This window comes from Neolamprologus brichardi, chromosome 10, assembly GCF_056152115.1.
Source record: "Neolamprologus brichardi isolate AB-2024 chromosome 10, ASM5615211v1, whole genome shotgun sequence".
Taxonomy (NCBI): domain Eukaryota; kingdom Metazoa; phylum Chordata; class Actinopteri; order Cichliformes; family Cichlidae; genus Neolamprologus; species Neolamprologus brichardi.
In genome coordinates, this window is record NC_142113.1 from 21,354,403 (window position 1) to 21,498,581 (window position 144,179).

A 144,179-nucleotide genomic window follows, 5' to 3' on the forward strand; every position below is an offset into this window, starting at 1 on the left:
TTTTTTTTTTTTTTTTTAAAATTCAGCCACATTGGAGGGTTTTCTGGCATAAATGGTTTTCACACCAGATGTAACTGGTGTAAAAGTTATACTTTTGTCCCATCAGTCCAAGGAATTCTTTCTCCAGAGTCTTGAGGATCATGAAGACGTTTTTGGGTTTTTTTTATATATATTTATTTATACGAGACGAGCCTTTGTGCTCTTTTTGGTCAGCAGTGATTTATTTCAAACTCTCCCATGGAGGCCATTTTTGCCCAGTCTCTTTCTTATTGTGGAATCATGAACTCCGACCTTAACTGAGGAAAGTAAGGGCTGCAGTGCTTTAGATGTTGTACTGGCTCCTTAGTGATGTCCTGGATGAGCCACTAGTGGTGGTAGGTCGGCCACTCCTGGGAAGGTTCACCACAGTTCCAGGTTTTGTCCATTTGTGGGTAATGGCTTATTCGTCATCTGCTCTTATGTTTCTTTAGTTTGTAGGATGATGCAGGAAGGTTTGTATAATTTTGTTCCCTTAATGAATGAAATCATCATTTTTCTTCCATGATCTTTGTCTAATATTCAACATTTGTTTGATTATCTTAAACAAAAAAAAGAAATCAGGAATTTTGTTCACACCTCTCTGTGTCTGGTATGACCTTTCGACATTTCTGCACTTTTCAACCTTTTAGTTCATGTTTGAGTATAAAAGGAGCCTGTCTACACTTTTTCTTTGTGAGTTCATTAATACCTATCTAATAACCCAGGCACGACTGGTTCTTTTGTTTTCTGAACATGTGTGACAGCTCGGTAACACCACCAGCTGGCTGCATCTTACTGCACAATTAATTTTAAATGAAACGATGCAGCTGAAATGCAGACTTTCAGCTTTAATTCAGCGAGTTGAACAAAAAGATTGCATAAAAATGTGAGGAACGAAGACCTTTTTAACACAATCCCTTCATTTCAGGGGCTCGGCGTAATTGGACAAATTAAATAACTAAAAATAAAATGTTCATCTCTAATACTTTGTTGAAAGCCCTTTGCTGGCAATGACAGCCTGAAGTCTTGAACATGGATATCACCATGATGCTGGGTTTCCTCCTTTTTAACGCTCTGCTAGGCCTTTACTGCAGCGGCTTTCAGTTGCTGTTTGTTTGTGGGCGTTGCTGTCCAAAGTTTAGTCTTCAATAAATGAAATGCATACCCAACTGGGTTACAGTCAGGTGACTGAGTTGGCCAGTCAAGAATATTCAATTTCGTTGCATTAATAAACTCCTGGGTTGCTTTGCTGTATGTGTTGGGTCATTGTCCATCTGTATTATGAAACACTGCTCAATCAATTTGACTACATAAGCTGGATCTGAAAAGAGTGTATGTCTCTGTGTCATTTGGCTTCTGTCCTGTGTCACATCATCAACAAACAGTAGTGTCCCAGTGCCGCTGGCAGCCATGCACACCCAAGCCATCGCACTGCCCCTGCCGTGCTTCACAGATGATGTGGTATTATTTGGATCATGAGCTGTTCCACAGCTTCTCCATACTTTTTTCTTGCCATCATTCTGGTAGAGGTTGATTTTGGTTTCATCTGTCGAAATAATTTTTTTCCAGAACTGTGCTGGGGTTTGGTTTTTGTTTTTTTTTTTTAGACGTTTTTATTTATTTATTTATTTTTTGAGCAAAGTCCAATCTAGCCTTTTTATTCTTGAGGCTTATGAGTGGCTTGCACTTTGCAGTGAACTCTGTATTTACTTTCATGCAGTCTTCTTGGATATTGATACGCATACCTCCTGGAGAGTGTTGTTCACTTGGTTGATGTTGTCAGGTGGTTTCCCTTCACTGTGGAAATGATACTGCAATCATCCACAATTGTTGTCTTCCATGGACGTCCATTTTTTTTGCGTTGCTGAGTTCACCAGTGCTTTCTTTCCTTGGATGTACCAAACAGTAGATTTTGCCACTCCTGTTATTGTAGCAGATGTTTTTTTTCCTCTGTTTTCATAGCTTAAGGATAGCTTTGTTCACCTTCATGGAAAACTCCTTTGACCACATGTTGTCTTTTCACAGCAAAATCTTCTAAATGCAAGCACCACACCTCAAATCAACCCCAGGCCTTTTGTCTGCATAACTGATAATCACTTTGAGTTAATTGTCCAATTACTTTTGGTTCCCTTTCTCCAATTTGAATGTGGATACCCTTAAATGAAAGCTGAGAGACTACACATTCTGTCCATTATATAACTATAAATGGAAAGTGTTTGGATAAGCTTGTAAAAAAACAAAACTTGTGTCAATGTCCAAATATATATGGACCTAGCTGTAGTTGTTAGTGTGATACAGCCTACCTTTTCAGGTGAGGGGAGGGTAGAACATGTTGTTATCAGGAAGACAAGTTTAGAATAACATAAGGCAAGGCAAGGCAAGTTTATTTGTATAGCACAATTCAACAACAAGGTGATTCAAAGTGCTTTACAGAGACATTAGAAACAAAAACAAATAAAAAGCATGATTTAAAATTGATTAAAACAAGCAAACAAACTAACTAACTAATTAACAAACAAACAAACAAAACAGTATATAAAATCAAAACAGATAAAATCAGAACAGTAGATAAAATCAGTAGTTAAAATGTAAGTTTTGAAATTTAAGCTTAAGTGCGGATTTGGTGCTTTATTTAAATGCAGCTGAGAATAGGTGAGTCTTCAACCTGGATTTAAATAAACTGAGTGTTTCAGCTGATCTGAGGCTTTCTGGGAGTTTGTTCCAGATATAAGGAGCATAAAAGCTGAATGCAGCTTCTCGGTGTCTGGTTCTGACTCTGGGAACTGATAAAAGACCGGATCCAGATGACCTGAGGGATCTGGAAGGTTCATACTGGGTCAGGAGGTCACTGATGTATTTTGGTCCTAAACCATTCAGAGCTTTATAGACCAGCATTTTGAACCAGTTTAGTACAGTTCCTGAAAGACCTGCCCAGTTCTCCAGTCGTTTGAGTAATATGTTGTGGTCAACTGTATCAAATGCTGCACTGAGATCCAGTAAAACTAAGACTGACATTTTTCCACTGTCTGTATTCAGACATATGTCATTGAACACTTTGGTCAGAGCGGTTTCAGTGCTGTGGTTCTGTCTAAAACCTGACTGGAAGGCATCATAGCAGTTATTCTGTTTTAAGAAGTAATTGAGCTGTTGAGAAACTGCTTTTTCAATGATCTTACTTAAAAATGGGAGATTTGAGATCAGCCTGTAGTTGTTCATTTGTGTCTTGTCAAGATTGTCCTTTTTCAGTATAGGTTTTATTACAGCAGTTTTTAGTGATTCTGGAAAGACACCTGATATTAAAGAAAAGTTGACGATCTGTAACAGGTCTGACTCCAAAGTCTTTGAGACCTTTTTGAAAAAACTTGTTGGCAGGACATCTAAACAGCAGGAGGAGGAGTTCAGTTGACCTAAGATGTCCTCCAGGTCTTTGCTGTTAATAGGGTGAAACTGTTTGATGGTGTTTAAACAGTTTTTCGGTGGACACAGTACATATCCTGAATCTGCCGTTGATGTACCAATTGCTTGTCTAATCTTTTGGATTTTTTCTGTGAAGAATTTGGCAAAGTCATTGCAGGCCATGGTCGAATGAAGTTCAGCTGCCACTGACACAGGAGGGTTTATTAGCCTGTCAACTGTAGAAAATAAGACCCGAGCATTATGACTGTCTGATGATGTCAGAGAAGTAGGACCTTCTTTCACTCCTCAGTTGTAAATTATAATTGTGAAGTTTCTCTTTATAGATGTCATAATGAACCTGGAGGTTTGTTTTTCTCCATCTGCGCTCAGCTTTCCTACACTCTCTTTTTTCATTTTTCACCAGTGTGGAGTTTCTCCATGGAGACTTTTTCCTTCCAGAGATAACCTTCACCTTAATGGGAGCAATAGTGTCCATGAGATTTAACATTTTAGCATTGAAGCTATTGACGAGCTCATTGACTGACCCTCTGGACAGGTCAGGTGTTAATGGGAAGACCTGGTTAAAAATCGCACTACTGTGTTCAGTTATACACCGTTTTGTGATCTGTTGATATATTTGTGTGGGCTGAGATTTTACTTTCAAAGAAAACACAGTAATGATCAGACAGGCCCACATCAGACACAGTAACCTTTGAAATGCTCAGGCCCTTGGAGATCAGTAGGTCAAGAGTGTGTCCTCTATTATGTATGGCCTCTGTTACATGCTGAGTCAGCCCAAAGTTGCCCAGAGTGTTACTCAGGTCTTTAGTCCCGTTGTCCTGAGGGTTGTCCACATGGATGTTAAAATCCCCAACAATAATTAGACAGTCGAAATCAACACAGATCACAGACAGCAGTTCACTGAGATCATTAAAAAAGTCTGTGCAGTATTTGGGAGGCCTGTAAACATTAAGAAACACAACTTTGGATGGGGCCTTCAGCTGTAAAGCCACATATTCAAAAGACTGAAAACTTCCAGGAGATAGCTGTTTACATTGAAATGATTCATTAAATAAGACAGCAACCCCTCCTCCTCTCCTGCTCACTGATAAAACTGTAGTTAGGAGGGGTCGTCTCGATGAGAACAGCTCCACTGTTACTTTGGTCCAACCAAGTTTCAGTTAAAAACATAAAATCAAGGCTGTGCTCAGTGATTAAATCATTAATTAAAATTGTTTTCCCAGCTAAAGATCTAATGTTTAATAAAGCCAACTTAAGTGTTTTAGAGGTATTACTTGTCCCCTCGTGTTTGGGAGCAGTCTGTGGCACACAAGGTATGTTTACTATATTTAAAGATCTATTTAGACTGCAGCTCTCTGTGTTTTGACCAGGCCATAAAACATATCTCGTCCACACCCAGTAATATGAATATAACAAGATGACTGCAGTATTAAACTATCCTGGTGCTCGGCTTATAGGCTGAAAATCAATAAGTCATCATCTGATTCCCATGGACAAACAAACGGAGCTTGTTAGATTGTGTCAGGAAATTGTATGAAGAAATAATTTGTATTACCTCATACCACAGGGCAGCTGGAGGATGATATTTCATCAGAGCTCCATCTTTGAGGTTCTCACAAAAGGAGATGATGCAATGGTTGAAAAAAAATGTCTGCAAAATCACTTTAGGTGTATTGTGTCTCGCTTACAGTCAATTATCCCATTTTAGTCGGCTCCCTGAGAACCATAAAGGAGCTACTTCCTAAACCTGAGAGGACGCAGTAGGGACATTACAGTAAGTATACAGAAACAGGCATCAGATTATATCTCTGTTCAGCTGCTGAATAATCAGGTAATCACCCGTCACAAAAGGATGAAGGGTGGTCATGCTCAGCTAAACTTCTAAATACTTCCAATACGTTTGACGGCGGGGAAATAAATGGAAGCTCATCTTTAATCATCTGATGTGCTATAAAAAATATTAGATTTGATCCATAGAGGAGTTAGGTGTTTATGTCAGCTGACTTGATAACCTCAGGAAGATCTGCAAGCACAGCAATGAAGCAGAAAAGTGCATAAAAGATTAAGTTTCCCCTGTTGTGCCTCTATGGAAATGCATTTCCTGGGCAGGAGGGTAGAGGAGGTGGTTAAACCACGGAGAAGGTGAAAAAGCATGAAAAAGTCACCACCTCTGTGAAATATGGCTGCCTACATACCGACTCTTGGGCTCCAAATGTCCCGTTAACACTGCATACAGGTTACACGTCCCCACAAACTTGTGAAAAGTGATTATGATTATTATTAACAATATTAATGATTAAATATAATGAATACTGATGAATATATATAATATAATGAATATATAATTATTAGTTGTATTATTTGCAGCATTTGTACCTTTCCAATTGTCTCCAGCAGCATTAGTAGTCATATTATTATTTTCATCGGTAGGATTAGTAGAAGCAGTGATTATTTGAATAATCCTAGTTTTAGTAGTAATAGTATTAGTAAGCAATAGTAGTAATAAGTCAGATTAAGTAATAGTAATACCTTTTGCAGTATTTGTACCCTGCCAATTGTCTCTAGCAGTAATGCTAGTAGTATTGGTATTTTCATTGGTAGGATTAGTAGAAGCAGTAATAATTTACAGTAGTGCTAGTTTTAGTAATAACAGGATAGAATGGCGCTTTATTGTTATTTTATATGTACAATGAAATTAGTAGCAAGTATTACTTGCAGTATTTGTAGCTTGCCAGTTGTCTCCAGCGGTATTAGTATTATTCGTATGATAAGCAACTGTATTTGATGGAGTGTTAGTTTTAGTAGTATTAGCAGTAGTAGTGTTTCTACCTTGTGCAGCCTCCACCTGATAATGGTAAATTATTACGGACACGCCCTCTTTTGAAATATCAGCTGCACTGTTACACTGGCTGCGTGTCACTTGTTAAACCGCCAGGTGGCGCTGTAGGACCAAAGAAACCAGTTTGAGTCCCGCATGTTTCATGCTGCCTTCACGTGACGCGGGTAATGTTGTTTCCTTATGGAAAATGTCCGTTTTAAAACTGGTGAAATGAGAATTTTTAAGTGATCGGGATGTCATATTCAGGGTGGAGAGCAAAATCAATCCGGCCCAAGCAGTCCACTTTTATTCTTCGGGTTAGATCTGTGTATTCACAACGCTAGATCCTGACCTGCTTTAATTCATTTAACAAACAAAAGTGACCAAAATGCTCTAAAATATGTTGGTGAAAAATCGGACTTTACCAGGTAACTTGAAAAGCAACGACAGTCCAGTTTCCACTTTGGCAAAACAAACGAGACTCCTAAAGGAGGAAAAAAACCCAAACATCCCCCTAGTGGCAACTCCAGCGGCTTGGCGTTAGCAGCTCGGAGAGGAAGAGGCTGTTTGGATTAAGGGGGTTGGGCTGCCTGCTGGTAGGAAACCTGCCGCCAGACATCCAGTTTGTCTCCGGCGGTGCAGCGCAGCTTTCCCGCAGCATCAGCAGCAGCGACGCCGCAGAGCATCCTCCAGCCTCACCTGCTCCTCATCTGCGCTCCCTCCGCCTCTGTCCACACAAACAGTGCCGCAGCACGGAGGAACCGGGCGGACAAGGACGAGCAGCTGTAAGTATCAGCCTATTTTTTTTTTACGCGTTATTTGTTCATTTTCTGATGGTTTTGTTGTGATGGAGAGAAGGTGCTGAAGACAGAATGCATATTTCCCTTTTTTTTCCCCCCTCCTTGTTTTTCGGTAGTTTTCACTCAGATACATGTTTCAATGCAAACGAAAAAAAAAATCCCCTCCCTCCGATTTCCTGTTTTTACTCTAATCATTCACTAATCAATCATTCAGGCATTATTTGAGCACTTTTTTGTGCGTAAGCTGCCTCACAGCTACACTCCGCTTAATTCAACATTTTTATTCACCATTTCATTAAAAATCATCCCCATCAATCAACCTGCGTTTGCCAGCTTTCATTGACCTGAGAGGCTGTAAAGGTGCAAAACTTCCTCTTTTCAGAAGCAGGCTTCGGGGAAATAAAGGAATACTAAAGGCTGAAGATGGTGAAGCTGGGGAGTAATCTGCAGGACAAAGGCGCCAAACCTGTGAGCGTGGAGGACGGCTTTCAGAATGTGCCCCTCATCACTCCACTGGATGTTGGCAGCCTCCAGAGCCAAGCACCTGACAAGGTGAGAGACTGCCCACCAGCTTCTGTGCATCTTCTTCCCAAATCTGCCTTGGCTGCCATTGCCTCAGTGCTTTTGACCTGTGCCGTCCTCCCACACACAGACAAACACAGCAAAGGGAAAAAAAAGGTGATATAATGGCTCTGTTAAGCTGTGGGAGGCATTTTGCTGTTATTGTTTGAAACCACTTGTCCCCCACCCTCTTAAGGGGAGGATCACTGCAGATCAATACAAAGTTGATGTGAGTGTTCACCTTTATCTGGTGAGGAAGTATTTCACTCCTGATGGAGGTGATCTCCTGTTATCCCAGGATTGCAGGACCTCATATTTGTAGTTCACAATGGGTCACTAAATGTCTCAAAATCACGTTGATTTATATTATGTTGATTTTTACTTTTATTTGCCATCTGTGTGTGTGTGTATTATGTTTTCTTTCTCCATTTATTCACACATTCATTCATCTCATTTGTCTCCCAGCCATGTCCTTTGTCTTCCAGCTGAGATTAGGAGACAGATTTGGTGCCAGACAGACTGTCATTTGTCATCTTGACATCCCATAGTAACTGCGCCGCCGCTCGTTAATCCAGTTACCATGGTGGCAGTGCAGCGCCGATTGGTGTATGTGCCGGGTAGGAAGAGAGAGCAGCACTGATTGCGCATTATAAGAATTAATGGAATTAGGCAGCAAGGCGAGCTCATTGTCACTTTTTGCACACATGAAAGCTTTATTGTGGATTGTTTGTTTCGCTGTTTGGATGTGAGGATGAACATTTTTCAGCTATATTAATCCATATTTCTCCTCTCACCAAGTGACCAATGAATTGTAGAAGTAAAAACAAATCAAATTAGATACATTTTGTGAAATAAATCCATCATTTTGGACTGTAACTCCATATTTTTGTATTTTATTGGAGTTGGTAAACCAACAGAGAGCTATCAGCTTCATGTGTAGCTGTAAGGAGCTTTATGGCATGATTAATCCCCCCTATTTAGTTGCTGTTTAGACGTTTTTAGTGAAAAGCCTCTAACAACCAAATGTACTTTATTCACATCACTGAATGACAGACACGAAGCAACTAGCTGGTGGTAGAGTGGAACATTTAGGAGCTGGATATTTCCCTCTGGAGAACATCTGAGCTCAGAGAGAGTCAATATTGGAGCTACACAGCCAGAAATGGCCAGAAATACGACGACAAATGAGTGAAAATGTTGCTGCATAACAGCTGACGATGTTAATAAGTGTCTGGCTTCCATAGCTGGAATATTCCCATTAAGGGAGATGTCATTTCTCCGGACGTTTATACTGTATGTGGCAAATGTAAGAGGCTTATGCTGTGCGTTTAAATTTGAAGTTTAGCTGTGCTTGTGTTATTCACATCATGGTCACCCCGTTTTTTGAAAAATGCGTTAACAAAGGGTTTAAATTTTTGAGCGTACACACGCAAAACTCCACCGGATGAAACGAGTTCCCATTTGGCCTGCTGCGCAGCGAAACAGATAGCACAGCCTGAACCCCACAGATTCTGCTGAGGGAAGCACAGAGTCGCTTTCCATTTCATTTACCTGTTAACTCAGGAGACCTGCCATTCACTGTGCTAACACACACACACGCACACACTTGCAATTTCATTCACGGTTGTACTTGCGGGAATTCTAGCAGCGCATACTTACAACAAAGGCGGCGCGTGCGTGCACGTGAGTGACGGGTCGTCTCTGTCACCAGTTTGTGAAACGACGTTCTTAGTAGAGCTGTCAGTCATTTTACTCTGATTAAATCAGTCCCAGCAGATTCACCAACACTGCTACGTACTGTAGATGAAGCTGCCTTTGCACACACACACACACTCACGCACACTGTGCACATACATTGCTGTATTACTGTACTGTGTGACTACACAAATATGTCTTATATTGATTACCTGAAAAGGGAGACTGACAGAGAGAATAACCTGAGTTGAGTATAAGTCCCCATCCAGTGACTTATTGCTGTTGACATTTAAGAGGAAAAGAGGTCAAACAGGATGGCTTGCAGTTTTTTTTTTTTTTTTTAATGTATTTTCTTTTCTGTTTGGCTTTGTTTTTGAGTTTTTACATGCCTCAGGAGATGCATCCACAAAAATTGCATTTGCTTGCTGCTTTTGGATAAATCTGCTGACAGCTGATGCAGATTTTGCCGGCTTGCTCCCAGGACTGGGAAATTGTTAGTTCAGCCCCTCTGTGTGCTCATTTATTTTGTGCTCATTTGTGCATTCGGACACTAAGCAAACAAAACCGTGGCAAGTTTTTTTTTTTGTGTGTGTGTGTTGCTTTTAATCTGTCACTATGCAAGCGAAAGTGGATCCATTTGTTAACAGTCAGGACAGTGTGGGAGTTAGAAAGGTCAATTTGCTGCTTAATCTTAGCATTTGTTTGGAGCTGTAAGTGTGAGAATTTTCCTCCTGGTAAGTGATGCATGAATGCAAGAGAAGCCAAGAAATAATGAAATTTTTAATTAGACATCAGATTTTATGGGGGGGTGTTGATGATTGCTAATGCAGTTAATTTAATTCAAGTTCTACATACAGCACGTTAGCCTATATTATAAGCTTATTTGATGAAATCTCTAGAAAATTCATCTGTTTATATTTTAAGCTCTTATGAAACAACTTTATAATTCATTTGGAGTCCCTTTTCTTTGGAGTTCCTGATTTGCATAAAGCCACCAATCTTGCACATGAGACCCAAAGCAGTCAAACTGTGGGTCAGACTGATAACATTAAGCTGAATCTATGCTATTCAGCTCTAGAAAGCACAGAGGACCAGACAGCTTGTTTCTCATTGTTATCACCAGTGTTGGGTGTAATAGATTACAAAGTAATCACATTGCTATTTTTTTTAGTACCACACGTTGATTAAATAACATTACGTTATTTCACTATTTGCACACAAATACATAAAATGCGCCCTTTTCTTCCTGCACACCTGCACTATAATCGGCTGTTTTCAGTTTAGCAGGGAGGAAGAAAATGGTGGAGCAGTGTTTGACTTTTGAGGAGTATAGGTCTGAGAATTACCTTCATTTTCATTGTACAAAAATACCAGAGCACGGTGGTAAAATGTAAGCTGCACCCAGGACAGAAACAGCGGCACTGTACTGCTAACACAGCATTGGCTCTTTGCAAGCATTTGCACGGCATGCTAACACAAAGCTAGCAAAGAACCCAAAGTGACATTAAAGCTGAGGGTATGCAGAGTCTAGTCCAGCAGCCAGAGCCTGATCATAAACAACAACAGTGATGAGCAGTCTGACTAGTAGCCATGTAGCATCCATTTCTACCTTTTTTTGGACAGTAGAGTCACTGTAGCAATCACTTAAAAGTCCCTTTAGGCTGATTTTCAATGTTGTGTCGTTGACTTTGGTTTAAAAGTTAAACAATCAAAGACAGACCATGTGTATGTCCTCATTAGGATAGGGATTTGTACCAGCATGTCATGCTGTAATCTACAGTTTATATTGTTAACACACCAAGTGTGCTGCAAAAAAGCAACATAGAATTCTGAATGTTTCAGATCCAAACTCGTTGTGTAAAGTGTACAACACATTGTGCTACAGAAGGAAATTCGACCTCAGAAAACACATTGTGAATAAAAGAACATCAAAAACAAGCCATATTAAGCTGGTTCTGATGTTTCTGAACAAGAAAAGGAAGAAACCGAGATTCTGGGTTCATTTAATTCTCATGAGAAGGCAGCAGCATTGAGAATTTCATGGTTTTCTCCAAGAGTTGAAGCCGAAACACGGTTGCTTTCATGCATATTTCAGGATGTCAGTGGGGCAGTTTGAACTCATGGCAGAGCTGAGACCACATTTTAGGAGGCAGAAAATTTTTTTCAGGGAGCTGATTGACCCGGAGCAACGTCCAGCTATGAGTCTGTGGCAAAATTGTGTTATTTTACTATTTCCATGTCTCCAAGTCTGAGGCCATGGTCTTCAGCCGGAAAAGGGTGGAGTGCCGACTCTATGTCAGGTACGAGTTACTGCTCCAAGTGGACCCTAATGTAACTCCGAGTCTTGTTCACGAGCAAGGGGAGCAGGAGATCTCGATTTAACGGTCGTTCTACGTTCTTACCTTCACCTATGGTCACGAGCTTTGGGTAGTGACTGAAAGAACGAGGTTGTAGATACAAGTGGTAGAAATGAGCTTTCTCCAAAGGGTGGCTGGCCTCGTCCTTAGAGACAGGGTGTGGAGTTCGGCCATCCAGCACTCAGATAAGAGCCGCTGCTGCTCCACATCAAAAGGAGCCAGTTGAGGTGGTTTGAGCATCTGACAAGGTGTTCCGGGCATGTCCCAGTCGGAGGAGGTACTGAGGCAGACCCAGGACACGCTGGAGAGATTATATCTCTTGGCTGGCCTGGGAGTGCCTTGGTCTTGGTGTTGCTGGAGGATGTGGCTAGGGAGAGGGAGGCCTGGGCTTCTCTGCTTAGGCTGCTGCCCATGTGAATAAGCAGAAGAAAATAGATGGATGAATATTCAATACTGGTGTCATGAGGTATGAATACACATGTTCCCAAATGCAGTGGTCTGATTGGTCAGATCTGTTTATTTTGATCTGAAAAATCGAGCTACAAATGCTGTAAATTTGTGCTGCGGATTTTCTGCAGTTGATGTGAATGACTTCATTAATAATAAAATATTCACAAAGATTTAAAGGCCTTAATCCACAGTAATGCAACAAGTAGTGTAAAGAATTACATTATTCAGCGAGTCATTAAGTAATGTAAAGTTTAAAAAAATGACAGGAAGTATAATACATTACCTTTTTTGAGTAAAGGAACCTATACTGGTAATCATTTTGTTATTTGACGTTGATTATATCTGTAGGAAAACATTCCTTTGTCTAAATCAGAAACTGTAGACTCGTTGCTGCGACAGGCTTTCATAATCTCACTGAATAGTGGGTTGCTGTTTTTGCCACTTGCCCTATCCAGAAAGAGTTCACTGGTAATCAGCTTTTATCATTCTCTCAAAATCTGATCTGAGACCAGTTTTGTTCTCTTTGTCCTTTAAAGCCAAAGCGAGGTTTTAGTAGGTCATGTGACCCGACTAGTACCCCACATCAGCGGTGCAGTTGTGAGCGGCTTTACAAATACGAGTCCAGCTGTTTTCCCCCTGATCCCTGTCTGATGAGTATGTGACCTTGCCGGCTACAGGGTTACTCGGGGATATTTGCAGATTTTTGCAGGGGCGGGGTAACTTTATGACAGTAAAGTTCATACACTTACAGGAACACCAACGCATGGAAGGAAAATGCTGCTGAGGCATTAGAAAAGCATTCGATTTGATTTCATTTGGGCAGAGATGCATCACGGCCTCTGCTGGGCCACCAATATCTTGATTGGATTTCTGGTAGTTTGAAAGAAAATCAACAACAACAACCAGAGGAGGGTGGCAAGAGGTGGACTGACTCTGAGAGAGACACGCAGATCGTTTCTGTTTATCATTCCTCTAAGAACAAAGCTAAGCTACCAAGACTTGCTTCAAAGGCAGTAAGAGACTTACAATCACTCTCGTCCTGTTTAACACACATCCTCATTCTTTTATTGTTCTCACTTCCCTCAGTTACTTCAGAGACGCTTTCAAGTCTCGTTCTTTCTTTTTACGATTCTTTGTTCTTATCCTCATAAATTATAGAGGAATTCCTGGTATTGAGAACCCTCCATCAGGCAGTCAAATCAGTAATGGATCAGCGGATGATTTCTTATGCGTTGTGATGGCTTTGGGCCTCCTAACCAGATGAACCATCGCTCATGTTAATTTGCCAAATCGCCACAGATTATAAATACATTTTTTACACGTTTATCTGGCTGGATGTGCACAGAGGCTGTAGGCCAGATCAGATGAAACGCAAAGCCTACACAGTCTGTTTTTTGTTTAACAGTTTGAATAGCAAGCTTTAGCGGGGGATCATTTAGAAACCTTTTTTTGTTTATGATTAGATTTAGATTCCATATAGAGTATTTCCCAAAGGAAGAAATTAATCATTTTGTCAATCATCTGTCATAACATGTTGGGAAACATGCATAAAAAAGGATAACAGTGAGTTTACCATCACTATAGAGTGAACAGCTGGTACTGCTTTGACTGAACACTAGTTAGTTGAAGAATACCTTAAGGCGACCTAAGGATCATTAAATTCATGCAAAATAATAGACAGTATGAGTTTATCTTCAGTATTTAAATGAATGAAATACATGTATGCATGTTCAGCCTTCAACAGTTTTGTGTTTATTTTATACTGTAGCAGCCATTCAGGGCTCATGCTTTCTTTCCACTGTGTAATCCAACAGTACTGCAGTGCTGCTGGTTGGTTGGACTCTTGCACCTCCGGATTTAAAGCCCTGGTGGTTTATATTCTGTCTGTGTAACCACAGATTGATTTCTACCTCAGATGCTGGGGAATGCAAATAGCTGCTCTTACTTTCCTGATAAGAGGACCAGCAGTACTCACTCTGACAGGCTAACAGAGACCTTCAGGATTGAGCCCCAGTAATTGTTGGGTCATGGTAATGGTGCAAAGCTTTTCTTTCATAGGTCGCCATGATTAAGATTTTTATTTTCATATGAACATATGAACTAAACAGCTGTGGTGATAAAAGGGTGGACATGGTCCGCAATAATGCTCAGGTAGGCTGTGGTGTTAAAACCATGCTCAGTTGGTAGTAAGTTTGCCAAGAACATATCCCCCATGTCATTACACCATGAGCCTGAATTGTTTATAAAAAGCATGATCCATGCTCGTTACCCGCCAATTCAGATGACCCTACCATCGTCACAGCAGAAACTGTGACTCTTTAAACCAGGCAACATTTTTACATTCTTCTGTTTTTTAACTTTGATGAGTTCCCTGCCTCTATACCTCCAGTACCAAATAAAAACAAGTGCAGTCACAATTAAAGAATTTTACTCTTAAGTTCTGATGACATCCCTACATGGATGTAACAAGCGGTTATTTGAGTTTCTATTGCCTTTTTATTAACTTGAAGTAGTCTGGCTATTCTCTGTTGACCTTGGACATCAATAAGGCTTTTTCACCCAGAGAACTACTGCTCACTTTTTCTCTTTTTATGGATCGTTCTCCATAAACCTTTGAGATGGTCGTGTAGGAAAATCCCTAACAATCACACATTTCTGAAACACTCAGCCAAGCCTGTTAAGTACCAATAACCATGCTATGTTTACAGTCACTTAAATCACTTTTGTTCCCTATTAATTCCCTTAATTCAGTTAAAATTTCAGCAGGTTGTCTTAACCATGTTTGGAATTCTTATATACTTGAATTCCTGCCATTTGATTCGCTGAATACATTTTTGCATTAGCCAGGACTTGGACAGGTTTAAGTAATGAAGTGCATTGTAGTATGAAGTACTCAGATTTGATTTGCAGAGATCCCCGTATTTATGTGTTGAAGACCATTATTTAAAAAAAAAAGTAAATAGATTTAAAGATAATATAGGCTCCTGATCCAGCAGTAAAAAAACAAAAGTAACGTTATAACAGATTTACCTTATTTTAACTAGTTAAGATAAAAAATGTGCCAACGTGAATGTCTGCTGTCATTTAAATTAAATATTAATCGTCTTGATTTTAACATCAGTTCATCCTGTTATAACTCATGTTGTACAAATGTTCTTCTCTATTTTTAATGGTTTTCATGAATTATTTTTATCACAAGGAATCCCGAAGAATCAAAGGTGTCAAAAATGTATCTACAGCTGCTTTCCACGCTAAACTTCACCAAAGACCAACTCTCTCCCACAGCTCAGTTCTTAGGGATGAAAAACGAAACAGTGTTCACTGCGATAACAGGTCTCACATACTGGGAAGATGGGCAAAGAAGAAATGTTCTGACAGCTTTTCCACAGGGTATATCAAATCTGAAAAAAAGAAAAAAATAATAATACTGTGACTGGAGATGGAACGATGGAGAGACACAAAGAGAGATTGGCAGGCTGAGTTTGATGAGCTTAAGCCATCTTTTCTGAAATGCACTTCATATACTTCTTCGTGCCTTATTCAATCACTTGCTCCTTCACTCAAATATAGAAACGTGTGTTTTCAAAAAAAACCCCACATATCTATAAATTCTGTTGGCAACCAAAGTGTCCATCGTCACATTGTGAGGCAATCATCAGCTTACTGCACAGAGATATATTACATATCTAAAAGTGACTCTTGAGTCAGACACAGAAGTATTAAAAGGTCACAGTGAAACAGGATGTTTACATAAAATATACATGACTAATTTGATATCTGTAAATAGATTCTCAAAGGAAATTGCTGGAGAGGCTGTACCCATGTAGGTGGGGGAATCATTAACCCGCCTCTTCCAGATATAGAAGCGCCTGCCAGTGATATATTAAAAACAGAAAACTCATGGTGATGTATTTTTAATACGGGTGGTTTAATTTGAAATTTTATTCACAGATGCAGTAGAAGGAATGAAATATTAATAGCTAAAATAAATATTTTTTATATACAAACTGATAAATAAGACTCAAAATTTGGATAAAACGGTGTTAACGTGCAACGCTGGTATTCTGGAAATTAAAATTGTGTTTCCACACTTACAGGAGTGTGTTACCAAAACTGCAGGATGTGCTGCACCACTGCTGAGACAGAGAAGTACCATCATAAACAGCAATAATAGTACAATAGTACAACTACAAGGGACTAAATGGGTTGTGTGATCTCCCACTGAATACGTTTTTTCATGTACCAGCTACCTGTACCAAATATTTGACCCCTTCCTGATTTCTAAGTCACACTTAAATGTTTAAGATAATAAAAGAATAATAATAATAGAGATTAATCTGTGTGAATACAAAAAATCCTGGCCATATGTGAAAAAGTAATTGCCCTCTCTTGTCAAATCATGAATTAATTGCATAGCTGAGTTCAATGTTATGAGCCATGTCCAACTCTGATTATTGCCAGACCTGTTGAATCAAGAAATCCCTTAAATAGGCTAAAAGAGCAACAGATCGTACTATGATTTAAAGAAACAAAGTAATGGCTTCTATTATTCTGGAAAGGGTTTCAAAGCCAGTTCTAAAAATTTGGGACTCTATAGTGAAAGCCTTTATCCACAAAAGGAGAAAACTTGGAACAGTGAACACCTTCCCAAAACAGCCTACTGAAATTCATCAAGTCATGTAAAAGGCCTCACTTGCCTCAGTTAAGGTCAGCGTTCTTAGTTTAATGTAAGAAAGAGACTGGGCAAAAATGGCATAAATGGAAGAGATCCAAGGCAAAAACCACTGCTGACCAAAAAAGACTTCAGGACCTGGAAGACTTGTTGCAAGTGATGAAACCATTAATTCCACTCTCTACCAGAAACTCCTGAAGGACAGTGTCTGATCATCAGTTCGTGCCCTGATGCTAAAGTTCACTTGGTTTATGCAGCAGGACAGTCCACCTCTGAATGGTTCTTTGATTGTTGAAAGATCTTCTGATAAGCATCCCTATAGCATTTTGTGGTGTTCCACTTTATAGCTGTCATATTTATTTCTTCAAATGGAAAAAAAAGAAAAAGTCAAGGCTTCACCAAAGCCACATTGGTTTATGTGCTGGGTAACTAAAATAGCTTTAGCGGCCTTTCATGAAAATCTGATATTTGCTGAGATATTTAATTTTGGCCACCTACCTGACTTTCACTGCTATCGCAAACACTTCACTGCAGGCTTTGCCAAAAAAAGTGCACAATCATACTACTAACATAAAGAAATAAAAGGCTGCTCATGCACAATGATAATAATGCAAGCTGCAATTGCTTTTTTTTCAGTCTTCATATCACATCTGCATTATTTATACACATTTACATCCAGTGTTAGTAATAAGATTTTTCTGTTCATAAATTTAAGGTTTCCCAAAGAGTATTTAGACCTGTCTGATCAGAGATGGTGCCACTTTGTTCAGGGGACATCTACGAGCTGGCTGACAGCTAACAGCTGTGTAAATGAGGCAATGTTGACTGATGGCCACTTCATTAGGTAATATGAAATAAAGGAGTGAGATTTAGAGAAGGGGAAAGAGTAATGAAGCAAAATAAAACGCTGGTGTGTTTGAGCCTAGAGGCTGCGAGCATGTTATTGTGAAATGAGTTGGAGAATGGGGAAGTTGAGCCAAAATTGAGACATTAGTTACAACTATGGCAAGCCTGACGTCTGGTGTTACTGCGCGGAAAGCCTTGGGGCACCAGCGCCTCAGGGGTCCAATCAAATGCGCAGTATTCAGTACACCTACTGCGGCCTTCAACTGTTAGATAAGAGGCTTCTACAGCCAACTGACAGCTTTGTTATTCAGATAGTGGAGCCAGTTTGTGTGCGCAGCAGTTTCTGGCTTTGTCTCAAAGTGACGGAGAGCCGCTCAGAGGCAGCACAATTAGCCTCAAGGACACTGAGACATTGTTCTTGTTCTTTTTTTTCCTCTCCATCCAGCTCTCCTCTGCTCTGTCATTTGTACTCTATTCCCTGCCCTGTCTTCTGTGCATTAGTATACAGGAAACGCACAAAACCAGTAGGGACACTTAGTCTTTTTAGTAATTGCAGTGGTGAAGTGCATGCAACCTGGTAAAATGCACCTCTTTTGTTGTTCATTTACACCAGGGCCACAAAAAGCATCACAGAGGAATCAAAACTAGCAAGAGGAGACTGTGCAAATATAGCCTCCAGACAATCTTAAGAACTGCTTATACATGTGCGTGCAGCCAGACACTACCGCAGAAGTGTGACTTGCAATGCAAACTGTTTTTTTTATGTTTGAGTGTGCGTGGGTTGATATCTTCATCAAGAGAAGCTCAGCTATGTTATGTTACTAAGGAAAGCCCATCTGCTTTCTCCTCCCACGTGTTTTGAACGTGGACCTCCTACAACACAACTGGAAGTCTGAAAGCAAACCAGAGCTTTGAAGACTCTGTTTGGACTACAGCTCCAAACCTGTTTGCTTGAGGAGTGCAAAATTGACACTACTGGGACAGTTTTTTGTTTCTTTTGTTTTGCTCTAGCTGCCAGCAGAAAGTAGCAAGACAGCTTAGTAAGCGGTGACAGGTGTCTGATATGAGCTTTCCAAATCCAAGGTTTAATTCAGCGCCAAAATAAGAGAGCTAACATTGTTGCCTTAGAATATAATTATTGAAAAGTTGACTGATGTGCTGTCATCTCATACACTGTCTAATATCAGCCGGCACTCTTGACCCCAACTGGTCACAGCAGATGGCCCCGCCCCTCCCTGAGTCTGGTTCTGCTGGAGGTTTCTTCCTGTTAAAAGGGAGTTTTTCCTTCCCACTGTCACCAAAGTGCTTGCTCATAGGGAGTCATATCATTGTTGGGTTTTTCTCTGTATGTATTATTGTAGGATCTACCTTACAATATAAAGTGCATTGAGGTGACTGTTGTGTTGGCGCTGAATAAATAAAATTTAACTGAATCGAATTTTCTAACCCTTAAACCTGCTGATTTGGATTTGTTTGTAGAGGAAGCGCTAAGCACAATATTATAATGTTATTGCCATAAGATTTGTTACTTCATGACCAAGAAAATGTCTCTGTCAAAATATCTCGGAAGAGCTTCTGAATTTTGTGTTTTACACTGACCAGCCACAACATTAAAACTACCTGTCTAATATTGAGTAGGTCTTCCTCATGCCTTTAAACAGCTCAGATCTGCTAAGACATGGGCACTGGATATTGGACAATAAATGGTCCTGGGTCCTTTACTTTGGGTGTGAGTTTTCCGTCTGGGGGAGGCTGCTGCTGCTGGAGAGTGATGTTGCCATGAGGGGAGTGCTTACATCCCATTTATGCTTCAGTGGGAAATCTATGCCGTAACGTAAAACATAACCTGACTAGCACCTCCTGAGAAATGTAACTGCATGATGCATCAACGCAGCCCCCAACTACTGTGATTGGCCTGTTCAGCACAGTTGATTCCTCATGTGCATTTCTGACTACCTTTTCGCCACAGTTTTTGAATTTATCAGTGAGAGAATAACAATCATCAGCCCAGTATAAGGAATAAAAACCACAGCATCAATATAAGGACTCACAAATGTCTGTAGATTCCTGGAGGGAGATTGCTGAAACTATCAGAATGGATGTGAGGGACTGAACAAAAACGTGGAAAAAAAAAAACGAGGGACAAATATCTTTACCCCTAAAAGAAAAAGAAAACTGACCACAACAAACAGTAAGGACCCAGCATTTTATTTTAGTCTGTTGGCTGGCACCACGTATGAAGCATCAGGACATGACGACATGGTAATGAACATGTAACGAACCTGCGCAAGCATAAACAACGTCGACCACTTACAGAGGTTACATTGTAGACTCTACAAAGATTCCCCACAGAAGTCTGAATCAGGCCTCAGTCTGCAGCAATATTGAAGGGGGTGCTACGTGTCCTGTTAATATGCAGATGAATTTCAGGACCACAGACAGGTACAACACTGCATTGTAATTAGATGATCAATGATATTCACGCCATCTGTCAGCTGTTTGCTCATGCGGCCAAAGGACTGATGAACTTTTGCTATGTCAAGGCATCACCACTCCTCCTACAGCGTTGATTGTATTTTAGTGAAGTGACATTAATTTAATAGCATTGACCCTCGACTTTTCAAGTCTCCTTGACTTCTTTAATTCTCATTAGTTTGTGCAACAAAACCAACCACTAGTAAGAAAACACAACTTTCTTTCTGCACATTACATTAACCTTTGAATTCAGCTACAATGTTACTGACCTTCTGGTTTCAATTGGTTTTAATTTTGAAGGCAGTGGGAAACAAACAGAATATTAGTATATGAATGTTTCCTACTGGCTATTGCATATTTTTTCTAGACAAAATATTTCATAATGTACATTACAGTCTACTGAATGTGGATATGTTTTGATACAGATTGTAGGCCCAGTTTTTATTAAGCCAACATGTTTCCTCTGTCACCTTTTTTTTGCACTTGACCTGAATGAACTGATTTTGTCAGGTGAAACCTCCTGCCATTTAATGCAGTTTGTAAGACCTTTGTGGCAACACGCTAAACGTAAATTAACCTTTCCCTTCCACGGTAATACCCATCAATCCTTCACTGCCTTCAGTGAAGGATTTGAGTATTTAACTGCTTTAATTTCGACTCTTCTTCTTCTTCCAGGTGGTGGTGAAAACTCGCACGGAGTACCAGACAGAGAAGAAGCGGCTGAAGGTGCCCAAAGTGGAGGAGTTCACCATCAGTTTTACTGATGGAGTGTCTGAGAGACTTAAGGTAAGAATTTACATAATAGAAACTCACAGCGTGCTTAATTATCTTCAGGGTCTGTGATGCAGAAATAACAATTCTAATAATGGGTGTCCGGTGGGTTCTTTATCATCGCAGCTATAATTACATGAAGAATATTGATTCATCTAACACGTTCCCCTTTGGCCTACCCAAATGAAATCCATGTGACCAGTTTGAACTGCTCGTTACATTTAGAAACGCAGCTGCAGTTGTAGTGTAAATACTCAGCAAGTAGACAAACAAATGAATGAATCTAGGTTATGATCAGCTCATGCAGACATGAGACTCCTGCTCTTTCTATAACAATCTTTCTCACTCACTGGCATGCAAACTCACAGTCTTCCCCGGTGACTGAAATAACAAGTTAGGTTCTATAAGCCAGAGTTTAAAAAGAAATTGTGTGTATCGTGCAACAAGCTATACAGGATTCATACAGTACATTAACATGAAATTGATTTAGTCACAGCTTCATCCGTGCTATCCACAACACTCAGGATAGTCATTTATTTCTTGCTTGCATAGCTGTAACTCTGCCTAGCAACCACTACAAAAACACACAGATGTTCCAGGACAATAAAGTTAGTCAGGTTAGCTGTCCTGGGGAAGTTTACAGTATGCAATCCCTGTTCTGTCATTAATCTTTGCCAATACTGGTATTTGGTGAATTTGCGTTTATTATTATATTTTCAAAATACCACAGTTTTTGTCTTGGTCATATCATTTTATTTAGTTTTATTTATCTGCGACACCTCAATGGCCGGTCTGTGAAGATATTGTCGGACATTAAACTGGTCCGTGGCGCAAAAAAGGTTGGGGACTGCTGCTTTAAAGTATTTGTATGTCATTTATTGTCTTTGCAGAGTAGGCACTTCTGGATTATTTTTGGAAAAGTGTCTCTTCCTGCAGGGCATTGCACCACCAAACCAAACTAAGGGATGTTTTCAGACACTCTAATTGTGGAATAATTATAAACTTAGCACAAAAAGTAAGGACATTTGTGTTTGGTTGATTATTTTTTGTATATATTGCTGGAAAGTCTCTTTATTCCACTTAAATGGTGCCACATTTATCAGGAAAATGTATTTGTGGATTGAGCAGCAGAGTAGAGTGCGTGGGTTGTGCCCATGCCGATGCCAGACAGCTTATTCTGCTACTGACTAGAGCAGGGCAATATGGCCAAAAATATTTATCACGATATATATTTGAAAATTTGTAATAATGGTATAACTGACAATATAATTGACACTGGACAAAATATTTTACAACACCACAACTTTATAAGTGCATCACATAAAATCGGTTCAACGTCAGTAAGCACAACAAGAATTCATACATAAGGCGCACCGGATTATAAGGGGCCCTGTCAATTTTTCATCAAATCAAAGGATTGATTTTAAGTGTGCCTTATTTTCCGAAAAACACGGTAATAATGACAGCCTGCTAGCATGCTCTACCAAAAATTGTGCTTTGTTGTGTATCTGACGGACGAAAACCAAACCAGTCCCACACCACTGAAGTTGCAGCATTTTTACAAACCAATTTTAGTTCATCCATTTCATTCAACGATCCACTTTTGCCCTTTTCATTCTCCGTTTCCGCCATGCTTTTTGCCATGTTTGTATAAAAACAAAGGCATTGCACATGCGCGTTTTACCCATATTCTATCGCGATATTTCACTTTCTTATCATTGCCTAACATTATACCGGTATTACCGTGAACGGTATGATATGGCCCAGCCCTACTACTGACTCTTGTTTTAAGATGGTTGAAGAATGGGATGCCATGCCACAGCATTTTGTGACCAAGCTGGTGACCACCATGAGCAGGATGTGCCAGGCTGTTGTGGTTGTATTTGGTTCTTCCATGTATTCCTGAGGCCCCCGTTTGTTACATAAATAAATAGTGAAATTACCAACATGTCTTGTTTCTTTAGACTTCGATCATCCAGTCCAGTAACGACACCTAAAAAGAGTCAAAAACAGAATAAGCTTTTTGGCATTGGCAGAGATGATTTACCACACTTTCATGAGTGCAGCCCACATACTCAACTCTGCTGCTCAACCCACAAATTCATTTTCCTTACACATGTGGCACCATTTAAGGGGGAATAAACAGGTTTTCCAGTAGTATAAGATTTATTGTCAAGAAGCATTGTTACAAGAAAGAAGTAATCGACCAAACCCAAATTTCCTTATGTACATAAGCTTAGAATTGGAAGGGCTACAGTCTACAGTAATAGGTAGATCTTTGAAAAGATGACAGTAAAGCTGAGAGGAGGTGGGGGACTGTATTTTCTCACTATGCTGATGTTATTATGTTGATGTCATTTTAGAATTTTTTTCTAATGTTCCCAGTGTTATATCCTAGCCAAGTCTTAAATCCAGTGCTTCTCGTCGGGGCTTTATGTCACGTTTCTATAGGTGTCAGCATTTATAACGAAAACAGACTTACTTTCCATCCCAGAGAAGAAGATTTGTCTTCATTTACATTTATCAATAATCTAATAATCCAGACGATTTATTGAAGTTGGTAACCACTAGACAAACTGCCTGGCTGTTTGCATTTTTTCCCCTTTAATCTATATATACCAGTGCACAGTCAGAAGGCAGAAAGCACACAATTTCATACAGTAATGACATGACATGTGAAATCCTCAACAAAAACAACAATGGCCTTGTTGAAAGAAAAACAACCACATGGAAATTATTCCACTAAAAAGCAGCCCTTTGAAGGTGGAAGCTGCCCGAGCTGACAGGTACAGAGGTACGATTTACCCAGTAATGCTTTACAGGTATAGATATTAAATTCAATGTCAATATAACTAGCTACAGCATAGCAGTCTACAGTGCCTACACAGTGTGGATTAAAATCTAATAGGACACATTTTCTGGCAAAGCGAGGACCTTCACTTGAATATTCAAGTACAAATAATTGATAATTCTTCATCTTCGGTTTTATTGGCATTTTAATCTAAGCAAGGGAGCTGTGTGCATCTTCCAACACCACCCTTCTTTGCCACAGGGTAGAACAGGTGACTTGAGCAGCGTGAATCACAGCGCTCCAAAATCATCCACGGGCACTGTCTGCTCTGTTTCGCTGTCGTTAGGGGAGACCAGAGAGATCTCATGTTGTCATGGCAGCAAAGAAAACCTCCCTCCATGGCAACCCTGACAGGGAGCAAGAGAGGAGGAAAAAGTGCACGAGCAGAGGTGTGTGCATGTTTAGGTGTAGGTGAGGGTGTGTAAATGAGGTGTAATACTGGTCTGAGATGTCCTTCGAAGCAGGAGAGAAGAGAATCGGATCCTGGAAAACATGAGATGTGCTGTATGTTCGGACTGTACTGAAGCTGTGAAGTTTGAGCAGAAAAATGTGTCTTTAGATTATCCCATAGCACATGGGGTGAGCTCGGTGCCTTGGTAGAACATCAGACATAAGTTTTGTTCATGATATTGACTGAGTGCAGCTGCCTCTGGCTTCCCTTACTAGTTCCCAAGACGCCAATTAAAGGGCTTGATGCCTTTTGTGAGTCACGTTTTAAGTGCTTATTGGCTAAGCATGTTTAGGAGGTGGTTTGAATAAATTTTGTGTGTCAATATAGTCTATACATTTTTGTTAATTTTAGGAATTTCATTGAGAAACATTTTAAATGTGAGACGACCAAACAGACCCATCTAAGCATCTTTCAATTACAAGTAATTACCTTCCTTAACAACTCTTTGAGGAGGGAAGTTTTTAGGGCTCGGAATACATTACAATTGAATGTTGTATAAAAAGGTTAAGGAGTGTTTTTATTGCACCACTGGCAATAAAAAAACGTTTTTAGCATGGTTGTCCATTGATTTTCCTACACTTATCCAATTCACGGTTGCGAGTGGGGGCCTGAGCCTATCCCAGCTGCCATAGGGTGAGATCCTGGGCGGGTCACCAGTCTATCACAGGACTAACACAGAGAAACAGACGATTATGGCAATTTAGATTTAGCAATCGGCCTAATTCCCTACTAAATTCGTGTTTTTGGCCTGTTGGAGGAAGCCGGAGTACTGGGCGAGAAAGCCATACAGACACAGGGGCAACATGCAAACTCCACACAGAGAGGCCCAGCCAGATGTTGGAGTCAAATCCAGAACCTTCTTGCTGTGAGGCAACAGTGTTAACCACCATACTGGACTTTTTCCATATTCCAAAATCATAGTTTAACCATGGCAGACCTACAAAAATAACATCTATAGTTACATAATTAAGCAGCCTAGTGAAATTCTCTGAACAGTCCTGTTTTATTTTCATTTGGAGTTCCTTGGAATTCTCATTCACAGCTTTCCTTGACCTTATATCTTTTATCAAGTACAAGGAAAAGTGTGGTTTTAATATCACACTGGATAGATCTTTTGCACACGTTCCAATGTCTGGCCCCTTGTCGTATAGAGGAAACTCAAAAATGTACACAGTGAGAATGTTGCTCCTCTGAGCTGGCCAGAATGCTGCGGCAGACTCTACAGTCATCCCTGGCTTACCACACCACGTCAGCTTTTGTTAGCTAGATATGCGTTTCAGTCCGTGGGATTTTTATGGTATGTCGGGTAGTTTTGGGTGCTCAACTGAACCGACTCGATTTGTTTGACTGACAGAGCCGATCCTGCAGCCGGGCACACATGCATATATGCAAAACAGAGTGCTGTACGCTGTGCAGTGCAGAGCAAACATTTCTAGATGAAAAGCTTGCACATCTCTTCCCTCTTCAAAGCTCTGCAGATTTTGTTGATGGATGAAGAGCTCAGAGTGTAAAATGCTCTCTAATCTGTCCCCTCACCGCCTTGTTTCTGCTTACCACTCACCATCCTGCTCCTTTATTTCCTCTCCTTGCTGCGTTCTGCTCACAGCACCGATTTTGTTTTCTGGGTGGATTTAAAAAAGCTTTTATTTATTTTAGAAATTTGAAAGTGTTACTTGCCTGGACAGTGAATGAAGGATAGTCGATCTGAAAAAGTGAGTCAAAAGGAAAAAAAAAGCATAAAATAAATTTCATTATTTTTTGTGTCATGAGCATTACAGCAGATACATTTAGTAATTACTTTATTCTCCCATTATTCTTTCTCCTTGTCTGTGTCATTCTTTCAATCCTCCTTTTTCTTAAACATCCATCACTTTAGAACGGGTTCATGTGACATTGATTCCTGTTTCCTCGCCTTCTTCCCTCCCTCCTACTCTTGTTCTGTCCCTCGCCGTCTGTCTTTTACCCTCCTCCCTCCCTCATTTTTCCTGTCTTCCTGATTACTCACAGTAGAGATGAGCTGCAGTGTATTCCCCGTAGTTGTTTTGTTCCATGAATGAACCGAGGAGGGCACCTTTCCCACCTCATTAGCTATAATGAAGACGGACAATACGTTTCTGAATTTCACTGCATGCCCCTGATAGGTAGAAAAGGAAGATTAAAGTTGATACTGCAGGCAGAGAAAGAGCTCATCATATTTTAGTATATCCAAGTATATTCCAAAAAATAAAACATATAAAGTACAAGTAAAGTATTGGGCCACACCTTTAATTTTAAGTGTTTTAGGTATATAAAATATCAAGCACCTAGCCAGCTTCTGTTGGTGTAATGTATAGGTGGCCCAGTATACATATTTCTCCCTATAGTAAGGAAGCCAGCTCCTGTATTGTGTTATGGTATATTGCAATATATTTCGTGTCTTTTTTTAATCATTTAAGCAACATCAATCATCAAGTACTAATTGATGCTGTCTTAAAGTCTGTGCAATCACTTTAAAGAAAGTTAAAATCCTTAGTTAATAGTGTTTTTCTTTGGTTGTTGTGGATCTTTGGTTTGGCTTCCAGTTTGCCCACTTACTCCCAGAATGACTGTGGAAAATTATGACATCCATCTGTTTAGCATATTTGTTCAAATTAGAAGCCAATAATGAAAATTTTCTCAGGAAGTGATTTTGTCACAGTTCAAAACGGACACTGAATTTTATATGCATGAGGAATGGTAGTGTATTAAAGCCTAATGTTTTAAGATCATCTATTGTGTGAGTTATTTCTATATATTACTCTTCTTAAATGCATTTTTAAATCATTTGCACATTAGCTCCCAGTATACTAATTAGGAGTTGTGCATTTTATGCTAATATACTGTCTATGGAGATTAGCAGGTACATAACAGCTGATCAGACACTATTACTATGGGCTGTTGTTCTTGCTATGCTTTGCAATACTATGACGAATATCTGTGCAGTACTATACCTGTTTGACATCACCTAAGATAGGAGTACAGTGGATTTAAAAGTGTAGTGAAATATCTCATCTGATGCACAGTTTTAAGTAAAAGTGATGATTGACGGGATCATACAGCCTTAGACAGGGCTTCTTTTATAGCACATGACACAGCAACATGACCACATGAACAGAGATTTGTACACAGAAACAAACACCTGTGGTCAAGAGGGTGGTTTGCGAATTTAAAAATGTATTTACAGCGTTTTGGATTTGAATTCACCTTACAGCCCTTGCTCCAAAAGATCTATCATTCTCAGCCACAAGACTGTCTCATAAAATGATAGTACGGAGATCATCTCTGGCGCTGTGGATTGGAAGAGGGGGGAAAGATTAGTCTAGCACAGCAGGGCAGGGATTGAGAGATACAGGTGTATAGATTGATGAAGGGGAGAGTTGTGTTGTCCAGCTTGGTTTCTGGCTCGCTTGCTATTCAGAAAACATGGTGTAGTTGGCCAGCTTTTTTCCTCTTTACACACACTTCAAACCCACTCACATACATCAAGTGCTGACACACTCACACACCCAGATAAATGCCAACACAAACTCGCTCGTGCGCAAACATACACATGCATAGACACGGATAACATGGCGGTGCCACGACTGCCAAGCTGAACACGCTCGGTGCCAGCAGAATTTAGCAGGCCCGCGCAGGTAGCAGTGGGAGAGGCAGCTATCGTCCAGAACAATTATCCCGTTATTACCTCCATTTCGCCTTCAGATAAAAGCTTTGCTGCATTCTGCCGCCTCCACAGAAGGCCTTCACTGTTTGTCAGGTTGGAAGTAATTACTGCTGTGGTTTGACGCCTTACATGGCCTCCTGTTCCACGTATTGCTCTTCCTTGTTTTGTACGGATGACTAATAGTGCACTGATTGTAGGGAGTATTTGCAGCCTTCTTTTAATTAAACACCCACACTGATGCACACGCGCACATTCGAACGCCAAACCTTGAACGCCGGACCTTTAGTACTGTTTAAGCAAAAAAAAAAAAAAAAAAAAAAAACAAGAGGGAGGGAGGCCAGATGCTTTTTTGTTGATTAGGGAGAAATTTTTCAAAGCACACTTAATATTGTGTAGAATCATCAAAAATATCTGCAGTACAGCTGAGGCCAGAATTTAACATACACTTGACATGGGCATGAATTTCTTGGTCATTTGGGGCTTTTAATGATTTTTTTCACGATTGTGCAGCATACACCTTTAAATGAATTAAATAACACGAGTCAAGTGCACAAATTTTAATTTATTTTCGATTGTCTTCAATCCACACGGAGTCAAACATATACAAACACTCTCTTAAATATTTTAAGCGAGTAAGTAGTGCTGAATGTTTTGTAATGTCTTTTAACTTCACAAGGCCTATTAACGTCTGGTTAGTGATCACGATTGATGGATTAGAACAACGGGAAAGTCCAAGGAGGTCAGTAAAGATCTAGGATGAAGAATTAAGTAATTGTCAGGTACACAGTTCCTCCCCTCACTGACACCTGAAGTAGTTAACATGACACTGAAGGACACTTTAGGAGGAATTTAAAAAAGGTCACTGACGTCTTAAACCGTTAGAAATCTTACCTTGGCCAGCTTACACGTTAGCATTAGCAACTTCATTATTAGCACTTACCCATTAGCCGCCTTAGCCACCTGTTATCATAAACCTAGCGGCTAGCGGACTGACCGCACATGGAATATTGAGCTGCAACAGAGCAAATTATGGACACATGGAGAACCAGGCGGGTTGCTGGCTTTGCAGAGCCAACTACTTTTTCTACTATTACAATAATTTATTTGTAATAATTTGTTTCTTATTTGGTTGTTGCTGCTGTTTGCTGCTCTGTTTTTAGCAAAACTATACCACATTTTAGCAAAACTATACCACACATTATCCAAAGTTCATTTTTAACATTTCCATAATGGTCTTCTGTATTAATTAAACTATTTTTTTGTTTATTTATTAGTAGGTAATAAGCTGTTTGGCATTGGCAGAGAAGATTTGGCAAGTTTTTCATGGGTGCAATTCAAATACTCTGCTGCTCACACACATTTTACTTACAACTGTGGCACCACTTAAGGGGAAATAAACATGCTTTCCAAAAGTATTTATTACAAAGGAGCATTGTTTTAAAACACAACATATATTTCCTTAGTTTCTGGGCTAAGTTTATATGATACAGATGAGTCCAGTCATCCTTGCTAAGTCGGGACTTCGCTACTGGCTCCACTTTTAGGCTCCAAAAAACCCTCAGAATTTTTTCCTTTTTTTTTTTTACATTTCTAACACAACCACACTCACACTTCTAACTGTGCCAGTTCCCACTGGCAGATTATCACAGACACATTATTATTTCAAAACTGGCTTCAGATAAAATAAGCCAGATGTGATACCTAGATCTTTAGTAGACACACATACACACACACCTGAAGTACTTACACTCTGTCATTGTTAAATTATGAATTGGATCATGCTGTTGTATTCACTTTGGACCTGAAATCAATGTGTGATGGTTGTATTAGGTTAATGTGAGCTGAAAAGTCAGTTATTAGTGTAAAATAGTTTGGATACCTCTTTATGTCTAACCGTTGCACAGCTCCATGGGAGTGTACGTAAGTCTTCATATGCCACTAATCAGGTCAGTCTGCTGTCTCGAAGGGCCTCAAAGTCGCCTTAAGTATGAGTCAGTTGTCACTGCAAATACTGTAGGTCCCCTGTGCCAGCTACCATATGAAAGACTGACAAACAGGCTGGACAGACAGACAACTCCACGTCTGAAAGGCAGCAGCAACGAAAGCCACGTAATGGACAGCCATCGCTGCCCTGTGAGTGGTATTTAGGATGATTTAGAGGTCCAGATGGCTTCCCTTGTGCTCTACTTCTAGTTTCAGTTCCCATATCAATCAGTACCTCAAGGGAAGGTATACTTCAAATGCTGTCTCCCTATCAATTTCAGCAGATATAAGTATATATATACATAAATCATCTCTCTTATTTAATCAGTATACAAGGAAAAATTCAAAGTGCATGTCCTTTTTTATCTTAAAGGTCAAGGCAAAGAATCAATCCAATTTGAGACTACAGAAAGCAAAAGTGAATCCTGAATCCATCCAACCTTGACCAACCTGTCTTGTTTTTATTCAAGGCTGCAGAGGCAGCTGCATTCATACTCTGTTGTTGGACATAATAACTCAGTTGTAAGGGGATGCCAAGACGAAAAAGGATGTCTGAGGCTGATCGATGGCCACGTGCATGCACTCTGACACTAATAAATCTCTTGGCATTCATATTGTGGTTTCAGCCTGACTTGTTTAAATGTTCTGTATCAGTTGGTTTTGTTTTTTAAGTCCACCACGGTACAAAAAGGAAATCCACGAGTTCATTGCTATGAAATCTGATTCAGTTTTAGATGTAAAATTAAGTTTCTTTAGGCTTAATTGGTTGGTTAGAGATTGCCTGCGAATGCAATTATCATCTATTTCTTTTGTTTAGATAAATGGGAAAATGTGTCAGAGTATTATAACAAAATTTGGCTGAAAATGATTCCATTGCCCCAGGAAAAGTCCTCAGTGTTTGGCGCTGATCAAGTGGCTTAAAAGGATTTCTTTGTATGGCAAAAAAGATGGCATTCTTTTAAAACCATGAATCTGCATCTGAGTGTAAAATTTAAGATTAGTAAATCTGATTTTTAACTGCCAGTGCAGACGGCCACTAATGCCTCGGGACTATGCAAAAGCAATTAAAGGTGAGCATCAAATACATTTTTAATGTAGCAGATTTGTCCCCAAAAGAGTAATTTGATGAGGATACACAGTTGTTCCTAAAGGATTTGCTCACAATCCTGGCTTTCTCTTACCAAGACCATGTTATTTTGGTGCTTAAATTTAACCACACATTTACCATAATGATATCAGATCAGAAAATCTTTTAAATTAGCTGCAGGAATTTGTTTGAGTTCTTGTCTTTCACAAGAAATGCCAGATTTTAATGTAATCTTTACAATCAGGAATACAAGGCCTGTAAGACTCCTCCAGCGATCGCATTTCTGCTGCCTCTTAACTTCTCAGTGGCAGCTGATCAAGTTCACGGGCTGCCAATTTCTGCAAATTGTGCAGCGTTAAAAACTTAAAAAAGATTAAATTGGAGAAAAAGCCAGGCTTTGATGTTTCCATGTTGGGGAGGCGAAAAAAAAATCAAGTGGAGGAAAAAAGTGAGTGGCCAGTGTGCTCCCTGTCCTCAGCCTGAGTTGTCCTCCTGGCTGCTGGTGTTCTGACAAGCTGAGCCATGGGAGCAATTAGGAGACAGACAGACTGCGGATGACTAGTCTGACCCTTCACTTTATACTTCTCTGTTGCTTCCTCTCACTTTAACATCTGTCCTCCAAATCGATCCACCTCTCACTTCCTTATGTCTTCCTCGTGGTGTTTTCAGACTACAGACACCAGTGGTATCACTCTTATCCAGTTGTTAAGTGATGACGTGACGAATCCTACTTCCGGGCCTAAAGTAGTCTGCGTTTAATATGGCTTTTGTGTTGTTAACATGTTTAATGTTTTCTATTTTCTTCTATTTAATCTCAAAAAGCTCCTAAAACAGTCAGTGATCACTGTTGACCTCCCTCGGCTTTTATTACCGCTAATCATTTATTTGAGCTCAGTTTTTAAAACCTTAGGATGTAACTACAGCCCAGCCCATGCAGCAGTATATGAATGACTAACCTCGTATTGTGGATGGATTATCTCAGTTGTTCTCCTGGCTGAAGTTTGGTCCTTTTACAGCATCCTGCCATGCGCTTACATTTGTTCCTGACCACCGAGAACACTCACGTTAACTTTTATCGAGTGAAAAAAAAGTTAGCTTGTTTATATTATGCTAACATAGCTGTGTCGCTAGCGGTCACGTAGCACATCATTAAATACCAGCTAGCCAACTTCAGTAACACTACAAACGTCACTGCTCTTTAGTTTTCTGTCTTCATTTATGTTGGAAGTGATAACAGAGCTGTACATTTTAATTTGTTTCCAAAACCCCGCAGTCAGGACACGCTATATTGTATTTAGATAGAAGCTAGCGAGCTAACTTCCTGCTAACTTCTAACTCCGTTAAATGTCATAAATTCCGTTTTCATGGATGCCTGGATGTTAAACTCAATTGTTACACCAGGTAGAGCAGAACGCTGATCATTTTATTAAAGATGAAAGACTTTAGACAGTTTTTCAACTCTCAGTAATGCCATAGTGATCGTTTGATATATGGACCTGCAGCGGAGTTTAGGCCCAGACACGGCTAGTGATGTCAGACTTAACGACCGGATTGCATCATCACTGTAAGACACACAGGACTGTAAACTACAAGTGAGGAAGTAATTATTTGCTATTATTCTCTGGTAAAATATTTCTTAAGATAAGATAAGCAGAGCTCTGTGTAATAACAAAATTATTATAGTATGGGAGATATATAATAAAAATACTACTGCTACTACAGCTCATAGATTTATATACTGCTACTGAAAAATTAGGACAGTGACTTTTTACACAAGATGTAGAGAATTCAATTTAGGTTTATTTATGCGGCACTAAATTGTAACAGCAGTCACCTTAAGGCACACTATATATCGCCAGGTAAAGACCTAAAGTATTCTGGAGAAAACCCTTAAAGTCAAACTGTTGTCTATGAGCAAACATTTTGTGATGTGGGAAGGAAAAACTCCCTTTTAAAAGGAAGAAACCAGGCTCATCGATGGGAAGCCATCTGCTGCGACCGGTGTGTGGGATGTGGGGAAGGAGAAAAGAAAATAGAGAACATAGAGATGGAAACAAAACACTATGGGAGAGAGTTTCACTGTGATGCAAAGCATTGAAAGAGAAAGCAAGCAAGTACTTTAGGAAAGTAATCTCTAACAGAAGATAGAAATTTACATACAAAAACAAGAATGGGCTAATGACTTGTGATTGACAGCTAGTTAGCTAATCAGCATGCAGTTTCATACCACAGATAATCCTCGATTTTGAAATCGGGTAGATGTAATTTTGATTCAGCGTTGCCCAAAATGTGGGTGTGAGACCATAAACCCAGCAGGAAAATGTTTACAGAGGACAAAACAGAAAGGCTCGATTAATGTTTAAGCCATTTCTGCACTGGCTTCATTTTTCCTTTCACGGAAGCTACGTCCACATTTTATATTGTTGTACTCAACAATACAAATAAATATATACTCAACTCCATTTTTGGTACTAAGAGGGGCTAAAATTGCAAAAAAAAATTAAGAGGCAATATTTGCTTACTCATAGGGGGTTTCGTGATTGTCGGGTTTTTTTTACCTTGATGTGACTGTTAATAAATAGAAGTGATCATAATGCTGATTATCTTTCATGCCTAGCACCACGTTACCATTTGATTTATAGCCATAGCTACTAACCACTACCTTAACCTTATCAGGCTGTTAACGCGGCTTTTGAGTAATTTAAGCGTGTTTAATTTTTGTACCAGACATGAACGACTCTACAACTTTGTGTCATGGCTGAACGGGTTGCCCACAATGTTTTCTGCTTCTGTTGGGGTCCCGTCAGTGCGCAGGTAAAGCATGTAAATCACACCCAAAGATCTCAAATAAATTACTACAATTAAAACTGTTTGAGCTTACTGTATGAAATCCCGAACTAAATCAAAATTAAAAATTTTTTGGGGTGAACATTTTCCAAAGATGAAAAATCCCAGGACTCGTGGATACATTTTGCTTTCACTGTGTTACACGTACACACAAACGCGTTCATGCACACACATCCGTGCGCATGCTGAACAAATGCAGGAACATAAAACGTACCCAGGAGACTGAGAGCTGGGGATACATTAGAGTAATGGACCTTGTCTTGCGAGGTAAACAGCTGTTTAGAGGTGCGCTTTGTGTTCGCAGGCAGGTCCCATCATTAATAATATCTCCTCTCCTGCAGCATCTTCATCTAGCAGAGTAGGAGCTGATTAGCAAACCTAATCGAGAATTTCAGTCTCCTCAGGGATTTACTACGGATTCATGATTAGCATTTAAGTGTTTTTGTGTGTTCATATTATTGAGGATGCATTCAGATTTGTTATCATTACTGATTAGTGGCTCTCTTTCCGGTGGACTGTAGACTCACATTTTAGGGAAAACAGGTTTCTGGACTTTTATTCAGTTGTTTTTTACGTTGTGGGTTTGTTTGTTTTTTTGGCCTCTTTCACCCTTTCTGTCCATTTTTATTTCTGTCTTTTCTTTTTATTCTAACCCACCTGCTTTTTGATTTGGACTCTATACTCTAAGAACCTTCTCCTCCGTGTAACATCTCTAACTAATATGCAGTGCATACAGGCAAAACCTTTGAAGTTTTGTCTCCATAGAGACCTCGCCTAATTGGGATGCATTATCATAATTAGCACTCATCTCCCGCTGAACATGCACTGTCACACTCGCTGCTGAGCTTGTGGATTCTGAGTGAGAAAAGTTTGATGCTCTCTAATGACACATCTTACAGCAAACAGACGAGGAGGTGAAAAATTAACAATGACATTGTCTATAGACACACATCCAAAAAGAATAACAGATTAGTCCTGAGAAAGGGCTTTATCATCACTAAAGTTAGCTTGCTATAATCCTAAATGTCCCATTTAAACACCAGTGTGTAAAGACGCTGTGCTTGTCTCCATAAAAATGGGCTGTGGACACTGCTACGTTATCTTTTAGTGAGCAGAACATAAGTCTTCCAACACAGCATGAGAGCTGTTGGATCCTTTGAGATTACATCAGAAATCTTTGATTATTATGAGTGGAAATGACTAATATGCAAGTGTGTCCTGTGGTTTAACATGATTAAAAGATGAAAATTTCAAACTGTGATGACTACAATCGGCATAAAGCAGTTGTTACACATGTGATGTTCTTTTCATGGGCGAGGAGGGGGGTTAGGATTTTAAAAGACTGCTAGTCTGTGCTTGGCTTGTGTACTTTCCTTTCAGCACATAATCCGAGGGATGCAAAGCCTTCTTCATCGTGTTCCTGCAATCCGTTGCAACCGCCAACCTGGTTCAGTTAAAAAGAAAATTCAGCAACTCTTGCTGTGCTTTAATGCAGGAGGCCGCAGAGGACATTGCAAGTGCAAGATGTTTGCAGCTCATTCACCCCCGGATATGCACAGTCAGAGAGAGGGAGATTATATTTGTTCATACCAGACAGAATGCAGGTTTTAATCAGAGCAGTTTTTGCCATATATTTCTGTAAAACTTGAGTTTGGTGATCAAAGACTGCTGTCATGAATATACAGAATAAATAAAGTGACCTCTATTTAAAATTTGTAATAAATTCACCTCACATGCAGAGAAAAACAGCAGGTTTTCTGCATGAATAATCACACCGCAGATGTTCTAGTCATTGTTTTTGAGAAAGAGCGAACAAGTGTAACTTGTTGACCTCCCTCAAGGAATCTGGGTGCTCTGGGTAGGGGGACTTGCTCCTCTGTGCAAGCCTCAGCTGACCTCAATTCAGGGCAAAATCGTGCGTTTTCCCAGGTTGGAATTTTAATAGTTTGTGTTTTCGTCCGAGACATGATGCACCTCGACAGTGGAGTGTTTGGGCTCTGCTGCCACGCTACTGAAGCTGCGCTCGTCTCAACCGGATAACCAGTTCTCGAGAGCCCAAATCCGCCTACATGGTCTCCTTGACATCCCGCTGCCCTGTCTCAGATACTCTGCTCTGAGGTAGCCGGCTCCCCAAACAGAGCTGGCTTTGAGGCTTGCCTTTGTTGTATATACTAAAAACAAAATGAACTTTTCACCCGAGTTTCTTTGGAGAGAAAAACAGCGTGCAGGATTAGAAGGCACAATTGCCAAAATCCAAGTAGAAGAAAATCCATGAAAGAAGAGCTGTTCTTCCTAAATACTGCACAACATGGCTCAACTGTAGTTGGAAAAAGAGTTTTAACAAAACCTTAAGTAAGTAGAGTGGAAGAAAGAAAAGTGAGGATTTATCCATCCATCCATCCATCCTGTTCCACTTATCCTTATCAGGCTCACTTGGGGGGCGGGGGGTACTGGAGCCTGTCCCACCTTCCATAGAGCAAGAGCCAGGGTACAGCCTGGATACATCGCCGGTCTATCGCAGGGCTAACACAGATTGTGTCTGTGGTGCTGATAGTATTACTTTATATATGATTAAAAACAGTATTTACCTTAAAGTTTAATAAAATGGCCTGAAGCCTAGACGTCCGCTCCTATTTTTTCTTTTTCAACGATTTTAATCACATCACCTACCGTCCTTGAAGTGACAAAGTATTCCGGTAATTTTCTGTCATCATTTATCTAATGGCCATGTCCACATTTATATTGCATATAGTGAAAGATTATGTTTGAGTGGTGTATTTTGCATAAGGATCCAACCTGTGACCTTTCAGTTATCAGTAATAGCTTCAAACCAAATACCTTAAAAGGTATCCGTTTACACATTTCATTAGTTTCTGCCTTACTGAACTGCCTTAAGAGGATAAGAGAATATTTGATTTAAAATTATATGTAGCTAGCTGATCCATGGCTTAAAGCACTGTGCATGTGACATATAGGTGAGGGTTTTATTCTGGATTAGGCACATGTCCATCTCCGCTCTTATATCTTTAGGCTGGATTGGATCGTATGTTTCCAATGACGGCTGAAATGTTAATATATGAAAAAAATATTAATTATATATGAAAAAATATAAAAATAAAAGATTAGCTTTGCTAAATTGTGTATTTTTACATTCTTAACGTACTTACTTATCAACGAAGCATGATCAATAAACAACAAAAATTCTGCCCTCAATGCAAGAATACCGTTTTTCTTTTCCACTTTGTTGCCACGAGTCAGTGTTAGTAGTCCAGTTCCAGTCGCACTTGTTCTGACTTTACTCATAAACAAAATGTTACTAAAGTTCAGATGATTCTGGATTTAATCTGAAAATTCTGTAAAGATTTGCATTGTGATTTTAGCTTTGTAATAAACTTTTAGTCACCAAGGTGATAAAACTTGGACTACCTGTACTTAAATCATATTAGTTGTGCCGCATGTGTGACAAGAACACCACATCAAATAGGAAGAGCAAGCTGAGTTTCAAAGAGGATTTTGATCTGGAAACTTCCATGGATTTTTATATTTGACATTTAAGTCGTCTAATTGCTCTTTTTTTGCCTCGTCTGATTTCTTTCTACTGACGTAGTTTCAGAATTTAACCCACGGGCTGCGTTACGATGGATAAAAAACACTGCTCAAGTTTATAGTCAGATTTAGACTTTTAAAGGGTCCTTCCCCACATCCTTTATTTTTTGGTGTTGAGTCTGATTGACATACTGGCATTTGCCGCTGACCAGTGACCTTTAAGCTTTTTAAAAAAAAATCATTTATTTTTGTAGGGGAGGCTTTCACTCTGCACTAACTCAGCCTGTCAACAACATAATTAATTTCATTAATCAACAAAATTTCCCTTGGGGGGTTTGAGATACTACAGCTAAGGTGAAACTTTTTAGCATTCGAACAGTCCTCATTCGTGGCTGTTTTTAATGCTTGTAGCGCCACATGCCCGTGCGAGCGCAGATTCATTCAGCTCACTGCTGAACGGAAAATAACAGATGAAAATTTAAGAGATTGAGCTTCCTTTGTGCTGCTCTTGAGAAGATGTCAGAGGGGTAATAGGAAGATGAATGAAAAGCAGTTATCCATGCTTTCTTCAGCACTGTACTGATCGATGCAACAACTGATATCCCATTGCGTTTGCTGCCCTCCCGCCTGCCTCTCTGTGTGTCTGTCTGTCCCTGCCACCTGCTACCAAAACAGGGAACAAGATTCTCCATCTGCCCCTGGATCTCTGTCATTCGCTGTCTGCCTTTTGCCTGCTGCTTTATTGCCTTTGTCATCTCTTTCTTTATTTCTCGCTTTGCTCCCTCTGTCACTTAGTTATCTGTTTTATCAGCGCCGTTTCTCTCTCCTGTCACACACCCACCTTTCTTTTCTCTCCTGCTCAGACGCACACTTACATATTCTCCTCTGTTCCTCGAATGTGAGGAGGTGTCTGCTCCCCCCATATGGCCTGTCAACTTACAGCAGAGAGTGTGGGTGGTGTGTTGCATTCTAACCTAGCACGGCGTCGGGGAAAAAAACCAAAAAAGGAGAGAAATCATATGTCAAATGGTGGGAAAACACACTGTGAAGAAGCACATCTATTTAGAAAACTCACTGCCTTTGAACTTGTGATGCACCGTGCAGCCATAAATAATAAAAGAGAAATGTATTTTGTGGAAAATATCTCACTTGCAATCAATTATTTTCTACAATCCAAAGGGAGTTTGAGAAAATAAGCAGGTGGTGTGTGTGTGTGTGTGTGTGTGTGTGTGTGTGTGTGTGTTATGAAAGATGTGGTAAACAATAGGTAAACTGTAGATGTGTAATCTGCAGTCAGTGATGAGAAAGCTGGGGAGCAGAGGAACAATCCTAATGGATCTTTTATAATCTGCTTTGTTTTTTCTCTTTCTCTGAAATTCACAACTGTCGACAGCTGCCTGTTGTAGAGAAGAACAAAAGGCAGATAGGGAAGTACAAGATTATAGATATATAAATATAAATGTCTTTAAAAATCACCTGCGGGCCATTTTGAGCAAAAATGCCAAACAGGTCAACAGATTGAGGAAACTATCTCAAGTGGATGGTCTTAAACTACATTCTAGTTTATTCTTTTTTTTTCTTTTTCTTTTTTTGCCTGTCCCATTTGGTTCTTTAGCCGTCAGAATTGTTGTCTGAAGACCAACAAGGATACCCAATGGATTTACTTTGCCAAATGGATCATCACGACCTTGCCGTATTGGTCCATTTGATCAACCTTTGTTGTTATTATTTATTTTATTTTATTTTCAGTTGTTACAGACAGGACAGTTATGACTGAGGGATAGGAAAGGGAGAATGAAAGATGAAGGAAAAGAAAAACAGAAGGGAAGAGGGACACTGAGAAAAGGCACTTAAAAAGAGAAAGAAGAGAAATATAATCTCCTGGATCACCTGTTGAGAGAGAAAGAAGAGAAAACAAGCAAAAACAGAGCAACATACTAAACACAACACCATCACGTTAATCTAGCTAAGTGTAAACAGCAGTAAATACTAAATATATATGTTGTTGTGTAGCAAGCAGGACCGACAGCGCACAATGTGCTTGGAAATAGCAGCCAATAAAGGTGTAGTTTATGTCTGTGAACAGTGAACACCCGTGTGCACACCTGTGTGGATCAGCGCGCTTGTATTCAAAAGGTTTCCCCATGTAATGGTCTGCTAGAGGATGTAGAGAGCCATAGCCCTGTCCCCCAGGGCATGGAGCAGGCATGGAGGAGATCCAAGCTTCAGACATTCAGAGGCCCCAGAGTGCGAGAGCCCAAGGAGGACCACCGGAGGGGCATCCGTGCCACCCTCCTGGGAAGAGCTGAGGAGAGCCCCAGATAAGGGGTCACCCAGTAGCCACATAGCAGAAGCCAGAGGGGGCTGCAGTGGCGTGCCCGCCGGCTCTGCTAGCAGCCAGCTGTGCCAGCAGCCAGCTGTGCCAGAGTGAACCGAGCCGCAGGCCCAGAGGCCAGAGGCCCGAGGGCCCCCTTTGCCCTGGAAGAAGCCTGATGGAGCAACAGGCACCAGGCCCCGCCAAGTAGTCACCGGGAGTGAGCTGGTACATACCTGAGCGCCCAGCCCCGCATACCAAGAACCACCAACGCACCGACCCCTGAGGGCATCAGTTACCGGCAGGTAATAACGTTTTTACCCCTCTGCCATAAAGGCTGATGAGGTATTGTCGTCACCCAACTGGGATGACAGGTGGGCAGGCACCCAAATTTGTGAACACAGTAACCTGAGAACGAGGCAATGAGTTTAAATCTCAGTGACTTTGCCAAGGTCAGAGGTCAAATTTTCACCTATAGGATTTTAAAATAACTATCACAGGCCGTCAGTATTTTTAAAATGTGAGCAGATTTACCAAGAAGATGATGTCAATAGCCTTCGCTGAGTAGTTCCATAGTTTCTGACTTTATTCGTTTTATTTGATTTTGAATGAACAAATTAAATCTTTATTTAAACATGTAAGTAGCAAATGCTAATAAACATGAAAAAAAGTCATCTCAAACTGGGTGATGAGCATGACATGAGTCCACTGTACTCAAATGGCCTCCACAGTCACCAGATCTCAGTCTAATAGAGCAACTTTGTGTTGGAGATTTCAATTATGAAAGTCCGTCAGGTAAGTCTACAGCAACTGTGCGATACTGTCATGTCATTAAAGACCAATATCTCTGTGGAGTGTTGCTACTGGTACTCATGAGGTGTCTGATAAAGTGTTTGATGAGTGTAGAGAACGCACATTTTAACCCGGAATAAAATTAATATAAATTCTACATATAAATTTGCTGAAAGTTTGCTTTTCTCAACGTTGTTGTACTTACTTTACTCATGAGTTCTTATTAGTCTTTCATGTGAGCAAACAGTGTGGCTCCACAGGAAGCCTGTGATGCTTGTCAAATCTATTTTTTATTTATTTTTTTTGCTTTGTGTGGTTTTAAATGCAGACAGTTTGAGGTCTTTTTCCCTCGGCCCCACCCCCACGGTGGATTAGGTGAAGTGATTAAAGCCCCAGCAGGCACGGCTACCTGTAGCCATCCAGCCTCTGCTCATGAAGCCAATCCTTGTTAAAGACGCGCTGTTCTTTATTCAAAGCGCAACAACATGCTGCGCCTCTACCTGCATCCAAGACAAACAAGCGTTTGTCTGTTATCTGTGTTGCACAGCAAACGGGATGGTGGTTGTGTTGGTGGTGATAGTAGTGTAGTATGACACATACTGAAGTGCTAGTGACAAAACAGTCACATTGAGTATGCTGAGAAGAAAATGGGATGACGCTGATGTGGGTGCCTTGCTAGAATAATTATAGTTTTGTAGTGACCAAATCAAAAAAGGCATTTCTCTGCTCTGTTATGTTCTGGTGTAGCTTGTTCTGTTCCATAAATGCGCATTTTGTTACGCTCAGATCAGATACATGAGTACAGTAGTGTCATCCTATAGCAGCGAAATATTACAGTAAGACAGTAAATAAAAGCATGCATGGAGGGAGTTGTCTTCCCTCAGCTGAACCTTCTAAGGTTTACTGCAGAGTTCAGCCAGATTATGAATAATGGAGAAAGGTCAGGATAGATTTTTAATGGATTTGCACACCACATGGACACAGCAGCTGCATCAACAGGGATTTTAGGGCGATCATTTCTGTCACCGAGGGTGGGCTAAATTCCTGCTTGAGTCGTCCCTCCAACAACAATTAACATCAGAGAGAGACTGAACATAAACATCAACGCTACACACTCGGTGCAAGGGTTAATCCCGCTAATCTGTTTTATGTATGTAATATGTCACGACCTAATTTTAAAAGTGTCATTTAGTAAATAATCCGTTAAATGACTATTTCAGACAAACGGTTCCAGCGCGTGCATGAAGACTCTTTAAATTCCCTCCATTTTTGGCAGCACACAGAAGTGCAGATCTCTTCAGACTCCAGCCTTCTTTTCATGCTTCAGAGTTTTTAAGTTTTAAAGCCCACATGCATCAGCAACTCACATTGCTTTCTTCATGATATGAGGAGCTTTACAGTAATCCTTCTTCTTAATAAGCCCGTTTCATGTGCATCGCTATTCAGGACTTCAAAAAAAAGGGGGTGGGTCCTTCGTCAGTCACTCCACGTCTGCCGCTGCTCCCTAAAGACGAGTTAGCCATGACTTTCAGCGCGTTCTTTTAACGTTTAGCAGTGCGGGAGATGTAATTTACAAAAAGTGTCAGCAGCAAGCGAGGCTAAGAGTTGTGTCCCCCGGTTGACACCAAGTAAACAGTCACTTAGCTTGCGTGTCTCTGTCCACCCGCATAACGCTGATGGAGACTGATGATTACAACCGCACGTAATTGCTCTGACATCTCGCTGTGACAGATTGTATACAGAGCAGTAAATCGGGCTTTAACATTGGTCTAGAAATGAAAAGAGAAAATTAGATACGTTCATCCATTATGGAAGATTCCATATTTCAGCTGACTCCCTGGGATAACTCTGACTTTTAATATTAACTTTTTTCTTTTTTTTAGGAGACACAGCTATGTTCATTCAGCTCACACTTACTTACAGCTATCCTTTGTACCCCATTTGCATAATTCTAATTAAATGCTCACTCAGAAGCACCCAATCAGGGTGTCAAGTAGAAAGTAGGAGGAAACAAATCCTTTTATATGTTAATCTACTTTGCTACAACATTGTCTAGCCTGCCAGGGAAATGAATATTTCACACATCAAACTACACATTTGCATCAGCATGCAGAAATAAATGCATTACTTCCATCTTTTTCGATTAGCTCTGCTTTGGGCTGATATTTGGGCATTTTTCACACTGCATAATGTTTTTGATTCCATACAAGTGCTTGTCCAGGCTGATAACATTTCATTGGCCCTTGGTATTGAAACTGACCCAAACATTATGCTTTGTTTCATTTATTTTATTTTAAATTATATTTCATTGAGATCAAGAATATGCAATTTATGATTCTCTTTTGTACACCCTGTTATTTACAGTGAAAAATGAAGGGCACTTTTCTTTCTTCTGCTTTTGGCAGCGAGCAGCTGGAAATTTTCAGAAATTAAATGGTGGGCTAATTCACTAACTCAAGTGTGCTGACAATTAGCGCAGGTTTGCTGGCAGGAAGGGTTCTGATTGATTCATGTGGATGACTCACAGACAAGACGTCCAAAAACCAATCGATAGCATTTTTAACAACAGAGTGACTGCAACATATCTCCATGGATAAAAACAAAACAAGCAAACAGAAAAAAACAATACTGTTCTACTTTAGAAAAATGGAAAATCTGGTGTAAAGAAACATGGATCCATCCTGCCTTGTTAAGCAATTCAGGCTGCTAGTGGTGATGTAATGGCATGGAGGAGGTTTTCTTGGCACACTTTGGGCCCTTTAGTACCAGCTAAGCATTGTTTAACCCTGGCTCTTTTTACAGGTGCTCTTTAACTAACTGTCACTCTTTTACTGTTTGTGCTACAGATTAAATTAAAATGGCTTCAGAAAGAAGAAAAGACGAATTTTACAGGGATTTTTGATGTATCACAGTAGCATTAAGCATTCACTAGGTTCTGCTGTCTGAACACAGACAGAAAAATCAGCTCTGCCTAGATTTTACCATGTGCACTTCACATTACCGTAACTCCTCAACTATTCTGGGCTGAGGAAAACATTCAAATGGTTCCTAAAAGATTTGATTTTTAAAATAGTTTTACAGCCAAAATTACTTATACTAAGTGTAAGTCCTGGGTGATAGAGGGTGAAATGCCACAGCCTACCCGAGTGTTGTTACTGACCATGTACAGTCCTTTATGACCACAGTGTACCCATCTTCTAATGTCTTAAACTAACTTAGAATAGTTTCTTGAACATAGCAATAGTTCACTGTAATCAAATGTTTTTCACAGTCACCAGATCTCAATCCAACTGGCCACATTTTTGGTGAAATACACAATTTGTATAAGGGTTGTACAGCAACTGCGTGATGCCGTCAAGCCTGTGAGGAATGTTTCCAGCACCTTGTTGGATCTATGAAATAAGAATTCATAGATACGTATCTTTCAGGACCAATTTAATGCTATATCATTGTGGGCTAATTTGCTTCACATACAGCAGTCTAAAACAACATATACAATACATCATGCACAAACAGAACAAATCGAAATCTTCTACCCCCAACTGGGGGTGAATGGAGGAAGACAGGACAAAGACAATGAATTCAGATGATGACAAAACTTGAAGGGATCATTATCCCCAAATCAATTTTACCTGCTTTTCCTATTATCTGTAACACTGTTTACCCACCCTGTTGTGGGTTGACTGCCAAGTAAAACAAGCATCCAGCTCTCTAACATTATACTGTAGTTCTGCAGTGTGGGGTCACTAATATTTACATCCTGTCATGAACACAGCCTCTCGCCGTGGGTAGATATTCGCTTTTTGCTATGCACTGATACAACTGGTGGGTGTAGTTTGTTAGAAATAGTTCCCACATGAAATTGCTCTCAACATGGATTGTGGGTTTATAAACCAAGTGCCAGTTTCATTATAACCAAGAGAGGGCAGACATTTCTACAGCAAAGGTCTTCGAAGGTGGGTAATTCACACCAAAGCGATCTAGATGGATATGTAGCACGACAGGCCAGGGATGGTATGTGGAGGCTCGCTGTCACACCTGTCACAGCTTACTGGGATGCTTGAACAGAAAAGAGCTTTGATTCAAACTGAGTTTTTGAAAGAAAAAAAAAAGAGAGAGACCTTTTAGTGACAAAGGTGTTGGTGCAAAATATGCATTTACTGTATCAGAGAAACACACATATATACCTGAACAAAGGTAAACAGAACAGTGATTTACCTCGCTCACTTAATGTCTTATCTTTGCAGCATTGTCACCGTGGAAACAAGGTACTTTTTAATAGTGTCACCACTTGAGTCATTCATCACATATTTCAACAGGAACACCTTGCCTTGAGGAGCTTTTGACCTCAGTCAACAACATCTTACCATTTGTCATGACTACACATACACATGTAGAGACACACTGGTGCACACGCTCAATCTTTCTCGCTGTCTAACCCTAAGCCTGCCTCACGAAAACTACAATCCTCCATTATTGCTCTGACCAGTGTTTGTCCTCGCTGCAGGTGACGATTCTGATCATCCTGGCCTTGGCCTTCCTTGCCTGCATTGTGTTCCTGGTGGTTTATAAAGCCTTCACCTACGACCACGCCTGCCCAGATGGATTCATTTATAAGGTAATACCCATAAACGGACAGTGTTTCATTTTATTGCTCAACAGCACATTTATTAGGAGAGGTGTTTAACACAGTAGCTGGTTTGTGCTGGAATGTGGGTTGTAGATTAGCCTCTTCAGTGCTGAGCAAGCCTGCAGCACATGATAACTTATTATTATTGAGCCATTTCTTAGCATGTTTTTTTTTATTAATATGTCTATCTTAATTCTTGCACCTTCATGCCTTTTGTGAATACTTGGACTACCTTCTTCCTTTTCACTAAAGCAACATATTTGAGGGTTATCAGTATGCTACAGTAGATCTTTTCCTGTCTTGGAGATTTCCAGGTAATATATCAAGTGGAAACACATCTGTCACATCTTAAATAGGATCGTGTCAAGAAGAGATGAATAATCTCAATAGCACTGTGGTTTTTCACTACTTCTATAGCACTTGTCTGAATTAATCTGGTTGGTCTCAAAAGGAGACACAGAGTCAAGTAAAAGCCCCACATAATATAATGTCATTTGGTTTATCATGCCTATCGAGGTGCACTTCTCCAAACTGGACATTCATTCCTCTGTGAATATTGTAATATTTTAGTCCTTGTATATATATATATATATATATATATATATATATATATATATATATATATATATAAACAATCCCTGTATCATATTATCTAAATACTTTTGAGTTTCTGAACTAATTTCTAAATAGTTAATGCAATATGTTTGTTAAACCCCTTGAATTTAGGCTTTGAACTGGAAGTCATGCTCACAGGATGTCAAGTGGGATGTACAAAATTATCTGATGTTTAATCAATTAATCAATAAAGAGCGAGATTTTAACAATAATTTGATTCAATTTGTATTATATTGACATCTTTTTGCTGCAGTGCATTGTCATAAGAATAAACTGATCAAAATATGCAGCACGTGCTCAGTCAGAAGTACCTGAAAACTCTACCTAAGTAAAATATAGAAGTATTTGTAGTTCGGTACTTCCCACCTCTGTGTTGAGTTAATTAGTAAGGCACATCAGCGTACCTCCAAAACTCTTCCATTGTTTAGACATTCACTCCTATTAATTATGCATGCACTAAGAAAAAAAATACTCCAGAGCATGGTCTTCAAGTCTTAAGCATACAGAAAATTAAACCTTTTAGTATTAAAGAACAGCATGGGAGCCACTTAACAGTAAGAACAGGCCTAACATATAATCTATGTCCTTCTTAAGATTTGAGTGTTTCCCATCACCTCACAAACAGTCGCTTAATTTTCTTCTAGTCCACAAAGACGCATCCAGATGTAAATAGTAGGTAACACACAAATGATGAAGCTCCGCTGTGTTTTCTTCAGTAGCAGATGTCTTGCTCTAAGTGAAATTCTCACAAGGTTTCCAAAGCCTTTTTGTTTAGCCACGTTCTTTGTTTGGATCCTGGTGTGTACTGCTTAAAAGCTTGTCTCCTATGGATGGTGCATTACTGAGTGTAATCATGGGTGGCTTGGGAAAGATTTAAGTAAGTAACGTTTGTTTATGTAGCACTTTTCAAGAATAAATGTTGCAAAGTGCGTGGCAATATAAACAACAATTAAAATGCTATGAATGGATAAAAGTAGATAGAAGCAATCCTGCACGGGTGGGTCATAAGCTTCTTTTTAAAGGTGTAGACAGTGTCCACAGAGCTGACGTCGAATTAAAGCGAGTTCCACAACTTGGGAACAAACTAAAATGCGCCGTCTTAGTTTGTCCTTGACCTAGATCGAGGTACCACCAAATGGACTGATTAGCTGACCCTAGAGGCTTATTAGTTACGCGTGGATGGAGAAGTTCACTAGGGGAAGCGTCTGACCATGAAGCGCTCTGAAAGTGATTACCAAAGTCTCACACTGAGCCCCAAACTTTACAGGGAGTCAGTGTAAAGACGACAGAATTAGTGTCACAAAGGGCCTTTACAGAAACTGCTGAGAAGCCTGACAGTAGATGGTTTGCTCAGGCAAAGGAGTAATGATATATTTAACCTCAGACCACCCAGGGTTATCAGATAGGGTTCAATTAAGTGATTTGCTTAATCAAAATGAGACGTGTGAGTGTTTTTAGTTGCACATTGCTTTCTAAACACATCCTAGCTATTGCAGCCTCGGTTTATGCTCATAGGTACACAATCTGGATGTTATTTCTTGAACCTGCTTTTCCAAATCTCTCATCAGCACAAAATCTTCTTAAACACTCAACTATCCACGAGGTATATTGATTTTAAGCCCCCGTTAAAAGAAACTGTGAGCCCTCAGCAAAGATTTTCTGGTTTATTGATGTGTGAAAGCTTCTTTTTTTTAATGTGCAAAGATAGCCAAGTGGAGAAAGTTGATGTGCTTGTTTGAGGAGTGAGAACATAAAAATGTGTGAAGATGTTAATGCACTGTAAAACATTTTGGATCTAGCAATGGTAAGCTGTGGATCTAGGTCTTTAAGGAAGAGATTTTAGTTATTTTTGTGATGATTGTGTGGTTTATGTCGTCTTTGTGTGTTACTGTTGTTTAAATCAATATAAGTGCTGTTCTTTAACACCAAAATGTTCAATACTCTGCTGTGTCACATGTGTGGTTCTCATTTATCATTTTTTCCTCTTTGTTTGGTCGTTGCTGTTGTTTTTGAGCATCTGTGTAACTGAAAGATATCTCAGCGTGTGCAAAATCAATAGGCTCCAATGTCTAATCAAATTGTTTTGGAGGTGGAGCAGCTGTTGTTTGATTATATGCTCGCGTGCTCGTGCCTCTCCTGTACATACATCCCCTTCAGCTCATTTGTGCTACATCCTGAAGAAGGCATGAGCTGTGAAGAATATTTTAAGGTCCAGCTACGACATGTCACCATAATGAGATTTTCTTTCCATTCCTTTTTTTGTTTTTCTGTTGAAGTTCCTCCCCTGACAGCGGGAGAAACTGGAGCATCCAAGTATTGTTCTAAAATTTCACAATAAAATTCTCTGTCATTGGCCATTCGTGTTGGCAAATATTTGCTCTGCCATATAAACTGCAGAATCCTGTTCGCTCTTCTCTAACGTCCCACCTATCTAAATCAGGAAATAGAGGTGAGCGCAGTCTCCCCTGGGTGAAGAAAAAAAACTTCTGCCCTACTTTTATTCATTTCTGAGTTCATGTTAACCGAAGAGGCTGATGAGGCTTATCTGACACGCAATAATCCATCAATGGCTTCAATGATTTTGTTATGACCGGTGTAATTTTCTGCTTTTATTCTTTGACACAGAAGCCAAAAAGACACTTAATTATGTCCTCTATCATATGTTAATAGCTTGGTTGACAATTAGATGAAAATTAGAAAAATCAGACATGCTGAATATTTTATGGTAATTACCACATTATGACTGACTCCTGATCATTACGGCTGAGGTCATAAAAGAAAATGTTTCACACTGATGTCCTTATGCAACAGTCTGTTTTAGGTTTTACAGTGTACGGATACAGACAGCCTCTTCTCTGCTGATTTCTACTGCCCTCTACTTATAAGTTTTACTCTACCTTGTAAGAGGTCACCTTGCAAGTCTGTGTCTCTAGACAGATGTAGTCTTTAAGGTGGAATAAATCTAGTTTGAGGCCCACAACCTCTGCAGGGGCTCTGACTGCAGTCTGCTGAGGTATTATTAGCAGTGTCACATCCACATTCACAAAGTGGAAAGGTGTCAATAGAAAGACACGCCTGCTCACACAGTGTGCCACACACAGCACAACTATGTGAGGCTTTAAATGGGTACACACTGGAGCACACTGAACTATAAATCTTATGCAGAGCTTGAGGCGTCTTCTTGTGTCTTCTGACTTTACCTCCTTATTACAACTAATATTAGAATCAGAAATAGAAGCCTGTTATTGACATTTTAAAATGTATAATGAAAGCTGTAGCTGGTCGGCTACACCATCAGATAAAATAGCAAACATACAGTTATTTACATAGAAAATGTAAAACTGCTTAATAAATAAGGTATTTCAATGAGGTAATGTGGTAACTAAAAAATCATTAATGTGACAGAGTACACACAATTTCACTGTGACTTACCTAATAAGAGACAATATTACTGTGTGTGTTCAGTGTTCTAACAAAAAGTATTAGAAAACATGAGATAATTACCTTGTTCTTATTATATATTACAGTGGGTTTCTTATCCTTTCATAAGGCCCTGATTGTATTATGTCAAATGCCACCAGAAGATTTATGTTGTGGTAATATTACTAATTTTTTTTTGTCTCTTCTGCACACACTTAGTACAAATAGAGAAAAATATACTTAAAATTTGTGGGAGAAAGTTGTGTATATTGTCTAAGGGGCTTGGAAAGAAAAGTGTCTGGATTTCTTTAAGTTGCTTGAAGACATTTCACATCTCATCCAAGAAGCTTCTTCAGTTCTAAGAGCAACTGATGAAGAGTCCCAGATTTTAAACCCTATGGGAGTGTCCCCAAGAGGGTCAAGCCAAGGTGGGAAAACGGGTGTAGGTCACAATCAGCCAAGTTTTCGGCTGAACCCATTGAGCCCCACCCTATCATGTGATTTCCTGAGGTCAATTGGCCCAGGGTGTGAGTGGGCGTTAAGGCGTCTGGAAAGAGATCTCAAAACTGGATTTTAGATGGCAGACAGTTGGTGTTGTAAACCACCACCTCTGTTCAAGGAGGGTCGTTCACAGTGGACATAGATGGCTTCTTTCACTCCTCTTTCAAACCACCTGTCTTCTCTGTCCCATACCCATTTTCACACCTTGGCTAGTGTGATTAGGTAGAGGATCAATAGGGGGTCCATGACCCTCTTGGGGACACTCCCATAGGGCTTAAAATCTGGGACTCTCCACCAATTGCCCTTAGAACTGAAGAAGCTTCTCAGATGAGAGGTGAAACGGCTTCAAGTAACTTAAAGAAGTCCAGATGCTTTTCTTTCCAAGCTCCTGGGACAAAAGATACACACTCTGAGAGAGAACCAGAGTTAAACAACTAGCTATAAGCTTTAAGAGGAAAGAGGAAAGCTTTAAGTCTTGTCTTAAAAGCAGAGCTGTCTCCCAGACCCAAACTGGGAGTCGGGTCCACTTTTAGATTGGGAGGCAGAGCTGTCAGCTCGTTTAGAATGTGCTATTAGGATAAAATGGGACTATGAGGTCTTTACTGGACCTGGTTATTTAAAACCTTTGATGAGCAGAAGGATTTAACGCTAATATGCTAAAAGCTAATATGGGACATCTCTGTTTCTAGTCCCTGTCAGAACTGGAGCACAAGTGATTATAGTACAATAGCAGCACCGTACCTGCTTTTCCTTGATGTAGTGTTATCTTTGAATATTTCTGATGTGGCCAATGCTAAGTATACAGTCAGTGTAAAACCTTAATAAATGTGGTATAAACACATTTTGCCTAAAACTGTTGGGATTAACTGGATTGTAATTGAAGTTGGGATTTTAATGTTTTCCTTCAGGTTTCATTGCTTTAACTCTGTAAATGATTCAGCAGAGTTTTTAATTAGCATGTTACTCTCCTGCTAAATCACACCAACCTCACTGTTGTTCCCCCTACAGCACAAGCGGTGTATCCCAGCCTCTCTTGAGGCCTACTACGCTGCCCAGGATGCCAACTCCAGGGGCCGTTTCTATACAGTGATCAGCCACTACAGCATGGCCAAGCAGACCACCTCGCACTCTGTCTCCCCCTGGCTGCCTGGAGGGTCAGGAGGGCGCGACGCCAAACCCCCGAGTGGCGGTGAGGGCCACTGAGTTAGCTGAATGGTTAAAGGATGTAAAGACACACATGCAGACATGAAGACGTACATGCAGACACAGGCCGACAACATGTCAGTGAATATTTAGACTTGTAGACAAAAGAGACAGATTCACACAAGAGTACATATATAGAGTGAAATCGTGCATGCAGACATTAAACCACACAAGCACATTTGTATTCAGATTAACTTGTCTGCTCTTTTATGTGCTCATTCTTATCGAGGGGCATCCGATCTCTTACTCTGTTGAGGTTATCATCATCTGCTGACGTACACCCACATCCACCTGCAGTCTGCTCTCTTGTTATCTTGTTTACTCCCTTCCTCAAAATGATTATTCATTGACTATCATGATTATTTATTTTTTACTGTAATCTATGGATGTTTTGTATGTGATTACCAGGTAACTCTTTGTACGAAGGCACGAGTTGACGCTGAGATTCACGCTTCTTTGTGCGAGTCTCTGAAGTTTGAAGTCATATTTTCCCCCAGTGTGTATACTGTAGTTACTGTATAGTCATTCTCAGCCCCTCTTCTTTCTAGCTTTTTTGTGCAGACTAGGCAACCTCAGGCATACCTGTCAAAAACTACACAGGCATATCACCCAAAATGTGTCAAAGCTTCAGCTGGTCTGTCTGAGGCCAAGGCCCGCGTCAGTTCTGACTTGACCGAACGACTTTCCCCCCCTTCATTGCTGTTTAATCGCTCATACACAAGAAGAAGAACATTTTAAATGTGATGTGCCATACATTTTAAATCCTGATATCCCGCAGTGAGCTAAGCTGTACATAAAGATGTGCATTCAGGCTAGTTTTGTGTGTATGCATAGTAGTAGCTTTAGGGAGTTTTTCTTCTTCTCCTTTTTTTTTTAAAAATTAGTCTTACAATTCCTTTATGTGAACTACATATTGCTTCAGTTGCCAGTCTTGTAGCTTCATTAAACACAATGTTGCAGATGGGAAACAAGATATTGTGCATACAACTGTCTCTTGCCAAAACTCTTTATTTGCCACTGTGTATTGTTCTGTTTAAGGATGGGCTTCAGCTGCAGCCGAGTTCTCCTCCTGCACTCTTATTATTATTATTTTTTTTCAATTTGGTAATGTTGGATCTGTTGTCAAGAGCGCTTTAATGAGATGTTGTGATGTTGTTAGTTGATATGTAGCGATACCTGGTGTAATTTATCCGTGTGCATCCTTGTCCCTCTTCTCTTGGTTCGAATTCAAAATAAAACAAGCTGTGACCTGTGCCGAGTGTGTCTGTCAGTCCCGCTCACCGCCGCGTCTCTTTAGCGCTCACACGGCGTCTAATGTGGGCCCGAGGCAGAGCAACGTGAAAGAGAGCGACGGCTTTTTTGCACCATGTTATGTTATTGAGATGTACATACTCGGATTCAAACCACGTTGGTGAAGTTTCCAGAGCTGTGGGGCAAATTTGTCTGCTATAATAATGAGTACCTGTGATTGACAGTAAAATAAAATCACTAGGAAAAAAATACCTGTATGAATAATAACTACTGGATATATTACATGTCTCTATAGTCTTGTAAATGGCAGATAAGGCATTTCAGTGACATGAATAGCTGACTGTCCTAATTGGAAATGTGTATTCTAATGAATCTGTCAGCTATTTATCACTTGTGCAGAGTGAAAATGGTCCTGAATTTAACAGCTTTTTGAGAGCAAACAAAGCACCATAAGACGAAAAGACAGCTATGTAGGATTTAAAGCAGAATAAACAAAGAAATAATACATTTGGTGCTTAAAATATCCATGAAGTTTCAATACTTCAAATAGCACTGGGTTCATTTGATGATGCAAATCATGCAGGGGCCATGGTTCATTATGTAAGAGGAGAAACATGCCATTGGACCATGTTGATGCCCAGGGAGAAAAATGGTGGTTTGTGAAGGGAAGTGGAATAAATGTAATTTATTTAGAGGAAATAAACAAGTGCCGACTGTCACTTAAATTAATTTCTCATTTTTGTTAATAGTAAATACAGAGTTGTGGGGTGCGGGGATATGAACTTTCTTTGCAAGGAAGGCATGCGAGTAAAAGTTTGAGAAAACTGCATTAGCATAACAGGAATTAATTACTGTTGTTGATAGTGCTGTGGGATACCAAGTTCTAGACAGGACCAATATTGCCTATACTGATACTTTTAACCTATAAAGGCAGCTTATGCAGGGGGAAGCAGATCAACAGGGACTATAAGCAGAATACAACCAATTGGCAATCAGTCCTCTATTGCAAAGAGATGTGTCAGAGGAGTGGGGCTCTTGGGGGCAGTCTGGATTTAAATTAGACAGCGATTATTTGCAAATCATTCTGAGAGTGATTGCTGTCAGTGTTAGTTGTTTTGTGGCGACAGGTTTCCTGTCACCAGCTGACCTGTGAAATCGATAGTGGTCGCCCAGAGGTTGAGGGTGTTGCACGCTTAACCTCTGGGTGACCAGTTGAATGGCAGAGCTGCTTGCAGTCAGTCGCTGAATCCCAAAATATTCAATGCAGTCACCTAGCAACCACAGATTTTCCTTAGTTACAGGGAGGTTACTTTTATTCTAGCGTGACTAAATCATGAGTCGACCATTTTATACCATCATTGATAATGCAAAGTGTTTCCTCTTGATTTTTGAAGACCAAGATTAAAATGGGACATTTTCCCATTTAGAGAGAAAAAATAAGCTCTTTACAACGCAGGTCACAGGTCCTTCTTTGTCCTGCGTTCACACTACATAACTTATAATGCAAAGAGTACACAGACATACTGCCAAACACAACACTGCTTGTTGATCTAAAGAAACTGATAATTCAACCTTTCTTAATCCTCCTGTTAAACTGAAAACATATCTGTGTATGTAAAGAATTACCCAGTGTGCGTGTGCGTGCTGCCAATCAAAATAACAGATTAACACGACTCCTCACAGTCCAACACGCAGCGTTTTTTGTTTTCCATCTTTTTTGAAGTCAATAAATAAAAGAACAGCCACCCGTTTCCAGATGAAAACGAATGGAACTTAATTAAATTGTTTGAAGGTATCACTGTCGCTCACACAGAAAGAAAGAGGGAGGTAACAGAATCATGAAATAATCCAACACAAAACAGAACAATAGGATGAAGAACGAACAACCAGGAAACGAAAATAAACTGATAAAAGGGAGGGGAATCAGCAACACAGCAGTACTGACTCAGACTACCTACGCATGGACAGATGTTCTTTTATGCCGTGCTTACACAACCCTGACATGGTATAAATTGAGGGGTTAAGTGAAGAGGAGCAGCTGATGACCCAACGTGTTCAAGAGACAGTAAGTGGCAATCTGTTTCCTTCACAGACCAACAAGGGTCAGGGACTAGACCAAGGTACGCCTCTGAATGACTAAGCAAGTCGGAAAAGAAGAACTGACAAGGGTAAACACAAAGAGAAAATACAGAAAGCCTAAGGGGCTGATGATCTTTTGTTACTGTTACAAGAACATTTGAAGAACTGTAAACCTTGCTGACATGAGCTCAGATATGTTTGCTGCCTATCAAACTTTCCTAGATCATTAATTTCAAGCCTTGTGGTCCTGATTATTTTAAAATGAGCAGCTGGCATCAAGATATGGGAATAAACGGTTCTTAATAATATCTCTTGCTTTTCTATTGTAACAGCAAATATCTATAATTCATCTTCCCGTGGTACAGGATGTTGGCGTTACAAAGAAATGATAGATGGAGACAGGTCATATTTTTTGCGAAGAGAGAAATGTAGGAAAAGAAATTGTCTGTTATAACTGATGCTGAAAAATCAAGCTTCACTCTGATCGTTCATAAGAAACAGGATCCAAATGAAACACACCCAACATACAGAGGTTTTAAAATCCACAACCTTCTTATAGAAGGAGGGGGTTAAAAAAGAGACAGAAGGTCATAAATGAGTAACTTACAAACTGCAATGCATGGAAAATAAAACTGACATCTGCACCGCAGACTCAAATATGATCATCTTGTTGTCCTTCAGCACAGAGAAGAGAGACGCTGAACTTCACTGAATACAGTGGATCTGTATCCACTACAGATCAGCTCAACTACTGTCATTGGATACATTATAGTAAAAAAATAGACTCTTTTTCTCACATTTAAAACAGCTGGAAGTATGCAGAGAGCTTCTGGCTGATAATATTGGGTTGAAAAATCAAAGGATGTTGTTACATGTATTTCCCAGCCATAAAAAAGAAATCAAACCGACATATTTTGTTGGATCACTTTTTTGCTTTGATGATGGCATACATTCTGCATGGCACCATTTCGATGAGCTTATGCAATTTTTTATTTATTTCTATCCAGAGTTGCATTACTTTTCTGCCAAGACATCTACAGGCTTCTCCACCACATCACACCACAGCTTCTCTAGAAACTAAAGATGTGAACCCTGTCCATCTGTGAAAATGATCCCTGAGCCTGGTGAATCCTAGCATCACCATGCTTGGTATGTGCTCGTGCCAGAATGGAAGAAGAATAGCTTTGCTTACCGTTGACCTCCAGTCTCATGAAAGGTCCTCACCTGCACAGTGTGTGTGATTCCTTTAAGGCTTTTCCATTGCTTTTAAGTACAGAATGATCTCGACATAACCAAGCAAAAAATGCACATGCTACTCTGATGTAATGCAGACTCAGAGTCAGTTTGAGCTAGCCTGTGTTATCCGACTCTGTGAGGAAACGTGCAGCATACTTGTTTATGCCGGACTTGTTGCAGAACACTGATTTGTTGAAGAGGTCTAGTGCGCTAGTGTGATGTATTCCCCTTTGTTGGACAAAACTAAACAGAATTGCAGGCTATGTATGAAGCAGCTAACCAGATAACTAGCTCAAATTGGCTCTTAAGCCCTACTGCCACTGCTGTCTTTGCCAGGTGTTTAAGAAAAAACATATTTAAAGAGCATCAACAAACAAATGGGGGTCTCAGGTGTCTGCCGGACTTCTAGAAATCAAGCTGCAAGTCTATCCCCTCTAGCAAAACTAAGAAACCTCAGTGCCTGTGCTGAATAACTGTTTTTAAAACACTGCCCAGACTCGCTATATATTCGAATAGCTGCTGCTTGCCTTTTCACATTACGCATTACAGCCTCTGGAACAGGCAGAACAAAGACACACACATATATTTTTGAAATTATTATTAACACACGTAAGTTGTACTTGCAGAATTTATTCCAAACTGTCTCATTTTAAAAATCTCTAACAAAAACGTTCATTGTTGTTTTTAAATGTTGTTCAAAGCTACCGACGATCAAAAAGTCGCACACACATCCGGCCATCTGTGTAATTTTCCCCACACCTCCAACTCTCCCATCAGCCGCCTCCCCTGCTGTCACAGAAAGGCTGCCTCTCAGCAGTTGTCCCTCAGAAGTGGAGGAGGAAAACAGAAGGAAGGGAATGAGAAAAATAGTAGAGGAGGGGGAACAGAACCGCGGGGAATTACAAGAGGAGGAGAAAAGTCAGGTAAATGGTGGGGGAGTAGCAGCGCGGAGTTTCATCAAAGCTGCACTCTGGCAGATGTTGACAGCTTTCTATTCAGCCTTTAAGGTTGATCTGTCGCTTACTGCATGTTTAGGGAGAAGCAGGATGTGTTTTTACAGAAAGTAAGTTAGATACTTTTTTTGTGTCTCTGTATCCCCAAGAGACATTCATTATTTTCATTGACTTAGAGTTAAGTATTTGCTGTGATATTAGTATTTTAACAACTCCTCCATGAGTTGTCTTTCAGTCAAGCCAATAAATTTGAAATTTTATTCTTTTACTCCACTGCCGTAGGTTTGCATAATTCACAGTTTATAAATCCTTATACGCTTTAAAAAAAATAAGACACCAGGTCCTAAAAGAATAGATGAAATGGAGAATCGCCCTCAGAATGTAACATGCCAGCGAGTGAAATGAATCCTTAAAGAAAAAGAAAGACTTCATTTCAGTCTGCCGTGGTGATCAAAGGTCAGACAGCTTCGAGTCTCTGCCTCTCCACTCGTCCTTCAGACTCGAGGACCTTGATTTCGAAATGAAATGCAAATTTTACTTTCATCTAAAAGGACGACTTCGAACCACTGAGAAAGTCTCCGCTTCTTTTTCTGCTAACACCAGGTAAGACGTCTCCGGTTCAGGAGTGGCTTTATATTAAGAATGCAACAGTTGAAGGGGGCGTGTGTGTGTGGTGGCTCTTGATCCACTGATGCCAAGTTTTTGGATGGACTTTTCTTGACAATCCTCTCAAGGCGGCTCTCATCCTTGTTTCTTGTGCATATTTTTTCTATTAGACTCTGTCCTTCCATTCAACTTTCCATTACTGCACTCTGTGAACAACCAGCCTTTTCAGCAATGGGATTTTGTGGATTATCCTGTTTTTGTAGGGTGTTTTGTAGGATTTTTAATTTTAATGAGCAATGAGCTACGGGGCTAATACTTCTTTGGCCATAAAGTATGTAGAGTCGGAGCAACAGATGGGTTCAAGGTGGGATTGTATCTCGTTTGCGATGGAGATGGACAGACTGACAGATGAGGTCAAGCAGGAGTCTCTGTGTACTATGATGTTCACAGACAACACTGTGATCAGTAGTGGAAGAAAGGTGCAGGTTGCAGAGAACGTGGAGGTCTGCACTGGAGAGAAGAGGAATGCAAATCAGTAAAAACAACACAGAATACGCGTGTGCGAATGTGAGGGAAGCTGGTTGAAATGTGAAGATGCAAAGAGCAGAGGTAGTGAAGATGGATGAGTTTAAATACCTGGGGTCAACCATCCAGTGCACAAGAGAGATGAAGAAGAGAGCACAGGAAGGGTGGACTGACTGGAGTCAAGTATGAGGGATGAAAGGGAAGGTTTACATGAGGGACAGCTCAGGTTGAGCAGTTAGACATGTGAAAGGTCAAATAGAGGAAGTACTGGACAAAGGATGCTGAAGATGGAGCTGCCAGGCAGGAGGAAAAGAGGAAGACCACAAGGGAGGTTCATGGATGAAGTGAAGGAGGACAGGGAGAGAGTCTGGTGTGACAAAAGTGGATGGTGGTAAAGGGTAGGATGCTATCTGTGGTGAACCCTAAAAATAAGCAGCCAAAAGAAGAAAAAGAAGATGAGCACAAGTTACGAAAATAAAAAATAAGAACAAAACAAAACAAAAAGTCCTGAAATATTTCACTGTAATAGTTATATAATGAAAATAGAATATATAGAGAGATGCGACTGTACATGAGTATGCAGCACTCTTGGTTTAGATCACAGCAGACTGACTGCATCCTGCTGCAATCCTATGAGAGACAAACTCATAAACAGCGGTCAAAGTTCTTGGTACAGTATCTTAGGAACCACATTTAGCTGTGATGACACAAACATGCTGACGAGGTGAAATCAATATCAAGCCACTGCATCAAACCAGGTAAAAATATAGTCTTCCATCTGAATCAACTGGTATCTTCAAACTGAACACAAAAGCCATGAAATACACAGACACTGTTTGCATTATAGGTTACGCCCACAAAAAACTCCAAAACCTTTTCCTGTTCAGAAGAGTTCTACATGTTTAGCAACCACAGGATACTAAAGAACAAAAGCAGAGTTATCTCGATCCCCTGAAAATGAGTCACATAACTTTTAAAAAACTATTTTTGACTTTTGGAATATAAACTGTGAACTAAAGTCTCTAGTTTTAAAGTCTAAATGCAAAAAAAGATGTGTCATGACAACAAAAGATCACCATGAAGAATATAATTTATGTTATTTTGAGCATTTAGTCACGTTCTTTCATAAAAACACTTCATGCTGTCTCTGTACACCACAGCATATTGTACGAAGGGTGCTCTCTTTTCCTGTTTTGCTTTTATTCAGATGTTGCAGCAGAGATAGACAGCAAATGCAGGAAAGAACGAGGCGGAGCACAAACTCAGCTGCTAAGGGCATTTAAGCCCATGTGGTACGTGCCCCAACCTATCGTCTTTTTAATCTGAAATCTGTGGTGCATGTGTTGTTTTGTCTGGCTGTGTGACCTTCTGAAAAATGAAATCAAAAATCAGCTGCAGGTGGTTCCTCTGAACCGCCGGATGTGTTGGCGAGCAGCTTGAGCAGCCGGCCACAATTAATTCGAAAAATATACAGTGCTTAAGAAGATCATAAAATATTTAACAGTCCACATTTGCATTAAAAATGTAAGGCTCATCCTCATGAATGCTGCGCACATAATACTGTACTAGTGCGAGTGGATAATATTTTATTTTAAAGCACCGGAAATCTCAAAGGAACATAAATTTGTGTCTCATTTGAAAGCCTTATGAGACTCACCGGGCGAGCAGTCCCCTGCGTCTCGTGTGTGTGACTATTATATATCTGTATATGTACTTTGCCTGGACAGCAGTCTAATTAGCTAAATCAACATATTAAAATTCAAATATCAGAGCATCTAAGTTTGTGTTTCTCTATATGAGAGCACTTTGTTCTGGCCTAGTTTCCCCTCACCCATTTAGGAGATGTCAGTTAAGTCCACAAGCCCTCACTGCTGCTGGGGTGCTCCTGCTGAGCTTAGTACATATAATATTCAAAATACCGAGCACAGTTCAATTATTTAGAAAAAAATGTCTGGGTTAAGGGATGCGTCTCTCGCTCCCTCTCTCAGGGAGCGGCTACAGAGGAAGCATAATAATCAGGCTTTCACCACAAAACAGAAAATATGACTCAATCGTGTCCTGACCTTGAGTTTTCATTATTTACATTATTTCAGGACCTCATTAGGTCATAAGCTCACAAATAAATTTATCAACGTCTGCTTTGTTTACCCTGCCAGTATTTTAAAATTGTGGACACCCACTGAGCCAAAGCAGACAGCGGCTTATGACTCCTAAGCATAAAAACATATGCACACAGACTAACGTGAATATGTGTGGACGTTCATGCTTGAGCACATTTAAAAAAAACATGCACAGATTTGAATTGATTCAGGCATTCAGATGGTCAAACACACACATGCACACATACACACACACACACACTCCGATCTTTGTCTGTGCAGCATATTTACGACAAGGCACTCTCTGTTTGCCTGTCCCAGTGAAACTGGGGCAATGGGATAATCCCTGGTCAGATGTCAGTCATATTTAGGAATGGATGCCAACACACTGTGTGCTGCAGACAGCAAATTGTACTCTTTGAGAGCAGGGATTAGTGAGAGATGATGATAAATACCAGCCTGGATCTGTTACATGTGCACTTGCTGCCTGCAAATGTGTTAATTTCATGTCTTCGTGATTTGGTTTCCTTTATGGTCTGAAGCTGCCAGCATTGGCAGGATTGAGTTTAACTGTCGTTCGCAGCTCTCTGATCACTGAAAGGAGAAATTTAAGAAGCTCCAAGGGTAGCAGCGTCTGCCCATTGAATCAGATTAATGCTTAGAACAGAGTCCTTAATGCAACAGCAGTAGGTCTTATCTAATCAATTAATCAGATAACACCACCACATCAACATCATTTTCTGTTCGATTTATTTTGGCTCATGTAACATTTAATATAACCAAGAATAATATAAAATATTAAATTTAATTGTAATTTTTCATCAAATTGGGAAAGTTGACACTAGCCTCAAACACTTTTTCATGTTATTTAAATCTCTACTCTGGGCTCGGCCTCATTAAAAGTCAGATCAGCAATGGTCTGAGATAATACTCATGACTTTCCACACCCATCCATTGTCCTCTTCTTCCTCTAATTATCCTGTAATTGGGTCTTTATTCATCAGCATACAAGTCTCCTCGCATTATCACTTCACCTGGTAATAAAGCCCAATCAAGGAGAAAGAGGGACAGAGGTGAAGTCATTTCTCTGTTGTTATATAGTGTGAAAGACCCGCAGTGGGGAAGTAAAAAGGAGCAAACAGTAAGCAGACAACAGTCCAAAAAACAGTACTCCAAAATTAGCACAAACAGTGAGAATATATCTTATAGACAGAATAGACCATATATACACAAAGGGGACTGATTAGGGGCAGGCTACAGGAGAGGAACAAGATACAAATGACAGCAATTATCACAGGCAGAGGAGGGAAAAGTACAGTCATTTGTCACTTACAGATACATACAGATGCTTGAGAAACTGCACAGAAGCTGTTTGTGGGTTTGCTGATATTTACTGTTTGAAATGTTGCATTTGAAATGACCTTCCACTTAAAAAATCTATGCTGTCTTTATGCTTATTCCGCTTCAGTAGTGCTACCTAGATACTGACGTGCTGCGACCACAACATCTTGACATCTGCACTTTGAACACCATTGTGCAATATACATAAATTATATGTTTGTGTTTTTTTGGACCTTTTTCATCTCTACATCTTTTAGATGCACCAATGCGATTGCTTTTTACATTATTGTTGCTTTTATTTAAATGGGTTTGATGTCGGGAAGGCACACAGTGATACAAAATGACACCTCCCCTCAAACGTGTTAACTCTAAAGTAACAAACCTGTTTTGAAAATGTATGAAGTAGGGAGTACTGTAGTTACGTGTTGTGTTAAAATGTACGCAGCAAAAGTAGAAAGTTGTAGGGAAAATAAATATTAAAATCAATTAAAGATACCTGAAAATTCTTCTTAATTATAGCAACGATGTATCTATATCGTTTTACTTCCTATCTCACACAGGTGAAGACAATCAGGGCGTGGCACACATTTACACAGGGGGGAACAAACAGGAAGTAAATCTAACTTAACACATAAAAGACAACTAACCTTTGAGGTAAAACAGTCCAGGTGTAGCCTGTCTCTAGCCAAGTGACAGCTGGCCACCTAACAGCACTTATAAACACAGATGATCTTCATCTGGACAAAATTCATCCTCATGTCATGTGTGATAAACTGTTTTTGAACATAGCTGACTTATAATTAATTGTTTTTATAATGTTGGGGCGGGGGTTTTTGTCAATGTTTGTTTTTACAAAGTCAGCCACGCATTACAATATGCTTTTCTCCCATGTGAAAAAAGCATCTTCTACTTGGTTCAAATGCATTTATTCACATAGCCATAAGCTCTCCTACACAAACAGCACAATTTTCCCACTTCATTTGACTTTCGTTGTTGTTTTAGTGATTTAGTGCATTTTTCATTTATCATTTCTTCCACCCTTGAAGATAAATAAATTCAGTGCAAGGAAGAAGCCAGACTGAATTAAAGAAAAAACAACACCACATGGATCAAAAGAGGGCAAAATGAGGGCAGGGTGAGTCATAGAAGACTTTATCTCTGAGAAGGGAGGTAGTTACAGAGTGAAAAGGTGCTCGAGTTTTACTAAAGAAAAAAGGAGAGGCGAAACTTTAAAATTTATCACTGAGGATAGCTGTGGGTGGACTGAAATAGTGCGCATGAATTCGAATACGTTGTTGGGGGTATTCAAGTGTCCTTACACCAGCTACAGTCAGTATTTTTATAATAAAGTATAGTATTAAGTGAATATTTCAAGCCATGCTGCTGGCCTTACTTTCATCAGTTGGATGCATATCAAAAAATAAAAAATAGTTTTCTGTACAGAAAATAACCAAAAACTTTGCCGTGTTTAACCTCTTCTAAGGAGGGAAAAGGCAAAAACTGTAAAAAATAACAAAATGCCAGGTCAAAATACAAATTCACACTTATGTCATTGGATGCAATTTTTAAAAAAGTTGTGAATATTCTTGTTGCCAGTATTTTGGATGATTCATATACTTTAACTGTAACGTGCTGGAGCTGCTGCTTTTTATCTCAAGATCACATATTTATTATTTTGCAAGCCTAACACTTCAACAATTTATCTGATAAAAACAAAGTTTTTCAACTTTTTCACAACTCATGAGATAATTATATACAAGCACGACAAGGTAGTCTTCTGTCTTATGCCACCTGTCTATGCTGTCATGCAATGTGTCTGCAATCCGCAAAGAAAAGAAAAGATACACTTGGTTTTGCTTTTGTTAATATTTCATCCTGTGAATGAGATGAGAAATAAAATCCATCAACCTTGAGGTTCATCATCAAGCCCAAGGACACTTCCACATGTGGACTGGAGGCAACAATGGTAATTGGACTGGTACTTGTGCTTTTCTATTCTATTTGAGCACTCAAAGCACTTTCTTACTACAAGGCTGCCGTGGCTTTACCTCCAGAGTCTCTGCAGGCTGAGAAACTCTAGCTCAACACCATTGTTGCATTAGTGGACAAAAGACAAAAAGGCATTTGCTGAAGATAGTAGGACATCTGCTTTGGTCCCTGTTTTTCTTTGAACACAAGTACAGCATAGTTATACATAATTAAATAAAAAAAACTATGTGCATTTAAAATTATTTTTTAACCTCCTAGGACCTGGCGTCCACATATGTGGACATCACATTTTGGGTTATTTAGACCAAAATACTCAATTTTGCTCTACAAGGGCCTGATATCCACTTACAAGGACATTATACTGCTACTGTTCTATCACAATTTTAAACGAATATCCTCAAATGTGACTCTTTATTTTTCTTAAAAACAAAAATAAGGTAAAAAAAAATCTGGTAATTCTTTGTTTTTACATTCATCGGGTCCCAATCAGCCCAAATATCAAAGAGAAATTAAAAATGCATGCCGTGGAGGGGTTCAGGTCTTAGGAGGTTAAAATAGAATTATTGTGGTTACCAAGAGATTTTTAAATTTACTGTTTCCCAAAAAAGCTGACAAAATACTAAAGCACATTATTATGTTTTGATTAAGATGCCACATTTTAGTTATTTACAATCATTGATGAGCTTAAAAATTAGTTTCAGTATTTTAATGTCATGGTTGGTTAATTTCTCAACGCGTGCCGGCTAAAATGTGGGCAACGTGAATTCAGTTTGTTCAATAAGTTACAATTTCATTTAGTTTCAAACGAGTTTTTGACAGATTTGTGTTTTCTTGTTTTTGTGACAGATGGTCTAATAAACGCGTAAAGCACTGCAAATGGAAGAAAAACATTCTCACTCATAACCTTCCACTTTTTTTGCCCCACCCACTCTAACCTATGCTTCCACATTTCACCTATAATCAGTTTGTAACATGAATATGACCCCCTATGAGCAAGTGCTTGGGTGACAGTGGGAAGGGAAAAACTCCCTTTTAGCTGAAAGAAACCTTCAGCAGAACCAGGCTCAGGAATGGTAGGGTGAGGTTTTAAGCCTAATCTTAAAAGTAGAGATAGTGTCTGTCTCCCAAATCCAAACTGGAAGCTGGTTTCATGGAAGAGGGGCCTGAAAACTGCAAGCTCTACCTCCCATTCTACTTTTAAATACTCTAGGAACAACAAGTAAGCCTGCAGTGTGAGGGTGATATGGTACTACAAGATCATTAAGATTATTTAAGACCTTGTATGTGAGAAGCAGGATTTTGAATTTGATTCTGGATTTAACAGGGAGCCAATACAGGAGAAATATGCTCTCTCTTTCTAGTCCCTGTCTTGCTGCAGCATTTTGGATTAACTAAAGGCTTTTTAGGGAGTTTTTAGGACATCCTGATAATAATGAATTGCAGTAGTCCAGCCTGGAAGTAATAAATGCATGAACTACTTTTATGTAGTAAATACTTTCTGCATCACTCTGAGACAGGATATTTCTAATTTTAGAGATATTGCACAAATGGAAGTAAGCCATCCTACATATTTGTTTAATAAGTGCATGGAAGGACATAACCTGGTCAAAAATGACTCCAAGTTCCTCACAGTGTTACCAAGGTCATCCAGGTCTTTATATTGTTATGAGAGCGCAACATAAATTTTGGGTCCTTTACTGTAGTTAGCGATCAGTGCAGCACATGCCGCGTCCTATGTGAAAGAGCCTTAAGCAGGAGAAAACGGATAAATGAAGTTAAATACTTACCAAAGGGAAGGTCACATATGCACAGAAAATAATTTTTTTTTTACACGACATGCACAGAATTTTAACCAATGGAGCAAATTAGAGGATTTGCTGAGTACTATTATGAATATAATAGAAAATGTACAGTATATTAACAATTGTATAAACAGCTGATATTTCAGTTTTAAGCCATAGTTATCCACTAATAAGGTAACACAGCTCTTGCTACTGACAAACATTCAGAAAAAGATGTTTTCATCAAGTAAGAAAAATGATGGAGGGAGTTAATTAATGCCCAGCAGGCTTTGACGAAATGTGCTCTAACAGAAAATATCAACATCTCAGGCACGCCGGCTATCACCGTGTTCACACCTAGCAAAAGGAAACTATTTATATATTACACAGATCATTCAGAACTTATCTCTTATCTTACTTTTCACCATACTCGACTCATCAAATTATGTGATGAAAAACATTTGCGGCATCTAATTCCTTCTGAAAATAATTCATGTTCATTCATATTCAAAACTGCCGCTCTGAGAACAAACAGCTGAACTGCACTTTGAAATTAGCAGACATTTCTACTACTGTTTTTTTTTTTTTTGAGAGCTTCTTAACATATCAAGTAATTTGTGGCATTTAATCACATCTGCCTTGAGGAGCTGTTCTTTTCTGATCCAATTGCCTCACTTGTTAAGTAAGCCCAAATTATCTAAATTTAGCTGAAAAGGTCTACGTTACGCTGAAAACGTCTGTGTCACTCAACTGGAAAAGCTGTAATTCAGCAGGGTAAATGATTAGTCATTGATAGGATGACTTTTGTAATTAGTTTACATTCATATTTGTGTATACTGTAGTTGCGCGTCATGTATTTTTAGCAGCTTACATTATATGATCTGGAATGGCGCACTGGGATCTGTATGTTGATGCAGCAAGATTTATGACTCAGCCAGCAGGTCTCGCATGATAGGAGGTCATAAGAGATGCATTCTTTGATGTGAGCTGCATGACAGTTCGGTCCATCGAATAAGGACATTTTTCTGACAGCGAAAGCAGCATGCAGTGGATACAGACATGTCCTGATTTACACGCCAAGCACATGCAGGACCTTCTTTGACAGACTGCCTCCATCTCCTGTTAACACACATACACATACACAAAAGAGAAAAAAACCCAACAGAGGGATGAAGTGCTCTCATCAGTCCAATGGTCCTGAGGCTGACGTGACTGACTGTCTGCATGCATCCAAATAAAAACTTAAATTCACTCAGTCCTCTGCTGGAGAGTCTTGGAGGACAGCTGTATGTGACTGTTTTGTGGTGTTGTTGCCCTTTCTTCACATTAATAAGTTCCAATGTGTGCTTATCTTTGCTCTTATTCTGGGAATAAAACAAAAACATAAAAGATAAAATGGTCCTGCATACCAAACAGCGGTCCAGACATGTTTTCTCTCTCTTACCGTAAAAATCCAATGTGACTGGTGCCACACGCCTGGAGTGACTGGTACAGTCAGACTCAGATGCAGAAGTTCACCGTGTTTCTTCCTTCGCAAATACTTTTTATGTTACGTGAAATGTCACAGAAACGAGCACGGACAATCTCGCAGAGGTCAAGACATTTTTAAAAACTAATACTTCCTATCAGTTCTTCTGGCACAAGAGGAAATCTCTTCTCATTCCTCTGAAAATGTCAAGAAACTACAGGATATGCTCGCCCATTTCTCCTGACACACCAGCCAGCAGCTGAGGCCACTCGACAAAGTACATCTTAATTGGTTTCACTTGGCTTCCCTATTAAAATGGCATGAATGCATTGTGAGGTGGTTCCTCACTCAATTCTGTGTGAGTGTCTTAAGAAAATCATTTACGCCGAATTTGCAGCTGCGTCTTCTTAAGGTCAGCATGTGCTATAAACTCGAGTACTCAGGGTACACCCTGAGTCTCTCTCTCTCTCTCTCTCTCTCTCTCTCTCTCTCTCTCTCTCTCTCTCTCTCTCTCTCTCTCTCTCTCTCTCTCTCTCTCACACACACACACACACACACACACTGAGGACTCTGGTGTCTGCCTGACCTCCTGAGGCTGACACAGTCTGCAGACTCTGAATTGGATGGGTGCATCCAAGGAGAAACTGCAGTGCAAACATTCTTGTGCTGACATGAGTGATACTGGAGAAATCACTGTCCTTCCATTCATTTATTTGTATTATTTATTCTGTTGACATTTTCCTTTGCTGGAACAGATTCATTTATTCCACCCAAGCATGTATCAATTGATCAACAATTAACGTTATATTAAGACAAACAATTATACTCACTTGACAGTGTGTCGCAGTTGCTTTGAGCTGTTTAATGCATTAATCCTTTAGACCTTATTATATGGAAATTTTTTTCGCACACGGCACATATAGCGTCTGGTGTTAACAGAAAAATCAATGGAATCCTGGGACACAAAGGATCATCACTAATAATCCTTTTTATTTTCATTTCTAAATAAAAAAGGGATATTATTTGCAAGAGATCATGTGTAAGAATTAATATGGATGTCAAAGGGCTGTTTTTTCCCATGATGCAGATCTTAAAACTGAGATTTGTATCCGTTTTCGTGCTAATATATAAAGTGAATACACTTGATTTCACTCTATCAAAGAGAAGGTGAAGAGAATTTTCTCGCTTTTGTTTTTATGACTGAAGGTGATGAAAAGGAAGCGTTACAAAGCCAGATTAATGACTTACTGATCAAAGTGGCTTTCATTTTACCTGGAGAAATCACCATGGTAACTTATACTAAACACATAACGTGGTCGGCAGTGATATTCAGAGTTTTAAGTCCTGAAGTGCCACGTTTTCACTGTTTCTTGCATTGCAGATTCTCTGCTGGACAAAGAATTGACTAAAACCACTGAATGAAGCACCACATTGTTATAGAAATGTATAAATATTATTGTACTTTAATATGTTGCTAAGTCACGTTCACACTGCTATAAGTGCAGCTACCAGAACACACGACATGAATACCTACGTATTATTTTCACTTTAATCTGATTTGACACTAAAATAATCTCCACATCTCCTTTGTTGTGCTGTGAAAGCAAATGTTTAATGTCTAAATGGTTCCAGTTTAAAGTGTCAGCGCTCTAATGTGCACCCGTCGTCTTAGTAACAACAGCAGCATAGAGAGTGCACTCAATGATTAAATAATGAACTGGAATTAAAACATTTATTTTACCACTTTGTGATAAACCCCAAGATTAAAGATTTTCTGCAGCATTAATCTTTTGTTTTATTTGCAACAGTGTTGCATTTACAATCACCATTTTCTCAACATCATCATCTGATAAAGACTCTGATTGAAGTGGGGGCCACTCATAGGGATCAGTTTGTGTCTGCGTATAGGACTGATGATTTCCCAGGAACTGAGATGCTATTTTTCAGATAAAAAGTACCTCTTGATGTCTACTCAGTAACCTAACCTCTGAAGCACATTAGGTTTGCAGCAACTTAATCAAGCAAGAACTGAACTGCCTTTATAGTACAGAAAACACAGGATTAACCCTGAAGTTACCTGGATAAAATGAATCCTGCTTCGTAGTACAGCCATCTGAGTAACTACTTGATGTTTTTTCTAGTTTTCATAAGACTCTCAGCAGTGAATTTTAAATTGTGCTTGGAAGGATGGAAGATTAGATGGTAAACATTCAGTTTTGTTGTATTATCTGGAGTGTGGAAAATCATGTTGTTTTTGATAAACATAACCTCCATCAAGGACATTGTGTTATTGGTAGTGTTTGCAGGCATGTGTGTCATCATTCCGTGAGTAAACATGAACCCCCCCCCCCCCCCCCAAAAAAGTCCCCTAAAATAAAAAAAAGACCCTATATCATCTTACATTTGATCTCTGACCTGTCCTTCAAGGTCAATAGACTTAGTGAAGGTCAAAGTGATAATAATGCTGTATAGAGCTATTGAAAACTATGTTTTGTACTGCTATTGTTTGTATTGACAACATATATGCATACAGGAAATGAGCTATGAGGGTACTACTTACTTAATTTGGACATCTGACCTCTTCTTCAAAGTCAAATAAGATACAATTTTCACAAAATGTCTTTTATTTTTAAAACTATGCTTGAAATTCCACTTTCTTTGTTTGTCTTGATAAATGATTCTGGTATATGGAAGTTCTTAATATCACATTGTAGTTTGCATCCAAATATCTGGTCATATTTGCCCCTCTGACCTCACTTTTATATTTCACATCTGCCCTTTTTTCCCAAGTTGACTCTAAAATGTGTTTTATCTTTGAATAAAGTATTGTCAAGTGAAAGAGAATGGGTTACCAAGTTAGTTAGAAATGAATTATGTAATAAGTCATGTCTCGCTATTCATAGTCAGTATCATTTATGCTCCTACATAATGTTTGTGTAAGCAAAGCAAACATCTATCTACCCTTATCAGGTTTTTACTGCACTAGAAACTTAGAAAACACTGGAAAAGTAAAAGCTGCCTTGGTTTGTACTCTCGGAGTGCTTCTTGTTGTTGCTTTCTAAAATCTTCATGTGTTTCAAGTTTTACTCTATTTTCTGGAATTTCCATTGATCCATTTACTAGGGTTATAAAATACAGGATCAGGGGTTATACATGGGACAGATCACCAGAGTGTTGCACAGCTAACAGAGACAACCTGCATGTCTTTGGACTGTGGAAGGAACCCAGAGAGAACTTGTGCAGGTACAAGTATCTGAACCCATGACCTTCTTGCTGTTAGACTTGAATGTGTTTTACTCTTTGCTGGTTTTGCACCTGGTCTGTGGGAACGAAAGCTATACATACGGACCGATGTGGCAAAAAAGAGAACTACAAAAGGAAAAAAAAACGTTCTGATCAGTCTCAAGATGTGGTTGGTGACCCCGAAACTGAAATTATTGACATAATAGCTTTTTTCTGTCTGTGTGATGAAGTGAAGATTCCTGTATGGGTTCTTTGCTTTCTTGCACTGAAAAAATCTGTCGGTAGGAAGAGACTAAGACCTCTGAAACACATCTTCACCCCTTATGAAGCAAAAAGAAGAAAAGACAGAACTCACGCACTCATGCACTAAAGTGCCCATAGGCACGAAGTTCAACTTGCACCTTGCTTGGGAAATCCACTGCCACTGATGTCATTGTAGGTACTGTACAGATGTTGTCCTGTTTTATTCCTACTTATCACCATCCAATACAGACTGCTGTTAAGCAACATCACAGAATGCCTTCCAGGAATTTACAGTTAATCACCTCAAAAATGAAGGACACATTGTGGCCCATTTTCAGACAATATGCTAGAGTATGTTTATTATGTCAAATCTATGTATGTGCGCCGAGGAGCAGGGAGCTTTTTCAAATCCCCCTAATCTGTTTACCGCTCATCCTGAGAAAGAAATGTGCTGTAAGAAGAATTCTCCCTCATGTCATCCTTATGTTTAAAGACAGCCACAGGCTCTTTGTAGAAATGGTAATTGCACTGCTGATAAGCCCAATCTTCCTGAAACAACCAAACTCAATGTTGGAGTGAAATATCTGAAAGAATTGTGTTTTGAATTCTGGTGTATGGATAGCAGTGAGAACTGCTTCTATCAAAGTGTTTTTGGGGTTTGATAACAATTTCCTCAGGCTTGTTCTCCATTCTCTCATTCACACATTGACAGAAATGGGGGGGAAAAAAGCAAGACGTCTAATTACCTCAAACTCCAGGTTGATATTAATGCTTGTTTTAGTAGAGGAAATTAATCAACTATGATCTTTAAACTGTTTGACTGCACTAAATTCAAAGTGCAGATATGCAGAACAGCCTATAGGAGATCATGTATTTCCCCATTTCAGTATATTCGCTTTTTATGATGATTTTCTTCCTCTGTAGTTTTTGAGCCTCCCCTGCTTCACGATTCATCTCCACTGTCACCGTCAGCTCTGCATGCCGTGCTCCATACATCAAAACACTTGGAACAATAGTAATAAAAAATGCCTTGTGGATTATCATATGAAAGTAATCTTCTGTATCAAAGAAAGTGTGCTGAAAACCATATGCAGAGACTTTTACAAACATAAGCTGAAAAATACATATACCAGCGCACAGAAAGCGAGTAAATGGAGTCTATTTGGCGAGTGCGATGTACAGGGGAGTTTTGAGTTTGATTAGGAGAAGCACTAGAGGTGCAGGTAATATGAATGTTGGAAGAGCCAGGAGAGAGATAAATGCATTATGGAGAGCCCTTCAGCATCTTCACTAGTCTGCAGCTCTTCTCCGATGTTTGTATAGTGTCTGACTCATCTACAAAAGCACCACAAAACCTCTGTGACTTTCTTGCTTCATATAACTCTGCTCCTCGCTTTCTGCAAGGAGAAAATTGTGTAGTCAGTGGTGTAATACACACAAACTTTGTAATGCAGACACACTTTGATTTTGTCTCATCCTGCGAGTTATAAAATGTATCTTTGTCAAAATCCGCTGTTGCCCTTCAGAAATTTAATTTCAGGTATAATCCAATTTTGCTTTAGAGCAACCTTCAGCTTGATCAAGGTTTTACGGTTTCTGCCGCCTGTATCACAGCTAATGGCAGACGGAGGTTACTCGCTGAACGCCAGGGCTTCGTTTAAATAAATACGCGTCTTCCTGCTGATTTACATCAGCCACAATTGTGCTGCCCTGGCCCATTTTTAACTCTGAAAATCTTCCCAACCAACCCTTCAATAAAATCAGCATGAGATAAAGTATTTCTTTCTTTGAGCTTTTATTGAATCATTTTGATATTTGGGTAACTTGCTTTTTGAGGCTGATTCCCCGTAGCATTATGGCTTGGTGGTTGTTTCTTGTCATTTGTAGTAGTGAGTTTAGGATTAAAAACATTTAAATGTTTAAACACTGTTATTCTAAATTTTAAAAAAAATTGAATAACAGTGTTTAAACACAATTTAAACCCAGTTTCTTTTAAAAATGTCAGTATTTAATGGAAACTGCTGTTTTTTTAAGCACCCCCCCTTGCAGTACCCTCAAAGCCCACAAGTGGGCAGCAGTCCACACTTTGGGAATCCACATACACTCACCATCCATATTACATACACCATGCTAACACTGGGTTGGACCCCTTTTGCCTTCAGAACTGCTCTTAATCTTCATAGCACCTGTGCCATGAAGGTGCTGGAAACATTCCTTAGAGATCTTGGTTGATACTGTTCCTAATGAAGTGGCTGCTGACTTAAAGAGAATATTGCATGGTAGTCCACTCCACACAACAACCACAAAACTCAGATTTCACTTGGAAATTTTTAATTTAAAATGAAAACCAACCCAACTCCTGTATTTACCCTGCTGTGTCAAGGATATTTGTGTATTTATAGTTATTATTTGAAATGAACAGAAATTATTAGTTTCAATTTTAGCGTGCACACTGAGTTTTGTTTTTTTTGCATGGGATCCTCTGCCCTGGTACTTCAAGTTTCTATACTTGTCAGGTTAACCTCAGTGTTCTAGGTGCAGAAGTATAATGAGGGCTTAGTCTTTTAAGGCCCATGCCAACCAAATGACCCTCCTGCCAGTCAGCATGAGCACAGAGGGTGGAAACATATTTATACTGAACGTAGTCTTATTAGGCAAATGTTAGCTTGGGCAAACTGGGGACCAACAGAGATATAAAGAGACAACCCAGCTGAGAGGCTCTTGATATATTTGACATGCAGTAATTTAAATTCTTTGTGTGTTACAAGCAGTGAATGCAGAGGCAGTTAGCTGATTAAAAAACGAAATAAAATCTGTCACATAAAACCTGCCCATCTCTTCCTATTAAAGCCCAGTCCCACGGAGACCACTGGAGTCTGCTTTCATGCCTGTAATACAGTTCAGAGCTCTAGACGCTGTCGTGCAGTCGTTCTTATGGGAGACAGAGCTCATCATCTATTCAATAACCACCGTCAGAGAACTTGCCAAAATCGAGCCTGACAGCAATTTACCAGTGACGCATTGATCACAGATTTATCTGAAGCCAGGGCAAGGCAGGCACCACTTCAGTGTCTCTCTGCGTCTCTCTCTCTTTTTTTTTTTATCCAATTTGATGTTACAAGAACAAAGTAAAAACCGAGTTGTTTCTGGAGATACTAAAGTTGAGAAAAGCCTGCTGTTCGGTGACTTACTTTGACTCTCATGAAGACATCCAAAGCCATTAATTTGAAGAAACCGGCGGTTCTGTTTCAATAGATAAAATCAGCATAATTATCTAAAGCTGAAGTTGTAAATGGCATAATTAGGGTGAAGTGAAGAACCTTCTGGTCTCTACGCTGCCTTTGATAATAAGATCTCTCTCTCTCACGCAGACACCGAAGTGAAAAAAGGTCTGATAACAGGAACTCATAATTATGGGTTCTGGCCGTCACGTCCTCTGTGGTACGCCGCAATTTGCATTATTTCGCTCTTTTGTCTGAGTTTTATGTGAAATCTCTGTTCTCTGTGAAACAGACAGGCGTGAATTTGGTAAGGTGCTGTGACGTTTCAATGTTCTCGAAGGACAGAGCTAAAGAAGCAACAAGTGCCACCAGTTGACATTACTTAACCCTTTAAGACCTACCATAGAACCAAGTCCACCAGAGCTTATATTATATGTTTACATGCTGTGGAGCCATTTTTGGGAGCATTTCAAGTTGCTATACATCAATACAACCATTACAGCCTAGATTTTAATAATATGTCTGCATTAAGTGCATAGTAATTACATAAATTGCAAAAAAGTGCAATAAACATAAAAAAAATTTGAGAATCGTTTTTGTTTTTTTAACATATATTTCTAGTTAGAGAAATTTAAGAGGCTTATCCCTCAAAACTGTAAATACAAAAAAGTTGCACAAAATAGTTTCCCACCACAGGAAATTTATTTTGAGTGTCTTCATAGTTTTATTTTTGAAATACACCAATTTTTATACACTGCAAGTAAAACGAAAATAAAAATTATAATGCAAATTTGCAAAATAACAGCATATGCATCAAAATAAACTATTTCCAGCAGTGCAATATGAGTCCTAAGCATCCCAGAAACCACACAGAATGTCATAAAGTCAAAGATAACTTTTAAAAACACCAGTATAGGTTCATGAGGCCCTGATGGTAAAAAAACTACATTTCTGCAAAATGACATCACTTCCGGTTTCGGGCAAGTCATGGCGGACATGCGATAGTTCTGAGTTAGTTATGAACAGCTGATCGGATCGGCAAAGCGTGTTTCTGGAATATTATGTTTGTGTTGCTGCAAGCGCTTTTTATGCAGTTTTTGCAAAGCTATATGTGGAAGGAAACTGTGACCGAGGACAAGCTGATGGCATAAGATGTAAGTACAACTCCTCCAGTTTCATATGCAAAAAAATTATTGCGCTAGTTTACGTGGTTGCAGAGCTACCGGGATTTAAACATAGTTACGCAAAACAGAGCGTGCCCGCTCTGACCGGCTTTAAAGGGTTAAAACAATCGCCATTTCTCTACCGTTTTATGAGAACAGATAATAACTCCTAATTAAACTTAAGTGGAAAAAGGACAGAAAGAAATGAATCCACTGTGATTGAGACTAAGAGAGCATTGTGCTTAAAATGTATTTAGTTAACCGAGATGTGTTTTCTGTCAGCATGTTAATAAACCTCTCAGACAAATCGCTCTGAATTAATCACCACCATGTGAGCCACTCTGGTGTCCCTGTTGGTAGTCCGTATATTTATTCTATGGACTGTTTTAAGCTTTTAATGCAAATTTAACGCAACAGCTGCATACAAATTTGTCCAGTGAGGTACTAAAGCATCCAAGAAATAGGACGATGTACATTTTTAAAAAATCATTGTGCTTGTGTCGGTTTTTAAAGCCACATATTAGCATCCCAGAAAGCTTTTCTTTTTCTTTAGTGATTTTTCTAAGTTGTCTAGAGTACATGCATATTATGAACTTGGATATTTGTAGCCAATTAGAATTCCTGAACCGTGCACTGCTCCTGACTCTGCAACAGCCTGCACAAATTATGTACCATGTTTCACTTGAAGAGTGCCTCCAGGCCAAAGACTGTACTTGTACCCCCTCTCTTATAATGAACATAGGTTGTCACAGACATATACACTCAGCCGCTAGCTGCTCAAGCAAATATGATCGAATGTGGAAACGCTGAAAGCAGACGCCGTCTTAATCGTTCTTAAATGTTTGTTGTGATCACCCTGTCTTTCCCAGAGTTTCCAACCCGAACAGGTTCAATAAATAATTGCTTTGTTTAGCTGGAATTTGGTTCAGAGAGGTCTTATTTCTATTCTGAAGGTTATTACTCATTGTGTTGTCATTATAAATCATGCTGTCACACACACACATTTATAGGGTCATATCAATTAACTTACACAGATTTTTTATGAGACCAGGTATTGTTGTAAAAATGAATATTAATAATCATTATGCAGGTAATCATGTTTTGATAGGTTATTTCAATCAGCCTACATTAGTGTTAGGTTTATCAAATAAAGTGGGAACTGTGCTTACATACTTTTCATACTTACATGCTTTTTCTCCATAGTTCTCTATAGCACAGATTCAACAAGGTGCTGAAAACATTACTCGGAGATTTTGGTCCATATTGACATTACAGCATCACACAGTTGCTGCTGATTTGTCGGCTGCACATCCATTACCTAATCGCCTGTTACATCACATCCTGTAGGCGCTTTACTAGACAATAATTTGGTTCCTGTGAAGGCCGTTTGAATACACACTGAGAACTCAGTCATGCTTAGGAAACCAATTTGAGATGATCTGAGCTTTGTGACATGGTGTCATGAGATGAAGGGTGCACTGTGTTTATCAAAGGATATATACCTGAAACACTCAGACCAGACTGTCTTACATCAAAAACCATGCTACAGTCACAGGCACTTAAATCACCTTTTTTTTTTCCCATTCTGATGCTTGGTTTGAACTTCAAGAGGTTGTCTACATACCTAAATGCAATGTGTTGATTAGATATTTCCATATAGGAATAGATAAACATCTGTACCTAATGAAGTGGCTGGTGAGTGTATAGTAGTATACCTGTTCTAATATCTTCGCTACTGAAATGACTTAACCTTGATTTGCCTTCTGCTGCACTAATGGTCCATTAAATTTATGACTTCTCTGCATCAGGCTGAGTGTGGGATTGCAGCACATCAGGGTTTAGCTCATTTGATCTCCTTATAATTAAGAAAAATCTGTGAGGCTTCCTTACTCCAAACTGCAAATCCATAAAATTATTATTCATTGGAGGTTGCTCGAGGTATCCTCCAAGGATATAAAACGGACAAAATGTTGTATTAAATTTCCATTAAATGCTCTGAATATGCACATTTACAAAACCTTATCCCCTCAGTGAATTGCCTTAGCATGGTGGAGAAGTTTGTGTATCCCAGTGATCCCAGGGGTTATATGGCCAGGGGTCTTTGTCCTTGTTAGAATTTCCCATTAAAAAAATTGGTCCTCAGCAAGGGGCCACATGGCAAAACTAAACAAACATTCAAGCGACCAGTTTACCGTGTCCAGGACAGCATTTTCAACGAATGGTCGGATGTACAAAACATTATCTTTAAAGGCTACAACTACAAATGCGTGGCAAATTAAAGTGAAAGAATTTACCTTAAAATCTTGAAGGGGAAGCGATCAAGGAGATCTTATGTCTCTTTCATGGTGTTTGGGGCATTTTGCTGGTAGAATTTGGGTCCCTCTTAGATGTGATGGGAGTCTCCTAATCATAAAAAATAGTTCTAAGTGATTCTATAATGAAACATTTTCATTGTTATGACAAAAGTCTTTTCTGGGATGGGTATGCCCTTTTTTTTTTTTCTAAAGGGCATGTTGGGTTATTGAGTGGCTTGATGAGTGTACAAAGGATGTGAATCACATCCTGTGGTTTTCATCAGCTGATCATCAGAGAAATGTTAGGCAGCACTCTCCACCACCAACTCATAAAAACATCAAATCAGGGAATATATTTTTTGGGAACGTTATTTTATCCCTTCAGTAGACTTGCTAAAAACCTGGCAACTCACTAAAATTTCCATCTTACCAATGGACAAAGGAACCTCTAAAACTAGTTTCTGAAGAGTTTAACACATCCACATATCCAAATATGTTAGTCACCAGTGAAATTTTGACTAAGTGAGAGCGAGCCTGGCCTTCGCTCATGAGGTTTCAGAACAACATACAGTGGTATTTGTAGCATTTTGCTGGATATCACCGAGTGTCTCTGATGCTATTTTGTATTTAAAAAGTGTGGGTGTAATAATTACTGGCTGTCCAACAAAGGCTGCTCCAAAACATGGACAACAGCTTAAATTGCCTGTTACATTCCTGCCACATAATAAACACCTTTGAGGACGCCCACCTACTTTCCTTCACTCTCAGTGCTTCCCTCACTTTTTTTTTCTCCCTCTTCATGTCTCCTAAGTCTGCCTGTTTCCTTTTCTGTTTCCTTCTTCTCTAAAAGTAATTACCACTCTCCCCTAGCCAGATGTTCGCAACAGCAACGCTTATCGTCACCTCTGTGCTGTAGAGGCAGCCGGCCAAGCGACAAACAAACATGAATGAATTCAAAAGAAATCTGAAAATGAATTCCCTAGTCCTGCCATGTTTTCTATCTTTGTAAACAGCTAAACATTCAGATCTACGGTTGATGTTAGTCCCGGTCTTTGATTGTGATCAGCTGACGCGGACTGAAATGACCCTTCACTTGCGTTTTATCCTGATCAGCAAGGCTGGATTAGATAAGAGGATGAAACTTTAATGACTCCTGGAATATGGGATCATTGTCCTTGCGAAGACCCAAAATACTGATAACAGCAACAATCAAGAAAGTTTAAAGACCTACTGAGGATAATACAGCAAATGCATGTACACAGAACTAGATATAGAGGCAAAGACTCACAGGATGTTAATCTTCACATTTATTGAACACTGAATGGATCCCACAGAGAGGAAAATATTAAGAAAGTAACTTAAACACTGCTGCTTCAAACACCTCAGATCTGAAGTCTGCTGTGCACTTAATGATTAAAGGATATGTTTAAACCAATGACAATCATTGGCCATATATTGATACTTAAAAGCTTCTTTATCCCCCTTTTCTTGCTCCCTTAATCTTGACACAACCCCAAAAGGATTTACGGTACGTCTCCTCCTGGGAACAAACCGGGGGTCGTCTGCTTGGCATTAAATAAGAAAGTTTTGAAAGTTTTGAACAATTTACTTGAGAAAGAACAGAGGCACCCACTGTGGTGGGAAGCTTTGTTCGGTTGGACAGCTGGCAGAAATCAACACTTGAAGCATTGCTTTCTCTAGGTGTGTGACTTCATCAAAAAGTATGGCAGGCTTTAAATGATTTATATGCCCCTCTGCAGACTCCTTCAGGGTGTCCACACTGAGTCCTGTGACTCTGCCACCCTGTAAAGGGTCAGGGATCAGAATCCTTTACAGTATACACTGTGGTGGGAAATGAGAACTAGTTTTTAATTCACCGGGCCTTTCAGAAATGTTACATTTCTGAAAGGCCCGGTGTACCATGGCCCCCTACAGTCTAATTTCTAAATAATTCAGTATCTAAACCCCAAACAATACTTCTAAATACTGAGAACTCACTGCGGCTGGGTAATCATTTTAAAAAACCACAAGGGAGTCACAAAACACTTAAAACCAGAATTTGGATTGTTTTGTAATGACTGGAAAACAGTCATATTCATACAGACTATAAAACCACATACTGAGACGAGGAAACAGAAACATGCCGCAGATTAAACGAGGAAATTAACATTAAGAGAAGTGCTGTCACTGGAAATAACCATTCATTCCATCTGAGCCAAATTTAAAATAATTGCAGCTTCCGTGCTGTTTGGCAAAATACATTCACTGATTATCTTCAGATCTCTGACTTCCAGAGAATTTAGCAGTCCTGCTTTGATATTGAGCCAGATACACAATAACCCACCATATTCACATGCAAGAGGCTCTATTTAAATATGTCTTAAAGCTGCACTGAAGGTGAAGGGGTTCCTTGAGTGTTTCAGATGAAATTGCTAGTTCTTTTTCACGTGTGTCATCCAGTCTATCACAATGCCTGCACACAAATGCACATGCAGTGAACAGTCAAATAAGCAAAACCACACCAGGTATCTAGTTCCACACACAGTTTGACACCTACCATCCTGCTTATCACAACAGGGCAGATTCAGTCTGATCCACAGTCTGTGAGATAATGAGCGTGCTCTCAGATTCAGACACAAAGAGAATTTCAAGTGTTACGTTTTCTATATTTTCGAAGAGGAATGTAGATTGTGGTCAGGCTGAATTTAGATCTCGCACTAAAATGTAGCACGATGATAACTTTAAAGAGAAAAGTAAGCATAAAAGTAAGCATCAAACACTTCAATTCAATTCAATTCAATTTTATTTATATAGCGCCAAATCATAACAAAAGTCGCCTCAAGGCGCTTCAATCATACTGTGTATTATCTTACTTATTTTTTTTATTTCTTTGTATTTTCTGTATTTTCCTTCTGATATCTGTACCTGAGCTGAGGTAACGCAAAATTTTCCCCGTTGTGGGATCAATAAAGTTTCATCTCAACTCATCGAATTGCATCTGGTTGAAATGACTGAAAGATTAATAGGCTCTGTTTTGTTGTTTTTTTGTTCAAAAAAAGAATGACTTCATATAGGGAAAAATATATATCACATATGCAGGACACCTGCTGTATCATACGGAAGCGTAGAGCTGCCACCCAGGCAAAAGAAAAATACAAGTGTATCACGTTATAACGTGAAAAGTTTATTGTTCTAACAAGATACTTTTCCTGTTTGTACAATATACTATCATGTTTGTACAATATACCTTTCACGTTTGAACAACATAACATCACGTTATTACAATATACATAATTATCACGTTCGTACAATATAATTATCACGTTCGTACAATATAATTATTATATTGCACGAACGTGATAATTATGTATATTGTAATAACGTGATATTATGTTGTTCAAACGTGAAAAGTATATTGTACAAACATGATAGTATATTGTACAAACAGGAAAAGTATCTTGTTAGAACAATAAACTTTTCACGTTATAACGTGATACACTTGTATTTTTCTTTTGCCTGGGTGGCAGCTCTACGCTTCCGTAGTATCAAGACACGTGGACTAAATCCCAATTCAACCAGACCCAGAACCGATCCGGAATTAAAACAGGACTACAACAGTTCAAAATCAGGACTACTTAGGACTTAACCAAGACAGAACCAGAATCAGAACTAGATGATAGTAGCACTAAAAATCATCATAGACCTGCACTACACTTATTTTTTAATTCTACCAAAGTCCACTATTTAGATTGAGAAAAGTTTATATAATTATTTAGCCTTGTTGTGAAAACAAGCCTGCATAACTTAATAAATGTAGAATTTGAAAAATAACAAACCTAAAATGAAACACTAGGTACGAGAAACATGAGTACCTATGATACGGTGATACTTTTGGTAAACAACCATTTGACTAACATGTCTGTCTCACCTGCTCTTGTTCCCTCTTTGTTCTGTCCTCATTCTCCATCTCCCTCTCTGCTCCTCTCTGTTCCTCTCTCTCCCTCTCTCTCCCTCTCTTTCCCCTCTCTGTTCCTCTCTCTCCCTCTCTCTCCCTCTCTTTCCCCTCTCTGTTCCTCTCTCTCCCTCTTTGTGCTGACAATCAAGCCAAACACCAACATCATCAAATATACAGTTGAAACCAGATATTTACATACTCTTCTTCCACAATTCTTTTCCTGGTGTTTTGGTTGACATGTCTTGATTTTCCCATTTCAAAGAAACAGGCTCTGTGTTTTGCCTTATATGCATCCACAGGTGTGCCACCAATTTACTCACATGGACTCTACTAACCTATCAGAAGCTTCTTCAGCTCAGAATCGAATCGTCTGCAGTTTTCGTATTAATTAACAATAAACTTAGTGTATATGTACTCCTAAATTTGATGAAAGTGATAAAAAATAGACAGCTCTGTCTCTCTTTATTCTGACATTTAACTAGTTAAGATATATTTCAATATTTATTTATCCAAAACAAAACAAGTTTACTCTAAATTAATGTTGTGCAGTAAAAAAAAAAAAGTTCTTGTGTTTTCCATAAAGTGTATGTAAATATATGGTTTAAACTGTGAATATACTGCTGTGTATTGAAATTCCTCTTGTTTTGCATAGATATTTACTAAACAACATACAAAACATAATATATAAAATAACATTTACCAGAGTTTTTTCTTTGAAAGAAGCCCCTTATGTCTATTCTTGTACATCAGTACATTACTGAAATAGATTTATTTAGTTGTGGAGGGTAACAACTCAGTTGCTTAGTGCCTGAGCTCGGATCATACCAATATTAGGGGGGATTTACGCACAGTCGTAAATTCCCACAGTGTGCACTATGTGCTTCGAATATTGTGTGTAGTTTTTGTTTTATACAGTTGTCAGCCAGGCATCTAACTATGAAAAATTTACACTCCAAAAGACCCCGGGCTTCTGAAAAAACAACCCGGGCTTAAGCCCAGTAAGCCACCCCCCCGCTCCGGCACTGCTCCCGACAAAGTGAAAACCAATTCTGCAGGGGAGACCCACCTTGGCACTTGTGCAGGTGAAACCAAAGGGAAGATATGCTTCACCATATTTTCTAGTCTTTGGCTCAGAATGAAGTTGGTTTGGAAACATATTCAGCCTGGTCACTCCCAGTGTAAATCTTAACACCTTTAACTCTGACACCTCCAGCTTGGCCTTCTGTTTTCATTAGTGCCACCAACCTCAAACCCTACATCATAGCAGATCTCTCACCCATCTTATAAACCTTCATTTTCACTCTTCCTTCTCTTGTTGCTATGGATGCTTGACCCCAGGTATTTAAACACCTTTACCTTCACTTCTCCTTGCATCATCACTGTTACTTGTCTCCCTCTCATTCACACACGTGTATTTTGTCTCGCTTCAGCTGATCTTCATTCCTCCTCTCTCCAGAACATACCTCCACCTCTCCAGGCTCTCTTGTACCTGCTCCCTACTCTCACTTCAGGTCACAATGCTACCTCCAAACATAGTCAACGGAGGCTCCTGCATGACCACATCTGTCAGTCTGTCCATCAGTACTGTAAACACGAAATGTCTCACAGCTGATCCCTGATCACTCCTACCACACACCTCGCCACTGCCTTATACATGCAATGCCCTTGTACACTTTCTGGAAGACCCTCACGTGTCATGAAACAGGTGTGTAAAACAGGTGGGATAGGATCCAAATGCAGACTCATAGTTGGGACTTTAACTAAAAACACAGCTTTTATTGCTGAAAGGAAAAATAATACAAACCCAAACTGCAGAATTACAGGAAACTAAACATACAGAGAGGCACGTGGAGAAACACACAGCCATGAGGTAGATTGTGACACTGGACAGAGGGAAACAGAGGGTTTAAATACACCAGGAAAGAAGAAGAAACAGGAAACACACGGGGAACACAGCTGAGACAAATTAGGCACAGCGAGACAGAAGAAGCAGAACTAAACACACCGAACATGGAATTCAAGACTGTCACAATAAAACAGAAAACGATGGAACACAAGACGGACACGAGCTTGACACAGGAGTGGAGGAAAGGCAGACAAAAGAGGGAGCACGAGAGAGAAGACGAGAGAAACATTACAGGCTGGGGAACATGATAAACATGATAGACAGGGTGAATGTCTAATGAAACACAAGGAGAGGAACATGGGAACAGGAAAGGGAAACAAAACACAAGCACACACAAACACCGAACACACCGGGAGGGACACAGAGGGGCAAAGACACAAGTGGAACCTAATAGACAAGAACTAAACAGGGAAACCGAGACAATTCAAAATACAGAATAAACTTGCGACTAACAAAATGAACTTAAACATAAACCATAATACAAAATTACGTCAAAATACAAAAACTCCAAATACTGGGTCAAATGACCCAGTACCATGACATCAATTGTGGCTCAAGAGTTGGGAGTTCACCTTGTAATCGGAAGGTTGCTGGTTCGAGTCCCGGCTTGGACAGTCTTGGTCATTGTGTCCTTCACCCGTTGCCTACTGGTGGTGGCGCCAGTGTCCGGCAGCCTCGCCTCTGTCAGTGAGCCCCAGGGTGGCTGTGGCTACAATGTAGCTTGCCATCACCAGTGTGTGAATGGGTGAATGACTGGACGTGTAAAGCGCTATACAAATACAGGCCATTTACATCACACACTTCTGTCATCCCTTATGTCCTCATGCAGCATCAGCTTTTCTCTTGGCACCCTATCATATGCTTTCTCTGTAGCCACAAAATGCAACTCTTTATGATGTTCTCCATACAAATCCTCTATACAAAACCTCTCTATACAACATTCTCAAAGCAAGAATTGCATCTGTAGTGTTTTTTCACTGCATGAAGTCATAATACTACTGTTAAATTCTCTCCTTCATCTAGCTTCAACAACCTTTCCCATGTCTTCATGGCATGGCTCATTAACTTCATCTGACTGTAGTTGTTAAAGATCTAAACCTTGATACAAAAGCTGGATACAACATGGGCTATACCTCTTTCAGATTTAATTAAGTCTCACTATTGCTATATCTTTCTCTTTCAACTTCACAATGAATACCAAAGACCATTCCAACACCTCCTCCATCCTCTTCTTTTTACCTACATTCCACAACTGCTTCTTTTCAGAATCGTGCCTCGATCCATGGTACATTGCTGCTGGTGTGGTTATTCTATTAAGCTCCATACTCGGCATCTTGGCAAACATCAGTGTGACAGGGAAACTCATTCAGAATTTGCGCGGTTCCTCCATGTCGCAGCACCTCATCTTCAACCTGGCACTGTCGGACCTCCTCTGCCTGCTCATCCTGGTGGTTGGCAGCATCGTTTTCTGGACCGGGCTACATTTAAACCATTCAATCTGTCAACTTCTCGTTTATCTCTTATTTTTCTGCAACACCACCAACTTAAACGTTCCGGTGCTGATAAGCATCCAGAGGTACTACCAGGTATGTATTTATCAATCCTTTAAATATGTTGTCATTTTTTCTGAAAATAAGATCACAAGTAGGACTTTTGTTTAAGTCAATTAAGAATGTTTCTTATCTTGGGAAATAAAAAACAGATGTATAGTACTGTCTATAAGTACTGTCTAAAAGAGCCACCGCACATTTGTTTATATTTTCCTTCCAATGTGCCAGACTTTCCTTAAGTTTTTAATGTGGTCTTAATCAATTGTTTAAGGCTTTCTAAAGGTCTTTCAAAGTTTTTCTTTGGACATTGGCAGCTTTTCATTTACTTTCAGTCCATTTCGGATTGTTTTGTTGTTGTTGTTGTTGTTTTTAATTTAGCCTCTTAACACTAATCTTTGAATCATTCAAGCATATAAAGGTTACAGGGATGAATCAATGCTGTGTCTACACATCACAAAAAACTGAGCAAATAACCAGTTTTTATCTTTGGGTACTTTGTTACAAGCATAATCACAAAAATGCATCATTTATTCCCATTACTCTAGTTGAATCTATAAAAAAATACCAACAATAACACAGTTTGACAGGCATAAAATAGTAATATTGCACCAACAATGTGATTCCTAAAGATTTGTTAGATGAAATCTATATAAACTGAAAAAGTGGAGCACAAAAGTGAAAGTGCTAAAAGGTATCTACAGATGATATTTGAAAGTCATGTCCTTAAGATATAGGGGGAAAAATCCAGCAAAGACCTGACACAGGACCTGAGAGATGCATCTGGCCCTTTAGTTGATTTATTCACTGAAACCTCCTCAGAAATGGTCTCAGGTGGCTGTCAAGAAATCATTCTTAAGGAAGGGAAACAGGGAGAAAAGCCTGAGGTAAGATAAGAACTGGGCTGAAAATCCGTGGCAACATGTCCAGCCTTGGAATATTTTTGTTCAAATCATCTTCAGTATATTCAGAAGAAGAGGTCAAAATGGAGGTAGCAGCTTCATTTTTCAGTACGACAACAATCCCACACCCACTGCCAATGCAGTAAATGCAAACCTGTATAGAAAACTGCGCAATGGAACACTATCAGTCATGGATTGGCCTCCCCAGAGCCCAGACATTAGCACTTTTGAAAAAAAAAAAGAAAAAGAAAAAGAGAGAAAAAAAGAAAAAAAAAAGAAAAGAAAAAAAAAAAAAGAAAAAAAAAAAAGATCTAAACCTTTTGTCATCACACATTTCATCAGCACCAGTTCACTTCTTCTCCAGTCCCCAGGGACCCTCTTACTCTCCAAGATTGTGTTAAACAATGTGGTTAAAAAGTCCAGCGCACTTTCTCCTAGACTTCTCATACCTCCAGCGGTATGTCATCTGGACCAGTTACCTTTCAACTTTTCGTCTTATTCACAGGAGAAAAAAAATAAACTACATTTATTGCCTGTTTACTGTTCATATAATCTATCTTTGAATATTACAGCTTTCATCAGGCTTTTGAAAGAACAATAATACTGCCAGGTGGTGAATTACAGCAGCACATGGGGATATCACCCTAACCAAAACTGGTATTTCTCAGCCTTTGTTTACAAACTTCCAGTCATAAATAAGCTCCCTCTACAGTGGCTGATGGCTAAACAGTATTTATATGATCTGTTGCCTTTGAGCAGGTTTTCAGAGGTGATGCATTTTCTGTGGTGAGAGATCAAGAAACATGTGGTACTGTAGATCTGAAGTATGGAACCACAGATTTACTACACAGTTCATGCCATGTGGCACTGCAGCAGAGATAGCACCTCACAGGGAGCCTCTCTCTTCCCCTCACAGTGAGTGTGGGTAGAGAGCTAAGATTGTGGATTTTGTGCATTAAGTAGAGATCAAAGATGGAGCTGAAAGTGTGAAACAGTAACATTACTTGTTAAAGCGATTAAGACAGGCATGTCGTCAAAAGAAAATGGCAAAGATTATGTTTAGGTTTTAATACGTTTAGGGGGGGGAAAAAAGAAGCATAAAATGTTTATTCCTCCTTGCAGCATTGTCCAGAGGATTTTTCATGGTAAGCTATGCTGACTTTCTGTATACTAAATCATATTAAACTATCTTTGAACCTTTGAGGTTTTAGAGCTGCTTTTTATGTTTGAACACACAAACAAACGATCAATCAACATGTGCATTAAAAAATTTTTAAACACAATTTCTGTGCTTTGCAATTGAGGCAAAAGCAGAAATAATGCCTACTGCCAGTGTTGGGGAGTAACGGAATACATGTACCGCCATTACGTATTTAAAATACAAAATATGAGTAACTGTATTCCGTTACAGTTACCGTTTAAAAAGGTGGTATTTAGAATACAGTTACTTTGTTGAAATAAATGGATTACACGGCGGTACTTCCCTGTTTCATATTGTGGCGGGTCAGGACTGTTTGGGTTTTGTTTGACAGCTACGTTCTGTTGTTCCAGGTGGCAGCGTTACGGTTGCCATGGTTACAGGGTGACGCTCTCTCTCTGCGTGTTTCCTGGGTGAGAGAGGCCTTTTTGTTGTTGTTGTGCTAAGCTAATAGGCAGAATGCTACCGGTATAGCTCTAAAGAATGTAGCATCATGGGCAGTGTAGTCCGTGCTGCAGGGAGAATGGACTGCCATACACGTTATGTGTCTGTGAGCGAGGGAGGGAGAAAAAGGAAAAGTACGAGCTGTCATCGAGCAAAAACGGGAGCTGGAAGCATGTAAATATAATAATAACCACTGCAGCCAAGAAGAGTGCCTGACGAGCCCAGTTGTAAGTAAGCTATTAAGACTCGACTGTACACTGTGTTCGTGTTTTCCTCCGAAACAATAAGTTCCGTTGGAGCAGCCTTTCAACGCCTCTCTCTGTCTCTCGCTAGCAAAGTTGACCCAGACAACAAAGTAAAGCTAGTTTTCAGCTACGAGCCCGACACAGAACCCACCGTATTAGCCAGAGGTCCCTTTACTACGGTTCGGAGCCGCGGACCTTCAGTAACAGTAATAAATCACAGCAATAGTACATTCATGTAGTTGTAAACAGCGTGATAATATATTAAGTAATCCAAAGTATTCAGAATACGTTACTCTCATTGAGTAACGTAACGGAATACGTTACAGAATACATTTTGGGGCATGTAATCTGTATTCTGTAATGGAATACATTTTAAAAGTAACGTTCCCAACACTGCCTACTGCTGAACGCACACAAGCTTTCTCAGGTTGTAGTATGATGGAGAGGCCCAGGTATTTTACCCCTGCTATTAATAATGTGAGTCATCATATGAGCCAAGATGTGAAACCAGGCATGGTTCACACCTTGGCCTCTGTGACAGTAATGACCCACATCTTGTTTCACACCTTGGCTCATGTGACAGCGCATAGCTCAAGTTAAGGAGGCTTGGTGAGTCGGAAGTTGGAACACTGAGTAATTCTTAGAGAAAAATATGTTTAGACAGGAATACTAAAAAATGTTTGTTTTTTTTTTCACTGGTGAGGCTGTTAAAATAATTCACAGGCCAAAAACATTCGTATTTGTCACTCTTTTTAATACCAGTCAAGTACAGGTAACAGTTAGTCGTCCAAAACAAAAAGATAAAATCAGGATCAGTCAAACTGCATGTTGAAGTGATGAGAAAGGAACTGAAATTTGAATGGATAAAGAATCAAGTTTTACACTCTGTCTGTTATGATCATCAGTCAAGCACCAAAAGAAACTAAACTGCTCTCAGCTTCATCCTTGACTGTCAACATATCTCTTCTACTAAATGGTGAAAAAATGAAAGAACCATATAAAGATATTTCCAACATTTCTCAACAAATGTATGTAATTAACTAACATTTCCAGCACAGCAGCTCCGTAAGTTCAACTACTGGACCAATTAAAGAGTCGCAGCAGCAATGAAAGTTGAAACATCGTGTAGTAATCTGTGAAATGCATTTTGCTTCAAACGCGACACGACTTTTAGAATATTGTGCTCTCTGTGTAGGCTAAAACCTCTCAATCCGCCAATAATGAGAAGTCTCTCTACTCTTGATGTGAAGTTGCTGACACAAAGCTTTTGGAGTGATACATGGCTTATAAGTGTGTGACTAATAGAAATAGAGGGATAATCCCTCTCTCTGCTTGGGTCTGCAACTGACTGGCTTTGGAAAAGAAGAGAGCAGCTGATAGCCTTCCTTTCATCCCAAAAGATAGAGGGTGAGAGGAAGAAGGGAGAGAGAAGAAGAGTGCAGAGGAAAAATGAATAAAAAATGTAAAACAAAACAATGCGGTGAGAAACCTTCCAAAGAAGAAACACAGCAATTACTGCTGTGGTTGCTAAATACAACAATAAAAGCACAAAATCCTGACCCCAAAGAGTTATCTCGGCCTCATTATTGCTTTTTTGTTACAGTTTTTCTCTCAAATTTCAGCACATTAAATACTCGAGTGCTAGAATTCACAAGCAAATTGTTGCTCACTCATTTGTGAAGCTGAAAAACATCTATCACACTACCCATTTCCAGATCTGCACAATCTAAATTATTTCAGGTCCAGTGAAGTTATCATTGAAACTGTTCTGCTAGCTCTGTAATCAAGGGCAGATGGGCCACTTGCCACCGGGCCTTTTAGAAAACTGCTTGGGCCGAGTAGTCAGGAGCCCCAAACAGCCTTTAGACAACAGCAGCGCCAATGTGCAACGTTTTCAGGGACAGTAGGAGAGATCTGACTTCCTGGAAATGAAAAGAAAAAAAGAAGAAAAAGAGGAAGACAGCGGTATGTGGCACAGATGATAATCCAATTCAATTAAAGTTTATTTATATAGTGACTTTCAACAGAAACAGCCACCTAAAGGGGCTCTAGATTGTAAGGTAAAGACTCAACAACCATGCGATAGGGAAAGAAAAACTCCCTTCTAAGAGGAAGAAACCTCCAGCAGAACCAGGCTGAACCTTGATAGGCTGGGGGTGAGGGGAGGGAGGCATGCCACACTTTATAACTAGCATTGTGTTTTGTTTTATAGGACAGCAGCTATGGAGCGATTTCAGAAATGAGTGAAAAAAAATCAACATGGTTGAGAGGAGTTAGAAATTAGTTGTATTTCTAACTCCTCTCCTCTCCTCCTCCTCCTCTCCTCCTCTCCTATATATATATATATATATATATATATATATATATATATATATATATATATATATATATATATATATATATATATATATATATATATATATATATATATCTTATCCTCTATTTCTTACCTCTGTTGAAAGAATCTCTTGTTTCTAAGTTTTGTTTCATAATGCTCTGTCTTCGTGTTTCTCTTTCTTTGCTCAGTGCAGCCATTAAAGTGCCGCCTGAAGGCTGAGAGAGGGAGAGCTAGGGATGTTGGGCAGAACATCTCTTGGATTTGTGGCAGTACGTCTGGAAGGCAGGGATTGAGCATGTGAATGGAGGCTACAAACGGAGAGGATGTGCAGATTAATGGATTCAGAAAGCTCTTGAGTGTATGAAGAGAGGAAGTGGAGGAAGCTCCTTTGATCTGAGTTGCTACTAATCCCAGACACATCCAGTAATTAAGCTAAACTAGGATAATTTCACTCTGACAGAGACTAAAAAGTAATTCCATCTACCTTTTCTCACATTGGATACGGGCCTTAAAAGAGGCTCAACCATACAGGTGCTTCAAATTACTACTTAGACCACTTGCTTGTCAGTCACCATAAACACACTGTGCATATATGAATTTGTAAACTCTGTAGGCAAGGGATAAGACTTTTGCAATATGGAGCTTTCTTGTTTCTGTTTGCAGTCCAAGTGATCTGAGCCGTCATATCTGAGTGGACTCTGGTTGGATGCAGGTGCATGGTGTGTGGTTGCAAAAGATACACTGAAGAAAAAGAAAGGGGAAATTTGTCAAAATGCTTTGGACAGCCATCAGCTATGCTGTTATGACAGTTTAGCTGTTTATTAGGTTTCCTAATTTATATGCCATCATAAATTAGATATTCACTGCAAATGAAAGCCACAATTTGCACTCATAGGCTAAGTCAGCACACCAGGGAAAAGTGTAGATTTTCTAGTTTGAGGGGGTTGGGCAAGCATATCACGGGGGGTCTGGTTCTTTTTGCTGAGCCTGGCAGACTGAGGATTCAATCTTCCATATTAGTTCTCCAACCACACGGGTTGGAGGAAGAATGGTCATCAGAGCATTGTAGCCTCTGAGAGAACTGTTGAGACCCCGAGTAATAAATACTTTGTATTTCGTTTTTTTGGAGCGGGGTTTGGTTTGGTATACCTTAGCTCTCGTATTTTGTCTACACTCCAGAAATATCATGCATCAGGACCATCTACAGTGTTTTTTAATGCCAGTAGTTCTCACAGAAATGTTACGAGGTCATGCATGAACTGAAAAAATGAGGCGAGGTGGCATTAGGAACATGATTGTGACAGCCTTAGATTAAGCTAGGCGACATTTTTCCAGGATAAAAGTGGAGACATTGCTGGTTTCAAAATGCTTTTCATTTATCTGACAAAAAGCTGTTTTCCTTAGCATCCTGCTACTGTAAATAGTTAGTCTCTGTTCAGTCTCAACTAAAGAATATTACTGCTATCTTTATGATCTTTTGTGCATGTTCACACAACACACAGACTGAACCAGCTGAAATTTATATGCTATGTTTATCTGAGTTGCTGTGGTTCTTACAAAAATTGTCTAAATAAATAAGAGATGGTAGATGGCTCTTAAAACTCTGACCCTTAAATTAAACGTTGCTATTTTTATGACCATATCATAGACAAAGGCAACATAAAGTGATGAATACAACCAATTAGCAGAAGAAAAATGTTCAGGCCTTTGGTAGTTATTTCTTAATGGAAAGATACTTTTGCTTTGCCCTTTTCACAACCTGGCTGCTGTGCCAAACACTTGACCCCTCTACCACTTTATTTGGGTTACTGCTGCAGGGCTATTTTGTGCATGGCATCCACTGAACAACAAACACGTCCCGAACCAAGACAAACTAACCGACCTGGACAGATTGTTGACATGAACTATTCCATCCCTAATAGGTAGTGAAACTAAACCTACTGAAGAACAAAGACCTACATGCTTGACTGGAGTTTAGTGTCTTGGCTGGCAGGATATAGACTAGAGTTCTTGTGATCAGCCCAGACAGTAAAGGTTTGTTCTGTTCCCATCAACCAATATTTCCAGTCCTCTAAAGCTACCTACATCACAGTTTACTTGACTGGGGTTTAAAAAAAAAAGAAAGCTGATGAGACTTATGAATCTTCTACAGAAATGTGTAAATCACCCAGGACATAAAAGCTTCCTGGATGCTGGAGTTGTTTTTACTTTCTTCATCTGCTCACCCTTGAATGTAAAGACCTTGAAAATGATACAGATGAAACACTGAATTCACTCTTTTCAGCTTTCAAATACAACTTGTTCTCAAGCACTCTGTGCAGCACTTTACTGACGTGTTATTGGTGTTCAGCTGGACTGAAAACAAAACGTATCAGATAGTCATGTAGTCAATATATTGCTGATTAAAGCCAAAAGGTGAGATCTAATAGTATAATAAGTACTCAGCCTGTATTAGAGGTGTATAAAAGCTGTTTTCCACTCGTCTCACTCAGAAATGTGAACTAGCTGATTCAGTGAGATGGCATGAGATGGCATGAGATGGCATTTTTTTTCATAGTTTTGCCTCTAAACACAATCAGAACAGTCTTCAAAGATTTGAGCAGCTTTTTATTTATGTATTTTAACAAAAGCATTGAATTAGCTCTTTAAGGATTTTTATACACAGTCCTCCACATAGATCTAACTGTGTCTCCTTGGCTAGCTACACGGCTATTGAACCTACTGACTCTAATGTTTACCAGATTGTTCTTTCGCTGAAAACTCATGCAGACTCAGACAACAATAAACTTTTTAATGGTTTAAAAGAGCAGCATGTATGCAGGTGACAGAGGGTTTCCTAAGAGAATAGTTTGAAGCTGAGGCGTTCCAGCGAGAGCCAAGAGCCACCAGCTGACACACCAAGGGATTCCTGTGCAATCTGGTGTTTTTGTTCTCTTCTCATGCCACTGTATTGAAAAAAAAAATCCTTGAAGATTGTGTGCCACGTCACTATAACTAAGTTGTTAAATGTGCGATACTGAACAACTTGTGTTTTATGGAGACTACAAAACTTTAAAATTGCAATTTTCCCAGCCTGGTATGTGTATCAGACTTGATTAAACAACAAGAATGAGCCTTTGTCTCATATGTTCTGTATTTGAATGCTTTGCATGCCTTGAACCTCTTATACTATACTATACATAGACACTGGCAAACTTCAAATCTCATGATTTCTTCACCCCCGCACTGGTGCAATATTTTTCTTGTGATATGCTGCTGATAGTAACATTTTCTAATATTTCTCAGATGAAAAAGCTTCACGGTTCCTTTTCTCTCTTCTTACTAAGCACAGTGAGTACCGAACATAAACCTGAAGAATATTCAGGCTTTATTGTGCCATTTTCATTACACCTCCCATATAAATAATGATCCTTTTTCTTTTTTTACATTCCACCCCTCCAACCCGAGGTATCTGCACCTTGTCATTAGCTGTGATCACATCTGTGCGGCATGCTTTTTGCTCAGATTGTGCACTGTTCCTGACTGATACATGTGTAGGAAAATTACAGGAAAATTGTACTTCCATACTCATCACAAGGCCAGAGTAAAACTGACCCACATACACACAACACTGACTGCAGTCCAGAAAAAAAAACATCTGACGAGAAACACAACATGGCAATTTTAATAGTGGACTCACATACACTCAGACTATTAAATAAGTGTTCTGTCTTGATGATAACACCTTTAATCTTATCAGTATCACCCTTGGTCTACTTTGTGCGCATTATAAACAGATAAGGTTCCCCGAGGCTCTGCAGTGCTGATAGATGCTCGTGCTGATTTGATCCAAAGGGTGAGAAAATACGATGCTTCTGGACACTTGATCAAGGTGCCAATTAGCTGCAAGTTATCAAATTAGTTGGAAAACATCTCCACTGCACATAATGAATTCTCACCTCTAAACTGAAGTTGGCAGTTCTGACATGCAAAATGGCGTTCTGCAACTTCAGGCCCGATAAACAAGCACAAGCAATCTGGCACATGCCCATGCTTGGAAAATTAGGCTGCCGGACATGCATACTTTGCTGTACGCAATCATTCCCCTTCTAAGCCGAATGCACACTAAGAGAAACCTGGAGTACATTGCTCCTGGACAATGTACAGAGATGCTATGAAGTCCTGCTGAATGGTGGCAATTATTTCAGTAATCTTTCAATCTCGCTAGCATTTTTAAATGTTAGCAATAAACAGAATCAAATTTAAGTGAAAATCCAGCACTTCCTTTAGCTATCTGCAGCATATCTGGGTTTACAAAAAATGCAGTTGTAATGTTTGTACAATGTGCACTCACAGTTGGGACTGCAGCACTTGTATCAAATTAAATTACATTTGAGAAAAACTGCAAAGATTTTAGCTCTATATGCACTGAGGTTCTGCTCAATAGATCACTTGTTTACTGTCCCTGCTCTATTACAGTTTATTGAGAGTGAATAAGCTGTGCCGTGGAGGAAGAGAGAATGAAATCGATAATATCTTTGCTCTGACGCGTCAGATCCACCAACGCTTTCTGTCATTTTGCTCTCAATTGACTATTTATATTTTCTGCTTCACTCTTCGTAATCAGCACTCTAATCAACTTTACAACATGAGGGGAAAGTGTGTGTGTGTGTGTGTGTGTGTGTGTGTGTGTGTGTGTGTGTGTGTGTGTGTGTGTGTTTTGAGACTAGCCCATCAGGGGAAAGTGAATGGTACTCCATGATTAATCATTTTCTACTCACTTTGGTTGGTGTATGCACAGCTGCATGCTTTCATGTGCATTTGTGTGCAAGTAAGTGTGTGTGTGTGTGTGTGTGACCTATATCTGCAGTAATTATTACTGAAGGAATACACACAAACACACACACACACACACACACACACACACACACACACACACACACACACACAGATTCTGCAGCTAGAGGAGAAGGCGTAAACTCTGAAGTACGTGGTCAGGGTTTGAATAACCACTGGGCTGTATTGGCCCAGACTCTAGTGCAGTGGTTGACAACCTCTGCAATACAGTAGATATGCTTGATAAGAGCTCAACAACCACACCACAACATCTCCACGTTGACAATTCGTGGCTTCAATGACATCTTTAATAACATCTTTGCTAAAATATCACTTCTTTTTAAGAGTCTTCTTTTTTAGAACCTACAGAAGCCTTTTTAATTTAATCCTTTTGAATTGCATCATAGACTGAATTAGCCATACTTCAGTTCGAGCATGAATCACATCCAAGTAAACTGAATTTTGACCGTTTTTACAGGAAATAAAAAAAGACGCTGAACTGAAGCCTAACTCTGTCCTGCCTGCTCATTCTTATTCCCCCAATGATAAAAAAAAAATGTACGATATAAATAAACTGTTCTCATACTGAATGAGATATTTACATCGTTCTGTCCTCTATTCTGGACAAGGAGAAGAAAAACATAATAAAACTAAAATCTCTGAAGTTACCATTAATACTAATGTCTAGTTGTTTTAAAAAGAAAAATGGGGGGAAAAAGGAGAAAAGATAAGGTATGACACACCAGTCTCACATTTACAGTTTTATCTTCGACTGTTTATTAAGGTAGTAAAAACCTCTTCCTCTCAGTATCTTCAGAGGAAGCGCAGTGACACCTGCTGGCTATTGATATGTATCCCTTTGTTGGAACTTTGGGAAAAGAAACACACCTCACATCTTACCAGATTGTGCATTTATTCTTCTTTCACTGACATGCTGCGCTCCATTTGGCGGCAAGGAGCATAATTACGTTTTCACACTACTCTGTAAAAAGATGAAAAGTATTGTTTGTGGACATTTGCACGGGTGCTTCCTTTTTGCTCAATACCTTTATATTACCCATAAACCCACCTTTAAACACTGGACTAGGGGATCACTGAGCTTCTGGACAGTCAGAAAAGATGACGAGGGGAAAAAAAAAAATCAGTAGCCTGCTGTTAATTTCATTAACACCAAAGCAGCTAAAACTGATTAACAAACCCCTCTGCTCCTTAACCGACCAGATTAATAGTTTAGAAGTTTACTGCACTTGATACTCTGAATAACATGTGTTTGATTTTTTTTTGAGCAGCATACAGATCTTTGGCTAAAAGTTTGATTCACAGGTTTGTTTTGTATATTTGTCTATAAGGAAAATTACACAAAAGGTGCAAAAGGAACATGCTAGACAAAATATATGGTCATGTTTTAGAAAAACTCTGTCCAATCTTAAAATATCTTAAAAAAAAAAAACAGAACAAAAAACCTCCAAAACAAATCACTATTATATTATATGTTTGATTTACCTCGTGCTATTGGGTCTCTTTTGTCAGAAATGTCCTCTTTGTGTATATACTCGAACCTACTTATTTCATTTCACAAAATAAGTTTATGTGACAAAAGTCAAATCTTCTCTTTGTTTCTGCTCATTTCTTTATAATTTGACTGCAGGAAGCAGAGACTTCCTGCAAATCAAAGTTTAATCGCATTTGGCTGTGGATTAGTAATAACAACAGTAGTAGCATTGTGTTTATGTGACCTCCTTTTGCATCGGAAGATGTGTACACTGTGGTCATAAAGAGTTGGTTGTTCTTAGCAATAATACTTGGGTAGGTTGTGGGATTTGATGCTAAGGGGCCCAAAGTGTACCAAGAAATGCTCACCCACACAATTACATCTCCAGCAGCCGGAATTGTTGAGCCAAGGCAGGATAGAGCCATGCTTTTAAGATGTTTACACTGAATTTCTGACCCGATCAGACCTCATCGGACAAGAACCAAGTTTGTCAGAGGAAACAAGAAAACAGTGTTTTAGTGTCTTCATACAGACACTTAACTGAAGAGCACAACCCCACAGTAATTATTTTCTAAAATCATTTCCTGGAAACTGATTCCCAACATTCATTTTCAATGTATATTGAACTGTGAACACTTTTATAGTTCAATACTTATCATCTGACTACAGAATAAAAGCTATGCAGTCAGTTCCTTGAATTTTCTAGGAAAATTACAGTTTTCCTAGAAGTAGTTACATTATTTTCAAGGAACGTTTATGACTGTGACCAATTATTTCATTTCTGGAAGATTAACGACATTTTGTTTGACTGCCAAAGAAGTGCATTACAGTACAGTGACATTACAATGCCCTATGCCTGATGATAACTGTCTGCAGTAAAACACTAAGCAAGAAAAAGCCCTTTATCTAATATTACTTAAATTATTTTATTAGTAACTAGAATGTTGTAAAACATGCTCCAAAGAAATTCAGCTTTTTCTCTTATCATAATTACAATTTGATATGGGAAGAGTACTGAATCATTTTTTATTATCTATTATCAGCTGCTGATGTAAACATTTACACTTCACAGATGGAAACAAGCAGTTTACTTTACTCTAAAGAGTGCATGAGATCTAATCCATTTAGTCATGTAGATGTGATTAAGATGACTTGTTGAAGTTTAAACTGAGCATCAGAATGAAAAAGAATGTTAAAATAAGAAAAAAGGTTGATTTAACTGACTTTGAATGTGGCAAGGTTGTTGGTGCCAGATGTGCTGGTCTGAGTATTTCAGAAACTGATCTGCTGGGATTTTCCCACACAGCTGTCTCTGGGGTTTACAGAGAATGGTCAGAAAAAGAGAAAATATTCAGTGAGCAGCAGTTCTTTGGGTGAATTGCCCTGGAGAAGAATGGCCAGGCTGCTTCGAGCTGACAGGAAGGCAACAGTGACTTAAAGAACGACTACCAAATATGTGCAGAAGTCTTCAGAATTCAGAAACACATCAAACTTTGAAGCAGGCTACAGCAGCTGAATACCACACCCAGTGCCACTCCATTCACATCTCTCACCCAAATTGGACAATAGTAGTTTGGAAAATTGTTCTCTGATCTGATGATTCTTAAATTCAGCTGTGACTTTCAGATGGTAATGCTCAGGATTTGGTGTAAATAACATGAAAGCACGGCTCCATCCAACCTTGAATGAGCAGTTCAGGCTGGTAGTGGTGGTGTTTGACACATTTTGGGGGCCTTAGTAGCAACTGAGCACCATTTAAACACCACAGCCTAGGTGAAAATTATTGCTGATGATGTCCATCTCTTCATGACCACAGTGTATACATCATTGTGTGGCTGCTTCTAGCACGAGAACCTGCAACGTTGCAAACCAAGTCAAACCGGCTTCTTGAACATGACAATGAGTTCACTGTGCTCAAATGTCCTCCACAGTCACAAGATCACAATCCAAGCAATCCAGTAGAGTATCTTTAGGATGTGGCGGAACGGGACATTCACATCATGGACGTGAAGCCAACAAATCTGCAGCAACTGTGTGATGCTGCGATATCAGTACAGACCAAAATCTCTGAGGAACGTTTCCAGCACCTTGTTGAATCTGTGCCACAAAAAATAAAGCAGGCAATAGGATGTTCGACCCCTTACTAGTAAGGTTACCTAATGAACTTAAAATCATAATCTTGCAGCAAGCAAGCCGTGACTATCGATGCTCGTCACAAGGGGGCGCACTAGCCCAAGATAATTTACAGCTGAAATTCCAGTGAGTCTAACCTGTTATAAAAATAAACAGCAATGCCGGACTGCAAACTGCTTTGAGTTTGATTTGTGTGATACTGCATTTTACAACAAGCAGTAAACCACCAGGCTGAAAACACTGGATGTTACACACCTTCACTTTAAACAGACTCAAGTTTTATAGCACTATGAGCCTGAAAACTGCAAAGAACTAAACCAGCTGTTACTAAATATTACTAAAAATCCAGCTTCCATCGGAGCTGCTGTAAGAAGCTAAACTTTAACACACAAAAAGGTCAGCCTAACAATGGAGCTAGTGTCTAGCTGTTCTTCCATTTGTCTTCCATTTGTATTCCTGGATGTGTCATGCGGTGATTACTTGAACATAAAGTCATAAATAATTCATGAAAAGCATCTTAAAAGTCTCATTAATAGCTCACGAATGGCCCGAGGACTGCCATGAAGAAGTCTCATTCAAGCCACTGGTCACAGATATTATTAGAGCTCCTTGCGGTCACATGAAAACAACAACAGAAAAAAAAAGTCTTGCAGCAACAGATGCTTCTCAGATGCTTCACAATTTATTAATTATTATTTTATTTAACTTCAATTGTCAATACAAGAGCTTCAAAATGGTACACATTACATTTACATTTATTTCCTCGCCACTCCCTTTTCCATTTATATTCCCCCATATAAAAAAAAAAACAACTTAAAAATGTCAAGCCACAATAATAAACTAATTGTTGCATAATTTGAAGGGAGAGACTAAACTGTTTGTGTCTGAACAGACAAAACAAACAACATCAGGAAACAGTTGAAAATATGCAGAAAACACTGGGTTTCCATTCCTGTAGCCACACCGCGCACACACAATTACACACACAAGCACGCATCCACATACAACAGTATATATTTCGAGAGACAGTTTTAATGGGGGTAAGCAGTGAGCAGGGTTAAGTGATAAGCATACAAAAAAAATCACAAAACAGGTTCTTCCATTTGAAACTGAGCCACGACGTTTATTGGCGAATCCTTCATAATAGAGACGGGTAGAATGTCCTTGTTGTGCCACAGCAGGTAAATAACACAATGAGGCCAAACTGGCCTGCTGTTGGCAGCAGCTATGAAGCGAAACACGAGGACTGTCTCCAGTGGCACTCAGTTTATGTCGTTTTGATTCTTAGTCCATCTCCGTCTCATCTCTGTAGGAAATCTAATATCTTCTTGTGATGCATTTAGCTCAGAGTGCAACACGATGACAGATAGGACTAGATGGAGGGACATTTTCACAGAGTTTTGCTCATCATAAAAGAGGCCTTTGAGTTAATCATGATGTGGCAAGGGAGCAAAACATGATGATTCATATATTATCGGTTTTCATCAGCGCGGCTTTCATCTGTAGACTCATTTACCGTCTTTCTATTTTTACAACACAAGCATTACTTTCATGGTTCATTATCTCCTTAATAGGTCAGTCAGCAATTACTAAGATGTATATTTATTTGACTGCTATCTTTGTAGTCAAACGACTTTCTAACTACGTCGTAGAGCCTGATTCCAAATTACAGTGTGCGTGTAAACGCTTGTAGATGTGGCAGTGACTAGGACTGCTAAAAAGCTTTTTAATCATGACTGTGGTCGTCTTTATTGTAATACACTTGAAGTCATGAGGTTTTTTTTTTCAAGTGAGGCAGATTTGTGGCTTCACACCACCCTGTAACGACACTACAGTTCCCCACTTCGCTTGTTTATGTGAAGATGTATTTACTGCAGGGATGATGTGGGGGGCCTTCACGGCCGGGGACATTGTTTGACATGCTGAAAAACCTATGCTACAGCATGAATCACGCAATAAGCACTGGGAGTTACTCTCGTGATGATGTGCTAATTGAGAGCTTTACAGACACTAGCTTGCATGAACATGTTTTTGCAAGTGCTATCACCTGATCAATTAATCATTCAGTGAGCATTAGTAAGGATTAGGGCTGCCTAAAGGACTTAGTGTCATAAGTTCAACATTTTAACTTTATTATACACCTAATTACTTTGTGTTTGCTGGTTCTAATTCCTCAAAACCTGTTAAATAATATCACATTTGGAAACAGCCACAGAAAACAGATAAACGTTGTCATTGCATCCTCTCCTAAAAGATTCTTTGCTCATTAGCAGTAAGATATTTTCTGTTTGTTCGGGACTTAATAACACAACATAACCAGCTACTGCCAACTTTGACATATGACCTCTTCTAAATGCTCCGACTGTGACACTGACATGAAATACAAAGTGTTGCAACATAAAAAAACAAAGCAAAAAACAAACCGCAGGCTTTGAAGGGTATTAGAGGTTCCCCACATGAAATAGGATAGGGTTTTTAAGTCCTAATAAGTTCTTAATTTAGTGGAAACACACCGGAGATGACACACACACATGCACACATACATACAATAGCAGCTTCCCAGCACGCTTGACTTATTGCCCCTAAATTATGTTTTTAAAGTGTGTGTCCTGCTTGCTCCACATGTTCTGAGGTCCAGTTTCAAGAGATTTCAGCTAAAGGTCACAAAGAATATAAAGTTACCGCAAAACAGCGAAACATATGGGGATAATATAACTCGTCATGATCTGGACAAGTGATCCATAGAAGTCTTAGGTTTGATTTAATGTACTGATAATTGCTCATTAGGCTACTTCATTCCTCCTTCTGTGCCGGTTTTGGGTGTCAAGTTGGAGGTTGCTTTCTCAGGGTAGTTAATTAGAGCATGTGGAGACCAGGAGGCTAGATTATTAATCAAAGCACTTTTTTGGTGGTTACATAAGCAGCAGATGAGTGGAACATATTGTCTGATTGAGAAGAGATGTAGCAGCCACCATAATCCCATTCATCACCAGCTTTTTAAAGTGTCATCAGCTGGTGTAAAATAGGAAAAAAACTTGAACTTCTTTCAGTACAATGTACATGTTATTACTGTAAATTATGTGTCAGAAAAAGGTAGATACACACTAAAGTAGTAGAGTAAGTCAGTACTCTAATACACATTGTAATTGTTTAATTTTGAGGTTCATTTTTTCTGTTTCTTTTCAATTATAAAGCCCAACTTGAATTAAATGTTCAATACAACATGTTGATACTACAACAAATCAATACATTCAATACTTACCAACATTAGTTATTATTCATTTAATAATAACAGCAACATTAAGAAGATAATAATTTTGCATTCATATGTGTGAAATAAGGTTTATTACCTCCACCAAGGGGGTTACGTCTTTGGTAGTATTTGCCTGCATGCCATGTTGTCTGTAAACATTATAGCTCAACAGGTTTTGAGTGAAAGTGTAAAGTGGTGTCGTGTTAACAAATCCAGGGTCTTCAAGGCCAACTGAATGATTTATGGTAAAAAAAAAAAAAAAGGGAACAAAAAGCCTTATAACTTACAAAATATGACTCTTGCATGTGTACTGTGTGTTGTCAACATAAAGAAAGTACTGTATAATGATTTACAATATAATCTCACATCTGACCTCTGACCTCTCTGTCAAGCTATATAGATCTATTTAAAACTATGTTTCTCACTGCAATTGTTTCTATTGGCAACATATATGCATGTAGGGAAGGATATATGGGGATTCTAAATATCACATGACTTTGGACTTTTGACCTCTTTTCAAGGTCAGATAAGGTCAAATGTTCATAAGAATGCATTTATATCCTTGAAAAAAGTGTTGTCAAGAGAAAGACAATGAGCTGCCTAGTTAGTTAGACGTGTATTACATAACAAGTTATGTTCAACTATTTACAAATCAATACCTATTATCCATTACCCACTCCTGCATGCTTCTGCAATCAGAGTAAGCATCTGTCATGCTAGCCTTATTTTACAGCACTGCAAACTTCTTAAAATACAATTAAGAAGAAAACGAAATGAAAAACACAATATGAGTCCCTTAAAAGTAAATAATGACCAGAGAGTGAGCTGACTTGGTGCTGGTTTACACTATCGAAGTGCTTCTTGTTGTTTGCATATTTTCGTGACCACACTTCTGGTCTTTGCATGTGTATTTTAGTCTGTTGCATATTGGTCTTATATTGGAAGCAGAGTTTACATAGAAGAGTCAGCAGACAAAAGTCTTACCTTGAACTCTTTGGCCTTTGTGACTCAGGCCTCAGTCACACATGTCAGGCAACAGGCAGGTCAGTGAACAATGTGTATTCTTCAACCTCTTGGCAAGCGGCTGTTGGCTTTCTGTGTAATCGATTACGAAAGCCTGACGCTTGCATGGACAGAGTTCAGTCAATGACCCCTGGCAACCTTCAGTCACTAGAGAAAAACTTGTATTCCTTGACTGGGTGTCAGGGAATACACTTATTCACAAAGATGCAAAAAGATAAAATAAAATAAAATAAAAATGTAAAAAATCCTTATGTGGGTGAGGAAATGCATGCAGCAAGTTACTTTGCTAAAGGACCATGGTGGTAAATGAAAACTTAAATGAACTTCAAAAATTCAAAATGATAGAGTTTGGGTGCAAAATGATTACTATAAGTAAGAACACATCAGAATTTGGGTTTATTCTGTGTGCCGAGCGTCAGAGGGTTTCTGGCCTTCTGACAGGAGATATGGAAAGCACTGCAAGTGCAAACTAATGTTTTTACAGTTTAATCCAAATCAAATCCAGACACACCCAGAGTGGTTAACCTTCTCTGACGGTTTTTTTCTATGACAAAGACAGCGTACACCAAAGCAGAAAGTAACTACAGTGATAATTGTAACATGTGAATGTGAACACAACTGGTTATTCTACTAATTTACTGTCAAAGGAGCTGACATGTGCATATGTGACACTTTGTTCATGCAGCAACTGTGAGCATCATCAAATAAATGTTTCCTATTACACTTGTGTTTACACAAGTCTACACACACACACACACACACACACACACACACACACACACACACACACACACACACACACACACACACACACACACACACACACACACACACACACACACACAGAGGCTATATACGGCTGTCTTGCATGCCTCTTTATTGACAGTTGACAGCTTTAAGCCAACATGAAGTGTGGTTTTCACTCCTGCCGTGTAATTGACATCCTGTTGCTTGTCAGCCTCTTTTTCTACCTTTCCTTCAATCACAACATGACTGCTTCATTCTCACACTAACAGCGCAGGTCATATAACAAATCCCGGGGAAATGATTTGGTTGTTTGCTTGGAATGCAAATATCTATCTTTGTGTGATCTTGTGTGCTTGAGAAGTGAAGCTACATCTATCTCCCAGAATGACTTCAATAGATATGTTACCTATTTATGTGGATGATCATAGCAGAATTATACTACGTTACATTTACAGGTTTAAAGATCACCACACAGGCTGCTTCTTATGTATTAACAAAAGAACATATGACACAGATGTTGCTGACTTGAGATTTATTGATAAAAAAATTCAAACCGAAACATCAAACAAACAAAAAAAAACATCTACACTGGGTACTGTGCAGTCTGGAGCAAAGTCTTTCACACAGATGAGCCCAAAGTGGAGATTTTTAGCCACAATGCAGAACACCATGTTAAGTGAAAGCACAGAATATCAGTCAAACGCAACTCGTTGGTGGTTCTGGGTTTGTTTTGCAGCCAGGTGTTGATTGAGCCAACCATGAACTCCTCTGAGTACCAAAATATTCTAGAGTCAAATGTGAGGCCATCTGTGTTCCAGCTAAAGATTTGTCTAAACTGGGTCATGCAACAGGACGATGATTACAAAGCACAGCAACAAATATGAAACAGAACGGCTGAAGAAGAAAAGAACCATGGTGTTGCAATGGCCCAGTCACTAATTGTGGAGGCACCTTAAAAGAGCTGTGAATAAACTAATGCCTGCAAACGTCAGTGAACTGAAGCAACAGTTTAAGGAAGTGTGGGCCAAAATTCCTCCACAGCAATGTGAGACACGGATAAAATCATACAGAAAACAATTACTTCAAGTTGCTGAAAAGGGTTCAGCAACCTTTTAAATAATGATGTGTACCATAGTTTTTCGCACCCATTGTTTCTGTATTTTAACATCATTTTATTAAATAATAGTCAAATAAGTGCAATAAGTTGTGTTATTGAGGTTGTATTTGAATAATTTTCAGACCTGCTAAAGACCAGATGGATTTTAATTATCTCTTTATACGTAAAAGCTCTGAATTTTTCTCTGTAACATGACAGTTAATAACTCTCTACAGTGTAACACATCTGTCTGGCAGACAGTCATCTGCTATCATTTTAAATTCTGTTGTGCTTTGTTGATTGTGAAATTTCTATTATTATTGTTGAAGAATGTAAATACAATAAAAAAAAAAACTATGAAAAAAGAAAATATCACAAACAGGTTTTAAACCCTGAACTTAGCAACACTGAATTCTATAAACCAGCGAATCATTCAGGGTCGGTGTGATGGTAACATTACCACTGTGTCCAATATGAATAACTTACTTATGTAAGCAGGTTGAAATGTTTTACCTCCATTATTGATGACTAAATGCCTCTGGCAACATCATATTTGATCCCTGTAGTTAAATAATGATTAGTTGGTGTTGGGCTGTGAGGTATCTGCTGTTGTGTTGTTGCTAATGGACACTTTGGAAACATCTCACTAAGGACAAAAGACACAACTTAAAAGACCATTATGGCTGGTCAAAGTCAAAGTAATTGTATGGTATTAGTCGGCTTTTAACAGATGTCTGGCCTGACTAATGAAAGGTGTTCTGTATCACCTGCTGGCCTGCGTGGCAATAGCGTAATTTCTATACGAGGATATAATAATGTTCACGTTTGTCACGCTTGTCTTACACGGCTATGGGCTGAAGGACTTTTATTAAAAGCAGCATCATATAATCAGATTTTTTTTATTTTCCGATCTCATATGATTCTCTTTTTCAAATCAAAGAAATTATATATAATCACTAGCCCTGTCAATTTATTCCTAAACTGCTGTGATGCATACTTCAAGCATATTATCATACAAAATTACAAAAACATACTGTGAAAGAAAGAACAGGCATTTAACTAAATAGCCATAAAAATAAAAAGACTATTTGTTGGCTTAAAACAGAAAAATAAAGACACAGAAGCACAGCAATCTTCGTGTACCTGGCTGTCATTTAAACACAGCATCGTCATTATATTTTCTTTGTTTTCTTAAAAATTATTACCTTCATGGGAAGGTGTTCAGGTTAGGACATCTCTCATTACACTCCCTGTGCAGAGAACAAGCATCAAGTGCAAACAACTTTATAAAAGGCAAGCTCTGCAAGCATCCTGCTTTGGAACAAAACAAAACAAAACAAAAAAAAAGAGAGAGCGAAATAAAAAGGCAGCTAATCCATGAACTAACTGCTGCTGAGACGGCAGGCTGAGCCTCAGGTATTTCATGCACTTCAAAACTTCAAATTAAGGAGCAATTATATTCTCTCCTGGGTCATTACTAATCCTGCTGAGGTAATGGAGCCGCACCTACAGCCTTAATTGCAGGGATTACAACTGAAAAGGCACCATTTCCTTAACCAGAGCTGTCAGAAACAAAATCTTAACAGGAAGAAAGGGAACTCAGCATTAGCAAATACCTCATTTGTTAATGCCGAGAAAACCTTCAGTGAAGGGAAACTATTTTTAATCGCACTTTGTGCATCCAAAACAGTCAAAATTCAAATATGAACAAAATGATTTTCAAACTATTTAAAACCCATAATCGACTAAAGATCAGACCACAGTAATTTCACGCTTTCTCTGCAACACATTTCAAAGATGCATCTTCTGTCATCCATCTACGTGGCTGTGTGTCGTGAGGAAATTCGTTTTTTTTTTCTGTTTCATTACGAGTCAAATGTTTTCAGTGAATCTGCTAGAGTATGCAAAGCTTTTCCTGAAAAAGACATCATCTGTTTAGCAGCACGTGTTGTGTATATGATTTAGCATACAGTCATGTGATAAAGACTGTACGCTGGTACAGTCTTATCGCTTCCGTAAGAATTGAGGAGGCAAGTAGCAGCCCGGTGCTGCATGGTGTTGACCATGATCTGCTCTGTATGCACAAGTATTATGGAGTCAAATGTGAGGACATCTACCCAACAGCTAAAGCCTGGCTGAGAGTGGGTCATGTAACAGGACATTGATCTCAAGCATAGCAGCAAACTGCTGAAAAAGAAATAAAATCAAGGTGCTGTAATGTGCCAGTCAAAGTCAAATGCTGTGAAGGGACCTTAAAAGAGCTGCGAGTAAACTAATGCCCATAAATCTCAATGAACTGAAGTAATATAAAGACGCGTGGGCTAAAATTTCTCCATAATGATGTGAGAGACTGATAAAGTCATACAGAATATGACTACTTCATGTTCTAGCTGCTAATGGTGGTTATAGAAGCTACTAAATGATGGGTGTTTTTTTTTTTGTTTTACAGGAGTGTATAGAGTCCTATGACATTTTTTCACATTACCCTAAATAAATGATGGATGGGAACCAGGACCAAGAATCTTGCAGTCATTGGGTTAACTAAATTGCTTTGTATACCAAAGTATTTGTAGTGGTGTGCTACCTGTCTGACCAACCTCAAGCTTAATGAAATTTGTTCATGCAACAGGGCAATGATTTCAAGCACAGCAGCAAATCTACAACAGAATGCAATGGCCCAGTCAAAGTCAAACGCTGTGAATAAAAAAAATGCCCATAATCCTCAATCAACTGAAACAACGTTGCAGAAAAATGGGACAGAATTCCTCCACATGATGTGAGAGGCTGATGAAGCCATGCAGAAAATGATTAGTAAGGTATCGCCGCTAAAAGTGGTTCTACAAGTTTCTGAGTCATCGGGTGTGTTTCACAGGAAACACTTAAGCACAGCCGCTTGTCTTTTTGCACATGATTATGAATGATAACACCACAAGCTATGCACTGATTTGCAGTACAGATTCATATGTTTTTCTTCAAATGTTTTAAAACGAGTTACCTACATGATAAATCCTTTGCAAATATTTTGTGGATTTTTGATGTGCCTTCTTAAAACAGTTCTTTAAGCTTTGGCTCCTGTTTTGCCTCTTTCACTAGCATTTACCTCCCATTCAATAACATCAAAACCTAAAATTACACATTTTAAACTTTAGTCTGTTGGGCAAAGATTTAATTATCGCCTCTAAAATGAGCACATACTTGATTTGTCTGTTTTAACTGCACAAGAACACACCTCTTTCCCTACACGAAGATTTGATCCAACTTAAAAGACTCCTCTTCTTGTGCAGTGCAGGTCTATGAATTTCTAATGCTTTGCTGTGATCACTTAGTAGGAGTCATTTATAAACCAAAAGAGGGAAAGGACTGGAGAGTTGGAAGAGAGCAAGGTTGAAGAGTTGGAGAAGAGGTATGAGGGACCTCCCCTTCCCATTAAGCGGTATTAGCCAAGATCTTGTTAAAAGAGAAACATTCCCTATTGTCACCACATTGTCTGCAGGGGGCGGAGAGTCAACCTAACCCAATTATCAACCTTTTCTTTTATTACAGGCTGTCAAGTTTATGTTTTCCCGACTGGCACTTATCTATGATTATTACTTCTTTCCTAATAATGTCCATTAAGCTCCTTTCTAAGGAAGCCAAACAGATGAATTGATTGTTGTTGATTTTAATCCTGAGTTGCAAATAATTTGTCAAAATAACTGACTGCAGCCAAGAATGTGACACGGGTTATGAGTGATTGAGTCATGTAATAAGAATAAAAAAGAGGAGATGAAGAGAGGCAGAATATGGATAGGTGTCAGTGCAATGCAGGATTCAGTGCCATGCATGGGTCAGCATGTTCCCGGACCCTTAAATCACCTGAGCGTTGGTGTAATTATGGCTCTCTGGGACACCACTCAACCCTCTAATACCCAGGGGGCTCTACAGCGGCGCCACTTGTTGCGCAAGTATTTGCATGGCGAGAGAGAGAGCAGCTGGGAGGGAAACGTTGAGAAAGGTGGGGGAAGTGGCTGAGGGTGGAGGGAGCTGGGGTACCCTCGGGCAATTTTGAGGTTAATCTCCTAAATGTGGGCTGACAAAGGAATATTATTGCTGTGAGAATGCGTGCAAAGAGGAATGATGACCCGGGTCGTAGGAGAGAGGTGGGTGTGGTTTTTTTGGGTTTTTTTAATCCTGGAAATGTTTGCTGTTAAGGCAGTGCAGCATGCCACAGTTACGCATATGGGCATACATATTAGGGATTATTGACAAAAAGATGCCTTACACCCCTCACCATCACCCTCACCATCACAACAGTGTGTCCTGACACAAAAAAATAAACCAAGTCTTAACCCTCCAATTTCATTCTGGAGTCATGAGGCCAAACCTAAATGAACTCATAACCCAGAAATGTCTTGTATCAATGGTTTTAAACCAAAATTAGCCTCACAAAGATCATAAATACACCCTACGCAAACACACGGATTAAATACCCTGCGCAAACAAACTTCGGTTGCTGTTAGAGGTGCAATAATACCTTATCTTACTTCACTTTTTGCTCTGAGCTTTGGGATTAAGATAACAATGTCTGGTCAGCCTCTTCAACCTGCACCCTTCTGGAGGCTATGACATACTGTACTGCTGCTACTAATGTCTCTGCAACATAAGCTGTCAAACTTCAAAAGCCACAATCCCGAGTGAGTATTTAGCCAAACGTTAAGATGTTTATCAAGTGATAAATTAAAGATAGAGATGTTTGACTTTTCTTTATCTGAGCCACTGCAGTGATTTTAATTAACTCTGCTGATTTATGGGCATGATATTTAGCGCGATAAGTGATGTGATCAATATGCGCCTGCAGGCAAATGACGGGATCTTTGCAGAGTTAACAAAGAGGGTTGAAGTACAGACACGACACTTGGCGCCCGCTGAAGTAAATATCTGCGCATCATCAGTGAGTATTGATTTGTATGCAGTCTCACAAAAGAGAGAACGTATTATGAATGGAACAATCCTGTTATAAGTAATGGGTTAGATCTTCAACCATGAAACAAGTTTTCTCCTTTCACAAATGCCCCAAGTTTACTGATAATGAATGCCTTTTGTGTTAAGTATAGTTCGAAGCGGTCTGCATTACAGATACAGGATTCTTTGGTGGGTTATGTGAAGTTTCAAGTCTTCCTGGCGCCAATATATTTTTAATGCCCAAGAGAGGACCTCATAGCTGCCAAAGGAAAATGTCAGTATATGTGCAAACCCTCTATAATTGGAAAAGCAATAGTCTTTATAGAGAAGCATCACTCTGTGTTCAGCTAATGTTTTTGCTTGTATATTATTTACCAAATAGGACCATAACATAGGTTCGTGTATGGCACACATATAATTAGACAGCCTTTAAAAAGTAGGGTGAAGACAGCTTTTTCCAGGTGCGAATGCTCATAATTTTCATACCCTTTTCTAAAAGTGCAAAACAAAATAAATAAGTGCTACATAAAAATATTGATCGGCCTGTACAAGAAATCCAACTCATAGTCATAGTTTCATAGCTTGTCTAAAATTAAGTAGCATTTAAAGCACATCTCATTATTCTCAGTCCATGTTTATAGGAGGAGGCGGTGCATGCCATACGATTAAAGCTTCATCTGGCGCCTGACATTTTATTGAAGGTTGCTTCCAGATGTGCATTCACGCGCTGCGGAGACACTGATAATCCGGTAATAACAGGCAACTTGCACAGGCCATTGGTTTCACATGCATGAATCAGTGAATGCAGGAAATTTTTACTACACTCACGTTTATGATAGCCTCCGTCTAACCATTGGCGATGGGTGGATAAGTGCTCTGTCTTGTTAACTGTACCTGAAAACTAAACAGAAGCAGTCGATTGATTTGGTGCACGTGGGTCAAGGATCCAGGAAGCTAAAAGCAAGACCAGCCCAGTTACTGGACGTCCCTCAAGTTAATGACGTCTTGTTTTCCTTTTGCATGGTTTCTGTTCTTGCTATGTTCATGCACTCACACCACGGAAACCACTAGTCATATCTGAAACCGCACTTCTTGCAAGTGCGTGATGTGTTTTTGACAAACTTTATTTAGTTTGCCACTGTCTTAATAAAAATATAAAGTGATGGATATAAATGTAAACAAATACATCTGTGCAGAATGCTAAAGATACATCAGTCTCCAAAGTTACACCTGACACATCAGGACAGACTGACAAAAGTATCCGGTCACAACGCTAGCAACTCAGCAGTGCTGGTAAGCTGGAGGTTTTGCAAACATTAAAATATTGTAGCAATACTAGCGCAGTAATTATCACATCAGAAATGGGAAGCATTCAAATAATTATTAGAAGCCATCTATACTGCTATTATTCTTATTGACAGCCACAAAAACATACATACATTTTATCACTGCTTTGGAGGCTAGATTAAGAATTTAGTTTTATTGTCTGGTGTCAGAAATGGAAACTCACATGGTGACAGAAACTTTCCTCAAAATGACAAAAACAAAAATCAAAGAAATTCCCAAATGGCCTGACCTGGTAGATTCAGTTGGCATGCTATATTGCCAAATCTGTTGCAAACAGTTGCACTTCCACTTAATATGCATTTAGAGAAATGTTTCTCACAACCTTCTTTTCCTTAGCCAGCTAACTGCCAACTTGTCCTTCTGCTTTCACTGTTGGTTTATCATCTATATCATTTATCATCATGTAAGTATGGATGCTTAAGAAATTAATTCTTTTACTTTTCAACCATTTCACCCATCACTTGTCTCAGATTTGAAAGGGTTCCCAGTAGTTTGCTGAGGTAATTACCTGTAGACATGATGCAGAACAAAGCAAAGAGGGAGGGTCCCTAAATACGCTGTCTAGACTTAGTGTCTCGCTCCTTCTCTCTGTGTCACTCCATTTATTGTGTGCGACCTGTCGTCTGACCTGACGACGAGTCAACCTTAAACTTTAAAGAGGACCCAGTCCACGACTGTCTCCAGCTCATTACTCGCCATTTATCCTTTAATCTTACCATGAAAAAATAGTTTTTATTTCCACCATGTTATCTTTTGGTTAAATTGTCAACAAATTTCAGCCCCACACATGTTAAACAACAATACAAGGCTTCTTACTCAGAGACAAACAACAGGGCTGTGGAATAAAGAGACAGTTAGTCTCACCCACTTTAATGGGCCTCCTTTGAAGTGGTGAAGATAGTGCTTGTAATCAGCTTAATTGATTGTAACAAGGCACCAGGACCCAATAGCAAAATGGAGACAGAGCACTGCAGGGTGGTTTTTAGGAAATCAGTTGTGTTTGGGTAGAGTAGTAATTCACTATAATGAGAGCCATTACTCCAAAGGCAAACAATGTCACTCACTTCTCCAGACTCTGGGTCAAGCTGGCAGATGCAGTCATTGTGCTGAAACACAGCCACAAGGAAATTACAAGCAAATAGGATTTAAGTGGTACTCAAGTCAAGTGAATCATGAGTAATTGCTCTTCGATCACACTGAAATAAAATGAAGTGCAACAAAAACACCTAAATGTTAGCTTGGCAACACGTATTTCTTGACTAACATTAATCAAAACACAATGTGTATTCATAATGAATCTTTACGAGCTGAAATTACTCTTTAGCAACAAAAACTGACTAAAATCAGCACATTTACTGCTTGAAATGCCCCCTTTCCTCTTTAGCTATAGTCCCATAACTCTCTCCATTTTATCAGTGAGTCTCTGTATTGTTCTTCCCTTTCGCTCTTGTCATGTGGAGTTGATAATTCCTATTTACTCTCAAAGTCAAGAATTGTCCATGGACCAGCAGCTGGTGCTACTAAGTTTGGTAAAGGCATAGACATTTTGTTGTGTCGACATGGAAAAGGTCTGAAGAGGGTAAGGGATATCAGGCTCATTGTTGAAGGGTATTTGGTCCCTATACAACCACAGAGTTCTTGATTGATTCTGTTCATCAATTTTATGGACAGGATTTCTAGGTTCACCTTGAGGGTTCTCAAATAGCGTTGTGGTCCTCTTAAGTTCTCATCTCTGTTTTTGGGGGATGATGTGATTCTGCTGACTTGATTAAACTTGCTCTGGAGTGGTTTGGAGCTCCATGTGAAGCTGCAAGAGTGAGAATTAGCAAATAGAAATCAGAGGGTTCATAACCAGAAAAGGGTGGGGTACCTGCTCTGAATTGTTGATAGTGACTGAAAGAATAACACTTTCGATACAAGGGGTAGAAAGAAGGGTTTGGGTCTGGACTCTATTTTAGAGATAGGGCGAGGAGCTGAGTCATCCGGAAGAGGTCTGAGTATTGCCACTATTTCTCCAAATTGAAAGGAGTCAGTTGAGGTGATCAAGATGCCTTCTGGTGAGGTGGCTCACAGGTGAGGTGTTTCATGCATGTCCAGTAGATTAGATCTCAGGGTAAATCCAGAACACCCAGATATCATGTCTCTCTGAGCCATAATCGTTCTCTGTGAAAATACTTTGGTGTGCTGCCAGAGAAGCTAGAGGTGCTGACAGTGGAGGCCTGAGCATCTCTGCTTAGACTGCTGTCCTTGTGACCCACATCCTGAGAAGCAGCAGAAAATGTAAATGCCTTTGTAACCCTTTCCATACTGATACATGTCAATAACTGTTATTTTCATCCGTTCTTGACTTCTTCTGTTCTTTAGGTTGTGGTGTGATGTGTTGCTTTTTTGAGATCTTTTGGCCTACTTTGTCAGACAGATTCTAGTTAAAGGATTTCTAGGTTCACCAGGTCTATCACAGCCCCACCTCCCTCCAAAAAAAAGTGGTTAACTCGTGCTTTAACAAGAGGTGGCAATTACTTCATAGATAGGTTTGGATAGCTTTCCTTCCCTCGTGAAAATGAAATGGTCATTTGTAAAGCCTTCTGTAAACCACTTGTGTGTTTCCTCTCAGCATCTCACTCTGCTTTTCTCTCCTTTTCCTGCACCATGGATGTAAAAGATAGTATTATGGTAACTGCCATTCTGCTAATCAGTCTAACAACAAGCTCCTGTTGCTCCATTTCAAAGGGCACAGGCAGAGGTTTATAACCTTTGATCCTGTAGGTGAAGAAAGGGTCACCACAAATGGCTCCAGTGCACTTCTCACTTTTGGGTCAGAGCAAAGATCAGTTTAGTCGATGGTTTGTAAGCGCCACACTCTCGGTTATAGCCCTGGTCTGTCCTTGGTCCTACTGTGACTGGCGTCTTTAGCTCGTTAAACAGCAGTGAGTCTGAGTCTAGAGTCTACTTGGAGCGCACACACACACACACACGCACACACACACACACAGGAAGTATTTCATAAATAAAGTCTATCTTTTGCAACTGTGCATCCATGTATGTTTGCACCTCTTGTTAGCTTTCCCCACACACTTAGCTTGCAGAACACTGAGTCTGTTAGCCAGCTAATCTCATGATTCAGTTAAACAGCTGCTGAATTAGTCAGTCAGCCCAGAGGTTCTTTAGTCATTTATTTAACCAGCCAATGTTCCATCTAACACAGTGGCCAACTAACCTATGAGTCAGTAGGCCAGCCAGTCAATTCCAAACTCCTGACCTTTAAAAGGGTTACAACTATCTTTGATGTTCCCTTTTCCTTGTTTTAGTATAGAGGGTCATTTGTTTATCCGGTTAAGTGCTTTGTTCTTTATGACTCTATAAAAGAAGCTTTCAGTAGAGACCAATGACAAAGCGGCACATATTCATTTTACCCCAAGGTTGTTAAACAAAGACACACACAGAAATTTGAATGCATAACTGGTTTTGAAGACGAGGGGACTTCTAATGTTACACTCTTAATCTTGAAATAGTTTTATACAATAATATACAGTCGTGGTAAAAAGAAGGTACACACTCTTTCAATTATACAACTTTGCATATGAAAACATAATAAAAAAATCATTATACAGTCCTTAGTAAGTCTTAAAATAAAGTAAATGCAGCCTCAGCTGATCAACTCCACATGTCATATTGTAGCCTTTCATTATTTATTTAACAAAAATGAATGCAAAAGTGCAGACGCAGTGTAAAACAACAGCACGCCCCATGATTCAGTAGCTTCTTAACAACCTTAAGCAGCAATAACTTGAAGTGATCATTGACTTTGCTAGTCTCTCACATCTCTCACTCTTCTCTGCAACATTGCTTTAGCTCATTGAGGTTCAGGGTTTATACCGAGATCTTACAGCATTTCAGTCAGCATGAGGCCTTTACTTTGGGATATTGCTACACCTTGATTGTTTACTTTTTTCATTTATTCCGTTATAGATTTGCTTCTCTGCTTTGGAATATTATCATGTTACAAGACCCAAATTGGCCCATGCTTTACTTATTTGATAGCTGGCCTTATTTATGTCTGAGAGTTGAATGCATGACTGCAAGGTTAAGAGATTTTGCCGTGAACTTTAACACTTAACATGCTAACCGAGGCCTGTAGATTCTGAGATAAAGCTCTTAATGTCTTCGTTGTATTGTAGTGTACGGTCTGATGTCAGGGTAAATTTGCTGGGACATCCATTCCTGGGAAGACTTGAATGTTTTCCACTTGTGAATAATCTTTCTCACTGTGATAGACTTCCAATTAAAAAATAATCTAATAAACCCGTGTGCTCCCGAGCAGCAAACTGCAGAACTTCTGTTTTATAGAGGTGCTCAGAGGTGCTGATGACCACTTAATCAAGTGCATTTGATTAGCGGCACTTGGCTGCTAAAGTGCTTATAGTTAATTGTTACTGAAGGATTTTGGTTTAAATTTTGCTAAATAAATAATGACATGCTGTAATATGTTATGTTTTGTAGTTTATTTGAGGCTGTATTTGACTAATTGTAAGACCTGCTAACGACCAGATGATTTTTATTATGTACGTAAAACTTTAGAATAAAAAGAAGGCGTGCTTTCTTTTTTACCACAACTGTAGCCTATTTAAGTGAAACCAAAGACGTTAAATGGCAATTAAATACTAGGCTTGTGACATGCTTTGCAAGTTTTAGGGTCAATGCACATGACCCTAACTCCTAAATATTTCCCACGTCTTTTGCTGCAGAAGAATAATTCAGATCGCATTTTGGGTATTTTCTCCAGTCACAATAACCAAAACACTCTCCCCCCCTTTACTTTTTTTGCTGCACAGATAAATTAAGTTTTTACCACTAAGTTTGTCTTGTGTGTAAGCACATTTCATTCTCATATAATCCAAAAGAGTGCGTGTAACTCAGTCGTAACAGCTGGGAAAGTTGTGGCTTTTCTACCACGAAATGTTATTTGTTGTAATGAGACAAAAAATTCTTTTAAGGGGATTTGTTTTTGTGGTTCAAGTTGTTTGCTGTGTGGAAGGTGGATTTCCCCAATCTCTGGAAAACTTCCCAGAATACTGTGCATGTTCACACGATCACATGCAACACACACAGAGCAATACAGGCACACTTGCCCTTTGAGCGCCACTTAAAAACAATTATACCATTTCAGTGCCTTTCCATAATAACAAGCCTCCTCGTGATTTACACGATGGCCTCATCATAAATTCTACCTGTCAGAACTGATTAAGATATAAGGTGTCACTGGGAATCTACACAGTTATACGGGGAACAAATGGCCCCTGGCTAGTTTCTTTCCTCTACGGAGGTTAAGAGACACGGAAAATAAAGTCATGAGGCCCGTGATGCACACTGAGTCATACAATAAAAGTCTGATGATGCCCCTTATTTCTGCTCCTGAGTTTCCAAAGCTTGAATAAAAAAGTTACATTTTACTCGATTAATATGAAGCTACTCGTCTCTGTATTTATGTTTATGCTAGTTATTCTAACTGAAAATACAACAGTGAGCTCAGTGGCTTAAGAAATGCACAACAAAAGTGCATTAAATGAGCTTACATGCATGGTGAAAAGAATGCCAGCCTTTTTGCACATTTTCAGTTGGGTACAAAGAAAGGTTAGGACAAGGTCAGGCTTGAATGAAGCCAACGAAATAGTCATAAAATGAAAATAAGGCCTGATAATGATGGGTTAGGATGAAACTATGAACTCACATTAGTGCACAGGTAGTGTTCATCAAAGCGCAAAGAAGAGTTCCAAAAATATAATTGCATTTGGCTGTTTCCCAAGCAATTATCACCTTCAAAGGACACTTGCTAACTGCATTGCACCGACACATTCCTTTTGTTATGAGGCAAATTTTTCAATATTTCCACCAATGTCCCCATACAACCTACAGTAGAAGACAAGTGAATAAAACAGTAGCTTGTTTGATCTGTTGTAGTTGACAAATTCCTCTGATTTCATGTGTGTGTGTGTAATATTGTAAAATATCAAATAATAATATATTGTGTTGTTTCAATATTTTATTCAACTCCTACAGTGACCTATAGTCCACTGCCACTTTCTTGAGCCCTCCCCTGCATGCTCGCAGTCATCAGCTGACTATCCTGTAACATAGCCCAGGATCAAGCCAAGCAACGGATTACCTCCTTCTCTTGTCATTAGCAAAGTGGGCATCAATCTTTCACGTTACAGGAGGCCTCATTTTCTGGCTTCTGAATAGATCTGTCTCCCGTGTTAACAGCTAATTGGCTCTGGCGCCATTGTAGCATTGAAGGTAGTCATTTAGGCACATTACAGGCGGCGGCTCCGAGGGCACGGCGAGGAAGAGAGAGAGAGAGCAAAGAGTGGAGGAGTGGATGAGTGATACAGAGATGAGATGAGTGATAGTACTAAGATAACAAGACAATAAAAACGATGCGATTAGCTCAAGCGTGCATTAGTCAGTTCATTACATGTCGCACTGGTTTGACAAGTTACTCGCGTTACTGAGAAGAATGTCACTTACCTGTGTGTACAGGACTGTGTCTGTTTTTGTGTATGCACGCCTATGCACATGTCTGAATTTGTGAAGTCAAGGGATTGTCGTCAACTTTAAACATCACTTAAATTATTTGATAATATATTATTTTATTTTATTAGAATTTTACGCTGTAAATAGGTGGCATTGAGGTTCAGTTGCTAGCACGGTCACCTCACACCAAGAACTTGTTTGAATCTGCTGGAGTTTCCATGTTAGCGCTGTGCCTGTGGGTTGGGTAATTGGTGATTCTAAACTGACCAATCTTGTCTGTCGCTCTGTTAGCACTGTGATAGACTGGTGACCCATTTAGGCTGTACCCTACCTGTCACCTTATGGCAGCTGGGAAAGGTTCCAGCACCTCACCACAACCCTGAAGTGGATAAGCAGTTAAGAAAATGGATGGCTGGATACCATTAAATCTTTTCAAACAAAACAGAGCTTTAATTAAACTTTAAAGACTGACATGTTGCATAACTGTGGGACACAATTTAGCTTTAGAGAATCCATATTGAGTTTAATGAGTGATAACCCCAAGAAATGCAGCAGATAGTCAATATGATTACTACTTGGAGATTCATATATAAAATTTTAATGTTACATAGCAGCATAAATAAATGGATAACTTTCTGCTTTTAGTTTTCCTCAGTTAGGCACATAATTATGAAATATTACAGAAAATTTCTGGTTCATAAAATCTGATAATTTATTGTGTTTAAAAACTAAATGTAAAAAATATGTACAAGTAATCCCTATGAGCCAAAAGCTTCAAACTGCTTTATACCCTTGGTTAGAGACCAGTTTTTAAAGGTGGATGATGTCATGAGAGTGGGCAACCTTAACATGGGCATCTTGGCCCCACCCATCTGCTGTTCAAGTTTCTGTGTGCAAAAAGCAGCCAATAGGAAGAAAACTGGCTTAAAAAGAGGATGCTAAAGAGGTAAGATGAAATTAAAGAAATATTGTGAATAGCATATCATGCAGTGCTTGGATCCTAACTGGGCCCTTTTTGCATAAACAGTACTATAAAAACAGTGATCCCATTTTACCCTCTAACACGTTAATTTACCAACTCTGTATCAGCACAGATAATAAAATTTGCTAGCGTTATAACGTGAATGAGTGATTTATTGGGAATGTAAATAGTGTGTGAGTGCAGTCCAGCCTGCTGATTATCCCAACCAAACATTCCACCACTTCAAAGCTTCTGCTGTAATTACAATGCTCTGAGGTGTGCCCGACTCGCACAACCACAGGCCTCTCAAGCTTCTCTGACAGATACACACACACGCATACAGTACAGAACTCCACACAGTAAACACACACACACACGCACAAACATGCTCAGACAAATTGCTTTCGCTATTATCAAGCTTAAATGATATTATGGAAAAAAGGAAGTGGGACGTGTGGGTAATTTTGCTACACCCAGAAGAGCACCCCTCTTATTTTACCCCTCCTCTTCTTTCTTCCTTCCTTCCTTCCTTTATTCCTCCTTCTACTTTTCTTGTGAAATCTGCTTTAGATCTGTGGTAACACAACAATTTGCACGTCTAAATCATAAATACATGTAACACACACACACACACACACACACACACACACACACACACACACACACACACACACACACACACACACACACACACACACATATATATAGCCCATAAATTTGCTAATGCAAAGCACATATAAAAGATTATCACTTAACAGCTGATATTACTTTGTCTGGGTGGAGTGTGACAGGATGCAGCTTGTACAGCTGTCACATGGGTCATATTTTCCCAGTACTTGTAATTAAATAATTGATTTGATTAGTGCCAGTGGTTCCTTTATTACAAATCAATTACTTCTATCTTTCAAGCCAAGTTGAAAGATAGATTGATACACAAACCAACAAGGATTTAACTATGTGGTGTGCCCAACTCATGCAGCTAGAATACTGCCTCTTTCAGCAATTTCTCATGTGTTGCATGGAGGTGCGGTCTTTACATCTGAGGTTTTTATACTGAAAGTGAGACCAAATATAGCAAGAAGGAAGCGAAGAAATGCACAATGGGCAGAATGTGAGAAGAAAGAAAGAAAGAAATAGATGCAATGACACATTATGAAGCATTAAAGAGAGTTAGAGGGAAGATTTGAGATACAAAAGGAGGTAACATGCCAACGACAGTGAGCCAAGAATGAGTTATGTGACTGAATAACAAGGTGCCTGCAGGGCAAAGAGAGAGAGAGAGAGAGAGAGAGAGAGAGAGAGAGAGAGAGAGAGAGAGAAAGAGGTGGAGGAGGAAGGAGGTGGATCCTGAGCAGAGCTGCAAAAAAGGCAACAGTTTCTCCCCTGAGGAGTCGGCCCTTTCATCTGGCCGCTCACTGGCGCCTTCACAAACCTCTGATTGTCTGTGAAATAACCCCACTTTAATAAGACAGCAGCGGCTACCTCCTGGGAACAGAGTCCTGTTCCACAAGGCTGACATACAAGCTAGTCAAGCCTGCTAGCTACGCGTAAAAGTGCTGAAATAAATTATTTTATTTGCTGTTTATTAATCCCTCCCCAGGGCTGTTTGAAAAAGAAGTGCCTTTTTCTTTTAAAGTACTTTGTGTACTGAAAAGTGCCTATAAGCTTTCTGGTGATTTCCCACTCTATTTTAATGTATTATATAGTTGGTTTTTCTTTTTTTTTGTTCTTTTTTTTTGCTGTAACTCCCCAGCAATCTTGAAAGTTACAAATCCCAAAGGGTATGCCAAACGCAAGTATTCTCTCCCACACGGAACTGCTTAAAACACCCTGGTTTGTAGTCTAGGCTTTTCTTCCGTGAATGTGTCGGCAACACACTGGCATAACACCCATCAGAAGCTAGTTTGAGACCCCTCTAAAGAAAGAATGAGCAGCTGCCCTACAGTTTTCCATTTGTATTTACTCCGCAGAGATGCTTTTCGTGCCTCATCCATGAGCAAAAAACAATAAATGTTCTGTTGTTGCCTGCAAGACTGAACACAAGTGTTTTTATTTACCGCTACTAGCTCCTAAACTACCTTTTTTGATGATAATGTCTCCAGCAATGGCTTAACGTTACACTTGGGTTTGATCACCTTCCCACGGGCCCAGTGTGTGTGTGAAGTTTCATGAAATTGGGTTTGGTAGGTTTTGTAAAATCTTGATGACAGATAGACAAATGGCACTTTCAGCTCTTGCCCCAGTGGGGAAGATGTGGTCACAGTTCAAGTAAACTTGAAAGCAGTAATGATGACGCTGCACACGGTTTGTGAGTCCAAACCCTGAAACAAAACAGCTCAAAAATCTGTATGCTATCTGTTATAACTCATTTTTTCTGTTGCTGAACTATCTGACCGGTCTGGGCAGACAGAGCTTTTTGGGCAAGAGCATTTAAAGATGCAAGAGCGAGTATGATAAAAAAATAATGTAAAATGTAACTTATTCCCACAGCTCTCCACCGGCCTTTATGGCACTGCTTCCAAAGCCTAGATATAGCGAGTATGCTGAATCAATGTGATACAAAATAGTGATTGCACATATCATTTAGTGGTAGGACTGTTGAGTGTTAAATATGTGCAAGTAGTTGAGAAATAATAAATAACTGATGCAGGCACGCCTGTGGGAAAAATGATCATAAGATAAGTGGGCCATCCTTTAAGCTAACCACCATCAGGACAGTCAGACAGAGTTTTCAGATAAATGTCTGGAACAAGTGTAAAGTTCTCCACTGGGAGTCATGGACTGGTAAAACATCAAATTCTCAATAGAAAAATCCCACTGAGTTTCTTCACAGACTTTGACAATGAGTTACTTCATGTCTAATTTGCAGAATGAATGGGATCAAATCTTAGGCCAAGAAGACGAACGTGTCGGTCACAGATACGGAGAGAAACACGTGAAAGTCTAATATAATTTGTGTCCAGTCGCGCCTCACACCCAAGCTGGACTTTGCTGAGGTTTTAGCATCAGTAAATCGGCCATGCAGTTAAGTAACATCCTCAGAAATCTCAATGTGACACGTTTCTATAAATGCCGGACTTTCATACCGCACAACAGAAATGTCGGATACAGCGGAAAGTCCCAATATAAGGAACATCAAACAAAGCAGAGAGCGAGAGAGCTGAAGAAGAAAGGGATCAGTGTTTCATCTCCGGGTATAACTCTCCATAATTATCTGCATAGGGCCCGTGTTTACACATGCACTCTCATGAGGTTAGAGTTAGAGCTAATCTATTACTGAAGCTTAACATGTGATAATGCTGCAGAGCTATTGTTTTTACAGGCAATGTGGAAAAATTCACTTTAACAAATAAACGGCGGTTAACAAACGACAGATAAGAGAAAATTCAAGCTTCTGATTCTTCGAAATTAAAACCTGAAAAAAGAAGAAAAACGTGTTTTAAATTCATTTGGGAATTTGCCCCTTTCAGATGACTAACTACCACCTCCTACTAATAATCATAATCGTTATTTGCGCAAATATAACCAAGTAATATGAGTTTTCTATGTTGTCCCTGAAAGCAGCACGTGGTCGCCCATAAACATTTTGGGCTGCTGTGATTGGTCCAAGTTGAGCCGTGTCAACGTGCCGAGTCTACATACTCGCTCTCACACTGCAACTTGACAGCTGAACAGTGCGTTCGTAGGAGTGAGTTACACCTGGGTAAACTTACTGCTTCGTCTCCGTGGAGTTCACCTGTTTTACGGAGGAGACCCGGAGGAGAGAGATGGCCTCCAAGGAGAGTGTTAACGACTTGGGATGCAGTTCTTCCGAGGAGGACAGCGGCCGTGCGGACTTTACAGAGGAGTCGGGGGAAGAGAAGGCATCTCCCGTGGTGCGTCGGCATCACCCCTTCAGCGTGGAGGCGCTCATGTCCGGGAGAAAGACGCACAGCCGGAGCGGAGAGTCCGCCTGCTTTACACCGAAGGAAAGTTCGGTGGCTTTGTCCCCGACGGGGTTAAACTCCTTGTATGTGAACCGGGAGACGTGCACCCCTCCCGGGGGGAGCCAAAAGAGCTTAACTGCTGCCCCCTCGTCGCCAGTGAAGTCTGAAACATCAGAGTCAGAGGACTGCGCATCGTGGGTTACTACCAGCGCCTTTTCCACACAACCTCGTAAGTTTCTCCTCTCATATTAAACGCCACGAAACTCTTATTTATAGCTAATTTCATTATTCAGTATCCTGCAGATGTTTTCAGTTTTTTTCCTAAATACTGGAAAGTAATTCTCTGTAAGCTGTGCTGCAAAGATGCATTCTGTTAATTGGTTGTTTACTGAAAAGTAAGGCTAGAGTGTAAATAGTATTATTTATCTGGCTGGGGTTGGTAGGCTGTAGCCAACTACTCAGTTTTTACATTCAAATCAAATTTTGAGATAATCAAATGATTTAATGACCCTTCTTAAATCCTAATTGTTTCTTCTACCAGATCACCTCAGTCCTGCCTGCCAGCTGAGGAAACACAAGACCAACAGGAAGCCCCGCACACCCTTCACCACATCCCAGCTCCTCGCTCTGGAGAGGAAATTCAGGCAGAAGCAATACCTGTCCATCGCCGAGCGAGCCGAGTTCTCCTCCTCCTTAACTCTCACAGAGACTCAGGTGAAGATCTGGTTCCAGAATCGCCGAGCCAAAGCCAAGAGGCTCCAGGAGGCCGAGCTGGAGAAACTCAAGATGGCTGCTGATGCCAAGACGGCTGCAGTGGCAGCCGTTGCTGCTGGAGCTTTACACCCTGGCTTTAGGTTACCACTGTCACTGGGTGCCATGTCACTATATGGACAGTCATACTCTGCATATCACCACCACAGACCCATCCTGCCCATTTCCCCTTTAGGAGTGTACGCTGCTCCTCTGGGCTACAGCATGTACCACTTATAAAAATGGAAATATCAGCGACTAAAGGATTCCAAAAAAATGGACACGGAGGAAATGTGCACAAAAATCTCTATGTATAATGTACAGTTTCAACCGCACAAGAAGTGTTTGTAATAACTTTCTGAGCACTTCAGAATCTGTTTAAAGATCTATTTTCCCAACAGTGAGGATAAGAGAAACTTCCTCTCTTGCCCCTTTTGGACTGCCTGTTTACACGACTTGTCTTTATGAGGAGGGGTGTTACTGTCCAGCTCTTTATAACCTTCAGTTGTTTACTTCTGCAATAATTGAGCAGGGCGAGGACTTGCACTGGGAACCATAACGCAGACTTTCCAATTAAGTCTTACTACTTAACAGATAAAGCACCTGGGGCCTTAAACTCAAGACACTTTGCATGGATGAGTGGGTCTTTCAGCAACTCAGGCAACCTTTTGTCTTTTTAAAAGAATTTTTTCAATCTTTTTGAAATTCAAATTCAGGTTATTTGTGTCTTTTTAGCAGTAAGATTTATCCCTCTAACTGTATGCTATTGTAATTACAGTTTTGTTGATGTTTTCTCTTGTAGCAATAAAAGTATTTTCATTACACCCTAATTTCTTTACGAGACATTTACAGAGCATAGACATATTTATTCTCTTTAAAATGCAATGCTGGAAATGTATGAATTGTGTATTTATGATTATGAGAACATGGTACAAGATTTCTAACCGAGTATGTATTTATATTGTTCTTCTCCCTTTGAAAGGGCCTGCAGTGTGCTATGCAGTTTATATTTTTTTTTTTCATTCATATGAACCAAACTATTAAAGGCTCACAGACTGTTTCCTTTAAATGACATTCAATTTTATGTCTTAAAAAAAGTAGCAAAATGTAAATATGTGCAGCGTTCACTCAACATATCTCAAAAAAAATCAAGCGGTATGTAAGTGAAACCAAATAGCTGTTTTGTTCTTCTTCTTCAGCACGTTTCAGATACAGCTGCTTTCTGTCTGTGTGTGTGTGTGTGTGTGTTTGTGTGGTTTAATCCCATGTCTGTGTTTCCCATCAGACAGTGGTCAGTTCAAGGCAATGTTTGACAAACCATAAATGACACCCATAAATTATCCAACTTCACAGAGAGTTCCCGTTATGTCTGAGCTGTCCCTTACCGCATTTGTCAAACTTTTCTTTCCCGTTATAAAGCTCAGATGGATTTTCAAGAATTATGTGTTGTTTTGACCATGACGGTGCACTGATGACCGATAATGAGGCTTTTAAGTTTCACAACAGTAGCATAAAAACACAAGTTTTGGGAGTTGCGAGTTAAGGATCTGTAGTTGTTGCCTTTCATTTTCCTTTATGTCACATTGATTTCATATTTCTGAAGCTCACCAGAAAGTAGCTGCAATATTTTTGTTGAAACAATCAATGGTAAACTTTCTGTGTCGTTATGGACAAGGTGTCGAATGTCAAAATTATATTAGCTTGATCACTCATTTATGACTTATCTAGCTGAGTAGCTCTCTTATATGTTACGGCTCTTATCCTACTTGGTGCCTTAATAAACTTAATGTGACCGATCACTGTTGAGTTAGGCTTGAATTAGCCGCTTTTTACCAGACCTGTCCACCTTAGTGCCAGGTTTTATAGAGTGACTGTGATGGTGTGTGGGTCCTGTGTGTTGTTGCAATTGTAAAAGCAGCTTACAACTTCCGTGTGACTTTGATGTAATGAGGAAATCGTTTATAGGCAGCGGTGTTTTTATGAGGTTCCTCTTTAATCAGAACAAGGCTGCGAGGCCAGGCAGACAGTCTAAGGGGAAGTGGCAACCAAAGAAGTAGTTTACACAAGCAAGCAATCAGCTTAATGAAGGGCAGATTGTCAGGAGAGACTCAGAATCACTTGTGAAACGTCATGTTTGTACTAATTGCTGGAGGAGTGTTGCATTTTAGTGGCAGAGAATTCATAATTGCCGGTCCTTTAGTTTGGAAGGTTGTCATTAGGACTGGCGATTGCTTTTCATCTTTTTTAGTTGATGTTCATCTGACAGTGATTGGGCATATTTGCGGTTTTGTTTGTTACTTAAAGACAACATGTGATTAAGAGAGTCTCTGGTTCCAGGTCTTGTGCATGTCTCCTGCCTCCTCTGGTGGCTGTTTGTAACACAGCAGCATGGGGAAAAAAACTAAGTATAAGAAGGTCACATTGCAACCTAAATATGCATAAAGTACAGTTTTATACAGCAAACTGCAACTCCACATGAAAATACAGTCACCAAGTTGGGACGTATTACCAGTGACATGTTTAGAGACAATAACAACATTGAATGTCCATGGAGAATCATTTGCAGCACTTCTCTGAAAACAAGGTTTTGGAATATCTAATTCACTTATAAAATAACTGCATAAATATACACACTTACAGGTACAGGTGATTGCTTTTTTAATGAATCAAGGAACAGTAAAATGTTTGTGGTGGTCCAAAGCTTTTGGACTCCTTTACTTAGAGATGTAGAGATGTGGAATTAAAAAACAACAACAAAACTCTAGTACGGTGCTGTTTTCAGTTCATTAGATCAGCCAAGTTTGCTCAACCTGTATAATTCTGCTTCATCACATGTATTCTTTGCCTTTAAGGTAAGCTGGGAACGCCAACAGTTAACGTGCCAGGACAAACTGAATACAACAACCTATAATGCTTGGTGGGGTAGAAAAATGTTTTCTAAGAATAAGCCAGAAAGACTGGAACCAGCAGCTTACAGCTGGACAAACTGCCCTGCATGTTTGAGACATGTAAATGTGTTTTTCACAGGATTCATAATAATTGCAAAGTAATAATAAAAAAACAGCATTGAAGATTCTCACTTAGCAATGGTGTATTCTCTTTTGTGCAAATACTATTAAAGCCGTAGGCAGTGACGCCCACAAACAACGAGAAAGGTGAGCTTCCATGTAGAGACAAGGACACATGCACGAGAATTCTGTTGTTAGTCTGTGTCCATGTGATGTGTGATTGGTGTTTGGAGGTATCCCTCGAGAGCAATGCAAAAGCAGATGCAGGGATATTCCCTGCAGCAGCCTAGCGGAAGAGGAGGGTGGCCAAGGCTTCTAAAAATCACACTGGACAGGCACACACATGCACTCACGCGGCCTTTATCTGTTCCACGGGATCCCATATTTTAAGTCTTTGTTTAACCATCACATAAGTGCGAACACACACAGTGGAAAACAAACAGTTATATTTGAACAGAAAATACAATAATCACTGAGAACTTTACTGTAACATGCACCACTCCATGAATCATGGATTTATTTGTGCATGCTGGCATTAATTGGCTTAAACCAATGTGTTTGTGTCATTATGAAACCAGCTGTGGAAACCTACAAGTTTTAGGCCTGTAGCATTTCTGCAGTGTTTGCAGCATTCCCAAATTGGCTCAACCCAGTTCCTAAATGAATGGGCTTAATGCTTTTTGACTCTTGAAGCTGTTCCATATACAGCATGACAACTTCAATTGCGGTAGGAACTTTACATGAAATGAAACACTTGCACTCATCAGGCAGCTTGTTTTTCTCTGTTCGTGTCCCATTTCACACACATACACAGTTGCCATTTTCACGATGAATAGTCACTATGGAAATTTTATGAAATAACTTAGTCAACATTGTTCACACATACAGCAATAAGAGTGAGACTCTAATGAGTCTTATAAACTAAAAGGATCTGCAGCTCCACAGTGTATTTTATGCTTCTCAGTCATAGTCATGCTTAAATGCACATCTCTGCTACTGTAAAATCAAGCCTCAAAGAGGCTTCTGAAAGCACGGCTAAAAGGCGATTTATGCCGCTTGCACTGTGTCTTTCATGTCATGAATAACCTGCTAATGCAAATGTTATACTTGCTTATCTGAAACCACAACGGCATCTTAAGTTTTCACTCGTGCTCTCGATGCAGCACTTGGAAAAGAATACGAGAGACCGATGCTGATTTAGGTTTGATCGCCGGGAAATGGAGATCCTCATGCAAATGCTGAGCAGCTGTGGTAAAGTGGTTCGGATTTACTCAAGAGAAAACACAAAGCTTAGCTGATTAATGGTATTACTTCTGAAATTCATAAATAAACACACTGACCATGTTTACAGAATGTGTTCCAGGGATTCTTTGATAACAGTTGTGATGCTATTTTAATAAAATTGTATTTTGATGCAGTAATCAGACTGAAGGATCGAAACTATAGTCTGGGTTAAAAGTATTACTAGATATGCAATAAAACAATAACAGTGTAGTGCTGCAACTAAAGATACTCCTAACAGTGACAGGGGAGGTAACATAAATGAGCAACTCCCGATTTTATGAATGAAATCAAAATTATTGTAACAGATTGTCTGTTAATTTAGATGCATGTAAGCCTGAAAACCTTTCTCATGATTAAATCATTTTAGCACAATAAGAGAAGGAAGGCCTCAAATTTCAGTTCTGCAGCCCACACAAATGTCGCCTGCTCATTCACCTCATTAGCAAAAGCAGAGACGAGTTGAATGGAGGAGAAGTTGATGAGACTTTCAAGGATGGTGAAGAACCTGTTCCACCACCTTATATCCAGCAGGTGTCACTACAGCAATAATTTTCATCAGAAGTAGCCCCATTCTGCCACCAAAAAAATACAAAATATAAAATCCTCCAAAGCCTTTCCAAAATCACGCTGCTTTAAATTGCTATTAAAATAGTAGCAATTAAAATTTATTTGTTAGTGGTCTAAAATAAAGAAAGGGTGGTATTTTTTCTATCAGATAAACTGCTGATAATTGGAGTCTTTTAGGTAGAGGGGAATATGTCTAAAAGGAGCATTTAAAAAGGGTGTTTTTAAAAAAAATGCAGATGATGCTGCACAACGAGAAGAAAACACGCTATATTTCTGGTATTGCTCCACCACCTGTTTGCATCTAAGTGCTGGGTGTGTGTATGTTCACGGCAGAAGGAAGCCTTGAGCTTAAGTGTATGTGGACAAAGAGAAAGAGTCTGAGCACTCTACCTGTGCCATGTCCATTCAATTAATTATAACTAGCTGAGTTGTCACGGGCGTTTTGCTTCATGTGCTTCCACAATTACTCAGAGACACAAGCCCATGCACCCAAGCCTGGCATCACCGTAGCACCTTTCCAGCTTACAAATTAATGTCACAGTGAGAAAGACTGACATTATAGTTCAAATAAAGTGCTAGCTGCACACAGCCCTGAACTGGCCTCTCTAATTTTTTCTTCCACCTTACGCACACTAACCAAACACACATACAACACACACACTCTCCCTGTCTCACACAGTCACACACACATAGTTGTTATTGCTCCCGTTGCCTCATCTTCTCTTCTCTTGCCTCGCTCCCTGTCACAGACCCGATATGAACACGAGGTGATAAGCTTTTGGCAGACATGTTTCATGCGGTATCTGTATTTTCCAGAACACAGACACGGAATAATGGCAATACTCCGGGCAAAGAAAAATATATGATTTGTTTAATTTAAACAAATTTTTAATTACCAAGTGTCACCTGATTTTTAATATAATCTTCAGAATACAATAGTGGTTTTCTAAAATGAGAGTACTTAGCTGAACTTCGGTATGGGGGAGGCTCATTGCTTTGTCATGTTTGTACACAACAATGATGCTTTATGGACTGAGCCAAGCTGGTGGCTTGGTTGAAATTACAGTAGCTAGCTTCATATACCTTGTAGAAAAACCTAGTTTCTATACATGTAAATCATCTTATACATACAATTTTAAGTTTCAGAGTTAAGTCCAGGGCATTTAATAGCAAGATTTGATTGATTTTTTCCCTACCTTTACACATTTGTAGCTAGAATAAAGGAGCTTTAAAAGATGCGATGATAAACAATGTGCTGCTATAAGTTACCATAAATTACCAATTACCATTTACTAACTGCCTTGAAAGTAAACAAGGGGGGGAACAAAGTCTGGATTTTCTGTATCCATACTCTTTATCTATAAGATATCGTCTGTCAGTGATAACATGTGGTCCAAAGGCTTTCCTATGTTTGTGTTCACTCTTACAAGTAAATGCCACAAATATAATATGGGTCACCATGGGTCTTTTTAATTCATGCTTGCATACATGCTCAGCAACTTTGGTTTGTTTACATGCTACTATAACACGTAATGGTGGCTGTATAGTGTGGTGACTTGATCTCTATTTCTCTAAAAATAGATTTTAATTGGCCCATAAGAACAGACCTACACCTTGATTAAAAAACTATCCACCTATTCATCTTCTTTCACTTATTTAATTCAGGGTCATGGAGGGACTGGAGCTGACATAGGGCAAAAGGGATGGTACAAGGGCTAACATACACAGACACATAATTTATGATCACATTAACACCAACAGCCAAATTAGACTAATCAATTAAACTAATCCAGTGCATGCCCTTAGGCTGCTGAAGAAAGTAGGACCCACACAACAAACGGATGTTGAATAATCTCAAAGCACTAAAAGCAGAGCCAGCGGCATCTCCCATCAGTTTATCCATGATGTACAACAACATGAAAAAGCTCAAGCCATTGTTACCAAGACATGGACACACCCATAATTAATGACAGACACTACAGATTCGACTGGGATGCTTATGCATCACAGTGAAGTCTGCTTCCAAAGACAAAAGCCAAATGTATCCCACAAGATGACAACAATTTAAAGGATGGATGCAAATGGCCAAGAAATGTTATGACGTAAAACTATTTTATATACAAAAAGAGAGACTGCCTTCCAGGGGCGTAATTTCCAGGGGGGCTAGGGGGGTTATGACCCCCACCCCCCCAATAATCTGACCCAACCAATATAACCCCCCCAATAAAATTATGAATTGACTTGCACAAATAGGCTGTTGATTTTTTTTACTCATTTCAGTTATTACCAGCAAGTTTTACGTTTTTCACAATAAAAGCAGTGCTTGCCCTGCTTGCCCTAATACAATGCCACTGATGTACATTATAATAATGAAAAAAGACTACTGAAAGCATGTGGATACAATTTCAAATGCTGTTAATTTATCCTAAATTTGTCCATCACTGACTTTGTCTTTATGTGTGTTTAAGATTTCATAGCCAAAACCAACTCATTATAAAATACACTTTAATTATGAATGTCGTGACAACTATCATTTAAACAAACAAACAAAAAAAAAATTACAATTCTACTCTGATGTATGACACCTCTTATGTATTACAGGGGTCTTTCCATTTTTATTTTTTAGATTGTACCCCCAGTTTTTCTGCCACAAAAGAAAACATAACATATAGGCTAGGGCAGTGTTGTAATATTCAAATTGGTCTAATAAAATGAACAATACAAAACAAAAAGTTTTAAGATTGCTTAAACCACTTTACAAATATTGCACCGTCACAGTAGATAATTTCCTCTGTCAAATCTTTCCTTAAAAAACAAATAAATAAATAAAAAACCTCATAGATTTGACTCCAGCTGTGATGTTGTATGACCTTTTAATAGTCAATTAAACACATTCCATGTGGCCAGCTTTGAATCCAGTTTGCAGCCATGTGATTTGCAGGCTGTCGAAGCCATATGATGTGTGAGAACATTGCTCTGGGATAAAAGCTATTTATAGATTCTCATGTATAACTTCATGTGCTTTTTTTATTGCTTGTTTGCTCATTAGGAAGAATTATGCACATGTATCTGCACCAGTTATAAGGGATGGGATGGGATCGGTGTGTGTGTGTGTGTGTGTGTGTGTGTATGTAGAGTAGTAGGGAAGAGGGGGCATGGATGACTATTATCTGCATGAATTTGAGTGTTAGGAGCACACAAGCGGTCACAGATGATTGGGCTGTACATCACATGTGTGAGATATGGATGGATGTAATGAGCTCTACATGTTGGTCTAACGTGTAGCAGATGTTTTAAAGATTACAGGATAAACGCTTTAGTAACCAATTCATTTAGTAAACTGATTAGCTGCTGTGTACCATTAGAACAGCTTTAGTGCCCATTGGCAGGGATTGGCAGTGATTCTACCACTCTCTCATATTCTACTGGTGTCCTGCTAGGTTGAGATACGTCCACCGCAAAGGCCACAGAATATGATTCAGTTTAAAACCATTCATCCTGGAAGTGACCACACTTTTGAATTGATTTATCATCACCCTTCCCTTTAAAGTAGACATAAAACATTACATGAATAAAGGCTAATTTACACCATGGAGTCCTATACTGAAAAACTGTCATAGATGTAACACTATGACGATGAAGCTGGATTTAAGATAAAACATATTTTAAGTTCATAAAACATGTTTTGTACTTGTGCCAGAACAGACATCACCAGATTGATTGGTTGGTTGCTGCTAATAGACTAATTTATAGTAGCTAACTAGTGATAAAAACGGTAACTCAGTGGAGTACAGGGAAATTAAAAGAAAACAAATAAAAATAAGTGCTTGTGTAGCACCTGTGGCTGCAGCAATGTTAAAAAACAAATATATGCTGTCCACTTTCACTCTGTCTCTTAAGTAGCACAGTAAGTGGTTTGTTGGCTAGCTAAACGGAAATGGGAAAATCCCCTTATAAGCCTTAATGTTAGGATTGATTGAGCACTTCATCAAGCAAGGACTGTGTGCAGGAGAGCCTGTATGAGTCAGGTGCAGCTGTGGTTCACCGGACTGACAAGCTGGAGTCAGACACTCTGATTTTCCCTCGTCCAACTGGATGTACCAAGCAGCTCAATCAGCCAATGTTAGCAAGATGTGATCAGCATTATTATATGCAGTAATACAGACTTTCTTTTCCCCAAAACACCCAAACAGTTTTGGGTTTTTCCCCCCGTCCTGTCCAGTACTGTAACAATCCAAGCAAGCCAAGAAAAATGCCCAACAGCTTTATTTGCCCCTGAGGACATGAAGCAGGCATGGAGGAGATTCAGGCCCCAGACAGACACAGAGCCAAACAGTTTATTAGATGAGCATCACACCACAAACACAACTTAGTTTCTTATCAAAGCACAACTGGAAATCCTAATATCAATCAGCATGTCTGGAGGAAAAATACATCAAGAACAAACAAACCAAAAAAAACCCAAAAAAGCGCCTCAGAGGCCGAGACGCCGCACTTTTTAGAGGGCATTTTTCCTTGTTTTGGTTTAGAAATTCTGATGTCACATTGCAACACTGTTTGGATTACTTCATACTAGAAGTGAGGCAAAGCCCAAGATGTAAGTGAAGGAGACCGAAACAGAAACATTTCCTGTGAAATGCTGATGTCAGGATTCCTGCTCATGCTTTGGTAAGAAAATGTGGACTAAACACTTGTGGTGTTTAGTCCATTTAAATCCAACTTTGGTTTGTTTTCCCCCTTGGTGTGTGTGATGGCATCAGCCTCACATGGTTAAATCAAGTCCATTTGTTCACTTTATTAGTTTGGTTTGCAGTTCTGTTTATATTAATTATGTTTCTCTTTCTTTGAGTTACCTGGTTTTGGGCGGTGGCCGTTTCCTGTCTGGGCTAAAGGCGTGGCTGAGGACTGTGAGAACAAAATGCCTGCTCAGCAGGACCAACCATGGGCTTATCAGAAACAGGGGTGTTTTAAGTTTACTTATGTTATTCTGTGCTTATTTAGTATAGTGTGTGTTTTTTGTTTCCACCTATTGTGTGTAAATGGTTTGGCCAAACCACTATAAAAGCTCCCCTCTTGCATCTTTGTAATTAGATCAGTTTCTGAGTTAAGTTGTGTCCTCTTTGTTTGTTTAAGTTTCTGGAAATTACTTGTAGAGTTAAATTTAATTGACCTCTTTTATGGGCCCACAAATGATATTTTAGAATTTTGTCTTTTGAAATTTTTTTAAGGTTAAAAAACCCATTTTGAAGACATTGTATCCTGTGTCCTCTATGCCTTGGCTGGTTGGTCCCTCACATTGTGGTTCGTTTGTGCAGGTGTGGACTAAAACAACTGCATTGAGACCATTTGGAGGAGGCGATTTTGGTACAACTTCAATTACCAGGTGTACATTACATTACACGTTTGAGCTAAAAAAACCAAACAAACAAAAAACTTACCGTTGCAACGTGTGCTTTGTATTTTCAATGTGGGAAAATACTATAGATGCGTAAAGAGCTGTACGGGGTGAAATGAACCTAAATTCTCAGTTTTCTCATCAGTTGATTGGTTTTCCTCATGTCTGACTCCAGCTTGTCAGTCCAGTGACATGGACCTGTGCACCTGTATCAAACAGGTCAAACCCTCATATTACACCTAAAAGGTGGATTTTCCCATTTGAGTTCAGGTGGCCAACAGTGAGAAATAGGGATGCAACGCTACCAATTTTTACAAACCGATACGATACCGATACTTGGATCTGAGTACTTGCCGATACTGAGTACAAAAACCGATACTTCTACCACACACACACACACACACACACACAAATGCAATGAATTGGAAGACAGGTTTTATTTTATTCTCTGCCGATAAAAAATAAAATCGTAATAAAAATGACCACAAAAAAAATTTCAAGTGAAAAATAAGCACTTCTGTTAAATTATTGCGGAGTATCCACATTATAATTTAACAAAATATCACTGAACTATTGGGCACTGTCTCGAGCTTTCAGAATAATAAATAAACACTTCTGTTTGGAATAAAATAAATACAAATTAGGTTTGAGAATAAAATAAACTTTTAAATTGTTGCAGACTGTCCATATTGTAAACAAACAAACAAAATAACGAAAGTATTTGGCATTGACGAACTCCTCATCTGCCTGTGGATCATCAGTCCACTGTGCCGTTAAACCAAGGACTGACATCGCGCACACACTGCTTGTCTTTACCTCTTCAGAAAGTTTTCGCACCGTTATCTCCCTGATGTATGGGCGGTTGGGAATTTCATATCCACGGCCGGCATTGGCTGGTCATCCAGAGCGATAAAATGAGTCAGAGCCTCTGTTATTTAAACTGCCCGTGGATTTTCTCTTGACATTTTTCATCGCTTTTCCAAAACCTGAGTTAAAGTTGGCTGTTCTGGTCCACACTGCTGACATTTTGTTTAGCCTAGCTACAGCAGCCTCCAGTTTCTCTCTTTTATCTGGAGCTGCCAGTCTCACTCGCCTAACCCTGTGCCTGTTTAGCGCGAGATGTCCCCCTAGTGGCCAATCTAAAAAACTACAACAGAAATGACATGCCACCCTCTGATTAATGAAATAAGTTAGTATCGGTTCATGGTATCGGTTAACTTTTACGAGTACGAGTACACACACATTTTACAGTATCGGCCCCGATACCCGATACCAGTATTGGTATTGGTCGGTGCATCCCTAGTGAGAAACCACTTAAGAGACAATTTAATTTGTTTTCATGTTTTCCCTTGAGTTATTGGTTTTATTACTAGTTAACTAAGAAAAAAGAAGAAAGTCTATTAGCAGTAACCAAACTACCAACTCAGTGATGTCACGCTGTGTACTGACACAACATGGCACTAAACTTACTCTAAAATCATTCCTAAATCCACATAGAGAGAATTAAATCTATGGCTGTTTTTTTTTTTTTTTTTTTTTTAACAGCAGGGCTAAATGATGTAAAATTAGCCTTTATTTGTGTAACATTCAGATCCATTTTGAGGTGGCCATCATGTTTGGAGTCACAGCTGTTTTTTGAACTTGCATAGTGCTGCAGGATTTTCTTTCTTTCTTTGCTTTTAAAATTATTTATTTATTTCACCAATGTATACAATGTCTGAGTGAGTACCAAATTGAACTGGGTGTCCAGAGTGTACAATACTATCCATTTTCTTCTGCTTATCCAATTCAAGGTCATGGTGGGGCTGGAGACTATTGCAGCTGTCATAGAGCAAGAGGTGGGGCACACTCTGACTTACACACACAGCCTTACATGTAAAGAGGTGATGGTCTATGATAAATGTATTATTATTATTATTATTATTATTATTTATCCCTGGCTACATGAATCAAAGTTGGCCTTTCTTGCTGTGTGCAATTCAACATCTAATTTATTAACGTTCTTTTGTACCAATAAATCACTCTCCTGCTTTCAGTTTCACCTGTTCATGAGAATATATGTTTCTAGGGCTCAAGGTACTAATGTTAGGTGTTCTACTTTCCTCACCAGCTAGTTGCTTTCTTTGTTTATTGCCCTGGGTGACAGAGATCGTGAACAGGTGTATATCAGAACTTTCTTTGCTGTTGCTGCTAAAACATAAAAAAATATTGATAATAAGAAACCTTCTGCAACTGCGGCAATCTCTTAAAAGAAGCTAAAAAACTCTGGAGAGCTGAGGAATCTGCATATTTGGCTAAAATCTTGAGCAGCAACCTTGAGTAGTCATTAGATCAATATGTAGTCCATTAGTGGAGATATATGGCGCAGAATGTACTGTAATATCAGGACTATACATGCAGACTGAAAAAACAGACTCAGACCACACAGTACATATATGTGGATCAGATTTTATGTCCAGCTGTGTGTAAAATCACTTGTGGGATTTCATTATCCCCATTTCAGCTCGTGGGGTCAGCTGCCCCTTCTATGGATGCATGTATATGACTCATAGGAAGTAGGGAAGACCTCCCACATTGCAGTCTGCAGCGGGAGGGTCGAGCTGTCAGTCATCATCCCACACGTTCATCTCTAAGAGTCAGCAGAACTCGCCACTGCTGCGTCACATTAAAGGCATGATGACCTGAGGGTGGTGGCTGCCTGCTTTGTCAGTCTGACAAAGCTCGTTTGGCCCTTTTCATACCGTTGCAAGGGCAATTTGCTGTGTGTGACCTTTCAAAGGGCAATGTAACATGACAAGAGCTGTTAACATCGGAGAAGCACCTAGGGGGTTTCTGAAGATATGGGCCATTCTTACAGTTTTAGAGTTTATCCATTTGTCATCTATAAAATGGACTTCCCCTTTGTTTTCTGTGCTTTTCGTGTGCCTCTGAGGTCCACGAGGTTTTATGCGGACCAGCCAATCTCTCCTTTCCGGAACAAATGGTGTAATTTCATGGTTTCACTTTCAGAAGAATCGGAGGCAGGATGATACCAGAGAAATCTGTCAGTACAAATCTTGAGGTGGGACCCGGCCTTTATATCTGATATAGCGGCTAATCTTCACCTACACAAGCCACGCGGTGCAAGCTGAAACAAACAAACGAATGCTTAAACTGTGCATACAGACAATAAACACACAAATGTATAAATTCTGACTTTCAGAAAGAATTCATAGCTGAAAGTTTGAACACAACATATTCTAACAGACATTAGAGAGATTTCAGTGCAAATACTTTACATTACATACAGAATCATATGAAATGATATTACCTCAGTTATACCTTTATGCTAATCCTTTTTTAAAAATAGGTTGTCTCACTGAGATTGAGGTCTCTTTTATAAAAGCAAATCAAAACTTTTTTCTAGAGAACTGAATGACATGCATTCTTTCTGAATATCATCACTTAAATTCTCATTTCTTGCTGGTATCACTAATAGATGACTCAGAGTCCTGCATAACTCACAAAAGCGAAACCCAAGTTTTGTTTCTTTGGTTTCAAAATTCTCCAGAGTTTTCTGATTTGGCATCCAGTCCTCCACCACTTCCTCCTCTACACTTCACATTACACCTGTTTCCTTATAAGGAGAAAATGTGGCAAGATAGCAGCGTGTAAATTACAGATAGCGAGCGTAACCCTATTGATTTAGACTGATTTTGATCAGTTGGGAACCCAGTGGTAAAAATCCCACTTATTTAGTGTGCAAGGTATGAACATGTCAACACACTGTATTAGTGATCGGGGTGTGGTAAGGCTATGTTTGCATTACTACATTCACTTCCATGTAACTGCCAGGAAACAGTATAATTTTAGACTCTACAAAAGACATGCACAATAATTTACAAAGCACCTGTAAAGTGATTATATTTAGTAGCACTAATGAGTCATATCACTGCAAAGACTTCAGTCACATGTTCTCTGATTACAGTAATGTGTTGCAAATGCATCGCTCCCATCCCCATCTGCATTTGCATTTTCACACAGATGAAACAATGACACTTGCTGGCACAGCACTATTGGGTGTGACTGAGTCTCGTTTCTTAGAAAAGAAATTAAAGATAGTTGCTCCTCTGGAAAGTTTGGCTGTAAGACCATTTGTCACAGTTAAACAGCACTGTGTTGTGCTAGTTCATTTGTCTGCAGTGTCATATGCAGGATGTGTGTGTATTATACACCTTCCAATAGTTAAAATGACACATTACTAGTTATCTGTAAACTATGGATGGATATATGGACTCTCTGACATGCAAATGCTGCATATATCCACGGATCTTAAGCTACACTGATAATCTGTCAAGGTTTTGTGCTTTATTATGTATCTTGCTTTCTAAATGTGGAAAAAACAAATGCTGTAATAGAGGATGGACCCAGATGATTTTCAAATTTAACTTAATTGCAGAACATTGTTATAGAGTGCTAGCCAAGACCATTAAAAATGTCTCTTGTCACCATTGGGTTACAGAAAATATTACCATATAAGGTAGATGCACAGAAGTAAAGAAAGCATAAAGCTATCCTTTTGCTACATTTTTTTCCATCGGACAGTAGGAGAAAACCCAGTTTAAAATAGCTGCTATCAATAAATTATTATATGTTCAATATTAAAGAAGAGTGAAATCTTATCTGGCACAATCTGTTGCTCTTTGTGTACAAGTGTGTGTGCGTTAATACTGATGTTCTATCTATAAATGCATGCTTCTCTGTCTTCAGTTATGAATACAAGGGTGCCCACTTTCAATCCATTTTGTATGGAGATCTAGCACGTATGTTTGCGTGTGCATGTGTGTGGCATCAGCTTAAGTATCGCTGCTCCTGAATAGAGGATGTCAGTGAAACGGGTAGCCTCTGGGGTTTAGCTTCCACTCTACACGCTGGGAATGGTGTTCTATTCTAGGAACTTGCCTAAAAACAGAGAGGAACACAGTTGTGGCATTTTCTGACACTCCTACCTCTGGTGCAGCTGCTGTTTAGTTCTGGCCTTGGAGGGCAGGAGGGAGCGAAAGAGAGAAAGGAAGAGAGAGACAAAGGACGAAAAAGGCTGACAGGAGAAATTTACCCTGAAGGTATTTATTCAGCCAGAAAGACACACAGTTACATAACCAATTGGCTAGCTGGGCAGTCAATCAGCCAGCCAGTTAGTTATCCATCAGTCTAAAAAGGAAACTGGCCCAGTAAACACCTATACCGCCAGCTAGAGACAAACTGAACTGAGATGTTGAAAGACGACAGGCTTCGGACTTTGACTGTGACAGGTGTGTGCCTCACTTTCATACGGCACCCTCATCAGACAATGCTAATAGAAAGTGGCAAGACTGGAGGTGTGAAACAGGAGGCAGAGTGGCTGAAGGGAACAAGTCTTACTTTTATGAGGTAAATGGAAAAAAGGCCTGCACAGGGCCTATATATAAGAAACAGGTATTCATATTTTGTGTCATGATTTGAGGTTATGTATTTGATTTTGGTGTGTATGTGTGCTTGCAAGTGTTGCCATCTTACCATCTGTATATTGTATTTTTAGACATAAGTGAGCTTATGAATGTAGAGTCATGGAAAAAAGACTTTTTACAGGACTGTGTGCAGGGCTTGATTAACTGATTGGCAGCGAGTGTGAGCACCTCTATAAAAGCCGAAATGTTGGCAGTTTGTTGTTGGCAGTTTGTTGTTGGCAGACGCAAGCATTTAGGTGTGCGTTAACAAAATAACGCAATCTTCCCAGGAGTGGACATCCCACGGTCAGGCCATGCAATGCTCACAGAAGCAGCAAAAAATGAAAGAGGTACATGGCCGACTCTACATTCCTCAGCATGATAAAAGTAACGTTCATGATAACACAATTAGAAAATGACTGTAAAATAAGTGTAGGTTTACAAAAAAACTGTAATAACTGGTTTCAAAAATTGTATCTGAACAAACCAAATGACTTCTGGAACAATATCGTTTGGACAGCACCACATTTGGAGGAGCACAGAATTTCAACACAACTATCTCACACCAAGCACAACAGTGAGAGATCATTTAGGCTTGTTTTGCAGTCAGGTGATCTCGGCACCTTGCGTTTATTGAGTTGATCATGAACTCCTCAACGTCGTTTGTTTCAACGTCATCTTTGCCACCAAACAGCAAGGGTACAGTGATGTGTGTTTCCTTGGGGTTACTGATCGTAAATTTTGAGTTACTCTAGGTGGTGCTGTATGACTTTGCCGATCATAAACACTTCCTTATTTCATCTTAAGTGTTTTAAAAAGTGCAAGAAAGATAAAACCCATCACTTGCTCTTTCTACTTAACATTCCATGCTTAGAGCGACTCATATAAAGGCTTTTATTTAATTGGTTTACTGAATGCTGAATCACACTGCTGTGTTATTGCACAATATAAAGTAGCAGAGACCATGTTTATTTAAATAAAAGGGATGATTACTTTTATCATCTATTCTTTATTCTCTGCCATCTGTTTTCTCCCCTGACTCTTCCATCCTTCTGGAGTCAATTTGTGGAGCGGAAAGATCTAACACACAAACTAATCAAGAATTAGAAACGACTGCCATGCGAAATAAAACTTGAATGAATGCTATTTAAGTAAGCTCCACAAACCAAACAAAAATGTTTTTAAGAGCTGCAAACATTAATATATTGAGCATTTGTGTGCTATTGTGGAATAATTTCAACTAACATTAAGTTTTATTCATAAGATAATTATGGGAACCACTGCAAGGACTTACCAATCATGTGTATAGAAAGGAATGCTTACACACACACACACACACAAACACACACACACGGGTTTACAGAGCAAATTGGACCGACCCAGTCCAGTGAAGGGAATAATAATCTGCTGTATTCTCATAAATATCTCAAGAATAAGCCATATGCCTATCTCAATTTAATTTGCATATTACACCATCGGACTGTAAACACACAGTCTTGTATTTTTCTCCTTCTATCTCTTCCCTCTCATAAAAACCCTCTCAAACTGACAGAATATGCAGCATAATCTGGATTGCTGCAGATGAAAGGTCTGTGTGAGGCTGAATGTGTGGGATTCTGAGATGCGTAGTTATGCACACTTCCAGGATTTCTCAGAGTTTGTGGCAGGTACATGACAGAGGCTGCTGACACAGCATCCCGCCTCTCTGCTGTGGCTTACAGATTAGGCCAGACCTACAGGAATACAAGTGATGTGTGAAGGATATATATATATATATATTAGGGGTGCAACGATACTCGTATCGATATTGAACCGTTCGATACAGTGCTTTCAGTTCGGTATGCATATGTATCGAACAATACAACATTTTTAATTTATTTTATCAACTTTCCTTCTGACGGTGCTGTCTGTGTTGAGCGCTCAGTGGATCTGCGCTCGACAGTGCAGCCTAGGCGGAGTAGTCGAACACAGATTCACTGAGCGCAGGGCAAGCTAGCTAGACAGAAGTTAAGCTTGTTGCAACATGGCAAATTGAACCTCCCCCACCCTCATTCAGATCTGGCGTCTGTAACTATTTTGGTCTTCATGTGACGTATGACCCTGAAGGTAAGGGTGTCATGGACTAAAGTAAAACAGTATGTCAGATGTGCCACGCAATGCTCAATTACATGAGTGGGAACTAGTGTGTTAGCGCAGTTAGCTCGTTAATGTGTTGACGCTGTCCAGCCCCACACACGGGGCAATCCGCGGTAGCTCGTTAACAGAGATTTGCCGTGTTGTGGCGTTAACCTCATTTCAGATTAAGGCTGACAGCACTAGTGGGAACACAACGAATATGACTGCACATTTACCCGATAGCATCCTAGTGCAAAGACAAGTGGAAGCAGACAAAAACAACAAGCACGCATACAAACGTTACCGAGTCATTTAGACAGCCGTTAGCACATGATTCTCCTTATGGGGACCTGATATGTTTAATATGCTGCTGAGAATATAGCCCAGAAGAAGCGTATAGTATAGCTTTTATTTTGGAAAGAGACATTTCTCTGTAATAAACTCTCTTTTCCAAAGATGAGTGATTCCTCAATCAGATACAGGGCTCGCAAAATCGCTAGCCCGACGTCCCGGGGCTAGCGATTTTTCCAGTCGGGCTGCCCTGCTCTGCTCGTCGGCCTATCGTAGGAAGGAAAAATATATGTCAATGCTTTTGCATTCTTTCGGAAATGTAGCTGGGTAATTATGTCATTGGCATCGGTGAGCCACTGTCAATATGTGACATATAGAAATCGGGTTTGAATTTGCGCTTGTTTTTTGCTTTCACTTTTCAATCGCGCGAACTGTGTATATAGAGCGACAGCACTGATTGGTGAGTGATGATAATTTGCGCACCAATTCCTCTGACATCATCTTATCAATCGTTAGCTTACTATGCAAACATGACAAGTGAAATCTCTGGCAGCAAGCTTAAACATGTGAGAGGTTGATCGCGCAGAGAATCGCTGAGCGTTGTGTGAGTGCGTGTGTAAAAGCAGCAGGATATATATTTTAGTTCTGCTGAGCCAAATAAGACAGGTCAGGGTGAAGACGTGACAGCCAAAGAAAAGCTTACCACAAAACGGAAAAGTTATGACAAATCAGACTATAAGGCAAAAAGAAAGTGCAGCTTTATGGTTTCATGGACAAAAGAATTTCTGTGGCTGCAATATGATGAGCTAAATAACCAGGGCTGCACATAAGTGGTCCGCGGGTGCGCATTCGCTGTCAAAATAAAAAACGCGCACAAGATAAGAAGTTGCAACGCGTGTTTGCATACATAAGATTTTCAGGAGGAGGACAGACATTTGTTTAGAACTCTTAAAGATGTCGAAGAAGCTCCTTTAAGCAATTACTTTGGTGTTCCTCCACCTCCAAAGAAATGTCAGGAGTCCGAACCACAAAAGAAGCGCTTATTCTCGGAAAAGTGGTTGCAGGAGGTGAGCTGGCTTCAAACAAATGATGAACGCACAGAGAGGTGGTGCAGAATGTGCCGTGAAAATTTAATAAATGACAAATTAATAAAAAGGCATCAACATTTTTTTGTGTATCGAAAAAATATCGAACCGTGACACCAAAGTATCGAACCGAACCGTGAATTTTGTGTATCGTTGCACCCCTAATATATATATATATATTTATTTAATCTAAGGTCACTGTGAATGGTTTACAGCAAGGACATTGACACACCTAAGGACAATATGAGGGTTTGTGAAATGGAATTAGAATTTACAGATGTGGGTGAAGAATATTAGTCTATTATTATAAATATGCACTTATTAGGACTTTAGTTTGGGAGTTTTATATACTTATATATACTTACTCTGACACCATAGTCAAATTCTGAGAATACACTGGATAATGACTTTTAAAGTCAGCACTAGTAGTTATTCTGACCTTTTATTTAACCAATTTAACCATTTAACTACTAACCAACACAGTCAGTATTAAATTGCATTGTAGGCACTTACATACTTACATATCATTTTTTTAGCTGACTCTATGAAAACAGCCAAAAATAACACAGTGGTCTCAGTAGAAGGGTGGTCGTCAAGACCAGAGAAAGGGAGAAAAGTTCTGCTGCCAATTTTATCTGAATATCTTGACTGATAACATCCTAAGATTTATGTATCTGTCATACTGACTGCATATTCTGACTCTTAATGCTTATTTTGTTATTGTTTTTTCATTCTGTTGTGACTGTTAGACATTCATTTATGCTGGTGATAATAGGGGATATAAAAAGTGTTGAAAATAGAGGTACAGTGTGTGGTGTGTAAGTTTCCAAGGCAACTGGTAAGGTGGAAAAAAAAAATCACAGATTAACTTAACGGATCACTGGAAATAAAAGCAACATAATTTACTTAATAGCCACAGACACACTTATATTAGTCCTGCTATTTGAAGTTTTTTCACCTTTTATATACACCATCAGGTATAACATTATAATCACCTACCTAATATTGTGTTAATCCCTCTTTTGCTGACGAAATACCCACGATTCATGGAGGCATGAACTCCACTGGACCCCTGAAGGTTTGCTGTGGTATCTGCCACCAAGACCTTAACAACAGATCCTTTAAGTCCTGGAAGCCGCGAAGTTTGGTTTCCGTGGACTGGACATGTTTGTCCAGCACATCCCATAGATGCTTGATGCTTGGACTGAGATCTAGAGAATTTTTCAACAAACTGTGATGTACTTTGTATTCTGACATCTATCAGAACCAGCATTAACTTGTTTGACTGTTGGATGGCACAGCCAACACACAAACAGCCGTGAACCTTTAAGGTAACAAATGCTTGTTGACACATTAACCATAATTACCCAGTAAGCTAATTGTATATGTAAACAATGGTTGTATTTCTATAATTGTTCTAAATCCTTTTGATACATTTGACTGCTCCATAATGTGCTGCCCGGATTTACAGTCACTTTATTTCTAGTCTAAAAACCTCAGGGTAAGACTAATTGTAATATATTTACAGGTCTTTAAAAAATTTAATAAAGCAGCAGCCATGCTGGCTTGTGCCTCTTTTTTGTGCCAACTGGAAACAGATAAGAGGCGTGTTGGAAAAACAGAGTGACATGAAAAACATGAATAAATAAATAAAATCAAATAACGTAGAATGTACATATATTTGTGTATCAATATTCATTATCCCACGGCCTTCGTGTTAGCTTCTCTGGGATCTAATAAATAATGACTTGTTTATTACCAGCTGATTCTCCTTTCAACAATTTACCATCACAGGCTGCCCTCACACCAGCAATTAACTATAATTACTCTCCCCCTTCAAACAAAATATGTCAGTGCCTGGTGCTTTGATATTTTATTTCAACTACAAATGGGATGAGCCTCTCTCTTCTTCCCAGCCTGTCATGGGGGAATAACAGGAAAATCACAAGGATTTGATAGATAAGAGAATGAATTCACTGTGTGTCTGTGAACCTTTAAAAAAAATCGAACAAGCTAACAGAATGTATTTTTCACAACAATCACTGACAAACACACGAGACACCCTTTGAATTTTGTAATCGCTGAGATGCTAATGCAAAATGACAGAGATGCTCTATAAAATTAAAGGACATTGATCTGATTATTTGCTCATTAATAATATCATCATATTACATTTTGATAACGTGTCTGCCTGCCTTTCATACTTATGTCTCAGACTGATTTGTCATCTTTTCAAAAGAAAGAAAGAATAAGAAGGAGAAAGGAATAAAGGGGATTTTGTGATTACCAATCTGTGGGGATGCTCAAAGACCTGGAAAGGAAAAGGTTGCGTTTAATTAAAGAGCTGGTTAGTGCTATATAACAGTTGTCATATCAATAAGGACATTCCCGTGCAGCGAGTGAAAGAGACTTTCAGCTTTACTGAGCAGCATGAGCAGAGGTCACAAGCAATTTAACAGAGGGGAAGTCAAAGGAGCTTGCAAAGAAAAGCATCTGGACTTGCTTGAAGTTGCTTGAAGACGTTTCACCTGTCATCCGAGAAGCTTCTTCAGTTCTAAGGTCAAATGGCGGGTGCCTCTTTGCTGACTTTATGAACGCCCAATTAGGATAACCCCATGTCGTGAGTGCTTCCTTTACATGTGTGTGTTCCTTCTTTTTTCCTTCAGGCTTAGAGGGAACATGTTCTGCCCGGTGGAGTAGGGTCCTAATTACTCCAAGTTTGTGTTCCAGAGGGTAATGAGAGTGTTCCCATTTTCCCTCTAAGCCTGAAGGAAGAGGCTTATGGGAGGGTAATGGGAGTGTTCTCAGGTTCCCTCTAAGCCTCTTCCTTCAGGCTTAGAGGGAACCTGGGAACACTCCCATTACCCTCTGGAACACAAACTTGGAGTAATTAGGACCCTACACCACCGGGCAGAACATGTTCCCTCTAAGCCTGAAGGAAAAAAGAAGGAACACACACATGTAAAGGAAGCACTCACGACATGCGGTTATCCTAATTGGGCGTTCATAAAGTCAGCAAAGAGGCACAGAAAAGAAGATCAGACACCAGCGAGGGAGGATAAGAAGGACAGACGCAACAACATTGTCATCCCCTATGTAGCCGGTGTATCAGAGAAACTCAGGAG

The 144,179-nt window shown here is 39.5% G+C and overlaps 2 protein-coding genes across 3 annotated transcripts; both read left to right on the plus strand.

The window, feature by feature from the left end:
• Positions 1-6,706: 6,706 nt before the first annotated feature.
• On the plus strand, positions 6,707-52,055 carry nsg2 (neuronal vesicle trafficking associated 2). Of its 2 annotated transcripts, none has more exons than XM_035905255.2 (5): positions 6,707-7,038; positions 7,439-7,605; positions 20,785-20,895; positions 44,941-45,051; positions 50,608-52,055. In XM_035905255.2, the coding sequence occupies exons 2-5, from the start codon at positions 7,477-7,479 to the stop codon at positions 50,800-50,802; spliced, it is 546 nt and encodes a 181-aa protein (XP_035761148.1). In that variant the 5' UTR covers positions 6,707-7,038; positions 7,439-7,476; the 3' UTR covers positions 50,803-52,055. The 2 variants fall into 2 exon arrangements, with proteins under 2 accessions (XP_035761148.1, XP_006785011.1); XM_006784948.3 differs by having other exon boundaries at positions 6,715-7,038; positions 7,436-7,605.
• A 68,777-nt stretch (positions 52,056-120,832) lies between these two features.
• msx2b (muscle segment homeobox 2b) lies at positions 120,833-122,896 on the plus strand. The gene is made up of 2 exons (XM_006784949.3): positions 120,833-121,323; positions 121,636-122,896. Exons 1-2 carry the CDS (start codon positions 120,936-120,938, stop codon positions 122,082-122,084), a joined length of 837 nt encoding a protein of 278 aa, XP_006785012.2. The 5' UTR covers positions 120,833-120,935; the 3' UTR covers positions 122,085-122,896.
• The last annotated feature ends 21,283 nt before the right edge of the window (positions 122,897-144,179 follow it).

What these genes read in the sequence shown, in the direction of transcription:
- nsg2 (XM_035905255.2), top strand. Translation starts at nt 7,477, where the DNA reads ATGGTGAAGCTGGGGAGTAATCTGCAGGACAAAGGCGCCAAACCTGTG. An exon ending in AGAGCCAAGCACCTGACAAG is followed by an intron (nt 7,606 to 20,784) that starts GTGAGAGACTGC and finishes TTCTTCTTCCAG; the next exon opens with GTGGTGGTGAAAACTCGCAC. An exon ending in GAGTGTCTGAGAGACTTAAG is followed by an intron (nt 20,896 to 44,940) that starts GTAAGAATTTAC and finishes TCCTCGCTGCAG; the next exon opens with GTGACGATTCTGATCATCCT.
- msx2b (XM_006784949.3), top strand. Translation starts at nt 120,936, where the DNA reads ATGGCCTCCAAGGAGAGTGTTAACGACTTGGGATGCAGTTCTTCCGAG. An exon ending in CGCCTTTTCCACACAACCTC is followed by an intron (nt 121,324 to 121,635) that starts GTAAGTTTCTCC and finishes TTCTTCTACCAG; the next exon opens with ATCACCTCAGTCCTGCCTGC.